General features: G+C 44.3%; 2 protein-coding genes and 1 long non-coding RNA gene across 4 annotated transcripts; 2 read left to right on the top strand and 1 right to left on the bottom strand.

Annotated features, from left to right (window-relative positions):
- The first annotated feature begins 43,517 nt into the window (after positions 1-43,517).
- Positions 43,518-77,977, top strand: COLEC10 (collectin subfamily member 10). The gene is made up of 6 exons (XM_025188511.3): positions 43,518-44,543; positions 61,724-61,795; positions 64,286-64,357; positions 70,651-70,704; positions 71,812-71,907; positions 74,240-77,977. The coding sequence occupies exons 1-6, from the start codon at positions 44,396-44,398 to the stop codon at positions 74,626-74,628; spliced, it is 831 nt and encodes a 276-aa protein (XP_025044296.1). The 5' UTR covers positions 43,518-44,395; the 3' UTR covers positions 74,629-77,977.
- LOC142826955 (uncharacterized) lies at positions 46,677-86,648 on the bottom strand. Of its 2 annotated transcripts, none has more exons than XR_012901246.2 (3): positions 85,917-86,648; positions 60,124-60,272; positions 46,677-46,815 (listed from the first exon to the last, which is right to left on the bottom strand). It is a non-coding gene; the product is annotated as an uncharacterized LOC142826955 (long non-coding RNA). The 2 variants fall into 2 exon arrangements; XR_012901247.2 differs by lacking the exon at positions 46,677-46,815 and adding an exon at positions 59,796-59,953.
- A 9,000-nt stretch (positions 86,649-95,648) lies between these two features.
- MAL2 (mal, T cell differentiation protein 2) lies at positions 95,649-117,657 on the top strand. The gene is made up of 4 exons (XM_075920187.2): positions 95,649-95,915; positions 99,196-99,366; positions 106,590-106,736; positions 111,775-117,657. Exons 1-4 carry the CDS (start codon positions 95,784-95,786, stop codon positions 111,844-111,846), a joined length of 522 nt encoding a protein of 173 aa, XP_075776302.2. The 5' UTR covers positions 95,649-95,783; the 3' UTR covers positions 111,847-117,657.
- The last annotated feature ends 26,522 nt before the right edge of the window (positions 117,658-144,179 follow it).

Raw genomic sequence — 144,179 nt, 5'->3', positions numbered from 1 at the left:
AGATAGTACTGCTTCAGCACAGGCTCAGTTCAGCTGACCAGAGCTCTACAGGAAGAGAAATGCAAGGATTTAAGCATTCATTAACCCTGCCTGTCTCCAATTCAATTTCCAAGTCACTTCCCTTCTCCGCAGCCAGCTTTTGTGGGATTTCCTTGTGCCAGACACCAGACATCCTCCCCTTGAGGTAGCCTAGGAGCTATCTCTTTGTGGCTTCTTTAAGCCATGGCTTCAGATACAATATGGTAAGAAAAATTCATGCTTTCTAATATTACTTCATAGGCAAAAAACACTTACTATGTAAAGATATGATTGTTTCTTGTTGAGGAATCCCATGGCTCAAACCTCTTTGGTGCCCTTCAGAGTGTACATCAAATATGAATCTGACAAAATCGCTAGTCAATTAAGACATAAATTCTAGTTCAGGGAAGAATCATCAAATCTACCACCATTTCAGTGGGAGGATCACTGAACACACTATTCAGGAGGGAACTTGTGCAGGAATGCTTATGCGGTGTATTTGGGATGTGTAAATGTTGAATATTCTGGTATGTATAGGTGAAAGTGTGTTTGCTTTGCTCACTGTTGGTTTAAAAAGGCTGGAACCTGACCTTGGAAGGTTTTGCGATTCTTTAATGCCTTTGGGTTAACCCAATGCCTCCAAAGTGTTTCCTTTGACTTCACTGGGAATCTTTCCATTGACTTCAGAGGGCATTCAGTGAAGCCCCTTGATGCAGTGAAGTTGACGCTATCTGGCACCACCATGAGACTCTGCCACCTAACTCAGCTATGATGATTTCAGCTGTGGTCCAGTGGCTGGGTAGTAGGGACCTTCTTCGTCACCCTTCTCAACACCTGTGTCCCAACCTAGTGACAGTTTTGCCCTCAGCTTTAGTTAGAGCCAGCTCAAGCCCCAACATGGTGAAATGCAGGAATTTTCATAAAGCGTTGATTGGCATCAATGGAAGTAGTTTGGTTTAATAAGCTAAGAAATACTTTTTATTTATTACAATGGTATCTTGTATTGATAAGTACAATAGGGCTTCATCCTTCCCCTTTTCCCCCCATCACTTGCAAGGCTAGCCATGGCACCCAGTTAGTCATGATGTGCACCTGGGGAGGTGGCTAGTTAATTGGTTCTTGGTCAAAGAGGTCAGAGCTAAGCCATAATAGGTAAGTGATGGGCTCTGTCACAGAGGTCCCCTAAGACTTTCACTTGAGGGACTGAAATTACACTGAGCCCATCTACTAGCTCTCTAGGTTGCCCCATGTTGCTGTCCTGCTGAGCTGGAAGCTCTAGTCTCCCCCAATAATGGCACAGAGTTGGGATGACAGCTTCCCACCATAGCAACACAGACACTGAATGCAGCTCAGCTTTGGGAAGGCTTACTCAAAGGAACATGACATAGCACCCTAATGCACAGTCTCAGTGGGATCAGATGAAGTTTATATAGAATGAGCTCATTAAGTTGTTTGCCCCCTTTTTCAATAAAAGAGAGAGATTCACACCTTTTGTCTTCCAACTGGTAACAATTATTTACACTGGGTTTAGCAATAAACAAAAGTGATTTTTATTAAGTATAAAAAGTAGGATGTAAGTAATTGCAAATATTAGCAGACAGATCAAAGTAAGTTACAAGAAAAATAAAACAAAACACAACAACTAAGCTTAATACTCTAAGTTCGAACTAGGGATGCAAATGTAGGCATTCGAAATAGTCAATAAAGTGGAGATGTAAATATCCCACACTTCATTAGTATAAGCAGAGTCAGGATACGCTCTACCCTGACATCTGGTGGTGAATTGTGGTGAGTTGTGCAAAAAGACTTCAGGGGCTGATCTTATTTTCATAGGCACACCCACCCCGCTTAGTATGAGCCCTCAGCAGCCCAAATGGTCACTTTGGCTGCTGTGGGATCCCCAGGTTCTCTGTTATTTAAGCAGGGAGAATAAAGTGTTGTTACCCTGATTATGTGAATCAAGGACAGTGGAACTGTTTTATGACAAAGGGATTCATCATCAACTAAGTAGCACTTGCTAGACAAGGGACATGGGTTCCAAACCCAGTGAAGTGGCAGAGGCTGGGGACAGGTATTTGTACCTGGTGGTGGGGCCCCTTTCTGAGGGCCTGAAACACCAACTACACCCTCTCCTCTCCACTGTGGAATATCAGAGCTAATTTTGACTCCATTAGGAGTCTAGTTACAGGTTGCTGAGCTGAATTCACTTTGGAGCAATGGTTCACCATCACTGAGGCTCCGCTACTACGAGCTGAAATCACTAAAGAGCTAAAATTTACTAAGAGCTGAACTCACTGAGTGCTGCGGGGGAGCCTGAAGCTATATTGCTGAGCTGCTGGCAGAGCAGTTTGGGGAATGACTGTCGGTTGGTCGGTAGGAGCAGTGGCAGACAGCCAGCGAAGTGGCTGGCGGGAACAACTGGTGGGCGGCTGGTAGGAGGGCAGCAGGTGGCCAGCAGAGAGGCTGGTGGGAACGACCGGTGGGCGGCTGGTAGGAGAGGCGGCAGGCAGCCAGCAGAGTGGCTGGCGGGAACAACCAGCGGGACAGCTGATGGAGTGTAGCGGAGTGAATCGCGTTAAAGGCTGCAGCAGAACCCTACAGAGAGGCTGGGTCATCGGCCTCGGACCACGTAAGATGCCCCTTATCAATCCCCCATCCCCTCCGTTCCACCCAGGTGACTTTTGGGTGTTGGACTCTCTACCAAGAGACTTTTGGGGTGTTGGACTTTTGAGGACTTTGGGTGGGTCTTTGCTCATGGTTTGGTCTATGAATCCTAGTTGTGGTGTTTTCCCAATTTAATGCTGATGTCAGTTACCTCATGTTATTAAAGATTTGCTGCTATACCAAGGCTCTGTGTTTGTGAGAAGGGAAGAATTGCCTCTTTGAGGCACTCAAAGGTGTTTGTAAGATTTCCCAGGTCACTGGATGGGGGCTTGAGCTGGTGTTGCATTACGTTGTTGGGAGGGGACCCCTAGGTACTGAACCTGGCCCTTGCTGCTATTAACTCAGCCTGGCAGAAGGGTTACATTACCATGATCTTGCTGGCGAATTACTCTGATCAACATCTCTTTTGAAAGTAGAAGTGTGCGCCAGAACGCGTTAGTTCAAACCAAACCCCTAGGTTTGAACTAACGTGTCCCGGTGTGCACTTTCACGTTCAAAACAGCTGTTGATAGGAGTAATGCGCCGGCAAGATCATGCTAATGAAGCGTGGGATATTTAAATCCCTGCTTCATTGACTATTTCAAATGCCTACATTTGCATGCCTAGTTTGAACTAGGGTGCAAGTGTAGACATTCCCTAAGAAACTTATTACTTGCAATTTCTTACGGCGCGCTAACAGTAGTTTCTAGTTGCCTTTTCTCATAAGGTAGGCAGCCTCCTAGTTTTGGTCCAATCCTTCTCCCTGTACAGTCGTAGATGTTTCCAGCAGTCATTTTAGGTGGTAACCAAGGGTCTCCTGGCATCTGGTAGCATCTACCCCTATTGTTTGTTTTCATGCCTTTATGTAGATTTTGCCCAAAGAAGGAAGCCTTTGTGTTCAGTTCAAACTTTTCTTACTTTGAATGGAAAAGTACAGCATCCAAAATGGTTTTCAGCATCAAGTGGCTTGGACACATGTCTTTGTAGGACCAACCATAGTACAAGATCACAGGGGAAGCAAGACTATGCACTGCTCATTGTCCCAAGTACCAGGCCATTAAGCTCCTTGAGTACCACTAATGGCTCTCACTTAGCCTGTCTAGATTAATAACCAGTTTTATACTTCATATTTCTATCTTCACATACATGAATTATACATGCACACAAATAGAATATACCCATTCAGGGGATTACAAGCTTTCCAATAATAGGTTACAATCAATATTTTGCATAAAGCATATTCCAGTTAGGCATATTCTCATTCATAAGCATATTTCTGTAAAGAATTTGGTGGTGCAACAAGGTAGATTGAAGGAGCTCAGTTAAGAGAGACAAAAGAGGTTTTTCTGGCTGAGAAGCGCCCAGGATTAGGTTATACCGAGACAATGGGGGCATTACACTATAGGGGCAATGTAGGCTTCTGCAAGGGAAGCCCTGAGATAGAGTTTATAAGTAGAGAAGAAAAGACTTCAGCACCCTAAGAGCATAGTAAAGCTATTCAGTTTCATTTAGGTCCATTAATTTTGGCTATTAGTCAGGATGGGTAGGAATGGTATCCCTAACCTCCGATTATCGAAATGGATGACAGGAGAGGGATCACTTGATGATTACCTGTTGTGTTCCTTCCCTCTTGGGCATTTGGTATTGGCCACTGCCAGCAGCCAGGATATTGGGCTAGTGGGACCTTTGGTCTGACCCAGTATGACCGTTCTTCTGTTCTTATAAGCTGCTGTTCTCTTTTGGGACCTGGAAGCAGAGAGAACAGTTACACTAAGAGAGGAAGTCATTTAGGTGACTTGGCCAGAGGACTGAGCCACAGAGGACATTGCACAAAGGCAGGTCTGGCAAGAGATGCTGGAGCTAAGAGTAGCAGCAACAGCCCTTATTGATGTCTGGGGGTGTTCTGGGGTGAATTAGCCTGGTCACAGCAAAGTCAATAAAACACTCCTGAAGAAATTCTAAAGATTTGAGGAGAAGATCCTTACCCGTCTCTGTTTTCTATGATCTAGATGGCTATATATTGGTGTAGTCAATGCTGTGATTCATGTTTTTATTACCAACAGGATGATTTTGTTAGTAGTATTCTCTATTTAGAAACTTCCAAAATGTTTTACTGAGCGAGGGATGCAGTGAAATGTGAACAGAATACATTTTTTCTTATTGCAGAGAAAATGCATATAAGCAACAATAACGGTTTAGTAATGTTTGTCAAAAATAACAAGTTGTTTTGACTCTTTCATTCTGCCAGTAAATGCTATTTCTTTCCCTCCATAGATAGTCTAAATAAGATTAAAGAACATACTGTACATGCTACATAAAATGCAGTGAAGTGGGTCTTTGCCCACAAAAGTTTATGCCCAAATAAATCTATTAGTCTTTAAGGTGCCACAGGACTCCTTGTTTTTGCAATTTAACAGATTGTTTAAAGTTCCTGCCTTTTCCAGTTTTCTCTTTAATATTTCCTCACTGGACAAGCTTCCTTGTTGCCTTGGATTCAGATTTATTTGTGCTTTTTCTTTTTCCTATGAACTAGAAGGGAAAAACAATTTTCAATGTCTTTTTAGCATTTATATTTCAAATGTTACGACTTCTGTGAGACCACTAAACATCCCCAGCTTTTTGTAATGAAGACAACATGTATTTTGCAGAATGCATCAGTTCCAAGCCCTGAAGGTTATAACAGCTCATGCTCTGGTTTGTATTTTACATCTGTTTTCTAAGAACTTTAGACATAGCAGGAAAAGGATGCACTAGGCAGTGTGATGCACTGACAATTTTTTGTAAATGACAGCAGAAGAGGGTTTCAGATGAGACTTGATAGGTGTGGGAATTAGTCTGAGTAGAATTTAGTATCTGCAAACAGTGACTGTATATTTTTTTATTAAATTTCCACTTCATTTTATTAAAAAGAAATGGCTGAAAAGGGAAATCAATGAGATGTATAAGCCATTAATTAATGTGGCTTAAGGTGCATATATAAACAAAGATGTTAGATATAAAACATGCGTAATTTAGCCAACATAATCAATAGAGCTCAGCACGTAAGTCACAGTTTATAATTTACTCAAAGTAATGTTATTTAAGGTGCTATAGAAGTGCAAAGCATTACATCGCATCCCATGTGAGACGCCTGCCTGTTCTGGAAAAAATGTGCAAACCAGAACATCTCCAGAGGCACTTTAGCTCAGCATAATTTAAGAGCTGATTAATGGGAATGGTATTTCTGTTTATCTACCATAGTCCAACTTCATGATATTACTTGTGTGCTGATTCTAATGATCACAACTGTCTCTCCCTTCTTAGTTATGATTAGAACTGAGTGAACTTCTCGCGATAAACAGTGTCTTCAAGAAATTAGGACCCTTTTTGTTTTCATAAATGATCTGCAAACTGACTTGGATTTTTATTAATTTGTTTTGATGAATGAGTTGAAAGAATATATCTCACCGCTCCTGTCAATTTGAGGGTTTACTATTCATGACTGCTAAACTCTTGGCCCTATTTAAGTCATTCAGGTAGGAATAAGAGATCCTCCGGAAAAGGGCTTTATTCCGGAGGATCGCGCCAGTCTAGACACTTTTTTCCGGCTTTTCCCCAAGCCGGAAAAAAAGCGGCGGACATGTTTATTTAAATCCCGCGGGGGATATTTAAATCCCCCGCGGATTTCCCTATTTTGACTTACCTGCTTTGCATGCCTCTTCCGGAATTAGGGGCCAGTCTAGATGTAGCCAGTGTGTGATATGTTAGACTATATTGTTTATGCTTCCTGACTGGATGATTCCAAAGCCCACATAGCTTACTATGAGAGCTATGTTAGCGCCTCTGGTATGAACAATTAAACCTCACTTGGGGCACATCTAGACTAAGTTTTATTTTCGAAAGAGGATATGAAAATTCCTGTGGATCTTCTTCCGATCGCTTTTTTGAAAGTGGGTCTTTCAAAAGTGAAAGTAGTCTGGACAAGGGTTTTTTTTTCCCGGAAAACTGTATAAACCTCCTTTTTTAAAGAAGAGCGGTTTTTTGAAAAAGGGTTTTTTTCCAAAAAAACCTGCGTCTAGACTACTTTCACTTTCAAAAGACCCGCTTTCGAAAAAGCGATCGTAAGAAGATATGCAAATTCCCGGGGAATTCCGATCGCTTTTTCCTGGGGAATTTGCATATCCTCTTTCAAAAATAAAGCGTAGTCTAGACATACCCATAGAGGTGCAATCATGATGAATTTGCAACAGTTCTCTTTTCCACTATTTGATACTAAACTTTTGCTTAGACAAATGGACAGCCAAATTGGCACTGGTGGCACTTCATTGTATACATAAATACATACACACACAAGTTTTGCGGACGTTGTTATTGTTACCAGTTTGTGGCATGGAGCAATCTAATGGCCAGTTAGATTGAGCCCGAGTGGGGGATCTGGGTTCTGCTGGTTGCAATTTTGATGTTTTGAGGCCGGTGCTTGGCAGGATGAACCCAGAGAACTGTTTCAAAGCTCTTCACTCTTACAGTCACCAGCTCCCATGCATGGGTTTGGCAGTATCATGTTGCAATTATTTATATTTACAGAAATGTTTATTTTTAAAGCATTTTTTTGAACATTTGTGCTTTTAGGGAATTGTCCCATGTGGATTTCAGCCTATTTGTTTGTTTCCAAAGGTTGGGGGCACTTATTTCACCTTTAAATCATCAATTTGCTTTTAATATGGCAGGGGTATTTATGTGACCTTCTAGTGCCTCTGGCTCCTCCCCACCATACAGCTACACCTAGAAATCACCTTTGGACTTATTTAATTAACACACATGTTCTTCACTTGTACCAAAACATTATTACTACAAAGTTCAAAACTCTTTGTAATTATAAATCACAAAATTCTATAACATCTATGACATTACAAACCCTCTACCATATGATGACCACAATCAGCCACTAGAACTGTTCTAATTTGTTCCTGCCCTAACATCAATAACAAACACAGCCAGCCTGTCTAATGCATTTTTTTATCAATGACATTAGGTCATTTCTTTCTGCTGGTCAGAAAGAGTGGCTAGCAAAGTACACTAAGACACATTACTAGGGACCTATCAAATTCACGGTCTATTATGGCCAATTTCACAGCCATAGGAGTTGACAATTGGTAAATTTCATGTTTTCAGCTGTTTAAATGTGACATTTCATGGTATTGTAATCATGGGATCCTGACCCAAAAAAAGATGTGGGGGGATCATAAACCTGTTCTAGGGAGATTATGGATTTGCCAACCTCACTTTTGTGCTGCCTTCACAGACCCTGAAGGCAGCAACCACAGAGTGTCCTGCAACTGCAGAAGGTTTCAAATGATAGAAGTGGGTCTGATCTTCCCTGTGTTGCTAGGAGCACCCAGGCTAGGTGCTCCTCGCTGCTAGACCTAGCCAGCTTGGGAGGGACAATACTTGCTCGTTCTCTCTGCACAGCTGCAGAAAGTGCTACACCCCTGATCCTGCACTCAGCTGCAGGAACCTTAGGCTGCTGCCCTGTCCCTGAGAGCATCCTGCAGCACAGGGAAGGGACCTGGAGGTGGATCTGTCTGGTGTCTTCTCACCCCCAAGAGCTATGCAGGAGATGGACAAGTCCTGTCCCTTCACTGCCCAATCAGAGCTAAGAAGCCCCCTTTGATGGGGCCCTCCCAGCAGCACAGGGAAGAAACAATCCAACTCCACAAGTTTCCTTCAGCTGCAGGAACCTCAGGCTGCTGCCCAATCGCAGAGAGCATCCTTGTGGTAGGAGAAGGTTTCTGTAAATGCATCTGGTCCCCCCTCCCACCGCCAGACTGGTTTGTAGGGGAGGGACAAGTCCTGTCCCTCCACTGCCCAGCCAGAGCTAGGAAGCCCCCTATGAGGGGGTGCTCTTAGAACAAGGAGACATCCAATTTCACAAAGAAGGGCTTATTTCACAGTTTGTGACACATTTTTCACATCAGTGAAAGTGGTAGGGCTCTATACATTGCATTGCATAAAATATTATTACAACCGCTCTCCAACTTACGAACTGGTTATGGACCAAGCAATTGGTCGTCACTCGGTTTGTTCGTAAGTCGGATCCCATTGAGTTACATGTGACCGCACTGTTCGTAAGCGTGGATCGCGTTCGTAACTTGGGATCTGCCATTTACAACAGTTTCAGTTGTAACTGCAAATGGTCGTAAGTCGACCGTTTGCAACTCGGGGACTAGCTGTATATCCATATACAAACACTAAAAACCTACATTTTATCTACATGGGTACATTAGGAGCAGCCCCCCCTTCCACTAAATCTCCAGCTGTGGGCTCCTCCGGCTATTGAAAAAGGTGCATTTTCTACCACTTCTTCCCCTTTGCTCACTAGCACTGAAGCGGTTATGGGCTTGGGTTAACCTTAGGAGATTTGTATTCTGCCGTCAGATTCCTGTGTAGCCTTGGGCAAGTCAAAAAGGTGTTAAATAAGCTATGGCCTTCCTCACCCTCAAACCAGCAACAAAGGAACTGAAAATGAAGCTAGGGTGATGGGTTCACCCATTTCCTCGCTAAAGGCCTGTCTTCCAATACAGTCTTTAGTGTCGACGGTGCTGTGCTGACAGGAGAACTTCTCCCACCAGTGTAGTTAATCCAGCTTCCCGAGAAACAGTAGCTATATCAGCGGGAGAAGCAAAATATAATTAGTGATAACTAGTTATATTAATATAGCTCTGTAGTCACCTGGCCCAGGACAGGAAACATCTTGGACGCAGGGTTAAGGTAGTTAAAAAAGGCTCTATTCTAAGAGTAAAATGTTAATATCTATACACAATGGATTACATAAAATCTTGAATGTTTATAAAATAAAGCTTCTCCAATCAAAGCAAAACTCTGTGTTTCCTGTTCAGTGACAGGATTTTTTTAGATCCAGCAAGGGGAAGAGCTTTTACTTTCTCCTCTCGATGACAGCAGCAGAGTACTGCACTGAGATGATGTTGTGGTGTCTCAGTTTTGTTTCAGACATTTTGGACAGACCAACATAGTACATAGCTGGGCCATTTATTTCTCCAATAATTTTGCTGACAGGCAGGGTGGTCTTTCTATTATGATCCTGTCTCACCATAGTCAGGGGGCAGAGTGATTAGGACAAGGGTGTCCCCATGCATACATGCAGAGGCTTGTTCTCTGCATAGTTATTTCTGGCCCATAAGCAAGTCATTCTTTAACCTTCTCTTCGTTAAGCCAAATAGATTGAATTCTTTGAGGATGCCACTGTAACGCAGGTTTTCTAATCTTTTAATCATTCTCTGAACTCTTTCCAATTTGTCAACATCCTTCTTGAGTTGTAGGCACTGGAACTGGACACAGCATTTCAGCAGCTGTCACACCTGTGCCAAATAACCTCTGTGCTCCTATTAAAGATTCCCATTTATGAATCCAAGGATCCTATTACCTTTTTTTGGCCACAGCATCAGCTGATTATCCACTACTATATGCCCACTAAGGCATCTTGAGTTCTCAACTTATTGCTCATTTGGGGAAAGAATGTAAAATGTACGCACAGCATAAACTTTAGGAGAGTGATTAATGTGCTTTGTTTTGCATTCAGATGATTACATTTTTGGAAGGTAGGTGGTGCAGTGAAGCTGCAGATAGCTTCCTTTCAGCTGCTAGGAAGAGAGAAAACATAAAAAGCAGTAAGTAGCATGCCAAGCACACTCTAAGGCTTTCAGTGCACTGTGGCTGCACTCACACAAGATGTTATTGCATGGCTTGCTGTAGAGTCACACCTAGCTTGCTTGCAGTTCAGTAACTTGCTGAGTAAATATGTCCTTGGCAGCAAAGTATCCATCACAACAGGACCTATGTAGAATAAACAAGGGATACTTTTTTTGGATTTCTGAGTATATACAGACCTAATAGCTCCCTAGATAGCTAACTCACAAAGGGAAAAATGTTCCCCCAAGCAGAGGCTCCCATGCACTACTTACATCCTCATAATAGATTTTAGGTGGAATTGAAGTGCTGCATATTAGTGCTGGGCTCCTAAGCAGGTGTGAGTACACTCAGACTGAGAAACACAGGCATTCCTTAGCTCCTGGCAGACATGGATTGGGTTGCTGACCACAGTACAACATATGGGAATTACAAACTACTGCAGTGCAACCAGCTTTCCTCTATCCCCTGCTTGGAGTCTGTATTCTCCTTCTGTACGCTGGCCATCATTCATCCTCTTAGCATCCCATTGTATGATTTTTGTGACAATAATACTGGCTCCATTACTGGCATCTAGTGACCAAGAGTATAAATTTAATCATCAGGAAGTTATTCCCTCTTTCCTTATGGGATTTTCCCAGTTTGTCTCAGCTATCTTTAGCTTTATATGCAATGAGTCACAGTCTCCACCTGTGGTGTCCATAAAAAACATTTGTAAATAACACTGACTGATGTGACTCAAGTATTTAGATTTTTTTTTTAAGTTTCTGTTTTCCAGTTTTAGCCTGAATTCAAACATTGTTGGCAGTTCCAAGAATCCCATGTTTCGGGCTCTGGGTATATGGGGGTGGAATACTGGAAGAGGCATGCTTTGTCCTGACTCTTGATTCTGGCTGTGCTGATGGGAGGGGAGCTGGCAAAAAAAGATGATTATTTCATAATGCAGCCAACCCCTTTCTCAAAGGACATTTGCTATCCATGGAATGTGTGACATGTGGATGCAGTCCTAGTGCACACACTGTTTTCATTCAATCTTAATGGAGATTATCTTAAAAAACTGGATTTTACTTCAGATAAGTGTACAAAAAGGTGATTTTAGAAGTGATTTTTGTCACGTAGAAGTCTACATCCCACTGACTTTCACTGATGCTTGGGCTCCTAATAACATATAGGTATGTCTTCACTGTAGCCCCTTAACTAAAGTTATGTACACTCAAGTTAGTCCTCTCAAGTCAGGGCAGTCACGTTGTGTAATAACACTTGAGTTGCTGTGTTCCCATGGGTGTTGCCATGATGTGTCTTCTGGAGACCGCTGTAAGATTAATTCTTTCCCAGGGAACTGGGGGAAAACATGTCTTTTCTTTATGGGGCATGAGGGGGAAGTTGTGGAAGGTGACAAACAGCAGTTGAGAGGAGCTAGACTGCTTTCAACAGGGCAGTCATGCTAGCAGCTGACAAGGTGTGGTGTGTCAGAGATATATTAAAAGTTTAGCCTATGCCCCTTGATGGGTCAACAATTCAGATTAAAAGCATGACCCCCTTCAGTTAAGGGTAAAAAGCCAGGTATAAATCAGGTTCATTTTGCATCGAAAAGAAGCTCCAAACCACTTCTGAAACTGGGATTTAGGTTCTGAAGTCACTTAGGGTACGTCTAGACTACAGGCTTTTGTTGACAGAAGTTTTGTCGACAGATACTGTCGACAAAACTTCTGTCAACAAAGAGCGTCTACACTACATTCAGTTCTGTTGACAAAGCAAGCTGCTTTGTCGACATGGTAGTGTAGACGCAAAGGACAGTTTACATGCAATAACACCTTCTGTCGACAGAAACTCTGTCGACAGAAGGCGTTATGCCTCGTAAAATGAGGTTTACCAGCGTCGACAAAACTGCTGAGTTCTGTCGATGTTATGTCAACAGAACTCAGCGGTAGTGTAGACGCAGGTATAGTTTTGTCGACAAAAGTCCACTTTTGTCGACAAAACCCTGTAGTCTAGACACACCCTTTGGCACTTTCAAATATTTTGCTCTTTGCCTTAAATTTTCATTCCACCTATCCTGTTCTGTAATCTCTGCAGAAAGTCAGCAAATAGGCAGCTGTCCCATATCTGCAAATGTTAACGAGCATTGAAAGTGTAACATTTATTTAGATACATGTGTTAGGAGGCTGCATGTAAGCATTTGGGTCCATGTGTTAGAAGGCTGTATTTACACTACCAAAAACCATTACACAAATAAGTTAGGGGGCATATTTGTTGAGAGCATAGAGCTTCTAGTGATAGTAATGGCAGTTCAAGCAAAAATTCAGGAAAGAATATGGCCCTTAATAAATAAAGCTATATGAAATTTTCATGATCATTCCAAAACTCACATGAAACATGCTGGGTTTTGTGGTTAGAACAAAATCAAAACTCAGATCATGTGATCAGAAGATCTGCTCAGGCTCACAAATATTTGAATCTGGTCCCAGTTTCAAACAAATATGACAAAGATGGGTGGAAGGAAGGGAAGAATTGTATCAAAATTCTGTGAAAGGTACCATCCTACATATTTCCATTGCAAAGTCATAGGAAACGTGATGCTCTTGAACGACATTTACATTAATATTTTGGATTCATTTGAGTCTGAAACCGAAAGCACAGACATCAGGAGGTGCAAAACCATATAGATCAAGACCAAAAATAAATGTGAAGTAGTTTGCATGAATCTCTGCAAGCCAGAACTGCAAGTTTCACATAGGCCAATTAGGGCTTGATTCTGCAAGGTGCTGAGTGCTCTCAGAAGTCAATGGAGCTAAGTCAGAAGACGCTTGACATTCCACCAAGATCAGATCCTAAATAAATATCAGTAGGAGGGTGTTTTCCATGAAACGCTTTGATAGGAATAGAAACTAAAATGCCTACTTCCAGATAGTGACCTTAAAAAAATCCCCAAAGAATTACTAATTTGTAACACCATAATGAATGTAATGCAGGCAGCTGAACTAGACAATAACATGAGGCATATTAATCTGGAATTATAGCAGCATCTGATAGCACAGCAATAGCTAAGGGTCCAACTTTTCCATTATAAACAAATCTGCTAAATACAAATCTGCAATACAAATCTGCTAAAGGGAAAGATTTGGTGTGTACTGTAGTTTCTCAGCCTCAGAATAGTTTTTAAAATTGCATTGAATTAATTTTGCATTTACAAAAAATCCTTGTGGTATTCAGGACAAAAATTAAATTCAAGTTTAGCAAAATGCATGTTGTATGTCATTTTTTAAAAAACAGTAAGTTTTGGTTTTTTTAATAATTAAGCTGCCATACTTATTATTCCATGATGGTAACCTAGAGTCATTGTATTTCAAAAATAACTTGCAGAGCATAGAATCATTGTTTGATCCTACTGAGAGTGCCTCTTCCAGACCTGTGTGGCTGATAATTTGCTGGCAAAGTTAAAATAATACTTTAAAATTAAAATGTAGTAATTGACCTAAGTTAAGACATGTACAGGTCTTGCTTGTTTCCTCTGCTGGATGAAAAATGAAAGTACAGGGGGCACTTTATTTGTAATCCTTACCAACTGTGTATATAACAAAGATTGTATCGATTGGCAGAGCAGAAACCTCAAATGCTTTATAGACTGTTACTATTTTGATAAGGCTCACAATGGGCTGGACTGTTTCCAAACACAGAAAGTGGGAAAGTCCTTATCTCAATGAACTTGAAAGCTAAGAGATACTACACATAGGAATCACTTTATCAGCCATTAAAATGCAACCAGGCATGTCTGGGACCAAGTGGAGCTAGTCACCTCTAGAAATACAGCCTCTATTGTAACAGTGCCAACCACACTATACAAATTGAGAGGAAGTAAAGAAGAAAGTGCCTTATCCAATTAAAGCAGAAAGCGGATGTAGGTAATTATCCAGATGTAATACAGTCAAGAACCCATGAGAGATACTGCTCTTCTTTGTGAAATGTGACAGCTGATCTCTTATGATTAGATGGTGGGTAAGCCTCAGAGCCTCAGTGTTAGGATTTACTTTGGAGGCGCACCCCTAGCAGTACAGCAGGATGTTATTTCACTACTGACTCAGTGAGCAAAAGTGGTCATCTTGTGAGTCACCAGTACCACTTCCTATAACACATAGATTTTCCTTCTAGGATTCCCTTGCATGTCTGATACTGCATAGAAATTCTAGGAAATTGAGATATATCTAACATCTTGGTCTGAATTCATCCCTGGAGTAACATATTTGACTACAGTAGACTTACAGCAGGGATGAACTTGGATAGTGTTGTTTACTCTGATCCAAACGGAGCACACAATTATATAGAGCTCATTTTAACATTAAAGTGATGCCTTGGCTGGTGGGGCCACAATCATTTAAGGGATGTCAGTGCATTACAGCCTTGTCTTTCAGAGGTTTATCGTTCTGCTGTGCTTAGCGTGCACTAAGATCGCAGCTCAAGAGAACCTTATTTTATTCCACTGGATCAAAACTGGATCCACACTGGCTGGAAGGGGGTTAATGCGAGGGTTGCCAGATGGTCTCCCCAAAAATACCGAACACATGGGCTACAAATTTGTGGGGAAAAACCCCCACCTACACCAAGCTCTGTATATAACTTGGCTTTTATCAGTGCTCCCTGCCCATAGATGGGAGCCTGGGTCACAAAGTGCCTGAGGGTACGTCTACACTACAACGTTAATTCGAACTAACTTAGTTCGAATTAGTTAATAAATCATTTCAACCTGTTCTTGGTTTGTGCCATGAATTTCAGAAATGCTAAGCACCCACATTTGTTGTTCCATCTCATTATAGGAGCAGCAGGTATGCTGAACCTCTGAAGTGAAACTGCTAAGAGCTGATACCAAATCTAGTTCTGATCTTGCAAGGAGATGGGGTTGATTATGTGATATGTCTTATAAATGTCTCTCTTTATATCTATTTTACCAAGCTTTTGTAGATATTATACTTGTTAGTATTGATATTTTAACAATTTGGACATATGGGTAAACTGAGGTAGAGGGAGGTGGAGAGACTTGGCCACATTCATACAGCAAGTCAATTGCCGTGCTCACACTAGGACTTTTATCTAACTGTCCAGAGCTCTAACCAATAGAAAACACTCCCTCGCTCTTTAACATGCTTAACTATAATAGTGCCTTGTTTTTGCAACAATATATTCCCACCCAAAGCCACAGAGTTGAATTACAAAGTATAATGATGCAGATAAGGGCAAAGATTTGAAATAAATCTTGAAATTATGGTCTGCTGTCACTTAGGACTAGTTACTAACATCATTTTTTCAGAGAGAACAATATATTGTGAACTGTGTTCTTTCTTGTCAACATTTTTTTAAATCATCTCAGCCATTTGTTTAAATATTGAGCTTTAGAGTAGATGTACAGTGTTACATCTTGTTTGCATCTCAAGTGATTGTAGAGATTTTGATACCTCTATGTATAACTCTTGGGGAGAGGAGACAATTTTATCGGAGACCTCAGGATGAAATTGTCTAAGGGAGGGAGGGGATAGCAAATATTTATTATTGCTGAAGTACAAAACACCTCCCCTTTAAAATTGTGTTACTAGTTTGTTATGTCTTAATTACAAAAGGAAAATTTGTGTGTGTGTGTGTGAGAGAGAGAGAGGGCATGAGAGAATGATGCAGGAAGGTAAGGAAAGATCTGTATGCATCTTGAATCTATTTGTCAGTGCTTAAGTCATCTAATTAGATTCTTGACTACAAATACTTAAAACCTACATGAAATATTCAAAGAAACTGCCTTACTTCAACAGATCAAGTAAGTTGTATGCCAATCGAAATCAAAGGGCAATATTTTTACATAAGCAAGTGTACCAACATTGTATCATTTCATCTCCTGCACTATATATACTGATAAACAATGGTGTCATATTTAAAAGAGATTTTATTTTGTAATGCTAGATTTTAGCATTTGTCTGTTCTCTGTGTGGTCCATTTTCCCATCGCAATATCCAGAGTAAAACCATCCAATGGCTATTAATCTCATAAATATTTTCAGCACACTATAAACTATCCTATTTAGATAGTTTTAATATTTAGTTCCTGAATGGAATGGAGAGAACTTGACATGAAAAAGTCTGATCATTCAAGCTTTTTCAGAAGGAAACAGCCACCATTTCTGTGCTCAGGAGTGCTGAAACAATGTACATAGTGAGGGTATTGACAGCCATTGATTTAAAATGTAAATCTTGTATATGAAGGAAAACACTTCAAGCCAGGGAGTACTGCAGCATGTCTAGTTCCAGTGCCCATGTCTGTGTTGTGTTTTGAACTCACTGCATGGATGATTTTTAACAGATCTTAGTTATTATGCAGAACTCTTATATAAATGTGGAATGTTGAAACCTGCTAAGAATAAAGAAAAAGTAGCAAGAGAAGAAAAAATAGCAAGAAGCACTAGTTCCTCTAATACTGGTACAAAAATTCTTATGAGGAATGTGAAAATACAAGTTCTCTCTAATAAAATCCCCCAAACGAATTGCTCAACCAACAATCATTTTCACTTTCAGCAGACTTTGAATCAAATCCATAGGTGATAAAATCGTTCCCTGAAACAGTATCTAGTGTTCTTATCCATGTTTGGCATGAGGAATTGGAAGTCTCACAGGAATTATTAACAGAAATTCTTGGCAGATAATTTGAACAAAAATACCCCTGATTTGTGAAAATCAATGTTTCTGGAAAATTTATGGACAGAAAAGGCCACAAATGTATTTAATACATTATTCGTTATTAGTAATTAAGTCTGCTGTCTTGGTGAGGCTTACAGGGGAGCACTACATAAAAAGAGACAGGGTTCCCTGCCTGCTGCAGCCCCAGATCACTTAATACTGCAGGCTGCTCCCTCCATGTGGCTCTCAGCTCCAGGAGGGGGCAGAGGTTGCTCTGCCCCCATCCCACAGGCCAGCCTCTCAGATCCTATTGGCTAGTTGTTTCCAGCCAATAGGAGCTTAGGATTAGGCTGGGAATGGGGAGATCACACAGAGAGTCACACAGACTGTGCTTTAAACTGCGGCAACTGTGTGCCTGAGGGTCCCGGCAGGGTGGTCTGCAGGCTGGATCCGGTGGCTTGATGGGCTGGATCTGGTCCCCGGGCCATATTTTGCCCAGCCCTGATCTAGAGTCTAGACCATCCCTGACAGGTATTTGTCTAAACTGTTCTTAAAAATCTACAATAATGGAGATTCCACAAACCCCCTATGCAATTTATTCCAGCACTTAACCACCCTGTGGAGGGGCGTGTCGCTGGGGCGGCCCCCCTTCGGGCCGCGCAGGGCCGCTACCCCTCCCCTCCGTCCTCCCTCACCCGAGGTCTCTGTCCTTAGTGCTCCCCTATCACCCTGTTGTCCTGCCCCGAGTCTGGCAGGGTCGATCCACAGCTAGGGTTGTCTTCTAGGCGTCCGCGCCGGCGGGGGAGGGTAGCGGGGCTCGGGCCCGCCCTCATTCCGAGCCCCAACCCAGGGCCCTAAGGTCTGGGAGGGATTCTGCCCCCAGCCCTGGTTGGTGGGGAAGAGAGTCCCCTAAACACACCAACCCCCCGGGTTCCAGCACCCTGCCCTGGGTCGCTTCCTACCTCCCTTGCCGCGTCGCCGTGACGGCTTGGTCTAGCACCGTGGTCACCAACCAGTAGATCGCGATCTACTGGTAGATCTTAGGGGCTCTAAGAGTAGCTCTTGAGCCCTCTCTCAACTGCGCATCTGCGCAGTACATTTACGTTAGATTTCCTCATGTAATGTAGGCGGGGCTTCAAGGAAGGGGCGGAGCAGTAGATCTTCTCCTGTTCTGAGACTTAAAAAGTGATCTTGGGTGTAAAAAGGTTGGAGACCACTGGTCTAGTGGGTCTCTGCAGCCGGGGCCTGAGGTGCCTCCGTCTGTCCGCCCTTCGTCCGGTGGCTCCTCTCCCTCTGCTCCGGCGGCGGCACTCCCTTTGAGCGTCCCGCCGCGATGACGTCTCCAGCGGCGGGGTGGTGCCGCCTCCTCGGCCAGGTCGTGCTGTCCCACCGGGCACCTGCGCTGTCCGGAGCTGCGGGGCCGAGTCGGAGCCCCGTCCTTCTTGTCCGGCTGGGGCTGCGGTGGCGCGGCGGTGCACCGCTCGTTTGGGCTCACACACGGCCCCACCCACGGCAGAACAAGCCGCACACGGCAGAAGTCGGCGCGGAGCTGCCGCTTCTCCCCAGCATGCTGGGGACGGCGCTTGGTCCATGCAGGGCTCGGGCGCTGCCCCATCACACACCCTAATAAGTAGGAAGTACTGCCCTTGTAGCAATGTAAGCCCATTGCTTCTTTTCCTAGCCTCAGAAGCTAAGGAGAGCAATTTTTCTCCTTCCTCCTTTTAACAATCTTTTGTGTACTTGAAACTGTTATTGTATTCCCCTCAGTTTTCTCTTTTTCTGGACTAAACAAACTCAGTGTTTTCAATCTTCCCTCATAATTTGTGTTTTCTAGACCTTTAATAACTTTTCTTGCTCTTCTCTGGACTTTCTCCAAACTGGCCATATCTTTCCTAAAATGTGGTGCCCAGAACTGGACACAGTACTCGTATTGAGGCCTAATTAGCATAGACTAGAGCAGAACAATTACTTCTTCTGTCTTCCTTACAACACTTCTGCTAATACAATCCAGAATTATGTTTGATTTTTTTTGCAACAGTGTTACACCATATAATATATATATATATATAGAAAGAGAGAGAGCGAGAGAGAGAGAGAGATTTGTGCATGTGACTGTCTGTCTACGAATCCATTTGTTCAAGAACTCCTCCTAAATGGTAAGATCTAGGACAACCAAACTTGGTATGCAGCTTCCTCTTCTCCTAACTTAATGCAGGATCAGGGTTGGGTTGTTGCAGGACAACTGGAAGCACTGGAAAAGGACTGTTTTCCATAACATGGAAAGGGGGGGCTGTTTGGAAGGGTGTGATACTGAGAGTGGTCACTGGGAGCAGAGAACCCACAGGGGAGAACTATCCTGCAGAGCAGGGATGAGGAACCTCAGGCCAAGAGGCCGGATGAGGCTCCCAGCTTGTCTGCATCTGTCCCTGGAGACTCATGGGTCCCCCCACCCCCAGCATTGGGGAGCCCGCGCTGGTGTTCCAACATTCCTGCTACCCCACTGCAGGACTGGAGCATCTTTCCCCTCAGTCAGGGGGCATGTCAGTGAGCGTGTGGCTTTTCTTCCTCTTCTCACTTGTATGTGGCCCCTAACTGATTTTTCTGTTGGTCAGTTGCCCCTGACCCAAAATAGGTTCCCCACCCTTGTGGCAGAGTGTCCACTGGGGCAACCATACTACCAAGGCAGTGGCCAACAGGACTTGCAGCAAGAAAATGCCCTTGGTGACTGGGGGAAGGCTCAGGGAGGGAAAAGGACCATGCCAGATGGGACCACTGACCTGAGCCCCTCCTCACCTCCTGACCCTCACTCTCACACCCCCTGATTCCAGTACTGTCACCCCACGTTCCCAAGGCCCTGCCCTGATTCCTGCATCCCCCACACCACCAGTTTCCTGCCCTGGGCAATGCCTGGTTAGTCTTCTAGTTGACTTATATTTAGCTTGTGATCCAGTATAACCCCAGATCTCTTTCTACAGTTTTCCTTCCAAGGTAGTCATTCCCCATTTCATATGTCTGCACCTGATTGTTCCTTCCTAAATGGTATACTTTGCATTTTTTCTTATAGCATTTCATTCTGGTTACGTCAGACTATTTCTATAGTTTGTCCAGATCATTTTGAATTATAATTCTATCCCACAAAGCTCTTGCAAAACCTCTCAGCATGGTATTGTCCACAAATTATAAATGTGCTATCTATGGCTTTATCTAAATTATTGATGAAGATATTGAAGAGAACCTGATCCAGAATTGATATCTGTGGGACCCTACTTTGTACGTCATTTTAGCTTGACTATGAAACACTGATAACTACTCTCTGGAAATAGTTTTCCAACCAGTCATGCAGCCATTTTATAGTAGTTCCTTCTAGGTCTTTCTCTAGTTTACTGATGAATATTTCAAAAGCCTTATTAAAATCAAAATATATCAAATTTACCATTTTTCCCCCTTGATAAGATTTGTTACCTTGACAAAGAAATCTGATAAGTTGGTATGACATGATTTGTTCTTGACAAATCGATGCTGTTACTTATTAGCTTATTATCTCTGGAATTTCATCCATCTTCCATTACTGTTTGAAAATAATCATTAATGGTTCAGATATCTCCTCAGTTAGCTGCTTGAATATTCTAGAATATATTTCTTCAGGCCCTGGTAACTTGAAAACCTCTAACTTGTTCTTTCCCTATTTTAGCCTCTAATCCTAACTTATTTTCATTAAGCTAATTGCTATTACAATTTTTTGATGAAAACTGAAACAAAAAGGTCATTTAATACATCTGCCATTTCCATAGTTTCTGTTATTGTCCTCCCCTCCCCTTGAGTAACAGACCTACCTTGTGTCCTTGGTCTTCCTCTTGCTCCTAATGAATTTGTAGAATGTTTTCTTGTTATCATTTATTTTTCTAGATAGTTTAATCTCATTGTGTGCCTTGGCCCTTTGAATTTTCCCCTAAATACTTGTATTGTTCCTTTATAGTCTTTTTTAAATTTCAGATCACTGTTAATCCTTTTGCAATACTTCCCGTGCAAACTATCCAGTGGCATAATTTGTTCTTTTGCCTTTAATAATGTCTCTATGAAAATCTTCCAACTCTCTCAAACTTATTTTTTCCCTTTGACTTATTTTCTAACAGATCTTATCTACCAACACTCAGAGTTTACTCACGACTGCCTTCCAGAAATCCATGTTCTTTATTATGCTGTTTTCCCTCTTTTCATTCCTTTAAATCATGAACTCTATCATTTCACGGTCACTTGCACTAAACCTGCCGCCCACTTTCAAATTCTCAACCAGTCCTCCCCTGTTTGTTAAAATTAAATATAGTGGTTTTCTGCAGCTTCTGAAATAAAAAATATTTCCAATACACTCCATGTACTGGGTCTAGGAAGGTGGTATAAAGATGCCTGACCTTTCCCAAACTCCTCCCCCAGTGCTGCTTCTCCAGCAGCTATCAGTCTGGTGCTTTGGAGGTAGCATGGGGGTAGCAACCATGGAACTTTTGTGTTCAGTTGCTAGTTTGGCAGGTTGCCAGCAGTTTCCTGAGCAGCACAAGTGGGATGGGACATTGTGATTTTCAGAGTTTGTATGTCAGCAAAACTCTCACCAAATTTCAAAGAACAAATAAAAGGCATTTCTCTAACTTATGGCCTACTGCAAACAATAGAGGTGTTAAATGTTATCAAAAAGGTCACATGATATTTTATAATGGAAGGCATCAGCCAGCCTAACCACACAGGCTAGCTACCTGCTTCCCTTATAATTAAATGAATGCAAATTTACAGCTAGAGCAGTGTCTTGGATTTGCATTTCCTTCTTTGTGGGGTCAATACGCATGCAGACAAGGTATATCCAGTGAATAAGTGTATTTATATTTTCAAAAGCCTTTGACAAGTTCCCTCACCAAAAACTCATAAGAAATGTGAGCTGTCATGGGTTAAGAGGGAAGATTGTCTCATGGATCAGTAACTGGTTAAAAGATAGGAAACTAAGAAGGAATAAAAGGACAGTTAACAAAATGGAGAGAGGTCACTCGTGGTGTCACTCAGGGCCCTATATAAGGCCATATCTGTTCAACTTATTTATAAGTGATCCGGAAAAAGTGGTAAAAAAAGAGGTGGCAAAATTTGGAGACAATACAAAACTACTCAAAACTGGGTGACTAGACAACAAAATGGCAGATGAAATTCAACGTTGATAAATGCAAACTATGCACATTGGCAAACATATTCCCAATTATACATATCAAATAATGGGAGTCTAAATTATTTCTTATCCATCAAGAAACAGATTGTGGAGTCATTGTGGATGGTTCTTTGAAAACATCCACTCAATGTGCAGCATAAGTCAAAAGCAAAGGTTGAGAATCATAAGGAAAGGTATAGATAATAAGACAGAAAATATAATGCCTCTATACATCCAACTTGATTACTGTGTGCAGATTTTGTTTCCTCATCTCAATAAAGATACATTAGGATTAGAAAAGGTACAGAAAAGAGCAACAAACATGATTAGGGACATGGAATAGCTTCCATATGAGGTGAGATGAATAAGACTGAGGGCACGTCTAGACTACATCCTTCTGTCAAAAGAGGGATGTAAATGAGCCCGATCAAAAGTGCAAATGAAGCACAGATTTAAATATCCCACAATTCATTTGCATATTTGCATCTGATCGCTGTTTCAAAAAAGGGTACAGGCGACCCACGACTTACAACCCCTCACATTTACAACCATTTTTTTCATGCAAAATAGCTCCTAAACCCCCTCAATTTACATCCGCAACTCGTATTTATGACGGCATACGACGCAGACTCCACAGGTCATCCCAAAACAGGAAACGCACCAGGTCAGTCAGACTCACCAGTCTGCAGCTGCTGCTTGGCCTGCGCGCATCTCCGCCACATCAGTCTTCACTTTTTAGTTATTTTTGTGGATTATTTGAACTATTTAGTTTAGTTTTTCTCCATTTCTGTAGTCAATTTTGGTATTTTTAGGGTATGAAATGGGTTTCCAGGAACGGAACTGCCATTTATAACATTGCGCCTATGGGAAATAAGGGTTTGACTTACGATGGCTCAACTTAACAATGGTTCTCCAGGAACCAATTAGTCATAAATGCGGGGGTTGACTATATGTCAAAAGTGAAATCACAGTCTAGAAGCAGTTCTTTCAGAAAAAAAAAAACAAACCTTTTTTGAAAGAACCTGTATGCCTGAAAAAATGAGTATGGGTTCTTTCGAAAAAGGGTTTTTTTAGAAAAAACTGCATCAAGACTGCAGTTTCACTTTCAAAATACCCTTTTTCGAAACAGCGATCAGATGTGAATATGCAAATGAAACTCGGGATATTTAAATCCACACTTCATTTGCACTTTCGATTGGGCTCATTTACATCCCTCTTTCGACAGAGGGATGTAGTCTAGACTTAGCCTGAGATTTTTCAGTTTAGAAAAGAGACAACTAAGGGAGAATATGATAGAGGTCTATAAAATCATGAGTGGTATGGAGAAAGTAAATAAGAAAGTGGTATTTCCTCCTTCTCTTAACACAAGAACTAGGGGTCACAAAATGAAATTAATAGACAGCAACTTTAAAACAAACAAAAGGAAGTAGTTGTTCACACAGTCAACCTGTGGAACTTTTTGCCAAAGGATGTTGTGAAGGCCAAGACTATAACAGGGTTCAAAAAAAGCGCTAGATAAGTTCACGGAGAATAGGTCCATCAATGGTTATTCACAAAGATGTGCACCGATGCAAGACCATGCGCTGAAGTTTCCCTAGCTTCTGCTTGCCAGAAGCAGTGAATGGTTTACAGCAGATGGATCTTTTGATGTTCACCTGTTCTGTTCATTCCCTCTGAAGTACCTGGCATTGGCCACAGTTAGGAAACTGGATACTGTGCTAGATGATATTTTGATCTGGCATAGTATGGCTGTTCATATATTCTTAATGTAAATGCTACCATAAAGGTAGAATGGGGAGGTCACTTCTGGTCCAGTTAAAATCAATAGGAGTTTTATTGCTGACTTCAGTGTGACAAAGGTCAAGAGGCCTGATCATCTTGGATATCTGGCCTCCATATATGAATCAGGATACTAGACAGATAATGGGAAAAGGTTGAATGTCTTCCATGAATATTCCCAGGAAAGAAAGCATCATCCTTACCAATTGCCACACCTCTCCCAATGAGCTCTGACATCTATGAGGAAATATCATTTTAAAATACATTCGTTTTCTTACTTGGTTCATCTTTGGGGGTTGCCAGATCTAGGCCTTTCTTGATTCAATGTCCACCATAAAGCTCAGAGAAGAGACCTTCCACATGACTTTTCTGGAAAAGATTTGGATTTTCCAAATGGCAGCTTTCAGTAGGGATGTAAGGGACTAGTCGACTAGATGACTACCCGATAAGCCTACACTTATTGGGTAGTTGAGTCACTACTTGACTAGTTGCTTGCCCCCTACCCCCTTGCTGCCTCTGTATCAGAGGCAGCAAGGGGGGGTGAGCAGAAGCTGGTGCTGGAAAGAGCCAGCTTAAAAGCTGGTTCCCCCCAGTACCATCTTGATGGGGGTGGAGCAGGGGAGGTAGAGGCGCAGTGGGGAACCCTGTGGCTCTTACTACATTTAAAAGGCAGAGGTGCAGCAGGGAAGCTGGGGCAAGTGGGGACTCAAGCACCCCTCTCCCCCCTCCCATTCAACTAATTAAGTAGTGGATTAATCAAAATTTAACATCCCTAGCTTACAGTTACATGTTTCTTCCTTTTCCAGTCAGTCAGTACTGCAAAAATAATGGCAGAGAAAACAAAAGAGATTATGTTAATAGTTCCCAAATGACTAAATCAGAACACATAGTGCTTGTTTCTGATGCAGATGATGACAGATTTTCATATGAAGCTAAGAAGAGGTACATTTTTAACTTAGGAGACAAACATTTGTAACATTTCTCTTTATAAAGATATATTGGAAAGTTTGTTTTCAAATTAATTCTCTTGAATTACTGGTAAGGTTCATTAAGTCATCCAGCCATAGAACATCTGATACGGGTTATAGGGAATTTGCCTTGTGGAATTGCCTCAGAAGTTTAAAATTCTATTAAGGAAACACATCTACATAACTATTTTTCTTCTAAAATTAAAAAAATAAACCAGACTGATGCTCTTCAACCATCCAGAAATATTCTGTATAGTCAGCACTGACATTTTCCTTTCTGTGACAGATTTATTATTATCCGTGCTTTTAGTGACCACTTTAAAGTATAACCAAACCCACAAAAGATCACTCTTGCTGTCTAATTTTTGCTGGTCTCTGAAAGATTTCACCACATAATTAAATGCACAGGGCTGTATTTTTGCTTAGACAATTAGTGAGACCAACTGTATCTGCTCCCTTATTTGGGATGTTGCTAACACATTGTGTGAGTTTTAATATTAAACACAACAAATCCTTGTGATTTCTCCATAAGAAACTGGATTCACTCTTACACTCAAGAGCTTCTGACCCTAACTTAACTCAAATTGATGCGCTACGTCAGAAGGAAAACATTGGAGGACACAAAATCCTGTTGCCTGGCAAAAAATGTAAAACAGTCTTCATCAGAAGCAATTCCATGTGATTCTCTGGATCTTTATTATATTATTTGCCATCTGTTTTCAGTTAATTTCCAAAAACTAAATGAAAAATCATATTTGGGGCTTAACATTCAAAAGCCTTGTATGGATATTAACTTAACTCGTATCGTAGGCATCCTTCGATCCCAAAGGATCACGGGTTTGCGCCCCTGTTGGACTGATTCGAGCAGCGTCTTCTGTGGCTGTGCAATCCAATCCGGGAATGACAGTCCTTTCCGCACTGTGAGAAGCAGTAGGCAGATGTCACTCTGGTATCACGGGCACGGATCTTCCTGAGGGCTCTCTTGTCTTCCGCTTCTTTCACCAAGGTAGTTTCATACACAGCAAGAGCTTCCTTCACTCCCTGTTTTCAGGCATACTTGTCTAAGGCAAGCGAGTGAAGCAGGGGTGCGTGCTGGCTCCAACACTGTTCGGCATCTTCTTTGCAGTTTTGCTCAAATATGCCTTTGGAACTGCTACAGAGGGTATCTTTCTCCGCACGAGAACGGACGGCAACCTCTTCAAACTGTCGAGGCTTAACTAAACTACCGGTAATGAAATCTTGGTGAACTTCATACATAATTATTATTTCTGTTAAACATGTGAGGGAAATTGACCCTTATTAAATTCTATAGGAATGTACCATTGATATTAAACCAACTGGGTTCTACAGAAATTGAAGTGAGTTCTATAGCTGTTAGTCTAATAACATAGGGTATGTCTACACAGCGGGGCTATTTCAGGATACCAGAAGTTTCCCAAAATAGCTACCCTGCATCTTTTGAACAAGCCTGCTATTTCAAGATAGTTCTTGACATAGTGGACACACTATTTGGGCATCCCTGTAACCCTTGTTCCATGAGGGTTAAATAATGTCTCAAAATAGTATGTTATTTTGAAATTTGACACCGTGTAGATGCACCAAATTTCAAAATATGCTATTTCGAAATTCAGTCTAAAGTCTTATTTCAAGTTTAGGGTTCTGTGTAGATGTACTCCTATAGAATTTAGCAGAGAATTACCATCTTTTAACAGTATTTCTGCACTATCCTATTGAAATCTGTAGCAGGGATATAATTTTCTGTTACGTTCTATGGGATTTCCCAAATCGTCCCTGGAAAAATTAACCTTTTCTATTAAACTCTATGCAAATTTTCCCTTAAGGGAAATTCACCCACTGATTTGCTCGAAGTCAAAAAGCAGTGTAAAGCAACAGGTAAGCTTGCTGTACAGGTTCTCACAACTCCCTCATTATTGTAATGTCTCAGGGAGTTGAGAACAAGCACCTGGACTTGATCTTTGGCATGAGACTTAAGGAGACTGGCTAAAGAGCCCCCAAGCATTTGCCTCCAAAACATACATATATTCTAAATGTGAAATAAATCACCTAAGTTTGGGATGTTGGCCATGCAATCATCTCACTAACCATCCCAAGATCCTTAGTTTGGCCCTGCATTTAGATGTGCAACAACGATGGGCAGGAATCAGTTGTATTTATAGATACGTCTACTCAAAAATATATAATCCAGGCAGAGCCAGCCTAACATTGGCTTTAGTTAGCTCTATATTCCAGTCTTATTTGAAGAGAATTACCCCTTTAATGGTATGACTGGATGTATGGGCTTTAGACCTGATTTTGATTTAATTGATAACAAGATATATCAGGCATAAATCAGGAAGAATTGTACTTGTTTCATGCTAGTGTAAGATCAATGTAAGGCCATCTATTTCCAATAGAATTGTCTAATTCAATAACCTTTATTGAAGAACCATCAAATGAGAACAGAGTGCAGCCAGCTCCCAGAATGCAACAACGTCTAGGGAAATGTTGTGCTCAAAATCTAGGTGTTTATATGGGATATTAACTAAGTTATTTCACTTTAAAGTTACAGAAGGATGATTGGAGTTTTGAATAGTTACATTTCAGACTTGTATCTTGTGCAGGCAAAGGAGCTTCTACTCTAATGACACTGCCTACTTTATACAAAAGGAAATGTAATGCTTTAATTACATGACAGTAATACAAAGTCTTCACTTCTACAGTTAAAACAAAATGGAGGATCCATGCTGTGGTCCAGCAAGAGGCAGAAGGAAGACCAGATAATCGATAAAAGGGTAAAAAAAATAGATGTGATAACATGGTAGAGGTCTACTTTAGATCACTGAATCAGGAAGAGGAGTTGGATGAGCTGTTTTAGAACGAACACCACAAATATATAAATCACAAGACTGTGTGGTGCTAGGGGGCTTTAATTACATAGATCTCAGTTGGAAAAGTAATCTGGCAAAACACTAAATTTCCAAAATTTGGAATCTATTGGGGGGTCAACTTTTTGGTTCAGAAAGTGGAGGAAGTAATCAAGGGATGGCCATTGTAGACTTGATACTGATGAAACAGAGAGGAATTGGTTGTGAATCTGAAGGTGGAACACAATTTGTCTGAAAGTGGGCATGAAATGATAGATTTTGTGATTCTAAGGAGCAGAAGGAATGAGAGTAGAAGGATAGCAATTATGGAATTTTTAAAAAGCGGACTGTAACAAATGCAGAAAAATGGTCGATGAGGTCCCATGGGAAGAAAATCTTAGAGGAAAAGGAATTCAAGCCAGCTGGCAATTTCTCAATGAAACAATATTGAAAGGCACGGTGGAAACTATTCCAATTTGAAGAACAGATAGGAAGAATGTTGGAAGCTCTTTAACATCCTGAAAAGCAAAAAGAAATTCAACAAAAAGCAGAAATATGGACAAAACTGCTATCCTTCTACTCTCATAGGGTGCGTCTATGAAGCAACCTTCACTCGAAATAAGATACGTAATTTGAGCTTTGCAAATTGCATATCTTATTTCAGTGCTATTTCACAATAGCTTATTTTGTCATGTGATGCTGTCTACCACGCCAAATTTCAAAATAAAGTGCTATTCCAAAATGTCCCTTACTCCTTGTAGAATGAGGTTTACAGGGACATCAGAATAGTGAGTCCAAAATAACAGCGTTGCTGTGAAGATGCGGAATAGCTATTTTCGGATACTCTGGTATCCCGAAATAGTGTTGCAGTGTAGATGTGTCCCATGGGAGGAGTACAAAACAATTCCACAAGCATGGCCTGTGTATATAATTGGTCAGGGAAGCTCTGCCTTCCCTGGCACTGCCCCAGCCACCGGATACCCAGTTGCAGGGTTTTTTGAGGCAGAGGGGAAAAACCTTTGTTTTATTATGTCCCATGCAGATTCTGGGGGATTCCAGGGAGACTACTGATGAACCAAGGAAGCTGAATAGCAAATACTTCTGCCTCAGCTGCCCCCGGCATCTGTATGGGGCAGAGCAAAAGCATCTTCAAAGAGACACTTTGACCCAAAACAGCTTTCAATTGATTCTGGGAAGGAGAGTGGAGGCATGACTGCAACTGGCCTCAGGCTACTCGGGCAGGTTGAAGGGGCGCAGGACTCTTCTGGGCATGTGGGGTGGCTTGGGTCTATGGACACCATGGATTCCTCAGACCAAGGGTGGAGGGCACTCAGGGATTCTCTGGGTGGGGAGCACTTTGGCTTTGGTCATGGGTGCAGGTGAATGGGTAAAGCTGGGGGGACTGCATCAGTAGGAGCATTGCCAGAAGATCTAGGGAAGTGATTAATTCCTATTTGTCACTGGTGAGGTCACATCTGGAGTACTGCATCCAGTTTGGGACTCCCCACTACAGAAAGACTATAGCTAAACTGGAGCATGACCAGTGGAGGGCACATGACTTATGAAAGCCTGAGAGAACTTGTTTAGTCTACAGATGAGACGAGAGGGAGGGATTTGATCGCAACCTTCCATTACCTGAAGGGGGATTCCAAAGACGATGGAACTAGGTTGTTCTCAGTGATGATAGATGACAGAAGAAAGAACAATGACCTCAAGCTGCAATGGGAGAAGTCCAGGTTGGATATTAGGAAAACCTGTTTAACTCGGAGGGTGGTGAAGCACTAGAATGGGTTACCTGTGGAGGTGGTGGAATCCATATCCTTGGAGGCTTTTAAGGTCCAGCTTTACAAAGCCCTGGCTGAGATGATTCAGTTGGGGTTGATCATGCTTTGAGCAGGCGGTTGGATTAGATTACTTCTTAAGGCCTCTTCCAGACCTAATCTTCTATGATTCTAAGACATTTCCTATCACAACTTATTTGATTTAGCAGTACAAAAAATATCCTTTCTTTGAGGAAATGTGATGGTGTAAGAATTGATTTTTTTCAGTTTAAAGGGAAAATATTTTATTCTTTTTAATGAGTAACCCTGTGCCATCTAGCAGAAGTACTCTATGGCTATGTCTACACTACTTTCTTTTTTGCAGAAGGGCAATGCAAATTAAGTGCTGATTAGCATTTTCTCATGCTTCATTTGCATAGTCTCGTCCAACCATTTTTGCAAAAGAGATTTTTGCGCAAAAACATTCAGTGTGGATGTTTCCATTTAGCACAAAAATCCCTTTTTGTGCAAGATCCTTATGCCTCATCCGGATCTTGTGCAAAAAGGGATTTTTGTGCTAAACGGAAACGTCCACACTGCATGTTTTTGCGCAAAAACCTCTTGCACAAAAACGGATTGGAAGAAACTATGCAAATGAAGTGTGAGAAAATGCTAATCAGCACTTCATTTGCATTGCCCTGCCACAAAAAAACCATAGTGTAGACATAGCCTATGAGTAAATTGCCCTCTTCCTCCTTCTTCTCCTCCTCTTACTTATTTCATTGGCTTATATAACACCAGCATATTCTAGCTGCTTTGCAAGCAAACATGAAGAGGATATGCTGGCCTTGGGAAGTTTACAATCTAAGTACAGTCTATATGATTGTGATCCTGCAAAATGAACCACACAGGTAGATTTCTGCATCTGGAAGAGTTTGGGATTATATCATCATCCTCTTTGCCTCCTATCCTAAATGGTTGTGGATTGTTGATATAAAATGGTAAACAATGTGCTTTCCATCCCAGAGGTGGTTGGTACTAGATGAGTAGTGCTTTGGGATCCTTGAGGATGAAAAGTGATGTATAATTGCAAGACATCATGTTGTAATTCAGGCATCATTCTCTATGGACTAAAGGCATTCTGTAATTGGCCCTAAAATTATTGATAAAAAGCAGATTATCACTAAGAATGTTGTTTATTCATTTATGTACTCACACACAGAGGTTTCAACAGCTGAGAACCAAAGCTAAATTCAAATTAGAAATAAGGCACACTTTATTTATTTATACATATAGTGAGGGTAAATAATCACTGGAACAATTTACTTAGGAATATGGCAGCTTCTCCAGCACCTGATGTCTTTAAATCAAGGTGGGATGTTAAAATATCTTACAGCTCAATTATAAGTTATGGGTTTGATGCAGGAATGAGTTGATGAAATCCTACGGTCTACATTACATAGCCGGTCAGTTAGATGATCATAATGTTTCCTCCACCCCCCCTCCACCCCCAAAATCTATGAGTATTTTCTGTAGCCCCAGTAATGAATCTAGACATCCCCTGGCATTTATTTATGTATGTATTTTACAAATACGTCTGTTTGGCTGTATGTGTCACTACAAAGTATTAAATGCAGACAATAATGATTTATTAAAAGCAGGGAATTACTATTTGGAAAAAAGTTTGTTTCTAAAAAGTGTGACATATAGGTCTATGTTCTTTGGAAACACAGAAGTTGTTCCCTATGACGCATACTATTTACTGAAATTTTCGGTAGACTGAGTCATGCAGGTTTATATTGTGCTCTGTTTAAATACTATCCATTGGTTAAGTGGTAGCCATTTCAGTGGATATGTTTTGGTTTGATGGTTTGTTTTTTTTACAGGGTAGAGAAAGTTTACCCAAATTACAAGCCACTGTCAGTATAGCCTGAAGGAAAATGTCATCTTGACATTGATTTCTTTAGGGAATGAATCATGCAGCCATGTAACTTAGCAGCACTGTCTGTCTAGATTTGTGATATTTTTTGTTTCTGTTAATACAAAGTTTGTCACTTGAAAAAATGTGTGATGTCTGGTCTTATGTGTATTTATAGTTTACCCCATGTTTACTAACAATTATGCTATTTTTTTTATTCATGTCTGGCAGATGCATCACTAGTAGTTCTATTTCAGTACAAAACCCTCTAATTTCATTTTATATTTTATCCATATGCTGATATGCATCATTTTTGTGACTGCACTTTGTCTATGATGAGATATTATAAGAATGCTTGCTTGATGACAGGAACCTTAATACGTACCATATATAGTACTCTATGGTTATATAACCTGGCCTTTGACACACATTTATGATTTAGGTCTTTAATGACTGTTTGCATCATCGATATGATCTATCGCATCACTTAACAAACAAACAATGATACACTCCTTTATAGATTCTCTTTTACGCAGCTAAATCAGAAAACCAAATCTTTAATCAGGAAAAATTCACATTTTAAATAATAAATAGGATTGAAAGGATTTCTTGGGGCCAGAATTTGCTATTTTAAATGATCACTTAGATGGCTATTCCAGAACTGTACAATCAGGTCAGCATAAAGTCAGCATAACATGTTTCTAGTACAGGCAGTCCCCGGGTTACGTACAAAATAGGGACTGTAGGTTTGTTCTTAAGTTGAATCTGTATGTAAGTCGGAACTGGCGTCAGCCGCTGCTGAAGCTGATCAGTTTCAACCGCGGCTGAATCTGGACACCAGTTCTGACTTACATACAGATTCAACTTAAGAAACCCAGGCGTCCCCAAGTCAGCTGCCACTGAAACTGATCAGCGGCTGATTCCAGGAAGCCTGGGGCAGAGCAACTCTGCCTCGGGCTTCCTGTAGTCAGCCGCTGGTCAGTTTCAGCAGCGGCTGACTTGGGGACGCCTGGAGCAGAGCAGCTGGGGTGCTGCTGGGTTGCTCCAGTAGCACAGCTCCTCGGCGCTACTGGAGTAACCCAGCAGCACCCCAGCTGCTCTGCTCCAGGCGTCCTGATTCAGCCGCTGCTGAAACTGACCAGCAGTGGCTGAATCAGGACGCCTTGGGCAGAGCAGCTGGGGTGCTGCCGGGTTGGTCCGGAGTGGCGCTGCGGGACCAACCCGGCAGCCCCCAGCTGCTCTACCCCAGGGGTAGGCAAGAAAAGCCTGGTCTGCTGGGGGGGGGCACTAGCTGCACCCCCCCCCCAGCAGACCAAAGAGACGGGGGTAGCGGGACGCCCAAGTCCTCCACAGCTTTGCTCTGTCTCCCTGGTCTGCTGACCTGGGAGACACGGAGCAAAGCCTCAGAGCACGCGGGCAGCGGGACAGTCCAGGCACGCCACGGCTGTCCCACTGCTGGCGTGCTCCGAGGCTTTGCTCCCCGTCTCCCTGGTCTGCAGGGAGATGGGGAGCAAAGCCGCGGAGCACGCCCGCAGCGGGACAGCCCAAGCACGCCTGGGCTGTCCCGCTGCATGTGTGCTCCAAGGCTTTGCTCCCCGTCTCCCTGCAGACCAGGGAGATGGGGAGCAAAGCCGCGGAGCATGCCCGCAGGGGGACAGCTCAAGCGCGCCCAGGCTGTCCCGCTGCGGCCGTGCTCCGTGGCTTTGCTCACCGTCTAACTGGTCTGCAGGGAGACGGGGAGCAAAGCCTTGGCGCACGCCCCAGGATGGGGGCAGCGGCCCGTGGCGCATCTGGGTGTCCCGCCGCTCCCGTCCTTCGGGGCGAGAAAAGCCCTGTTCGTAACTGCGGATCTGACATAAGTCGGATCCGCATAACTCAGGGACTGCCTGTATATGATTTAATCCTTTACAACTGATTAATAGGTGGATTGTGTCTTCTCATTTATCTTTTATTTCTTTTAGAAATAATCGCTGCAATCTCAGTTTTAATCTCTATTCAGCCAATCACATCTCTTGTCCATCACTGCCTAATGCTCAGGATTCCATGACTTTCTCTGGTACTGGGATGTTGTGGAATGTGAAGACACATCCTCCTCATGACTGTGTATGAAAGAGGTCCATGCTAATGAACTTAGAAGGAATCGGCCCATGGTGGTATTGAGGGCAAATAAACTGCCATATGCAGGGAAAGTTTCTCTGGGATAAATGACTCATTCCACTGTTGTGGATCCTCCTGAAAATGAAACACAGGCTTCCTGTGAGTCCCTTTTGGTTTCACTCATTCCATAGTTTAGAAATATAAACCAAGGAATATAAAGAAATTGTTGTTATGGAGAAGAGGCTAATTGCCCCAAAAGGAGCTGGCACTCGCAGCATTAAGTAGGATGTCAGTCTGAGTCCATCTTCAGTGTTCATCTGTTCCCTAGTGAAACTGGCTTACCAATTTTGCAAGCTGTTACTACGCCATCCTACCACACCAGGATTAGAGAGAGTAGCCAAGCGACCATGTGCATGCATTGATTGTGGGCAAGAAGGGCAGGACGCCAAGCCCAGGAATGTGGACACAGCTGCATGTCCTGCTCATGTGAATATATTCAGTTAATGAGCCATGTCAACACAGAAATGGATTCACTTGAGAGATCAGCCAAACTGCCTCCCCCACTGCGCGAAGTGAGTTTTTTTGCATCTCCAGGACCAGATTGTGTGTTGCACTAGGATTGGGAGGAGAGAGAGAATCACAATCAGAGATGTTGTGATATTGTTTCACTGGTGTCACTTTCAGCCCCTGTGAATACTCAGCATTCTTTGTGTGGCAAATAAGCATTGAAAAGGGAACAAACCCGGTACGGGATCATAGAATCATAGGACTGGAAGAGACCTCAGGAGGTCATCAAGCCTTTTAAACACTGTGGATAGGAACTGGTTAATATTGGAAATGGTCTATCAACAAGAACTCAAGCCCTTGGAAGAAGTCAGATCCTAATGTAGCTCTGAACTATGCAGCTCTTGCTAAATTCTAATTACTACCCAGGCCTACAGGTATCTCCACTGGAAATAAGTAATTAAAATATATCTAAATTAGGATAAAAACATGTTAGCTTGCAGTGAATATTGGTCAGTAGTGTACAATTCCACTGTAGAGCCCTAGGAGAGTACAATGTTCTAAACCTTGAAATGGAAAAGAGTGTGGTACATGTTAATAAAACATTGATCCAGCTGGAACTAGATAAGAAACATTTGGCAAAATTAAAATATTAGATAACATTTTACCTACACTCGCTGTCTCTGGAACTGATTTATTGTCATTTCTAAATACAAATTCCATTACCCATCAGGTTAGATCGCCAATCATTTAAACAGTGCCAAAGGACAAAATTTGGAGATGAAGAAATAACTTCCGTGACTTATAAACATTTCTTTTATACCCAGGATTAAATCTGTAAGTGCAGGCAGAGGATTAATTGTACAGCAAAGCACCTAAATGTATATAATTTGAAACATGAGGGGGAAATAACTTGCCATTTTGGTTATCCTATCCCAAGAACATATTCTGAAAACACTTTTTATGTGCTTCAGACTGGTACATTCCAATGGCAAAATTTCTACTCTCAAGTACTTTAATGAGCCCTGGAGATACAATTTATTTCTGTTGCAGATGGCTGGACAATGCCTAGAGAGGTGTGAATTTCTCCAAAGGTAGAGAAATCATGGTAGCAGCAACTGGTAGCCCTGGGCCCTTTTAAATTGCCCAGGCAGGCACATGTGGGATGGAACCGGCGGTGGTGAAGGCATTGGGGTGTGTATATGGATGCCCTGTCCATGCTGGAAGAGTGTGCCCAGCATAGCCAGCAGCTCGCTGGCACTAGCCAGCACAGGGCCACCACCACCCAAACGTCAGGCGGACGGCATGCACATGGGTAAACTTTTGCATGCCTATGGACCATTGATTGCTCTGCCTTAAGGTCTGGAATTGCTGTTGGCGGGGCTGCATAAAGCAATGAAAATCTAGCTTAGACTGACCTTGCCTGCCCAACAGGGAAATCTATCTCCATGATCAGGATTGATGAGCACAGCATTGTATTTTTAGCATGTGTATTTTGCTTGGTAATTGCTACTAGAGGATAAAATAGTTCTGTGTAAGGCTCTTTTACTGGTAACAGGTCCTGAAAAGAATATACCCTGAGCTCTTGGAATTGGCTCTGGGAGAAAACTTAACCAGATTATGCATGGAGTCCTGACAGTTAGTGGCCCTGAGCCCTGGGGATTGGGAATGGGTAGTGGTTCCTAAAGGAAGTGGATTTTACCTTGAGGGAATTGGGTGCCCAAGTGTGTGTGCAAGGGTATGTCTACACTACACAGGGTTTGTTTGTTTTTCAGAAAAACACCTGTTTTTCCAAAAAACTTCAATTATGTCCATACTGCAATTGCATTCTTCCAAAAGAAAAGTGAAAGAACAGAGGGTTTTTTCTGACACTGGCCATCCTTATTCTTCGAGGAAGAAGCCTTTTTCTGAAAAAGCTCTTTCAGAAAAGGGTCTGTGTGGATGGGAAAGACAGAGTTCTTTCAAAAGAAGAGGAAAGAGGAAAAAGCACAGCTACCCTGGTGGCCACTCCGTCCATAGTAATCACAGCTGAAATGTGAGATAGTGTCCACACAAAAGTTGTGCTTTTGCTGTGTGGACCTCTCTTTTGGAAGAAGGTTTTCCGGAAGATCTCTTCCGGAAAAGTTTCTTCCGAAAGAAGCCTGCAGTCTAGACATAGCTAAGAGAGTATTTGTGTGGGGAAAAGGTTTGAGTAACACCATACTCTAAATAAGCTGTCAATGTGCCACATTGGGCCCCACAAACATTTTGGACAGGCCTACACACACACACAAACATAAATTAGATAAAATCATAACTTTTGCTGGAAGTTTACAATTGCAACACCGCTTTATTTTTTAGAATTCAGAACAATCACTCACCCAAACCGCAACCAGAGGAGTAACAGTAGTTCGGAATAGGAAGCCTACTCCGAACTACCTAGTCCGTGCCGCGTGTAGCCGCGCGGCATGGAGTCCGCACTAGTGGATATTTAAAAATGGCGGCGCCCGGCGAGATGCAAATGAAGCCCGGGAAATTCAAATCCCGGGCTTCATTTGCAACTCCGGTTGCCTACATTACCATCCTAGTTCGAACTAGGGTGGTAGTGTAGACATACCCTCACTTCCTTACAAAGCCCTCTTGTCTGCAAGCAGGACCAGAAATAATCCAGAGCATTTAAAGGGACAGCTTACAATGTTAGCACCATTTATAATACATGGTATGTTTGCTGTGTGAGGGGGCATCACCGCCCCACACTCTGAACCCCCTGGCAGCTTCCCTTTTCGTGGCATGGGGGGCTACGTGCTGGCCTTGTGCCCGGTGCTCGAGTGCTGTGTGGGCACCCTCCCACCACGGGCACCATATCGTGCGCAAGCCACGGAGCGAACAAGGAGGGAGGAGAGGGGGCTGGAATGGCGAATACCCGCGCCATTTGATGCGCGGCGCAAGCGAGACGAGGCGCCCCGGAAGAAAGCGGGGTGAGGAAAATGGAGGGGGTGGTGAGAGGAGACGCCCGGTGTGACATGGCCTGCTTGGAGCTGACGTCAACGTGCGGTGGGATGTGGCCGGCCTGGAACTGACATCAGAGGGGAGACAGGAGCGGGGGATTCAAAAGGAGGCGAGGAGAAGTCAAAAGGGGGGCGGCTGAGAGGAACCAGGAGGGAGGTAAGAGCCAGAGGAGGAGGATGGGAAGGAGATGAACGGCATCGGCCCGTAAACCAAGGAGGGGCTTTAGTGGGGTCGAAGCTGTGCCACCGGTGTCTCAGTAGAGGACAGAGAGACACCAAGAGTCTGACAGAGTGGGGAGAGGAAGCAGCTCAGGGCAGGGCAACACATTAAAGCCCGTGGGCTGACGTGTTTCGGCAAGGAGCCCTATCAGCCGGACAGGACCGGAAGCAGCCCCTGTCCTTAAGGCCCTGGGCTGGGGTCCATGAGTGAGGGTGGGCCCGGGCCCCCCTCTCCGCATCGCCAACAGTTGCCAGGATTGGCAAGAGGGAATGCAGGAACCGGCACCCCCTGGGGGAGGGAGGGGCAAGTGACCTTGGCAGTGAACGCCGCGGCCAGGGGACTTCCGAGGGACCGTGTATAGGACCCAAGGATGAAAACTGACCAGGTAGTGGGGCTTGCACAGAGGCTTGGTCACAGCTTGCAACATTTAAAACAAAAAGGGAAAGGCAGGACACAGGAGCCAGAATGCTGGGAGCAGGAGGCCAGGATAGGCTTGGCCTGAGAATCTGATGGCTAATGGTGCTCACCTACTATCACTGCAGCTCTGGAAGTGGCACTTGGACGTTGGTTTTGCCATTACTGTTCCACATCAGGGAGGCCAACAGACTTTGCCAGGACCTGGGCAAGGTAGTTCAGGGCTGGCTCGGGGCCCCTGGAGGAGGCGGGGCTTTGGGCAGAAGGGGCCCAGCCCTTCAGCGCTGCTCAGAACATGCTGCCCTTGGCGCTGGCTGCTGTTGTTTTTGCGGTAGCAGTGGCTGGGAGCCACAGGCCCATTTAAATTTCAGGGCCTAAGGGCAGTTGTCCCCTTTGCACCCTCCCATCAGCAGTCTTGCTCCAAGTAAACAGCATTAAGGCTTTGGTGGTAGGATGAAATTCAGCCCTTAGCAGAAAACCAGCATAAGGTCTATGCCTTGTACTGGCTTTCTGTATAAAGCTGAATTTCACCTTCTGTCAATAATTTCTCACCCAGCAATGACCCAACCTTCTCCCAAGCCCCAAACACTGCCTGTCCCTCCGTGGAGGGAGTGGCAGCATGTGAGGGTGCTTGCCATGCTGACTTTTAGTATCCCTTCTTCTCCCACTAAGAACATTGGTCTTTCTCTGTTGTCGTGTTAGACTTAACTTTTGTGGAGAAAAGGAAATTGCTCACTCTCTCCGTGTGATTCTCACTTCCAGTCTTTTGTGCATGGTGTCATGCAGCTACAGAGAGGGACAAACATGTCTCTCTCTCTCCAAGACACCATTCTTCATTTTCTGTAAGTAGGGTAAAGTTTAGGTAGTTTTGTTAGGCTTTATTGTTTTAAGGGTTGAGTATGGGATCTGAGATCTGGCACTGTTTAAAAGATGTTTTGGCTTTTCTTTGTAACTAAGTTCTAGGCCAAGGGTGTCCAAACTTTTTTCAAAGAGGGCCAGATTTGATGAAGTGAACATGCGTGAGGGCCGACCATTTTGCCTGACATTCTTTGAACCATTAAAATTAAATGCAAATTAACTATTTTATGCAAAGTTTATTGCAAACGGCATACTTTTCATTTCGTCACATGGATGACAAATCTAAACAGGTGTTAAATCACTCTGCCTTTCATATCTGAAGGCCAGATGAAAAAAAAAATCCAGGAAGCTGAAATATATGTCAGGAACATTGTAAAATACATTACATATTATTGGTAATAAAGGTTGTCTGTCAACTTTTAAGTTCAAAAAATATGAACAGGAACATAACACCAAGTATACATGTTGTGTCCAAATATATTTATAACTGATTTAGACCAACTGACATTAACTGAGATTTTACAATGTATTCATCTCAATACATATGGATTCGTTGGGGGCCATAAAAGATAGATATTGCCAAATTACCTGTGGAGCCATATTAAACCGGAACACGGGCCGCAATTGGCCCACGGGCCGGACTTTGGACATGCCTGTTCTAGGCCCATGGAGTTTCTCCATGAGTATATTTTGTTACCTTCCCATCTAGTCATTATGCCTGCAACAGGAATATTGTTGTAATAATAAAAGTCTTTTCTTTTCTTTTTATTAACCTGGCATTGGTTACTTGTGTGTCCTGATTTTTATAATAGGGGTGAGATTTCCCAAATGATCTTTGTCCCAGTTTGAAAGTCCCACCTACATTCCTACTGGTCACTCCACCTGGCTAGGTGTAGTTAACCCTTAATCCCCAGGCTGCTGGCTAACCCTCATAATCATGACACATGGTTCCCTTCTTTTCCCTGCCCATTCAAGGCTGCTATCAAGCAGTGAGAGATAATACTTAAAGATCCAAGGATAGGTTAGAAGCAGTTAATTTCCTGTTATAAATGGAAGGCTGTTTCTAACTATAAAAAGTTGACAGTTCTACCCTGGAATTATTTTGTTCTGTGTAGACAGCATGTAGAGATGGGTCTGAAAAGCAACCCCCTGGATCTGAATTTGTGGGGAAACTCAGATTCAGGTCTGTTGACAATGTGAATCACTAGAACTCCAAACCACCTTTGCAATGTTCGAACCACAGATCTGGATCCTAATACTGTGACTCAAGCCTACCCATTATTAGATTTTTTGAAGGGAAAAAGAAATGACAGCTGAGATGGGACTCCTCTCTTAAATGTAAGCAGAGTTTAATGTGTGTCATAAAACACTGGGCTTAGTTTTCTAAAGAAGACACAGTTCCCAGAAGGAATTACATAAATATTTATGAAAATGAAGCAGGAAATATTTTCCCAGGGTAGGACACTTATTCAGTACCCCAGCAGGTCAGCAGGAGCTAGAGACTGCTGTAAGTCATTCACTGAACTGAATCACTGCTTCTTTCTTCTCTGGGTTTCATTTTGATGCAGAAACAGGCTGCGCTTTGACAAACACAAATTATGAAACAATTACAGATGTAACTTTTATACATATTCATTTCTAACATCATTCGGCATTCCATTTTTTTTTAAAACTCCCCCAGTGTTTGGCAGCATCTATTTGTGTTTCCATGGGAAGCCATAATGGTGACCTTAGTTAATATCAGGCTTTTCATGAAGTCTCATGAGAGCATTATTGTAGCCAAACAGCCATTTTCAGTAATGGAAAAAGCTTGATGTTCTTTGTGGCAAGTTGCTAGGTCGAGCAAAAGGGATGAAATTAACCTAGAAGTGTCCCTGTTAATATGGTGTGGTTCCTGAGAGATGGTTCAAGTGCTGCATATTTTATACACCCCATTGAAGTGGGCTTTAAGGGAGAACAGATCATATACTATCTTAAGGCCACATGTTTGAAGAGCTAATAAAAAGGTAAGCTTTGATTTTGCAAATCCTTGCACACTGCATCACTAGGAACACAAGGCTGTAAAATCCCAGTGCAAATGTGAACAGAGGCTATGCACAGTGTGTATATGCTCAAACAACAGAACATAAGTGAACCACCCTGCCCCACCCACATCCCCCAAACAACTTGTGAGGCCAAAATGGATGTCAGGCCACTAGGCCATTGTCATCAAAGCTACTGGGTCCTATGTAACCTACTGAATATCATGTTGAAAGTTATGTAAGACTATGATGTAAAAGCTCTATTTAATTGACTGCACAAGCAACAAGACTTTGGATAAATTCTTGTCCTTAGCTGTGAAGGGCACTGTTTGCCATCATTGATAAGGCTTTGGTCACAGCCTGAGTCTCCGACTGGAATAACTTAGCACAGAGCTGCTGTTTATGGACTAAAAACTAATTTTACAAAGTATGGCATAGTGTCAAAATATAAAGGGCCAGATTTTAAATGAAAAATCAATGAGAATTAGGCACCTAGCTCCCAATCAGGGTCCAAAAACTTTAAAATAACTTTCCCTGCCCCATCCCTAATGTGCCATATAAGACCATTCTGTTTCCCTCTATTCTTTCCTTTGCTAATCAGTTTCAAGCTTTGATGGTATTGGAATCAACTCAATACCATCAATGTATCTGGCATGGCAGTTGGACAGTCTTGACCTCAGATACCATGGTAGTAGAGGCCGGAGAAGTACCATTGGCAAACATTTTGTCTTTGCACCCCTATGGATCCCAGAAGTCGATCAGTAGAGGTATAGATATGAACGCTCGCTGAACTATTAGGGTGCATCAGCAGGGCTTAACTCGAAATAAGCTATGCAAATTGAGCTATGTCAGTTATGTAGCTTATTTCAAATTAACTTATTTAGAAATTGGGGGCATCTACACAGCACTTATTTTGAAATAGAGCACTCTTCCTCCGACTTCCCTTACTCCTTGTACAATGAGGATTACAGGAGTCAGAGTAAGAAGTCCTCCAGCTTGACAATATTTTGACATTATTTCAAAATAACTGCCTGCAGGGTAGACGTGAATTACGTTATTTCAAAATAATGTTGTTGTGTAGAAGTGTCCACTCAGAGTGGACTCTGGCACTCTGAGTTGCAGCTCACCTGTGGTATAGGTGGGATTTGTAAACAGTTTAAGCCAGTCACAGTATGCGGGACTGTGCTAATCAGTCAAGATGCTATTAACATGTGACCATCTCTTAGTACCTGAGCAGGTTGTGTGGTTGGTGCTGTATATAGCATATTGACTTTGATGGTTAACATTGGAGGGATATTAAGGTAAAAGTAATGCTCAGATCCTAAAGGATAGCGTTAGACTCTAAAAAGGCAACATGGGACATAATGATGATTTATGGTCAGCTGATGATAAATATTCAGAATACTCCATTATTTTCTTTTGACTATTATTGGGATAGGGGATGGTAAAATGTTCTTGCTGCAGGAAACACAAATACTGGTTTGTTAGCTCTTTTCTTGCCTATAGACATCTCTCTTCACCTGAGTCGATGAAAATTAAAATGCACAATGGCCAATGTACCTCAGTCACCTCTGAACTCTCTTAGCAAATGTTTGCCTTCATCACTTGTCCTATCACTGTTTACTGCTGAGGAATATCAAACAATTGCTGGAAGATTTCTCAGGACTGCTGAGCAGATTCTTCCATTTACATTTTTTGGGCAGTAATTGCCCATGTGCCTTATTAAACCCCTCCTCAGAACCAATTACATTAGCTTCTCATGCCTAAACCAGGGGTATTTTGTGCTTAAATGGACTTCATGCTCACAACATGGAAGTGAAAGTATTCTAAAAAAGCAAGAAGATAGATTACACAAATTTACAACTTCCAAAGCACTAGGCACAGTTCACAGTGCAAGTCACATACTTTATTCCTGGGGTGACGCCATCTACTCATTATGCCATTTCTTATTCTTATTCACCACCCTCCTTGGCTATTGTGTATTTATGGTCATGATCTCCGTCGTATTTAGATTACATGCTCTTTGAATTCATCTTCCTGTAAAAGCATAGAACATGGCACAATCATAAAGAGAGAGGGAGTGTTTTGAAAAGGCATGGCAATCCATGACAAGACTGGATATCTGAGGTGAAATCTTGACCTTGCTTAATCAGTGGGAATTTTACAATGTGGCCAAGATTCCTCCCCTTCTCCCAGCACATGCTTGAGATGAAAGGCCTCAAGCCATAAAAAGAGTAGATAACTTGTGTAACTGCATGCTTCTATATGGGTACATTTGCTACTATATTATCTGTCAAAAGTCTGTAGAGCTATACAATTAATTTATCTTTAAACAATGAGAAAAGCATCTGAAAAGCTATTTTCCCTCTTTAACATGTCTTTGCTTAGGGTGGGCACAAACAAACCCATATGTGTAACCAGCAATAAATTACTCAGCTCCAACAAATTAGACCTCCATCAAGAGCACTCCCCCTTTTCTCTCCCCCGCGCCACTTCTTGATCTAAATTAATCCAGGATGTAATGGGACAAAGTTAGTAGAGTCCCACCAGAGATTAAAACGCGTGTCCATCTGCCTTTGCCCTCTAGCTGTCATGATTCATTATAATTGGTTACTTTGTTTTTTATCTAATTATGAGCTAGAGCCTGCCTTTTTCAGGAAGAGTTACTCTGGGAAAAAGCACAGAGGGACCACACAGTAGACAGAGGCCCCAAGAAGAATTCTTCTGACTGCCAGATTTCCTCTGGGGGCTCATGCAAGAGTTTGGTATTCTACTAGTTCATTTACATAAGGGGGGTTTACATCCCTCTGTCTCTGTGTTTGAGCTTCAAACACACAAACTCAAAGCAAAACTCTGAGAACTATGTGACACTAATCAAAACCAGCACTAACTGAAAACCTTGTTAGTAGTGCAGCTGCAAAAAAAAAAAAAAAAAAAAAACTGGACTGCTGTAGAGGTCACCTCCCCTGGCTGGCAATGGGATGCATGGGCTAAAGGCAGGGTGGAAATATTTGCACTGCTATTGCTCTTCCGTGGCTTCAGTCCTTAGGATTGTCCTTCTGGATATTGTCCATCAGAACAGACAGAGGGACACAGAGCAACCACTACAATAACCTTTGGCCCCTAAGAGCACCCATGTCTTATGGATTCCGGTTGACAGATCAGCTTGTTTCACACACCTGCTGCTCACACCCATTTCTCACCCATTCCTCTCAGCCCTTCACTATTCTGCATGGAACAACCTATGCAGCATGACAGGCAGGAGGTGTGAAGTCTCATTCTGTGGCTCCTTGAAGCAGAATTACAATCATTCCATTGCTTTTGGGGCATTTACAACTTGTCAAAGGCAGGTTCTTGTTGGTATAGGACCCTTACCTGTTTCCTTATAGTTACTTAAGGTACAAACATCTTTTAATTACTTCATTTGGATAGAAAATCAAAATCTTTCTCTTCTGAATGAATAGAGTTTTGGGTTTCCCCCTTATAAGGAATAAGTATAAAAAAGCAAAAGCTAAGAAAAACAGAGATAGTTTCATCTATCCAAGACATTTACTCTGGCCCATGCAGATAAAATTTCACAACTAAGAGATAAATTGGAATAAACAACTGTCACTGTTAAATAAATATTCTGGACAATGTATCTTCTGTGCCAAATTTTAAAAAACCCTAACACATCGGTGACCTCTTTTTTCCCACTCTATTACATGTTTTTCCCTCAGATGTAAACTCCCAAGTCTTTGCTCTGCCTCATTTAGTGAATTTATTTTAGAATCAACTTGTATTTTTCAAGACTGGAACAACGAACGGCATTTCCTGAGGAACTGCAAGGATGAGCAGCGGGAAAGTCCAACAGTGGAGGAAATGTGGAACTTTAGTAGTGCTCTTTCTTTTCCAAGTTCAGATTTTTGGCTTCAATGTTGACAATCGACCTGCAACAGATGTCTGCTCGACACACACAATTTTACCTGGACCAAAAGGTAAGGAATACCAAACTGCCTGAGTTAATGCCAGAGCTGATCAGAGTTAAAATGCTGAGCCATGAAGAAACTTTTATTGTGGGTGGAATATGGATCACCACTGGGCTGGAGAGAAAGGATCTGAAGAATTGAGGGCCCAGCAAAACAATATTTGTTGGTGGGAAGGGGAGAAGGGCTGCAGTGAGGAGATGTGAGAATTATGGAAATTTAAAAAAAAGTTACTGGAACCAACTCTTTCATATAAAGTGTTTTTAAACTGGGGTATGTGAATGCATACCCCTACAGGTACACAAGTTCTTGTTGGGGGTACATTGGAAAAACTTTGTAATAGTGGACAATGTATTTTATTTAGTAAGACTTTTCAGTCTAATCAATGTTTAGTCTACTTTCAAATAAAATTGCAGCTACTGTTCAGCTGAGGATCAGAGGTATTTCAAACTGTGGGGCATGACCCATGAAGGGAAGCATGGAGGAATGCTTGTGTGGGGGGGCGGGAGGGGGGAATCTTGGGCGAGTCCTGCACAGTAGAGCTTCAGGATAGAGCACCATCTCCACCCTTTGACTTACCTCAGCAAGCCACATAGCGTGTCTGGGTTAGGGGAGGTGCAACCAAAATCTGCAACTCGCAGAGGGGGCTTAGCTCAAAATATTCAAATTTACGTCACCACTCACTACCTGATTGTTCCTCAATGTTCCCTAAGATGGTGCGCACCACAGTCTGAACATCTAGAAACTGTTGCTGAATGGAAGGAAGAAATCTGGAGGGAGGCACGTGACCCCATATGCCCACCTCACACAACACTTCTGCCTATCGTAGATGGGGGTACACTGTAAACTATATGACTTGAACACTAATATAAACTAATTATTTTGTCCACATTGATCCAGCTAAATTAGACCTTCTCCTGTTCAATGTATGTTCTCCCAGGCATTTGATATACAAAATAGTAACACTGTGACTTCCCTTAAAAGCATTAACCGAGAGACAGTTGGTAGTTGTTTCTGTACTTAGGGGGGAGAATACCATCATGTGGTCATTGTTTATAAATGCCTACTTATAGATGGTGATCACTGTAGCACATATCAGACTTGATCTAGGAGCTCTTGTTGAAGTCAATACAGGCTGCACCATTCACTCCTGTGGGATCTCGATCAGCTATTTAGCATATCATTCTTTCACCTTCAAGACACTTTACAAATATCTGAGGCCAAATTCCATGCATCAGCTTATGCAACTGAATGCCTGTAACCTAACTGAAGTCAATGGAAGTGCCAAGAAATATAAATCAGCAAGAACTTAGCCCATAACAAAGAGATATATCTTGCAGTGGCAGCTCTGAAACATTTATTCCAGGCAATGGCTACTGCAGCTCAGACTTCTGCTTCCTTATTAGTAATTCATTATATTTCTCCGTAGGCTACAGATGAGGGAAAAAATGCAAGTGATTTATAGTTTAAACAGAAAGGAGATTTTATCAGCACAAAAAGATTGCTGCAGACTAATTTGTTTTTATGATACATTATTCAAATGAATATTGCGTAAAGTACCATTTTTAATCATCACATTTAGTTTTTTTAGATTGAAATCCAAGGTTTAACCTTTGCTGAGGCTGTGTAAATTCAGGGAGACACAATGAAACCAGAAGAAATGATACAAGTTTGTTTAGATAGTGTCTGAATAATGGAAGCTTACACTCTTGGAAGAGAGAGTTTGGCTGACAATAAACTTCTGCAGTTAAAATATGCCTGAGTTGGCTATGTCTACATTAGAGACCTTACAGCAGCATGGCTGTACCAATGTATCTGTGCTCAGTAAGGCTACATCTAGACTACATTCTTCTTTCGACAGAGGAATGTAAATGAAGGATTTCGAAATTGCAAAGGAAGCGCTGATTTAAAAATTGTGTGCTTCATTTGCATAATATATTCCAATGGCTTTTTCGAAAAAGGATTTTGGGGGAAAAAATGCAGTCTAGACACGGTTCTTTCAAAAAAACCAATCATGTGACATAGCACTGTGCATCCTTCCACTTATGCCAGAAAAACTTATGGAACTCATGGGTGTGGTTTTTTTAAGTTTTGCCAACATAAGTGGTGGTGTAGACATGGCTTAGTGACACCACATCATGAATAGGGCTACAAAATAAATCCAGGTCTCAGACTTGTTCCTTTGGTCTCTCATCCAGCAGAAACTAGGAGCACTCGGCATAACACAAGTCTGGTAACGAGCAAATCCAGCAATAGTCACGTTCCGTCTCTGTTGCTTCTTGGCCTGAACAATGGGGAGGGAAAAAACCAAAGGACAACATTGAGAGGATGCTTCATGCTCCTCAGAATATTACTATTTCCACAGGACTGAACAGCTGAAGTTGGACATGGAGCTCATCACCTCTAGGTCACTGCTTCAAATCTCCAAACAAGTGACCAGTGACCATGCGACCACATTCTGCACTCTAGATGACAGGAATCTGTGACCTCACTCCCGTTCCCAGGGGATACGAGCCCTTGTCAGAAAAGTCACAACTGGCTTTTCCTAGCCTGACGGCTTTACCCAAGTGAGAATATAAGGACTGAATGAATGGCACAGTGTCTGACCATTACCTGTGGAGCACTCTTGCAAACTCAGCAATGAAACAGGTTGGCCAATGGGGGCATGAGAAAGTTTGCAGTACTGCTGCCCACATTATACCTGTCCTGTGGCTAGAGGACTCCAGACATCAGGCATTTTGGCTGTTAGCAGCACTAAACCCACCAATATAACTTCCCTACTGTAGTTCTAACTTTAGTATCTCAAAGGAAGGCTTCTATTGCTTTTATCACCACCATTATTTTTCTTTCAAAAGTTCTGTATTTATCCTGCCACCTTTTCAAGTTTGCAGAAAGTAAGCACCTCTCCAGCTTTTTAGTCAGTTTGCTCTTGTTTAACCCCTCTACCATCCCCTTTCCTCTGCCAGTGGCAGGCATCATAGTGTAATTTACTCCATTGAGAGACCACACGGTATGATGGGCAATCACTTCATAGCTGTGCCACTCACAAGCTTTGTGCCTCTCCTGTGACATCATCTACCTTCACCATAAGAGGACGGTGGGTACACTGAGTGCCTCAGACTCTACAGCTCCACATTAAATTGCAGGTGTTCTGTGCACTGGCATTACCTTAAAATACATGTTTAATATCAGCAAGAACCTACATTTTCCCGTGTGCACCATATAGAAACCATCTTTGTTCAAAAAGGGCCAGTTTTCACCCTAAAATTATTTCCTCGAAATGTTGGTAACTTTTTTGCCTTCCTTAATTTCTATGATAAAGCCCCAGAAATTAGTATCTATTGGAACTGTTTGGTATTAAAAGCTTCAGAGAGGTAGCCAAGTTAGTCTGTAACAGGAAAAACTTAAAAAAACAACAATAAACTAGTAGCATCTTAAAAACTAACAAAACATGTAGAAGGTATCATGACTTCTTCAGATGACAGGAGACTCCTGTCATCTGAGGAAGTGGGCTGTTCCCACGAAAGCTCATGATACCATCTACATGCTTTGTTAGTCTTTAAGATGCTACTTGTCTATTGTTGTTTTTAAATTTTTTCCTGTTTGGTTTAAGTAACTTAATAGATATTAAAGCCTGACCTCTAGTGGTCTTGAATGATATCTACAGTACACATTTTAATGACTTGACTAATTTTGTATTCCCATTTGTTCTCTCCACCTTTCTGTTCACAGCCCCTTTTTTCTATGCTGGTGCAGATAGATCTGTTATAATTTTTAAAAGCAGATGACTGACTTTTGCATGCTGTGATGCCACATCACACACATGCATGCATTGAAACAAAGAAAGAAGCAGGGAAACTTCAACTGGTTTCCAGTTCCTCTCTAACCTGAAACTCAGTTTTAATCCTTTTGATGAACTCATGCTCAATATTACTGCAGTCTGGTCCCACCTTTCTGAAAAGGTTTCATCCCAGATAAATTCTAATAGGGTTTTACAGAGTTTGTTTTGAATAAACCTATAGAATTTCATTTGTTGACTTCTCTATAGAATCTCCAAGCTCTTCTATAAAATATCACAGCAGATTATTACCTTGCTACAGAATTCTGTACATTGAGCCAAAATTTCTGTAAGTATTTGAACAAAGTGATTAGTGATTTTGATATTCTGTTTGGGAGCAAACACCCCCCCTGAAAATTAGATTGAGGTGCTGTAAACTGTACACCCTAAAATTCATGCATCCAACATTACTACCCCATTTTGAAAAAATAGGTTATTATTATTCAGCATTAAAAACTGTAAGACGAGGGCCAGTTCCTGGCTTTGACTGATCCCCAAAGGGGGAAGATTACCTCAACTACATACATAATAGGCAACAAAAGTTAGTCCTTTTGGAGGAAAAAGTGGGACCTTGCATCTGTCCCAGACAGAAGCAATGCAAATCCTACTGATTCTCATTTGGTTTCACGGAAGCCTTCAGCCCAAAGCAAATCCCAATGGGTACAACCCTATATGAAAAGAATCCAGGATAAAATTTGCACAAATCTCTGAATTAAACAATCCAAGTTTCATCTAGTTAGAGCAATTAGCCTCCAAACAGGACTTGTGCTCAATACTGTTATTAGTGGAATGTGGTTTCCAGATTGATGTGGTTGTTTATGCATCATCAGTAAAAGGTACACAGAAGAAAAAATGTTGTGAGAGTACAATATACAGAGAGGATCCTTAAAGCACATTTACAGCCAGTGTACACTAGGCTACTTTATTACTCTCCTGACATCCCTATCTGAGGAGACAAAGAAACTGACATTTGCCAGACAGTGTGCACGCGCGCGCACACACACACACCTCACCACCACCACCAACACTTTAAAGGGAACTTCAGCCTCTTTCAGTTTTCACAGTCTTGTATTCTCTTGGGTCCAAGGATTCTTTCAATATCCCCTCCCCTCTCCTATTCACCATGGAAGAGTCAGAAACTTCCATCCTTGGCCTCTTCCTCTTCTTCCTGAACTGAGGGTCCACAAATCTTGCTTCCCATTTCTGTGAGGTCTCATTCTCTCCAGTCTCAGTCTGGATGTCAAACGATCAACTTATACCTAACCTGGCCAAAACAGAACTGGTCTTTTTTTGTGACCCTCTTCATTCCCCTCACTTTCTGTCACTGGTAAATGCATCGTGGTTCCAGGGGTAATCTTGAACTCCTTCTTTTCCCATGCCACTTACATCCAAATCCTGTCACTTCTTCCTCAAAGACCTGACCTTTTCTTTGTGTCCAGACTGTTAGCACTCTCAGTCAGACCCTTATACTCTCCCCTCCTGACAGTTGTAAGCTTTTATCTTTATCTTGCCCTTCCCCCCTCCCCCGTGCCCTCTTCTAGTCCTTATAACATTAGGCCACTAAATTGTGCCAATCTGATTACATGAAATCCTATTTGAACCCCCTACTTACTCTCCTTTTCCAGTATATCGGGTGCAAGTTTCTTCTCCTTGCTTTCATGGCCCTATGTCTATGTTTCTTATCACCTCACTAGGGCTGTGTCTAGACTACAGGCTTTTGTCGACAGAGGCTTTGACAGATACTGTCGACAAAGAGCATCTAGACTACAGCCAGTTCTGTCGACAAAGCAAGCCGCTTTGCTGACATAAGAGTGTAGACGCAAAGGACAGTGTAGATGCAATAACGCCTTCTGTCGACAGTTATTCCTCGTAAAATGAGGTTTACCGCCGTTGACAAAACTGCAGAGTTCTGTCAACATTATGTTGACAGAACTGGGCGGTAGTGTAGACGCAGATATAGTTTTGTCAACAAAAGTCCACTTTTGTCGAAAAAACCCTGTAGTCTAGACACACCATAGGACAGCAGCAGGCCTCGTTTCTGACAGAGACTGAAACTTGCCAGAAACAGAATAGTGTAAGCAAAAGTTACTTAGGATGAGATGGGCAGCAGTACTAGAGACCACCAATAACAACACTGGTGACTGCTCTTACTGTACAGAAAAATATATTGATATAGACCTGTCTAGGTATTGTATTTCTAGAGCACCTTGTCACCTGGTATGTGGGGGAAAACTAACATGTTAATGTCAATATTTAATGTTTTCAGTAAGACTTTGCATTTCTGCAGAGCTTTTCACTAGAGGATCTCTAAACATTTTACAAACATAGAGATTATCAGTATTGTACATGCAGGATAACTGGAGCAAGAAGGGTCAAATTCAGCACTCCAGGACTACCCCAGTAAAAATGAGCTCAGGATCTGGCCAGGAGAGTTGACCCTAATCAAATAGTGATGCAGGGAAAATCAGAAATAGAACCTAGATCTTTTAACTTGAAGGTATGTCTACACAGCTGAGTCTCTGGGACCCAGACTTGTGCACTTAATGTTTCCAAGCTTATGCTTGAGTGTTCATCCTACACTGTAAACTTAGGTTTACAGTTGCTAGACTTGGGTAGCGCAGCTGTGCTAATGTATCTCTGCTGCAGTAAGCAGACCTTTGGACTTGGGCCTATGGCTTGCGCTGTGTCCACACTGCAAAATGACAGTGGGACCTGCACTCTGACGCAGGCCTCTAGTAGGGTCCAAGGAACCAGGTCCTGAGTGCTTGCCAACTCAGACGAAGGGTATGTCTACACTACCCCGCTAGTTCGAACTAGCGGGGTAATGTAGGCATATCGCACTTGCAAATGAAGCCTGGGATTTGAATTTCCCGGGCTTCATTTGCATAAGCCAGCTGGCGCCATTTTTAAATGCCGGCTTGTTCGAACCCCGTGCCGCGCGGCTACACGCGGCACGGGCTAGATAGTTCGAACTAGCAAGCCATTCCGAACTATCTATACACCTCGTTCCTAGCTTCACTATATAAGTACTGAGGACCTGATATTTCAAAAGAGCACTGTACCTACAGCTAGTTTTGACTTCTATTGGAGGCACTCAGTGTTTCTTTAGGTCTAGCCCTACATCATGTCAGCTTTCTAAATAGGTCTCAGTCCAAGTCCCATAAAGTGTATGGGAGATTTTCCAGGAAGTTCAAAGGGAGTTGGATTGGGCCCAGGATGAGAATCTGGACTGGCATGAAATCTGAAGAAGGACACAGGGAGTTTCCTTGTGGTAATGTTTGTTTTTTCTTTTTAAGGTTTTCCTTTAATTATTCTGACAAATGTTGCTTGTAAACTCTCTGACATGGGTCAGTGCTTCAAAGTAACATTTACTGTAGTTTGATACTGCTGTCCATCTCTCAGCCTTAATAAGTGAGCTCACACAAGTCTCTTTCTGGAAAATTTCAAACTCTGTTAGAAACCAGACCTGCCACTGTCCTCTTTTCCTGCTGAATATATAAACGAACTTACCGCATCCCATAGGCTGTCCTAACCCATAATAAGTGTTCCCTATCAGTGCCTCACATGTTTGAACTAAAAGACCTTTCATTTCAAAAGTTATTTTAATTCAATTTGGGATGTCTCTTTCTCTCTGCCGTACACCAGAGATAGTAAACATGCATTCTTTTTACAGAGTATCTACATGGATGAAGCGGTATCTATAAACTCAGAATATGAATGGCAGGATTCTCTTAACACTTATACTAGTTTTACATTTAATGTAACAACAAAAGTTTGGCTCCCCATGCAGACCAATGTAAATCACGAGTCCGTGGACCAACATCATAAGAATTAGGTACATGGATAAATGTTTTTTCTATTATTTATGAAAAAAATCCCACCTAGAGGCCCAGTTTCTCAGCATAGCGCTAATAAAGTCAATACTAGCCTTGGATCGGTCCTATGGATCCTCACGGAGATCAGGAGTGGCGCTGTTAGGAATTTCTCATTGGAACATACTGATTTGTTAAAATAGGTTTCTCCAGGTGGAACCAAAGAGATAGAGACTGTAGAATAGCCTAATTAGAGCCCTTACCTGGCATGTGGGAGACCTGCCGTGCTAGGGATTAAGCGACTAATCAAGTAGTCAAGTAACTACTCGACTAGTCCTCCCCCCACCCTCTGCTGCCTCTGTATCAGAGGCAGCAAAGTGGGGGGGGGGGGAGGAGCTGGTGCTGGGGAAAGCAGGCTTAAAAGCTGCGGCTCTGCACTTTAAGGGTGCGTCTAGACTTCATTCCTCTTTCGAAAGTGTAGTGCAAATGAGGGAAATCAAAAATGCAAATGTGCTGATTTACAAATCTCACACTTCATTTGTATAATCTCTTCTAATCACTTTTTCAGAAGAGATTTTTTCGAAAGAAAAAAAGCAGTCTAGATGGGTTTCTTTAAAAAAAAAGTTTTTTGAAAGAACCCTTATTCCTGAAAAAATTAGGTTTGCAGGGTTCTTTTGAAAAAAGGTTTTTTTTAAAGAACCCCATCTCACCTTCATTTTTTTTTAAAAAAAATCTCTTCTGAAAAAGCAATCAGAAGAGATTATACAAATGAAGCGCAAGATTTTTAAATCAGCACTTCATTTGCATTTCCGATTTCCCTCATTTGGATTCCTCTTTCGAAAGAGGATGCACCCTAAATGTAGTAAGAGCCCTTGTTGACTACTTGATTAGTGAGTTAAGTGATAGTTAACATCCCTATGCTGCACTGCCTGATTTGGGGTCAGATCTTCAGCCCGAATCTCCCACATTTCAGGCAAGTGCCTCATCCACAGGGCCATTGAGTCAATCTCTCCACTTGGAGCTTTTCCATTTGGTATAGATAATAAATATTCATAGGGTGGGGAGAGAGCTAGGGAGAGAAAAGACACCTCCATGCTATAGTCCAGTAACTACTGGAGCACCGGGAGAATGGGTGCTAGAAGCATCAATACTCCACCCCCAGAACTCCTACAGCAGGCATTCTGGGGGCAGAGTGAGGGTGAGGTTATGTCTGGCATTTTGGTAAGGCTCTGCCTTCCCCCACCTAGGCGACCATATGCCCAAGTTTCGCTCTCTTTTTTGTGTGTGTTTTTTGGTGGGTGGGGGGAGGGGAGAGATGGTTTTTTGGGGCAGGAAGAAGGTTTCTCTCCTCCTCAAACATATTTTCTAGTGTGTCATTTTTATCCTGATGTGCAACAAACAAACAAACCTTTCAGAAACTTTGAATTTTTTTTGCAAAATAGAATGATTGCTTTCCAGCCAGTCCTAGTCAGCAGTAACTGTACTGAAGTCAATGGATATTCACTAGGAGTTCTTTAAACTTTGAATAGATATAATTGGGCTTCTATCTACTAATTAGGAATGGGAAAAGAGAGAGAGGAGAACATGAAATAAAATGATTTTTTTCCTTTTTAAATATTATTTCTATATTGTCAATGTCCCTTTAAATTGCACAATGGCTCTATTGATTGGTAGTGCTTAAGCCATATTCTCAGGACTGTTAATTTTTTAACCTCATTCCTAGAGCCCTGAATGGATGTGTAGCCACATCCAATCCACGATCAACAAAAATTATCCACAGATTTGCAAGGCACTACACTGGGGGCCAGACCGAGGCTCCAAAGCAGCCCCCTCTCTGGACCCTGGTCAGGGAAATCCGGATGGGTGGCTGTGGGGAACCCAAGTGGAATTGTACACCCTCTATGTATTCTCCGCTGGGCAGGGACACAGCTAGTGGCTGCTCTCAGCCCTTCCCCTCCCATATCACAGGCAGAGAGATGGTCCATTGGGACTCCTCCCAGATCTCCTGCTGGGCTCCTCGGTGGCCTGCCTAGGATGTGTGTATGTGACTTGTGGAGCTTCCCAGGTGCTTCTTGGGCTCCTTGCCCAGGGCAGGAGGAGGGTCCATCACAGCTCCTCACAGCAACCTATCCTGCTCTTACCATAGTGAAGCTGCAGCTCCGAGCCACTCTCCTCTCCAGCTGGAGCCAAATCGGGGAGAACCATGCTGGCAGCTATGGGGAACACAGCAAACCCTACACTTGCCCTGGGTGGGGGCCCAAGCCTGTGTGCCTTCCCCCCATTCCTTTCAACCAGTGTCTGAGCCCCCTGCCCAGAACAGGTACCAACACTTAGGGGTCGAAGTAAATAACTTCTGGGCAACCATAGTATAAAGGAAACAGTCTGTTAATTGGGATAAAATTGCACCAACCACACAGCCACCTTTGCCTCCATCAATGAATACCAACAACAGCTAAGAATCTAGATCCTGGACTCCTAGCTCCTTGGGGCAAGGATTCAGTCTTATTTTTCTGTAAAGCAACATGTACACTCACGTTGCTGTACAAAGAAAAAGAGTAGGATGTTCTGCTCCCAATTCAGAGTTGTGATTTCAAGCCCCTCTCTGATGTGAACATAAAGCTGTAAGGGTATGTCTACACTACAGCACTAATTCGAACTAACTTAATTCAAATTAGTTAATTCGAACTAAGCTAATTCGAATTAGTGCATCTAGACCTAAAAATTAGTTTGAATTAGCATTTTGCTAATTCGAACTAGCATGTCCACATTGAGTGGACCCTGAACCGAGGTTAAGGCTGGCCGGAAGCAGTGCCGGCAGGGCATCAGGTTAGGACTTAGAGCGTGGAGCTGCTGCCTCAGGCTAGCCAAGGGCTGTGCTTAAAGGGTCCCGACCCCCACCCCGGACAGACAGTTCTCAGGGGTTCCCTGCTTGCAAAGCAGTCCTGGCTTGGAGTGCCCTGAGTGCCCACACTCGGCACATCATAGCACTCGGCCATCAGCCCAGCTGCACTTGCCGCAGGCTGCCATCCAGAGGGGGGGTCAATCAAGGGGCTTCAGGAGAGCTTCCACCCCGAGAAGCCCACAGAGCCACCCCAGTCCTCCCCATCGGGGGCTCGTACCCCATTCCTCCCTCACCTCCTTCCACTTACCCCTCTCTAGCCCCCCTTCCTGATGTACAAAATAAAGGACACGTGTGTTCAAAAATAGAAACTCTATTTATTGAACAAAACTCAGGGAAACTGGGAAAAGGAGGTGGGAGAGGGGAAGAGAGAGGGTGGGAGAGGGGAGGGCAACAAAAATGATCAGGGGCTTGGAACAGGTCCCATATGAAGAGAGGCTAAAGAGACTGGGACTTCTCAGCTTAGAAAAGAGGAGACTGAGGGGGGATATGATAGAGTTCTATAAAAGCATGAGTGGTGTGGAGAGGGTGCATAAAGAAAAGTTCTTCATTAGTTCCCATAATAGAAGGACTAGAGGACATCAAATGAAATTAATGGGTAGCAGGCTTCAAACAAATAACAGAAAGTTGTTCTTCACAAAGCAAATAGTCAACCTGTGGAACTCCTTGCTGCAGGAGGCTGTGAAGGCTACAACTAGAACAGAGTTTAAAGAGAAGTGAGATAAAGTCATGGAGGTTGTGTCCATGGAGTGGTATTAGCCAGGGGGTAGAAATGGTGTCCCTGGCCTCTGTTTGTGGAAGGCTGGAGATGGATGGCATGAGACAAATGGCTTGGTCATTGTCTTCGGTCCATCCCTTCCAGGGTCCTTAGTGTTGGCCACTGTTGGCAGACAGGCTACTGGGCTAGATGGACCTTTGGTCTGACCCAGTACGGACATTCTAAGCTCAGGGCTCAGGGTCGGGGGTCTCAGTGGACCACCTTGATTTTCATGCAAACCTGCTCCCGGGTGGCCAGGCTGGCAGCTATCCTGCCCTAAACGGCCACTTTCCTGTGCCTAGTGCGGAGGTCGTGGACGAGGTTCATGATGTCTGCACTAGACCAGGCGGGCGCCCGCCTCTTGCGGTCCCAGACAAGCTCCCGGGAGCAGCCAGCCTGGTCCCAGGAAGAGGCGGAGGGCTGGGTGGCAGCGGGTAGCTGGTTCGTGCTGTGCCATGTGCAGTGTCTGCTGGCTGGGTGCTGGCAGGCTTGCACCTGGCACGGGCACCGTAGCCAGCCCATGCCCCTTTAAGGGCTCCAGGGCCGGGAGGAGGGCAGACAAGTTTCCCTGGTGGTGCCCAGAGTGGCCACCAGGGAAAGCTGGGGAGGGCTAGCCTCCCACTAGTTCGAATTAAGTGGCTACACAGCCCTTAATTCGAACTACTTAATTCGAACTAGGCGTTAGTCCTCGTGGAATGAGGTTTACCTAGTTCGAATTAAGCGCTCCACTAGTTCGAATTAAGTTCGAACTAGCTGTTTGTATGTGTAGTGCCTATCAAAGTTAATTCGAACTAACGGCTGTTAGTTCGAATTAATTTTGTAGTGTAGACATACCCTAAGGTACTTGCTGAAATAAGGTATGTGGATAAAAATATGCAGGTGGCCTGGAATCACAAGAAATGATGAAGGACTTGCTCGTTTAAAGAAATGCATCTGTCCCAGTCCTTGCAATACAATAGGAAGCCACAAGAGAGCAGCATCCTTAAGACTTCACATGGGAACAGGAAGCCTGTGCAATACTTTCAAAAGCAAAGTGAGGGGAAGTGTGGAGGACTTAAATTCATAACTCTGAAGCAGAGTGAGGGGAAGTGGAGGACTTAAATTCATAACTCTGAAGCAGAGTGAGAAGAAGTGGAGGACTTAAATTCATAACTCTGCTAACTACTAATAATCATGGATTGAATAGGTACACCAGATTTATGGCTTAGTACAACCCACTAGCCCCCTTGTTTTGGCCTTTGACTGCAGAGGTGCTAATGGACAGCTCTACTTGAAAAAGTGTCTTACAATATGTACTACCAACTTAACATGCTGAATAATATGTTCCACCTCACATTTCGTCTGGATGCTGGGAGTTTCTTTCCCAGATCTGAAGAACAACTTTGTGACTCAAAAACTTCTCTCTCTCCAACAGAAGTTGGTCCAGTAAAATATATCACTTCACCCACCTTGTCTCTTTAATATCCTGGGACCAACCCAGCTACAGCTGCATGGCATTCACAGTATGTGGCAGCCCCACATACAATAGGCAAATGAGGAAACAATATATGAATCATAACGCAGCATTTATCTTACATTTTATGATGAATGGGTTTGAAGCAATATGTATTTCTAAAGAAATGATGAGTACAACTCATAAGCTGTTTGTCCTTACTTCCTCATTGAAGCCTTCATTGATTCACAATAGCTCATCTACGAATTAATTAGCAGGGAGAATGGCATGGAAAGTAATTAATATTAACATTCAGCTGTTATAATCTCAAAGCACTTTACAAATGAAGGCAAATATCATATTTCCCATTTTCTAGAGGAGGAAACTAAGGCACAGTTTATTGAACTTACTCACCTCAAGTCACATAATGAATTGCTGGCAACTCTTAGTCAAGTGCTCTCCCCTCCCCCCCTCCTATCATTGTTAAACCACTAACAGCTCAGAACTCTGAATACATGCTGCTCATTAGTTTTTCTGATACAGAACAAACCTTTGTGGCTTCTATCACACTTTGAGTGGACTGGGGAAAAGTACCAGCTAATGACAATGATGAGGATTCTATAGAGCACAGACCATCTTTTCTTATGCATGCACAGTGGGTAGTGCAGTGGGGCCATGATGCTTGATTGGTGGCCTCCAGACACTGCCACAATACAAATAATGCCAACATTCCCACTAGCTCCAGTATTGGACCCAAAGGCTGATCTGGATTTTGAAAGGGCCTACCTCACAGGTATGTATCTATGGGTATGTCTACACTACCACCCTAGTTCAAACTAGGATGGTAATGTAGGCAACCGGAGTTGCAAATGAAGCCTGGGATTTGAATTGCCCGGGCTTCATTTGCATAAAGCCGGGTGCCGCCATTTTTAAATGTCCGCTAGTGCAGACTCCATGCTGCGCGGCTACACGCGGCACGGACTAGGTAGTTCGGACTAGGCTTCCTAGTCCGAACTACCGTTACTCCTCGAGGAAGCCTAGTCCGAACTACCTAGTCCGTGCCGCGTGTAGCCGCGCGGGACGGAGTCCACACTAGCGGACATTTAAAAATGGCGGCGCCCGGCTTTATGCAAATGAAGCCCGGGAAATTCAAATCCCGGGCTTCATTTGCAACTCCAGTTGCCTACATTACCACCCTAGTTCGAACTAGGGTGGTAGTGTAGACATACCCTGTATTATTTTTATGAAGCACCTTCGGAGAATCTCTGCAAAGATCTTCAATATAAAAGTTGTTCAATGGTCCATTATTTGCTAATTGAACTCCATGGGGTTTCTGTATTCATTTGTTGCAACTGGTTTTAAAAATAAAAAAAATGTTTATGTAAATAAATATAATCCCTACCCAGGTCTCCACACAGCATTTGTATTACAGGCTCTTGTGCAAAATCATCCTTTAGGGGTGAAAACAACAAGGAGTCAAGTGGCACCTTGGAGACTAACAGATTAGTTAGTCTTCGAGCCCTGGTATACACGAGGGCTTATTTTGAAATAACAAGTGGAGTGTCCACACTACCAAGCTCATTATTTCAAAATAATGGACTGGTTATTTCAAAATAATAGCTCTTGCTTTCCACGAGGAAATATGCAAATGAGGGACTCATTTGCATGAGTCATGATCTCATTTGCATATTTTCTGCCAATCTGTTTTTGCACTGGGGTTTTTATGCACCTTTTTGCACAAAAAACCCTTTTCCCGCAAGATCGGATCTTGCAGAAAAACGGGGTTTTGCGCAAAAAAGAAACATCCACGCTGCCTGTTTTTGCACGAAAACCCCAGCGCAAAAATGGATCGGCAGAAAATATGCAAATGAGATTGTGACTCATGCAAATGAGCCTCTCATTTGCATATTTTGCCGAGAAAACTTGTAGTGTAGACGTAGCCTGAGACTTTTCACTTTAGGAGTGAGTTGGGGGGTTGCTTTTATTCTGCTATCTAAATAATTAATTAAATCAATGGGCATGACTGTACTTGCTTGCCACTCTTACTGATAGTTTAGCACATTCCTCAACCATATTTCCTCCCAGGCTGTTGATCCCCAGAAGTTCCTGTCCCTCCCTCCAGCAGATGTTCTCACTTTAATCTCAGTTTGACACTCAACCTTTTATTTTCCTCATTTTGAGCTAATGAGTCTGGCTGCCAGCATAAGTCACCAGAGTCCCAAAGCGTAACATCCATCCTGTCAAAGCTAGTCTCAACACTACTTTATTCACAGAACCAAGCCTGCCTCATATAGAGAAAATGCAAACTTCATTTTGATTTTGGCACCATCAGGTATTGTTCAGACACAGATAATGTGAGATCAGAGTAGGGCCCAACTTCCCAGCTTGATTCTCACATTTTCATTTGGCTCATTTGCTGTTTGCATTATTGACCTTCCTATCATTAACAAGACAGTCTATATTTTTTTCCATTTTTATGTGTAGCTATGCACATCAGAAGAGAAGTTTTTGGTTGCTGTTGTAGGATTGTTTTCTTTTCTTTTCTTTTCTTTTCTTTTCTTTTCTTTTCTTTTCTTTTCTTCCTGCTCAAGACTGGGCCTCTAGAGGTATGAGTTCAAAGCCTACTTCTGCCCCAGACTTTCTATGTGACTTTGAGCAACTCATCTGGTGCCTCAGGTTTCCATCTGTAAAATGAGATTTTTTTTTGCTACTATTTGTCTGCCTTGTCCAGTTAGAAAGGGTGGGGAAACTTTTTTGGGTCAGGGAACACTTACTCACAGAAAAATCAGTCAGGGACCACACACACTGGCCTGACTCCCAAGTGAGAAGCAGGAAAAAAGAACGAGACACTCACCTCACTCATGCAGCTTGAGATACTAGAATTCCCCTTGCACTCCAGACCCGGGGTGGTGGTGTGTGTGTTGAGAATCAGGTCTTCTCCCAGGTCTGAATTAACTCTTTTAGTGGCCCAGAGTTAATAGATTTTGTGGGGTCCCCTGGTCTCTGGGGTAGAAACAAAAATTTGGGTTTCAGTGAGTGGGAGGGGGTTACTGGGGAGTGGGGTGGTGTGTGGGTTCTGAGTAGAACATAGGTGCAGGAGCAGGCTGGAGGTCTGGCGTCTGTGTGGCAGGTAGAGTGCAGGAGGTTAGCAGGGGATTGGTGTGCTTACCTGGCACAGCTCCTGGGAAAGGACACAGGTGGCTTTGCACTATCCTGTGCTTGCAGGCACCACCTCCCACTGTTCCCACTGTCTGCACTTCCCAGCCAATGGGAGCAATGTGGGTGGAGCCAACAGGCAATCGCTTCTCTGCACTGCTGTTCTGCCTGCTGGAGGGGGGGGGGGAGGTGAACCTTGCAGGGGCTTTAGCACCAGCTCCCCACTGCTTCCCCCTGCAGCAGGGAGCTAGCGTTTGTGCTCCAGATCGCAATGGCCTCAAAGCTAGGAAACTCACCCTGGGTTTATAGCACCAGAGGTAGCTTGCTCCTCTGTGGCAGGGAGGAACCCTGAATCTTGCAGGCTGGATCCAACCTGGGGACTGTAGGTTCCCCATCTCTGCCTTACAGTGTAAACTCTTTCCTTGAAGGCTGTCTCTTACTAATGTATGTACAGCACCCTGTGTGCAATGGGGCCTTGGTCTCATTTGGGAAATCTGCATGCTATAGAAGTGAAGTCCAAGGAACTTGCTGCTGTTGACTTTCGCTGCAGGCAAATTTCAAAGTCATGTGTGGGAGTATTTGCAAAATACAAATGTTATATTCACACTCACATTCAGCACCCACCGAGGGTTGATGGGTTGACTTGGGAGATCTATGGTTTGCTTCATTCCAATTTCTGCAGTTATCCATTTACCTACTTAAAGTAGTTTTTATGTCCTCTTCTGTGAGAGGACACAGGTGGCTTTGCAGGCTTGCAAGCACCACCTCCTACTGCTCCCATTGTCCACAACTCCCAGCCAATGGGAGCAATGTGGGTGGAGCCTGCAGGCAAGTGCTTCTCTGCACTGCATTCCACCTGTTGGGGTGGGAGAGGATGAACCTTGCAGGGGCTTTAGCACTGATGTTCATAAATGCCTTCCACATAAAATCACTAGCTACAGTAAAGGTCCCAGTGCACTTTGTGGTATTTCTCCCTTTCCTCTCTGCTTGGGATAGACCTTTGTTGTATTTTGTTTTTGGGGGGTGGGAGGTCTAGAGGCAGAAGGGAGTGTCACTGTAATTATGATGGGAAGGCTTTTCAAAGCAAAATGTATTGCAGCATTTCCTGAAGCTGCTCAGATACCAGCTGAGCCTGATCTCTGAAGTTTGTCACATACATACCCCACTGTAACTTCAGAATGGAAACTAAAAAAGCCAGCAGTATCAGCCAATCCATTTTACTCTTGGAGAAACACATGATAGATAATGTTATTGCACTGTGTGAGCTGCAGCATGATGTTTTATTTAATGTTTTTAAGGGGATGAAGGTGAAAAAGGAGATCAAGGGGAGATTGGAAAACATGGAAAAGTAGGCCCCAAAGGACCAAAAGGTATGTGCAATAATTTTGATAGTACTGATATAGGCATATTAACACAAATAAAACAGAACAATATGCCAATTCCTAGTAATGATAATGCTTAATACTTTGGACTAATGCTGTACCAAGAGATCTCATAATATTTTCTAAACATGAATTGATTAAACCTAACAATATGCCAGAATTACTATTAATATAGGTACTGCTATTGCTGTTATATACCATAAGAAAGTCACAGCTCATGACTGACTGAAAGAAGTCATGTGACTAGCCAATCAGTTTCTACTGCTGACTTCATCATGACTGAGGTTTGGAAGATTGTAGATGATCAGATCACATATGCACATCTCAGTCTCAAGGCTAGTTGATCAAAAGTGACCTGGGCTTAATTTCATCTCCTCTTCAGAATGTGAATGAGAGGAAAAATTGAAACATGTCTGAAATGACATCGCCATAATGGAGGGATTCACATTTAGCTCTGATGAGGACTGTTCAAAGTTACATGTAACAATACATATCCTGAGTTCATATTCTGACTAACAACATGGTTTTATTGCCCCCTGAGTCAAATAACACCTTTGGGCAAGGCGAGTGAGGCGGTCTCCTTGGGCCCCAAGCATTCAGGGCCTCCTGCTACCCAGTTCCCAGCTCCACCCACCCAGTCAGGAGCCGCACAGCCATGTAGCTCAGCATTATTTTGGGCCCCACCCACTCTTTGGCCGGGCCTGATAATGCCTGAGGTGAAACCTAGGCTAAGAGGCTCTAAATCAATAAATCTTGACTTTTATCTCAACGGAAGCCAATGTCTATGGAATTTTCATGTTTACAGATGAGCAAACTGATAGAGAGGCCCAGATCCTCTACAATGGGGGATCAATCAATGGGAAGTAGGAACCTGAATATCTTCAGGGATCTGGACCAGAGAGACTAGGTGAATTACCTACGGTCAAAGTGCAAGTTGCTGTCTAAACTGGGACCAGAGCCAAAGACACTCAGTACTCTGCTCTATTAGACACACCCTTTCCTTGGATAATGAACAGTACAACAGTATTCTAAGGCAAAGGAAAGTGCTGCTAATTACAGAGTTTAGAATAAGGTTTTTTGGGAGCCCCATCTCATAGTTTAACCAGCTGTTTTTGCAATACTGATGCATTCACACATTCATTCCCCCATTTAGCAATGGGCTAAGTATTTCAGGATGCTATTCAGCAGCACTGTTTTATATCGAGAACATTTTAAAATTCTATTTACTAGCTATTATATTAATACAGCTTCTAATTCTTTATTTACATGTGCTGCACCGGCCCATATGTTACATTTCTTCAAATAATCAAATAGTGACTGGAGCAGATGAGAAGGAAAGGGATCAGTTAACACGTGTGCTTATTAAATGTTTCTGTGGCATTAAACTCAAACGCGCACATGGAGAGCCCACAGAATTAGGATCTTATAATTTAGCTAGACAATTTGCGAAATAAAGCAATTGTGAGAGTAAAGGTACATATATTATCATCAGCCTCTGTACACCATTAAAATCCTGCAGTGACATGCAGCAAAAATACTAGTCCACCTTTGGCAATCTTGGCTTTACCGCAACTCAGTATAAAGACGACTGACCCTGGTCAATGGCAAAAGGGATTGAACCTGTGACCTTTGAAGGTAAAACCATGTGCCTCTACTGCAACAGCTAAAACCCAGCTGGCTCTCAGATAATGCTGTAGAGCAGACTTCACTCTCCCTCATCAGTGGTCCATGTGCCTCTGTATTCTGTAAGGATTACAGAATTGGATCCAGTAAGAGAAATCAAAGAAATACTTGTCAAACTATCAGTTATCCTTGGCTATGGATTAACTGTGTAGTATAATTAATATATGAATCATTTAAAATGTTTTTAATCTGTATTTTCATTATAAAGGATGATGCCTCGGGGCATATCAATTGAGAGTTTTAAAAGGACAACAAGCTTTGAAATGTCATGCTGTTTATTCCATTGTACTAGAGGTGGGAACCATCTATTAGCAGTCATCCTACTATGTCCAGACACATAGGCCTTGCAATGCTGAACAGACTAATCCCTGAATACATTTAAAATTCTAGGCCAATGAGACTCAGCTAGAGTTGAAAAAATAGGAGATCCCCTGTAAAAAATCAAAGGGAATCTTGTTTAAATCTTTTCCCCCCCAGTATGAAAGTTACATTTCTGATGGCTGCTAATAACTTGTCAATTGCAGAGATTGGCAAGAAGGATATAGAGCCCAATATTTGCCCAACACATCAGGAATGTTCAGAACTAACAGCATGAGCTACTCCAGAGCTAAAGCTCTCTAGTGGGGATGTCACAAACTCATATCCCCTGTAGATTGGGACAGAACAGGACCCATAACACACACTGGCTGATTTCACTTGCACTCCTTAAAAAAGTAACCAATCATCCAAAGAATTAAACAGTGTCCTGTCAACAGGTAAAACCATTCACCTTCTTTGCATTGCTTTCCTTTTCAGGAAACAAAGGAACGGTGGGGGATAGTGGTGATCAGGGGATGATTGGGAAAATTGGTCCAATTGGTGGAAAAGGTAATTTATGTGTTTCATATGACTATTTTTTTTCAAGATACATATTCAACTATGATATGATTTATATATTTTTAAGAATTACAGCTCTAAGGTAGAAATAATTCAGATTCAAATAATGTTTGATTTATGTTCCTCAACTACATGTCCACAGCTAATTGGGGTTGTGATACAGTCTGGTGTGTGCATATTCTACCACTTACCGGCACGTTTCAGATTTGACTAGACTCATTACATAATAAAAAGCACAAGGGGTATGTCTACACGACAGCGCTATTTCGAATTAACTTCATTAATAGTTAATTCGAATTAAGCTAATTAAAAATAACGCATCTATACACAAAAACTATTTCGAAATAGCCTTTTGCTATTTCGAAATAGCTCATCCACACTGAGTGGACCCTGAGCCAAAGTTAAGACTGGCCGGAACCAGTGCTGGCAGGGCATCAGGTTAGGACTTAGTGTGTGGGGCTGCTGCCTGAGGCTAACTGAGCTCCATGCTTAAAGGGACCCTACCCCCACCCCGGACAGACAGTTCTCAGGGTTCCCCGCTTGCTTGTCTGCCTCGATGGGGGACAGCAAAGCAGTCCTGTCTTGGAGTGCCCTGAGTGCCCGAACTTGGGATACCACAGCACTCGGCCACATGAGCCAGAGCTGCCCCTGGGCACACCGGTGCGTCTCATGGGGTCGTTGCCATCAACCCGGCTGCACTTGCTGCAGGCTGCCATCTGGGAGGTCCATCGGGCGGCTGTCAGGATCCAGGAGGCCCTGAGGGAGAGGGCCCCACTGGTGGCTCGTGACCCATTCCTCCCTCACGTCCTTCCACTTACCCCTCCCTAGCCCCCCTTCCTGGTGTCAAATAAAAGACACGTATGTTCAAAAACAGAAACTGGGTTTATTGAACAAAACTGAGGGGAAGGGAATGAACCTCTGGGGAGACTGGGAAAAGGAGGTGGGAGAGGGTGGAAGAGGGGAGGGGGAAATCTGGGAGGAGGGAGCTGGAAGGAGGAAGCAAGAGGAAGAATGGGGAGGGGAAGCTCAGAGCTCAGGGTTGGGGGTCTCACCGGACCAACTTGATTTTCATGCAAACCTGCTCCTAGGTTCGCATGTGTTCTTTGGTGGCCAGGCTGGCAGCTATCCTGCCATAGACGGCCTCATTCCTCCATCTAGTGCAGAGATCATGGACGTTGGAGGCATCCCCCCCAAACCTGAATAAGGTCCATGATCTCCACCCAGAGCCAGGAAGGCACCCACCTTCTCCAGTCCCTGTCAGGCTCCTGGGAGCTGGCAGACTGCTCCTGGGGAGCGGTGGAGGGCTGGCTGCCAGTGGCTTGCTGGCTCATGTTTTGGGGCCACTGGGTCAGGGGCCCCGGTGGCCACTGCTGGCTCTGGGCTGGCAGGCTTGGAGCTGGCACAGGCACTGTGGCCAGGGTCTACCCCTTTAACAGCTCCGGGGCTGGGGGAGAGGAGAGTAAGTTTTCCTGGTTGTGCCTAGAGTGGCCACCAGAGCTCCCTAGGAAGGGCTGGAGGCCCCCTATTTCGAATTAAGTGTCTACACAGCACTTAATTCGAAATAGCCATTTCGAATTTGGCATTACTCCTCGTAGAATGAGGTTTACCAAATTCGAATTAAGGGCTCCACTATTTCGAATTAAATTCAAAATAGAGGTTTGCATGTATAGAGGCTATTAAAGTTAATTTGAAATAACGGCTGTTATTTCTAATTAACTTTGCAGTGCAGACATACCCAAGGTGAAATCCTGGCACCAGTATGAAAAAACACCCATCAGTTTCAAGGAGCCCAAGATTTTACCTGATTACTTTCAAAGCTGAGGCTTGTGAGACTTGACATAGATTTCCTCTCTGTCTGGCACATGCTCAACCCCCTCCCAACCCAGGTCTCATCCCCCTCCACTCCTTTCCCCAATCCCCTATTCCTGCTCCACCTCTTCTTGCTCCTGCTCTGTCCCCCTCACCTCTTCCCCACCCCTTTCTGCCCCTTCCTCTCAGCACACCCCATCCCCAGGCCTCATTCTTTCTCCCAGAATCTTCTGCATGCTGCAGAACAGCTGATCTTCAGTAAGTGGGAGGAGCTGGGAGGTAGGGGGAGCAGTTGATTAGTGGGATCACAGTGGTGGGAGGTGCTGGGGGAAGTGAGGGAAGCTTGGTTGCTGGTGGGTGCTAAGCACCTGCTAATTTTTTTCTGTGAATGGAACACCCAGGAGACAGTGCCTCTGATCAGGGACCGACAACATCACCGGATCCCTAAGCAAGGTGTGTGGGGGGGATGACAGCTCCATGCTCCTGAAAGGGGCAAGACCTCAGGCAGAAGGGGTGGGGCAAAGGGAAGTCAGCCTTCTGTTACCAGGCCCATGGTGTGCCCCACACCCAGCACTACCTGGTGCATGCCACACAGCACCCCTGCCTCCTCAGGCAACTCTAAGAACTGCCCAGATCATGCTGCATGCCGCTACAGCAGCTATTTAAAAGGATCAGTGGTCAGAGCCCTGGGCCCCTTTGAATCACCAGGCCCGGGTCAACTGCCTCTGTTGGCGGGCCTGCCTGTGCTCATGGGTCAATATTCTGCTGCCTCATGTCTGGACCTGGCTAACCACATTAATGTGCAATTCATGGATGAGCTCCTTGTAGGAGACCTAGATTTCACAGGATTTTAGGATGCAGATAGGTGCAGTTGCAATCTACCTTGATATACAAGGGACAGGCTCTCAGACTAAGTAATTTGGTTTTCGGGGAGGGAGCTCAGCCACTTGGGGGATGGAGAGATCACTGATCACTTTCATTACTGACCACTTGCTCATGCAAGTAGGAGCAGCCCTAGCCTTTATGCTGACCAGGACAATAAACATTCTGGTTCTCACCTCCCAACCCCCTCTCCTCTCCATCTACTCACCTGTCTGACTAACCCATGTAATGAATGGCCTAGGAGCTTGAGAAGAGGCCCTCAGTTTTCCTAGTTGCTTCAGGAGGCCTAGTTGAGGATGAATATTATTTCTGTCACACATGTCTATAAACGATGCACGTATAGTTATAGATTACTGTATAAATCCATCAAATAAACATACACGTGCCCTCCTTGTTCATATAGTTTAATTTAATTTCCACGCAGGCAGCAGGGAAAGGAACAACACTTTTATTTCCCTTGGTTGCAGCAGAAAGGACATTGGATTCAGCTACATGACTGTCTGGTGTGCTCTGAGGTTTAATATTTACTATGGTTTGTAACAATCAATCATAAAGTACAATACCTATGCACTTGGCTTTAATAGTGTGGATTCTGAGCACTAGCGTTGTTTGTGTTTAAGACAAAGGAGCACTGAAACATTGGTTTAAATAATCTGAAAGGTATATATGGACTTTGCAAGCAAAAGAAGAAAAAAAGCACATCTAATTTTGGCTTTGTATTACTAAACCTCAACCTACAGCCTTTTCTTACATCAATTCCTACTGGTTTCCATGGGAGACATGGCTGAATAAAGATAGCGTCACAAAGGGAATAGAAAGCTGCTTTAGATATCAGCTGGGGATTCCCCTGACACCGGGGGAATATCAATTGGAGTAAAGCTAGTGTGTGCTCCCAAGTGTAGGAGCAAGCTGGAGCTGGGTAGAGATTGGAGTGGTCCCTAGCTGACTGCTGTAGCCTATGTGAAGGCATATCTACACAGCAGCGTTATTTCAGAGTCACTGACGTTATTCCAAAATAACAAAGAATACACCTACACAGCAAGCCATTATTTGGAAATAATGGTGAGCTGGAGAACTTCTTACTTATTTCACAAGGAGGAAGGGAAGTCAAAGGCAGAGTGTTCTTCCTTCGACTTCCTGTTATGTAGACCGCATCAAAAGCTGAATTCAGCTATTTCGACTCAGCTCTATAATTGATGTAGCTGAAGTTGCATAGATTAATTTGACTTTTGCCCTGCTGTGTAGACATGCCCTAAGTGAGACCAGCCAGTCCTTCTGCTCCAAGACAAGATCAAGGGAGCAGAAAGGTATCTTAGATCTCTCCCCACCCCATTGACTTCAGTGGAATGACTCCAGATTCATACAGCATTTGAAGACTTTGACTTCAAAGGAGAGATTTTCAAAAATCTTTAGGCACCTAAAAATGCAGATTGACATCCCGTCAGATTTTTTAAAGAACCCAAATATGTAAGGTGCCTAACTCCCACTGATTTAAAAAGCTTACTAAGGTGCTTTTCAAAATCCTATTAGGTGCCTACTTGCATTCTTAAATCCCTTCATAATTTCAGAAATCTGACCCCAACTTTTTAACTCCACCCAGCTCTTTGCTTGAATTACACAATCTGTTTAGAAGGAAATGGGGAAATAACCCATAAGAATGTTTTTTTTATTTATTTCCAGAGGCAAAAGTCATTCAAGCTAGAAGGAAGAAAATGCTGCTGCTGCTATTATGGTTCCGTTTATTGCTTAAGGTGTCTCAAAATAGAGGCTAAGTCCAAACAAAAAAAAGAGTGTATTTTATCACACTACGTTACTTTATATCTATAATGAAGCTATAATGGGAAATAAATTAATTATAATGGGAATGGTGGACAACGGGAAGGAATTTTTGGCATCCCAGGTTAAAAATAGAAAAGGTCATTTTAAATTTGGGGAAACTGGTCTCTGATGCCAAAGTACCCTATTTTTTATTATCAAAATTTGCTGTGGGCAAATTCTTTACAAGTGATTATTTAATATGTCTCCTTACAAGCAACAGCCAAGATCTTCAAATTAGTGATCAGTGTTTTTCCATGCCTCAGTTTTTTAGTGACTAATCTAAGACACTTTAAAGGGGCCCGGTTACAACGAACATTCCCCCCTGAAAATTAAACCTCTATATCAAGTATCTCAGATAAGGCACCTGAGAGCTGTTGCACTCAAAATCACTTGTCACTTTTGAAATGGAGGCCAATGTCTACTATTGATTTTCATAAGATAAGACGTCAGTAGTGTTATTGTGGATTTATATTGGTGTAATTTGTGGCTTCCACGTGGCATTTTACTGTGAGAATGTACATACCAGCTTGCTGTACATCAACCTTGCTGTACATACCAGCTTCCTGTACATACACACCTTGTGTGTACATGTCTGCAGTGCAGTGAAAGTCCTGAGTATGACTTATTATTACTAGTTGAAATCATAGTACACTAAGCTGCACTCTGGGACTTCCAGCGTTGTGTAGTAATATTCCCATGGGGTGTCACTGCACAGCAAGCTAGTGCATTGCCAATTAACCCCTTAGTTTGCCATTAATAACCTACCTGAGCCCTAACTGCATTAATTTACCCTCAGAACATAGCTTTAACTAGATACATTAAAATATTCTTCAGTATCTGAGCAGGAGACTCCAAACATTCATGGTTTAGCACTATAGAGTATTAGGTGCTTTATGATATTTTCCAGAATTTCCATCTCTCTCTACAAAAGAGAGTCAGTTATCTTGAACTAAAATGCTCCTGATGTCTTTGAGAAAAATATAGCCGTATGAAAATAAAGAAATAATGTAAAAATATATGGTATGAAATTACAAAACACTTCAAACACAGCTCAATATTAATTCTCCAAACTAAAAGTGCTATTTAATTTACTGGAGAGAGAGTAAATGAATTTTAGATAAAGTCAGGCAGTTTTCTGATTCAGATCATTATTAGTGACTTTGAAATAAAGCTGTATACACATCTTTTTGTATTAGTACATACACTTACATATGGATCACTTGGTTGATTTTTCAAAATGTGAAAAAATAATCAAAATACAAAAGAAACAAATTTCTATGCATTTATTCTGAAGTAAAATAATGTCCCCTCCCCAACTTCAGCAAAAGAGCGGTTTGCTAACTGTGTGCATTGCTTACTGCAGCCATGCAAATTCACATGGTTTTGTCAAATCAGCCTTATCCGGTATTTTAATTTTACATGATGTAATCCTGCAAGGTGCTGAGTGAATTCCCACAGACTTACTGAGGGCTTTCAGCATCTCATGATACATCCATATGAAGGGCATTATACAGGCACCTGCCACCCAAAAGAAGCCCGAGCTATCACTGAGTCAGCTATTGAAGTTTTCTCTTTCTTTTCATTCACCAGAATTAATCGTGGATCATTTGATTTGGCACAACTGCTAGAATAGCATGTCAGTGTCCTTCTGTCAAATGCACACAACTAATACATTACTAAATAGATTTCAAATGTTTTTTTCCAAATATGCCTTTTTGAGATGTGTCTTCTCAAATCTTTTTTTATTTTTATTTTTTTATTTTTTGTTCATTCAGGTGACAAAGGAGTCAAAGGTTTATCTGGGGTGTCTGGAGGAAAGGGAAAAGCAGGTACAGTAAGTTAGTTACCACTATATTTCCTAAGCAGTGTCTTTCTCCTAAGGACAGTTAAACTTGGGGCATTGGGTTTCCTGACATTTTGTAAGTTTGGGGATTCACAGAAAAATTGAGATCCATGAAATGTTTATCAACCTTAATTTAAACCATATTATTGTCTTCAGATTTTTAAAAACAAACGATGGAGTTCTAACTAAATGGACAGCATAGACTGTGCAAACCATAAAGATTCTTGTGAGAAAGTAACTACATCCCTCTTCTTCTTGGAAGGAGTAGAAGAATGAAATAAAATATACAGCACCCCAGAGCTCATATGATCAGGTCCAAACACATTACAAACATCAGTGGTTTTGAGTTGTCATGGTTGTTTCTACTGCTCGTAAGCACGCAAGACAGATTATTGACATAGTTCCCCTCCAAAAAACAAAGTTTCCAGTTTAAGGGCTCCATGCTCTTTTCTGTGTCCCTGGTAGAGCAGAGTCTACCTGAAAAGGAACGTTCCATGTCTGTGGCATGTTCATCCTTTCCCCTAACCTAAGGGAAGTTCTCCATCCTAATTATCTGTAGCAAGAGTAGAGTGAGCTGGGAAGCCAGCTGATCGCCTCTGGATATCCCCAACACATAAGGGATGCCAATGGTGTTAACAGATCCCAGTGCTATGTTAACGTGCCCTGCTTTTACCTCTCTGCAAGAGGGAGATAAAGTTATAGGGACAGCTGTGATAGGTGAAGACCCAGCCCGTGGAACACAAAATAGATATTGGGGGCAAGAGCATACAGCAATTAAGAGGATAAAACCTCCTATCTCTGGGATCAATCTCCCTCACCCTAAGGAAGAACTGTTCTTTTTCAGGATCTGAGATCTCTAATTGGGTGAAAAAAGCTAAACCAAAACATTAATGGAAACTTATAGTCCCACATGAAGGAGGCACACTCCATAGCCCATTAAGTTCAATGAGAGTGTTCTCATCAGTGGGGGCAGCATCAGGGCTTACTGGTGACTAGTGAGCAGTAAGTCTTCCAGAAGGTCTGAGAGCAGATTGGCAGGTCAGTCAGTGCCTTTTCCCAATCGATGAATCAAGTGTTTTCTATTTTGAATCAGGCACAGTCTGTGACTGTGGGAGATACCGCAAAGTTGTTGGACAACTGGATATTAATGTTGCTCGACTCAAGACATCCATGAAATTTGTCAAAAATGGTAAGCTTCATCTTCATTTATTTTACAGATTTCATTTGGTTCCTACCTTTTTATTGTTGTTGTTGTTGTTGTGATATTAAGGTAGTGTTTGGAGGCCAGCATCCCCTTGTGCTAAGCATTATGGAAATGTATACAAAAAGACGATCCCTGCCTCAAACCTTACGATCTAAGGCTATGTCTACACTGCAGGCTTCTTGCGCAAGAACTTTTTGCGCAAGAGTTCTTGCGCAAAAAGTTCTTGCACAAGAGTGCATCCACAATGCCATGTGTTTTTGCGCAAGAGATGTGCTTTTGCACAAGAGCATCCATGGCAGTGTGGACACTCTCTTGCACAAGAAAGCTCGGATGGCCATTTTCGCCATAGGGGTTTGTTGTGCAAGAAAGCCCTGTTGCCCATTCACACATGCCTTTTGGCGCAAGAGATCTTGCACAAAAAGGCTTATTCCTTGCAGAAAGAGGAATAACTCTTGCACAAAAAGCCCTGTGTTCTTATGATTTCCTGTACTTTTTCTTGCACAAGAACACTCTTGTAGTGCGGACAGTCCACACGTTTTTGCACAAAACCAGCCATTTTTGCACAAAAACTCTGCAGTGTAGAGGTAGCCTAAGTGTAAGACTACAGACCCCTGGGGGATACAAACAAAGAGGTAAAGGGGGCACAAGGGACCAGGAGATGATAGATATTAGCATGAGTGGCTCTGGACACAGCCCATAACAGGTCATCCAGTGTTGAGTTTGTGGCAGGCCCTGCAGCAGAGAAGAGCAAAGGAAGGATTTGAAGGAGGACAATAAAGTGACTGTAGATTTTACTAGGAGCTTTGCCCAGGTTTGAAGGGTGGCAAGGGAAAAGAATGAAGTTGCTTGTTGGAAAATTGTAACAGTATAATTAAAGGTGTCAGCTCTGATTCTCCACTGACTGCCACCTGAGCTAATCACTTCCTCATGGGCAGCAATCAGAATGGAGTAGCACTTTATAGCTACTTGGATTACACTGGGTATACAAAGAACAAGTGTGGCCAGTGTGCTGCACTGTGTGCCCCAGCAAAAGAGGACACAAGATGCTTCCTGTCCCTTCCACTCCTACATAGCAGCTGAGTGTATTTGGAGTGCCAGTGTTCCCTTGAGAGTAAATATCATTTATCCCCAGTGGCCCTAGGGTCAGATACCCAAAAGGGAATAGGAATGGATAATGAAGAAACACAGTCAGAATTTCCCAGACATGTACCCACTGCAGAGATAGAACAGCAGGTACTCTGCCACAGCACACCTGGGAGCTGTGGGTAGGCTTCCACACCATGCTCGGTGCAGGCTAGGGCTTGTATGGCATGACTGAACCCTAAGAGGCCTGGTTATCAGAGATGCTGAGCACCCACAGCACCTTTTGTAGTCAACAGATATTGAGGAGACTCAGGGTATGTCTACACTGCAGAGTTTTTTCAGAAAAATGGCATTTTTTCCAAAAAATCTTCACTTACGTCCACACTGCAATTGCATTCTTTTGGGGGGGAAATGGAAAGAACAGCGGGGTTTTCCGACATTGGTAAAGAAGCCTTTTTCCAAAAGAGCTCTTTTGGAAAAAGGCGTGTATGGACAGGGAAGAAGGAGTTCTTTCGAAAGAAGAGGAAAGAGGAAAAAGCACAGGTGCCCTGGTGGCTACTCCATCCATAGTAATCACAGCTTAAATGTAAGACAGCACCCATTTAGTCTGGACGCTCTCTTTTGAAAAAGCAGATTGCTTTTTTGATGTGCTTTGGCAGTGTGGACGCTCTCTTTCAGAAGAAGTTTTTTCGGAAGATCTCTTCTGGAAAAGCTTCTTCCGAAAGAAGCCTGCAGTCTAGACAGCTTCAGCAGCTATAAAAATCAGGCCAAATTCAAAGGTCTAGCCTTAGCCACCCAAGAACATTGACCTCCCCTTACACTAAGAGGGCCCTATTGGTATTAGCGTTCTTACTTTTGCTTTCTGGAGCACTATATTAAATCATAAGTAAGGTGAATTTAGTGATCTCATCTAGTAGCAGAGGCTTGTTTGTCCAGCTGGCAGGTCATGATCTGAGAACCAATGCTTCAGAGAAGCCCAAAACTGAAATGGCAAGGGTGATGCCGGGCAGGCAAGACTGAGGAGCACTATACCATGTCCTCACTTGTATAAGAAGCATAACACCTGCTTTAGTATCATTCCCTGTCTGAGCCTTCATCATCATCTTCAGAAACTCTGTTGTGGGCAACCCATTTCCCAGCACTGTGGGCTATTTCTACTGGTTTTTCTCTTTATGGAGAGACTCTTACACATTTTGAGAGATCATTATTACGGTGTTTGTTTTTCTTTCTTAAGTCATCGCAGGAATCAGGGAAACGGATGAGAAATTCTATTACATTGTCCAAGAAGAAAAGAGCTACAAGGAGGCTGTGACCCACTGCAGGATCAGAGGGGGGATGCTGGCAATGCCAAAGGATGAGGCCGCCAACGCACTGATTGCTGACTACATCTCCAAGAGTGGCCTCTTCCGTGTTTTCATTGGGGTGAACGATCTGGAAAAGGAGGGGCAGTTCATGTATGCAGACAACACCCCCCTGCAGAATTACAGCAACTGGAAGGAAGGGGAGCCGAAGGATGGGTCTGTGCACGAGGACTGCGTGGAAATGCTCAGCACGGGAGAGTGGAACGATTCAGAGTGCCATCTGGCTATCTACTTTGTCTGTGAGTTCAAGAAGAGAAAATAAAATGCCAGACAGAGTGCTTGCCATGCAGCTTGTGACCTACAATAATTCCTTCTGATGTATCCATTCTTGGTGACACATTGGGCAGGGCAGAGGGACAGGGCCTGGTGCTGCACTCACATAAGCTCGTGCATTTTAGTCCATGGAGTTACATGGGTGTATGCTGAGTCAGAATCAGGCCTGCAGGATTCCTGGCTTCCCAACTAATGGGCAATCTCTCTGATTTTTATTAGAGGTTTAAAGTTCTTGGGCTAAATGTAGAATCAGTGTGAGTGAGTGTCACAGTATATGAATGACAGTGACTGACAGAGTGACAGTATATGAATGGGGAAAGCAATTGGTTGTGCAACATTTCAATAGGCTTCTCAAACTCAATGGAGGGAGAGAGTGAGTTTTCTTAGCTACACCAGCACTGCAACTGGGAGAGGCGGGGCACAACCACACAGCTCCCTGTGGTAGATGCCACAGGAAGGCACAGTATTTTTTGCAGCTCCCTGGTTGCCTTAGGGGGTGGAGAAGTACTGAGCAATGTCCCTTTAAGAGCTACTAAACAACTCCTCTACTGCCTGAGTGGCTGGACAGATATGCTCACCCTCACATCTCCCTGCCCAGTTTTTCTGGAATGAGGGAGACTGGCCCTGGAATTCCAAGGAGGTGCTGGACCACTGTCCTGTTCAGCCTTTTTCTTTCTCTTTTTTGGCTAGCTGTGGGTTCTTTTGTTTTTTTGGGGGGGGGAGGGAAGTGGGGAGGGAGGAAAGTGGGGGGGAGGGGGAGACTCAGCCACTTGGGGGACAGAAGGTGAGCACCAAAAATATTTTTTGCCCTAGTCAGTGTAAAGGCTAGGGCTGCTCCTGCTTGCATGAGCCAGTGGTCAGCTTTGCTATCAGATCCGGGCTATTTATTATTCTACTTCAGTACTTACCTAAGGGTATGTCTAGACTACATGCCTCTGGCGACAGAGGCATGTAGATTAGGCTACCTGGCATAGGCAAAGAAGCAGGGATTTAAATAATCCCCGCTTCTTTAAAATAAACATGGCCACCGCGCTGTGCCGACGATCAGCGCGGTAGTCTAGACGTGGATCAGACGGCTGGGGAAGCCTTTGCTGACCGATCCTGTAAGCCTCGTTTTCAGAAAGAGTGAAATTGCCATGTGCTTGCATTGGCTGGTTACATTGAAATCACAGTCAAATACACTTTTCTTGTTCCAAGGCAGTAATCTTTGTGTAATCTTTTCCTGTATAGAAAAATAGAATTAAAATGTCCAGTATTTTCTGATTTTTTTTCCCTGCTAGGAGGCAAAAATACCAGACACCTGGCAACCCCACAACACACTCAGCAACTGGGCCCAGCCCCCAAGCCCCCCCCCCCCAGGACCCCTGAGCTCTCCTTTCCCCCCTTCCCGCTTGCCCTTTCCCCCCACTGCCCCGCTTATGTTGTTCTGCAGGAAAGCTGACTTATGGCTCAATCAGGAAAACAAGATGGCTGCTGGCAAAAAGCTTCAAAGGCTTTTCTTAAAGGAGCCATGCTTAATAACTCTCTGGGTCCTTTTTTTTTTTTTTTTAACCCAATAACTTTGGTCTCCCCCTTTTTTTTTCTCAACAGAATTTTTTCCCCGGTGGTTTTTTTTGGGGGAGGAGGGTTGTTTGGTATTTTTAGTTAAACTGTCTGGCAACCCTACAGACAACATTAGTGTTACAGATCTGGTTACTAACTTTTTACTAAAGATAAATTAATTGTCCTATTAATTTTGGTTATTAATTAAATAAATTAGATTGAATAAATTAATGAAATACTGTAGATTTTTTCATGTTGTCTATAATGTACATATAGTAAAACTTATACCCATAATATTTTTATTAAAATCTTTTTAGCCACTTTGGCCCATCTTTCCTCAAACACTTCAGCCATTAATCTCATAAAGGCAGTAGAAGGTTGCATTTCTCTTAATTTTTTTTTATTCTATTCAACCAAATGTTGACAATTAGTATTTGATTTTGTTGCCATAGTGACGAAATACATTTATTACTTATAGTCCGAAAAATTCTACACAGGTATCTTTGTTTAATTTTAAATAAGATCTTAAAGGTGCATAAGTCAGAAAATATAGCCATTATAACAACCGCATGGCATGTACTGAGACAATTAACAATACTATGTTCAGAAATAAAAATAGCACCTATGCATTGTGGGAAGTCAAGTTACAATGACTTTGGGGGAAGGGATAGCTCAATGGTTTGAGCACTGGCTTGTTAAAGCCAGGGTTATGAGCTCAGCCCTTGAGAGGACCATTTAGGGATCTGGGGCAAATCTGTCAGGGATGGTACTGCTGTGAGGGCAGGAGACCAGACTCAATGACCTCTCAAGGTCCCTTCCAGCTCTATCAGATAGGAAAGCATTGGTCTATCATTCCTGCTTTTATGTGCTTAATTTAATTCATACTATAGTGTCATCAAGAATGTTGTAAAAGAAGGAATGACCAGGATCAGATGAAAGGCAAAAAGCTTGTTGCTTTTCTGTTTGTATTGGGAAATGAGAACAACATCTCGTAAAGGTATTTTTGAACTCTTCCTGTTTAATTACTACTTACTGTGTGCCTAACTCTGCAGTCATCCAACCCCACCCTCTTCAGACCTAGAAAACTTTCTCCATGCTATTTCAACATACTGAGGCAATATTTCATTCTAATTTTTATTAGAAGGGTAGGGCTCATAACTTGTGTGGTCCTGTTCTATAGACAACAGTGGCAACCCCAGGAAAGAATAATAAAGCTGATTAAAGAGAAACCAGAAGGAGGATTTTGTTGGGGTGAGTGGATTGTGCATATTCTTAGGCTAGGATTCAGCCGAGCCCTTATACAGTGCCCAACTGTAAGTGTGTGTTAAAGTCCCATTGAAGTCGTGTGTGTGACTTTTTTGCTGAAAAAGCTGGATTTAAGCATGTGCTGAAAGCAGTCTAGCGCTATTTATTCCTTTGGTCTTATTTTCTCTATTGTAAAATGATCAAATACTATTTAAAGTAGACAAAAATTAAATAAATGTATCTTTTAGAAAGAGGTTTCCGAAGTCATGAATCCTGTTGCAGCTATTTCCTTTCTCCATACACGTGATACCTATTTACCTTATCGACAATCCACCAGTCTTCCCTTTATTGCCTTTCCTATTTCCCAACTTCATAAAAGCTTTACAACTGTGTTATTAATTTGACTTATGTAACACCAGAGGACTACACACTAGAGCTTTACAACACACACAAGTAGTATAGGGGCGCTGCACTTCACCAAGCTGTTTATCACCCATCTCAGATTAAATATAAAACAAATAGCTAAGGGCATGTCTTCACTACAGCACTAATTCGAATTAACTTGGTTCGAATTAGTTAACTCGAACTAAGCTAATTCGAATTAGCACATCTAGACTTAAAAACTAGTTCGAATTAGCGTTTTGCTACTTCGAACTAGCATGTCCACACTGAGTGGACCCTGAACCGAGATTAAGGATGGCCGGAAGCAGTGCCAGCAGGGCATCAGGTTAGGACTTAGAGCGTGGAGCTGCTGTCTCAGGCTAGCTGAGGGCTGTGCTTAAAGGGACCCAACCCCCACCCCGGACAGACAGTTCTCAGGAGTTCCCTGCTTGCAAAGCAGTCCTGGCTTGGAGTGCCCTGAGTGCCCACACTCGGCACATCACAGCACTCGGCCATCAGCCCGGTGTGGCCACCAGGGAAAGCTGGGGAGGGCTAGCCTCCCACTAGTTCGAATTAAGTGGCTACACAGCCCTTAATTCGAACTAGTTAATTCGAACTAGGCTTTAGTCTTCGTGGAATGAGGTTTACCTAGTTCGAATTAAGCGCTCCGCTAGTTCGAATTAAGTTCGAACTAGCGGTTCGCGTGTGTAGCGCCTATCAAAGTTAATTCAAACTAACGTCTGTTAGTTTGAATTAACTTTGTAGTGTAGACATACCCTAAGAGGATAAAGTGTGAGACTGAGAGCTAAGTCATGGTTGATCAACAATGGAATTGAGCAAAAACCTATGAGTCTGAAAGGGTAATGTGAATGTGGACTTAGAGGAAGTTCAGCACATAGTTATATGTCAAACACCTTCCATTTTCTGTTGAGTCATCTTCAAGATCTCTCTTCTTATCCTGAAGTTACTCAGGGTACGTGTACACTAGCCCTCTAGTTCGAACAAGGGAGGCTAATGAGGGCGATCGAAATTGCAAATGAAGCAAGGGATTTAAATAGCCCGCGCTTCATTAGCATGTTCCTGGGTGGTCGTCATTTTGGAAACTGACTAGCCCGGAGTAGCTGCCTGTGTCTACATGCGGCAGTGAAACGGGAGTTCGAAGTAAACCCCTTAACTCGAATTAGCTGTTAAACCTCATTTCATGAGGCATAATGGAGCGGTCGACAAAGGCTTTCCTTGTCGACCGATCCGCGTCTAGACTGCCGCGCTGTGCCGGATCAGCCGATTGTTGGCACAACGCGGCGGCCATTTTTATTTTAATGAAGCAGGGATTATTTAAATCCCCACTTCATTGACTATGTCGGGTAAACTAGTTAACATGGCTCCGTCGACGGAGCTATGTAGTCTAGACATACACTGAGGTGCTACAGGACCATTGCTAGTTTTTTAAGTTTTTTAGGAGAGGTTTTTTTTTAGTTACAGACCAAAACAGCTACCCTTCTGAAGCACTGAACTACTGTTAGTTATATCACTTAATGCATCACTCAACAGCACTCAAATATTAGGCACTGAGTGTGGTATAAGAATAGAATAGAATAGAATAGAATAGAATAGAATAGAATAGAATAGGGAAATGTGAAAAGTGGGGAGGGCTGAGCAGAGATCAATAATTTGTTTGATTTATACATAATTTGTGTTTGGCTAAAGCATATTTTCCAGAAAAGCATTCCATTTTGATCCCTTCCCTCCCCCCCCCATTTCCTTTTCTGTTCTACTCTGGTCTACACTTTGAGACAAAATTTCAGAGTGGTCCCTCCGAGGTTTTTGCGCCACTGAGGGTATGTAAGGAACTGCAGAACATGATGCAGCTGCTGTCCGTCATCGAGTTCAGTTTCTCTGTGTGGGCATTGGAGTGGGACTTGATGTTATCTCTTCAACTTCACCATCTGTCAAGTCTCTAGAAACTTTTTGGCCATCTGATAAGCTTTTCTTATAGAACTCTCAATTTCCATTCACATTTTTCTGTCTAAATGTGTTCTCCCAATCAATTACAGTTATGATTTTCCTCAGCTTTGAGAAGTTAATCCTTGTGAGTAAGGTGACCATCCGTCCCGTTTTTACCAAGACTGCCCCGTACTTAAGCTGTCTTCCAGGCATCCCGACTTTTTCTTTGTAAGGGGGCAAAATGTCCCATATTTGCATGCACCCTGCTGGTCCTTGAGTTCCCCAATCAGCGCAGCCACAGCAGCCTCCTATTTGTGGCTAACGGTAAAGCAGGCACCAGCATGTGGTGTCTGGAGTCAGGCAGGGTGCTAAGGGAGAAACATAGAAAGAAACCATGTAGAAGTGTCTTCCCTCCCTATTCATCCTAAAGAAGGGGAGAAGTCTACAAGCCTTTCCAGAACATAGGGCTGAAGCCCCGACTGCTGGCGCCCTCCCTCCCAGGGCTGAAACCCCTTTCTCTGGGATTCCTACGGCTGGCTGCAGCACTGTTCCCACATGACCCTCCCCACCAGGCTGAAGCCCTTCTGCCTCTGTGGGCCTCAGCCCTGTTCCCAGGCAGCACTTGCTATGGGGCTGAGCCCCATTCCTAGGAGGACCCCATTGTGGGGCTGAACCTCAATCCAGGACTCAACCCTGGCCATGGAGCTCAGCCCCGTTCCCAGGTAATTCCACAGTGGGGCTGACGCCCCATTCTCAGGTAGCCACTGCCACAGGGCTAAAGTTCCTGGATGGCTCCCGACACTTCACATTTCCTCCTCTCCTCCACTGTGGGTGAAACTGAAGCCATCTAAATGTCTTAATAGGTAAGCCCAGGATTTATTAGACATCTAAATGACACCCAAAAGTATTTGTGGGAGCACAATGGAGGTCAATATGTAAAAATATTGTCTTATATATTTACATATACATTCAGGCTACCTTGTTCTTCAATATTTATTTATAGTCCAGTCCTGAGCCCCTTCCTCAAGAAGGACTCCGGTGAAGTATGGAATTTTAGTCTGGATCACACGTGTAAGGGGGGGAGTAAGGAGCTGGTAAAAATTTCTTATTAGCCTATGAAAAGAGATGGATTTTTTCCCTCTCTTCAGAGCCCCTTACAAAGAAATCTAAGGCCAGCCACTCGTCACCCTATTGCTAAGGCTAGTAAATTCATGCACAAAAGCCTCTTTACTGCACCTGGTATGGAATCATATGCAGTGGGAAGAAAGAGAGGAACAGAAGAGATGAAAATACTAAAGGAATGGCTGTCCAAAAGGAACTTTACATTTATTGCATTTAAGACACTTAAAATTCATGAAATATTGTCCTAATTTTTCCATGTAAGCAAATGATGTGATTCCTGTTAATTCATTATGGATTGTAGCTAAAAGATGAAATGGTCGATGAAATTCTGAATGCATGGGGCTAAGTGTTGTTAAGATAATCTCTCTAATAAGATCAAATACATTATAAAAAGAAGTTAGAGAAACCATAGACTCTTCCTCTCCAGAAATTCCACACATTCTGCATGTGGTTTTTACTTCCCTGTATAAGGAGACCATCTAACAAGAATGCAGACTAACTGGTTTAGGTTTTGTGAAAGGAACAACAACAAAAAAACCCTGTTTGCATTCTTTTGAATAAAAGTGTACTACCTGGTTAAATGCCTCCACTTCCCAACTTCTCAATGACTGAGGAAACCAGCAGAGAGAGAGGAAGACATTGTGTGAGGAGCTGGGATTGGGTATGAGTATTATAATATTATCATAAAAGTGATGCTTCAGGCTTGAGGACATATTTTCGTAGCAAATCCCCATTTTCAGATGATTATGCATATTTCAGTAAACTGAAGCTGAAGCTTCTCAGGCATTTTTTCCAAAGTTAAATTCTTTATACAAGGTGGAATAATTGCTGGTTTGCCATAACTTTTGGTTATTTTGCCATTTTTTAAAATTATCTAATAGAGGGAGAAAGGTGTTTTTCACACTTCACATAATTTTCAGAAATTGTTTCTGCATTTGGAAAAGTCAAAAATGGAAGCTTTTTATGTACTTTAAATCTGGTTTTTGGAGCCTCTACACACCTGGCACCTCCATTTGTGCATTCTCAGCAGCTCAGAAAATCAGGCTGTAATCACAGAAATGTAAGACTGGAAGAGACCTCCAGCAGTCATTGAGGCTAGGACTAGACTGCAGGTTTCTTGTGCAAGAAGTTTTTTGCGGAAAAGATCTTCTGCAAAAACTTCTTGCGCAAGAGCGCATCCTCACTGCAAAAGCGCAATGGAAAAGTGATGTACTTTTGCACAAGCAAGCGTCAAGACTGAATGGACACTCTCACACAAGCTCTGATTGTCATTAACAGAATGGCCACCAGGTCACCTGTGCTTCTTTGAATCGGCTGTTTTTGCACAAAAACCCCGTTTCCTGTCCACACACAGAGCTCTTGTGCAAAAAGGAGTTATTCCTCGTAGAAAGAGGAATACTGGCTATACGGCAAAAACCCCTCTATTCTGTCAATTCACTGTAAATTTACCTATGCAAAAACACGCCTGAGGTGTGGATGCTCCGTGGGTTTTTGTGAAAAACCAGCCATTTTTGCACAAAAATCCCGTAGTATAGACATAGTCTGAGAGAGCCCCTACTCCAGGCAGGACTATGTAATAACTAGACCATTCCTGACAGCTGTTTGTCAAACCTGTTTTTAAAAACCTACAGTGACAGATTCCACTACTTTCCTAGAGAATTTTTTCCAATGTTCAACCTAAACTTTCCTTGCAGCCATTTAAGATCATTGCTTCTTGTCCTCTCCTCAGAGGTTAATACAAACAAATTTTCACCACCTTCCTTGTAACCTTTTACGTACTTGAAAACTGTTATGTCCCCTTTCAAAATTCTCTTCTCCAGACTAAACAAATGCAGTAAATTGAAGTAATTAAGACTAGAGGAAGCCAGAGCACCCAGTTCAAGGAAACTGGAATGAATAAAAGCCCAGGAAATGGTTTCCTAGCAAAAGAGAGGAAGAAGCACTTTGTGGGTACGGCTACACAGCAGAGCTAAAGTCAAATTAAGCTACACAATTTCAGCTACCTCAATTGAAGTTGAAAGATCTTAACTCTGCTTTAAGCACTGTCTTCCTAGCAGGAAGTCAAAGGAAGAACACTGTTCCTTCGACTTCCCTTATTCCTCATAAAATGGGGGTTACAGGAGACAAAGTAAGAAGTTCTCCAGCTCAACATTATTTCGAAATAAAGGCCTGTAGTGTAGACACGCTCTTTATTATTTCAGAATGACGACAATTATTCCGAAATAACGTTGCTGTGTCGACATACCCCTGAGGAATATGTAGTTGGCTGGGGAGGAAAACCTAGCACGTTACCCCTTTAAGGGCCTGGGACCAGGAGTCCTAGGTTCAGAGGGGACAAAGCTACTTTCTCTACCAGCCAATCAGGAAGAGCTCTTGGGAGTTAGGTTGGCTTTTGACAGACTTTTCTTCAAAAGAACAGGGGATATGCTGATAGGAGAAGGAAAGTAAAGCCAGAAGACTGAGTACCAGACAGAAATAGCTACGGGTATGTCTACACTACCTCCTAGTTCGAACTAGGAGGGTAATGTAGGCATACCGCACTTGCAAATGAAGCCCGGGATTTGAATTTCCCGGGCTTCATTTGCATAAGCGGGGAGCCGCCATTTTTAAAACCCCGCTGGTTCGAACCCTGTGCATCACGGCTACACGGGGCACGAACTAGGTAGTTCGAACTAGGCTTCCTAGTTCGAACTACCGTTACTCCTCCTCTGGGGCAGAGCAGCTGGGGTGCTGCCGGGTTGGTCCAGTAGCGCCAAGGAGCGGTGCTGCGGGACCAACCGGCAGCGCCCCACCTGCTCTACCACAGGCCCGGGGCTTTGCTCCACGTCTCCCTAGTCTGCTGGGGGGGGCACTAGCTGCGTCCCCCCCCCCCCCCCAGACCAGGGAGACACTGAGCAAAGCCGCGGAGGACCCGGGCGGGATCACAGCGCTGATCTGGAAGCGCCACGATCCCGCCCGGGTCCTCCACGGCTTTGCTCAGCGTCTCCCTGGTCTGCAGACCAGGGAGACGCTGAGCAAAGCGAGGAGGACTCGGGCGGGACCGCGGCGCTGATCTGGCTCCTCTCCTCCCCTCCCCCAGTAGACCAGGGAGAGGCAAAGCAGCTTTTCTCGCCCCGGAGGACGGGGGCGGCGGGACCGGATGTCCGCCGCTCCCGTCGTCCAGGGTGAGAAAATCCCCGTTCGTATCTGCGGATCCGACATAAGTCGGATCCGCGTAACTCAGGGACTGCCTGTACTCAGAAGGGGCCCTGAAGATGAGGAACAGATGGAAGGTGCTACAGGGGGACTTGAGCACTTCTAACTCATGGCCAGAGGTAAGTGGCAACCCTGTTAAAGCACACCACTAGTCTTTGATCAGATATTTGAGAAGATTTTTCATTAGAAATAAAAATCCATGTGCTGTATGTGATTTTCCACTCCTGGCTGCTTCCACTGTGCTATGTACAGGACCTTTGGGGCCCAGGGGATTACCTGCGGGGAGGGGCGGGGAGAGACTGGCAGCAAGGGTCAGGCTCCCACACCCACCATGATGGCCTGCTCTGCTCCGCTCTGCCCCGCACCTAAACTCCTAACCCACTGCACTCAGCTTCAAAAACCCAAAGAATCCATTAGGCTAGATATATTAGTAAACTACAGCTGTTTTGTGATACAAGGTATCTATAATCAGTACAGTTAAACTTGATATATGACTGCTTTGTGGCACCAGAGCTGCAACAAAACAGCTGGAATGTACGACAAGGGGAATCAGAGCACGCTGTCCCCATCCCCTGGCTACTCCACTTCCCGCCGCCATGGTGAAGTGGAATATAGAAGGCTGGGAGAAGACAGTGGGGTGGAGTGAGTTGCTGGGTTGCTCCAGCTCACTGTCATGGTGTTGAGTACGGGAAGGAGGACCGACTCCTGCTGCCGCCCCATGCCAAGCCCCCCAATAATCCCTCACTGGTGTCGCTCACAGGAGGGGACTTTGGGCAAGCGGACAAAGCAGTGATGCTAAGTGGCAGGGTTTGAGAAAGGGGTATAACGGGACAAGGGCAGGGTAGGTCAGAGGTGGGGCAGGTAAGTTGCCCCAAGACTCATGTCTGGGGCATTGGTGGAGCAGTTGCTCCAGGACCTGTGCCTCCCTAGGGATTGCACTTCTTGATACAGCAACCTAGTTGAGGCCTTATCAGTGTGGAGTGGAGTGGAAGAATTACCTCTCCTATCTGTTTTACAACACTCTTGCTAATAAAGGCAAACATTCTGGGATTTATTTGCAACTGTATTAAATTATTGACTCACATTTCATTTGTGATCAACTATATCCTCCAGATACTTTTCTAGGCTTGCCAGAAAAGCTGAATGTTCCTTCCTAAATGTAATATTTTGCATTTGCCCCTATTGAATTTCATTCTATGGAAAGATGAAAGTATGCTGGTGTAAGCGGGGGAATGATCCCGCTATTGTGGGGAACTTTCCTGGCTTCTATACACCCCGGTGAAATGAACCAGCGAAAGGATCTGAGTCCCCGCTCCCACTTCCTTTACCCCATGGCTCCCTGATCCTGAGGGCTCCCCCTCCACTCTCCTGAGTAGCAGAGCCCTTGAAACCCCAACAAGGCTGGGCCCAGGTTCCCTGGGGCTTAATCCCTGACCTTGTAGTCACTAGGGGCAGGAGTTAGGGTGTCCCCACTCCGAGGTGCTCTCTTTACACTGCAGGTCTTCTTGGCCCAGTGATCACTTCATAAGGTTCAAAGCAAATACAATTTATTAAACAACAACTGATTAAAGAGAAAAGAAAAAGAAAAAAAATGAGAATGGTTAAATGAGAACACACAGCCCTGCTCTGTAGCACAGGGACATCAAAACAGCAGCCTGCAGAGTGTAAGGACAGTCCACAGTCTCTTCCTTAGAGGCCCCTTAGAGGCCTTGGATGTGCTGCAGGGGGGCGGCTGCAGGCTGGACACACTTGCTCTGGCAGTGCCCACACAGCCTCAAGCTCTAAGTGGCCAGACCCCTTTCCCAGTCCAGAGCCTCTCCCCACACTTTGCAGTTCCCAGCTCCTCACCACATCCAGCTGCAGGCTGTGCTGTGTAGCCAGTCTCTAGCTTCTTGTGTTGCTTCTCCGTTCCTTTTGGCTCTCTGAGCACTGCCAGTCTGCTGCTCAACACAGGGTCTGCGCTCTTTGAGCTGTGTGTGTCTGGCTCAGCTACTGCAAAAACTACCCCTCCGCATACAGCTTGCTTTGCTTGGGCTGTCTCTCAGCTCCCTGTTTTTGCAGGACTTCTTCACACAGCTTGTACTCCTATTTCAGCTCTCTGTCTTTGCAGGACCTCTTCTGCACACAGCTTGTTTGTTCAGAGAGAGAGCCAGAACAATCCCAGCTCACAGGGAGGATGGGGCCTGGCCTCTCTCCTTCCTCACTGGCCTGTCCAACCTGTCAATCAGGCTGAACTGGAGTGTTGGCTGCTTTCCATTGTCTCTGGGATCAGTCAGTCTCATGAACTCTTCCCCTTCAGATACTGCAAGCTGGCAAACAAAAAACTCCCACAGAGTTTTAGTAAGGGGTAACAGTCCCCTTACACTGGCATGCCCTGGTGGGCGCACTGGTAAGAGAGTGCCTAGCTGGGGACAGGGCTCTGGATACTGGCAGCCACCATACACGACTGGACCTGCACCCACAGCACCAGGTGATGCAGCCACAGCGCATCCAACATTCAGCCCCGAGGGATCAGGTGACCAGGCAGCATGGTTCTTACCATCCTGAGTTCCCCCCACACTCTTCCGCATACCTCCCCCATTTTCCCCCGCTGCCTGAGTGCCCTCCCACTCCATTCTACCCTTGAATTTCTTACAGGTACTGTGGTATTGCAACCCCTCTTCCAAATCTCTGTCCTGAGGCCCTCCCCTCCCCTGGAAGGCAAGAGGTTTGCAATATCAGAGTAACTGTAAGAAATGTGTTTACTTTCAGCCCTGTATGTATTTCAGACTATTTCTTCAGTTCTAATCCTGTCCTCCAGAAAACTACCTTAAAAAGCCATCTGATGATCACTTCCTGGATAGTGTAGCAGTAGTACAACCAATTGGAGTCTTGTAGCTCCTGGTGCCATAGGAAGATTGTCAGATAGAAGGAGGAGATTGTCAGACCAGAATGTAGCTGCTCTCCAGTGATCCCTATCTGTCTTACAGAAGCTCAGTGGCTGCTTTAAGTTGCTCTTGGAACTGAAGTGGCCCCCCCAGCCAATCCCAGAACCAGTGAAACACAAAGGGTTGTATGGCGACTTTTACTCCACCCCTCTTTAAAGGTTCTGTGCCAAGCACAATCCAGCTGTATCAATACGGGCAAATTCAAGTACTCTGTTTTATGCAGACAGTTCAAGGAAGTTAGAAAGAAACCAAGTGCATGGCAATGTGTGTATTAAAATAAAGCTAGCATCATTGCCCCTTAGAAAAAAAATCTCAATGATCTGGTATGTGCACAATAATCCGCCTACTAATCTAAATATGATGTTGGTGTCATGATTGGATTGGCATTTAAATTAGTTCAGAAACAGGATCTTTTATATCATGTATTCCTTTTAGATCGTTCACATGCATGCATGTTTCAGGCCAGATTTCAGTTTGTGCTAACTGGCATTGTTCCATTGTAGTCAACAAAGCTGTGCCAACTTACACCAGCGGGGGAACTGGATCTTCATGTTCAGATGAGTGACAATGATGGCCGTTGAGAGAAATACTTAAAAAATCTGAAACAGGATTTGTTGTGTTTACATGGTACATGGGCTCTTTCTACCTATGTCTCTTTTCCTCTAGGAAACAATTCAATTTTACAAGTTTATACAGAGAAGATAATATGGTCCATATACGTACCTATGCCAAGGGTTATCTTAAATATCTAATGGAATAGAAAATAAAGATGAGTGCTAATCAGGATAAGGCTATGAAAAAGACACAGAGCTTGCTTCTGATTTATACCGGTTCACGTTGATTTCACTTCACTGACTTCAGTGGAGCTATTCCCCTTTTATACTGGTGTGACATCACGATCATGCCCACATGATAAATAAATTGAGGTTTAAAAAAAACAGTTTGAATTTGCTGTGATCTTGTATTTTTATGATGACAAAAATACTAATTGGATTAAGACAGACAATGAAAAATTCTGGAAAGCTAAAAATGTGAAGGGCTTTTTATTACCTTTCTGCAGAAAATGAAAGTAACCAGAAAAGTGATTAGGATCCTAGAGTGAAAGAAGACTCACTGAACTCTGATCTGTTTGTTTTAATCAAGCTGTGTGTGTATTGGTCTAACTGTGGGCAAATATGGCCAGTGTCCGACCCATAGCTGTGGCCACGTGGATGCCTACTTCTGCCTTTGTACATATTTTTTCATTATTTACCTGCCCAATTCACAATGACCTTACTTTCTAGACATTAAAACGTGATGCTCTAGAGATTAGGATAGCTACACCTACATATTGGGGGTGCTGGGAGGTTTCAATAACATGTGTAAAGTGTTTGGAGCAAGAAGTGTGATATATAAATGTTGCTATTGTTACTGCCTGTGATTAGTGTGGATTTTTTTAAAACTTGAGATATAATTCAAATATTCTTATAGTATATCCAAATATTGGGAAATACGGTACAGATTAATGGAACTTGTAGTAAGTGCTATATTCCCTCATGAAGTCACATTCTCCAATGAGATAACACTGCACTACTTTTGACCCAATCAATAACTACTCCTATAGTTTGCAGTTAGGACTGCAATATTTTGTGAGAAGCACCTAACTGGAGTAGGAGATTTAGGACTTTTAGGTTAGGACATGCCTTAGCTTAGATGTTTTGGCCAGCCACTGAAATTCCTAAACAGTTGTCTGTGAAGGCTCCATGACTGGGACACAAAACAGAGCTGGATAAAGAACAAACCACTTGCAATATTAAAATTAGGGACAGTGGGGGGGTGGAGGGAGGCGGGACAGAATTGGCAGCAGACACACAAGATCTTTTTTTTTTTTTTTTGAGGCGTTGGTTAGGATTTTACATACATTTCATGACTGCCCACACCTGGCAAGTCGTGGATCATGACCTTTGGACTGACCCAGTATGAACATAAGAACATAGGAATGGCCATACTGAGTCAGACCAAAGGTCCTTCTAGCCCAGTATCCTGTCTGCCGACAGTGGCCAGTGCCAGGTGCCCCAGAGAGGGTGGACTGAAGACAATGACCAATCAGTTTGTCTCCTGCCATTCTTCTCCAGCCTTTGACAAATAGAGGCCAGGGCCACCATTCCTTACCCCCTGGCTAATAGGCTTTTATGGATCTAACCTCCATGAATTTATCTAGCTTTTTTTTAAACTCTGTTATAGTCCTAGCCTTCACAGCCTCCTCTGGCAAAGAGTTCCATAGATTGGTTGTGTGCTGTGTGAAGAAGAACTTTCTTGTATTCGTTTTAAACCTGCTACCCATTAATTTTGTTTGGTGTCCTCTAGTTCTTATATTACGGGAACAAGTAAATAACTTACCTTTATTCACCCTCTCCACACCACTCATGATTTTATATACTGTACCTGCTATTCTTATGTTCTTAAACACCGGTGAATGACAAAAGTTTTGTCCATTAAGTGCAAGTGTAGACATACCCTTACTGTTTGCAAGCCCATGCCATGAAAAGTACACACCTATGCACTTTTTTTTTTTTTACTTTTCCCTTCTTTCAGCTGTCCTGCTTAGTGAATGCTGGCCTCCCACCACAAAAAAAAGCATTTGCCACCTCCAAAAAAGGGGCTGCCAGTATGGGTAGCCGCATCCTCTGCCTTAGCCCCTCCCATGGCAGATTCAAATAATAAAATCAGTCTTTTGCATGAAATGCAAAAGTGAATTGACACAAAGAAGAGTTTTGTGCATGCTCAAAAGCTTGCCTCCCTCACCAGCAGAAGCTGGTCCAGTAAGAGTTATTTCCTCTCCCACGTTGTCTCTCTGATATCCCGGGACCAACAGAGCTACAACACTGCATGCACAAGGTTTTGAGACTGCCAGTGCACTCCACCCCCACTCAGGAGTGGCCCTAGACGAGCCAATTTAAAAACCAGCTCCCTTCGCGGATCAGCTGCCTATCGGCACTAACCCCTGTCCAAGGCGGGTCTGAGCTCCTGGACCCAGCATGGGCCAGAAATGAGCTGGGCTGCTTGCCCATCCGGCTCCTAATACATTTTAAATGCAGAGCCACAGCAGAGGTAGGTCCAGGACCTGGCGCAAGCTAGAACTGAATTGTGCTGCTGGCCAGCCTGCTAAAAAATTTACTGGGGGATGGGGGAGTATGTGTAGTCTATTGCCTTAACCAATAAGCTTTTGCTTATTGATTAATCGACTATACTATTACTTCCCTAGTTTGGAGGTAGGAGAGGAACAGTGCAGCATGAGGACCCTCTACTCATTTCCCACTCCTAAAACAATGGAGGACTTTGAACTACAAGGGGAGTTTGTATATGATCAGGGCATGTCAGCCCTATGGAGATCAGCAATCAGGTAAACACAGACCAGCCCAGTGCCTGCCAGCTACCTACAGCAAGCTCAGACATCCACTGGACTCCTGATCTGCAGTAGACCCTGTCCCACTCAGGGGCTAAGACACTATTAAGAAGCCCCTTTCATTTTGTTTAAAATGGTCAAAATTCACAGCCCTACAGCACTCACCACAGGACTTATCCCTGGCATCTCACCTGCGAGGGGTCCCTGAACAGCGGTTAATGCATGGAGATGGGCAATGTGTTATACTGTTGATATTTTAGTATTTTCATTAATCTTAACCTTTTCCTTCCCTAAAACTTTGGTCTCCTGTCCCCAGTAAAGGCCTCTGTGCTGTATTTTTCTTTTTGAATTCAGTATTTTTATTGATTGGGGCTTGTAATAATGTATTTTGTTGTTAGCATCCTAGGTTTTATTCCTTATGAATATAGTAGTCATGGTACGTCTACAAAGTAACATTATTTCAAAATAACTTGTGTTATTTCTAAATAACTTAGTCTGCATCTACACAGCAGGCAGTTATTTTGAAATAATGTCAAAATACTGTCAAACTGGAGGACTTCTTACTTCAACTCCTATTCCCCTCATTGTATGAGGAGTAATGGAAGTTGGAGGCAGAGTGCTCTATTTCGAAATAAGGGCTGTGCAGATGCACCCAATTTCGAAATAAGCTATTTCAAAATAGCTACGCAATTGACACCAATTTACATAGCTTATTTCTAGTTAAGCCCTGCTATGTAGATGCACCCTTTAGAGACAGCACCCCTTGTGTGCCAACCACAGAGGAGTCACCTGGGGTAGAGGCACCAAATGCCAAAATAAAGATCCCAGAACTGACCCATCTGAGAAGAGGGCAGAAGCTACACTGATTAGCAAGCATCAGGGAGGCAGGCTTTGCTATGCCTCTGGGTTCATTGCTGGTCAAAAGAAAGCATTCTTTTAGAATTAGAGATAATTGATTTTTAATTATTGTTTCATGCTTAAAAACTGTTTTCACTTTTGTTTCAGTTGATGGTTCATTTCTGTTTCTTACATAATTGTTTATAATAAAACCCTTTAAAATTTAATTAATAAGGAGTTGATACCAGTTCTTTAGCAACGGTCATACTAGTAATTTTCATAGGGTATGTCTACACTGCAATGCTATTTTGGGATTCCGGAGTATCCTGAAATAGCTATCCTGCATCTTCACAGCAAGCCGTTATTTCGGGCTCACTATTCCGACATCCCTGTAAACCTCAAGTTAGTGATGTTTCGGAATAGTGTTTTATTTTGAAATTTGGCTCTGTGTAGCTGATACCAAATGACAAAATAAGCTATTCCAAAATAGCATCGAAATATCTTATTTCGAGTTACGGTGCTGTGTAGACACACCCTATATAGTGTTCCTGGGGCAAACTGTCCAGTAACTTAAACAGAGCTTAGTTCCAAAATATGCTAGACTCCTAGATCCTTCCAGACCACACAACTTTTATATCCATAAACCTGCCGTGATGGCAGAGGTGAAAGTAAGCCAGTGCAGCACACCAGTAAGAGACTGGTGGCCACAGCACACACAGGCACGAGCTCCAGGGCTTGGGCTGCATGGTCTCCAGCTAGCCACAGTGCTCGGGCAACAGGGCCCCCAGTGCCCCAGGGATCCAGCAGTCACTCAATACAGTGGCTGCACTCCCAGCCCTGAACTCCCAAACACATCCCCAACCTCATCCTGAGGCTCTCAGACACACACACCATCCCCTACCCTGACTCCTGCACACCTACACCTGCCATAAGCCCCTTATCCCTACCTTGATTCCTGCACTCACCAGCCCTTGTCCTTGCCCTCATTGTTGGCTGCAGCTACAGCACAGCCAATGCTAGCTGTGTATGGACTGGTACTGGCAGCCACTTCTCGCTGGTATGCTGTATTATCTGTCACCTCTGCCCAAATTCAATGGGATTTCTGAGTTGCATTATGACAGAGTGGGATATTTGGTATCAGAGTGTAGACTCCATTTTGTGTTGCTTAATGAACACATCTAAACTGGCCCATGGCATCTTCTCATATTGCACTTTAGACAGTGCCTGTTTAGGAAGGATGCTTGACGCCTCATTGAAAGATGATCCTCATGCTTGGTCTACACTACACAGTCTGGTCCATGTGGAAATGTCATCACTTAAATTTGCCTCTTGTCAACATAAGTGACTCTCTATGCCAGTTTAGTAACACCATCTTCCCAAGCAACATACATAAAGTGATGGTTGATGTAATTAGGTCAACACAGTGTCATTGGAGACATTGTATTGCTTACATTGATTGTTACTGGCTTTCAGGAGCTATCCCATAATGCCTCACACTGACACTACAATTGATACTGGCTTTCAGGAGCGATCCCATAATGCCTCACACTGACACTAGAATTGATACAAGTCCTTCTAGTGAGGACATGCACAACCAACACAATGGACCAGATGGGCACACACAAATGCAATTTCATATCTGTGGTGGCAATATATCAACAAAATTTTGTAGTGTGGAGATATGGCCTGAGAAAGCATCAAGAGAGCAATTGATGAGCACTGGCTCTATTCTCTCTCCATTCCCTGTCCTATGGAACAATGAACTTCCCACAATGGAATGCACAGGCAGGCCTTCTGACAGCAATTCCAGGCCCCAGGGCAGAACAGTCAATGGGCCCCACACTTACACAAACTATGCCTGCACAAACATGGACTACCTGACACCTGGGCACTGCTGTGCCTGCACAAGCTGGTGCCGCACCTGCATTGACTGGTGACCAATGAGCTGCTAGCTACACTGCTGGGTGCACTCTTTCAGCATGATCAGCTCTTCCATCTGCCCACATGGTAGGGTTGCACACTGTGCAATTGTGCAACTTCAAAGACCCTTGCCCCACCCTTGCCCTTCTCCTGATGCCACATTCCTGTCTTACTCATTGTCTGAATCCCTTCCCCCGGCTCACTCTATCCCCCCTTCCCTCCATCACTTTCTTTTCCCCACCCTCATTCACTTTCATCAGGCTGGGGCAGAGGGAGGGAGTATGGGCTCTGGGAGGGAGTTTGAGTGCAGAGTATAGTCTGTAGGCTGGGACATGGGGTTGGGTGCAGCTCCTATTGACCAAGCTGTCCAGCCAATAGGAGCTGCAGAGATGGGGTGGAAGCAACACATAGCAACTCCATCCCCAGGGGCCATGGGAATGTGCCAGCTGCTTCTGGAGTGGCATTGAGTGAGGGTAGGAAGGAAATCTGCCTGAATGTGGACAACAAGAAAAAAAATTGTTTATATGTGAAAAGTGAAATTGTTTCAATAAAATGAAATGGGAAAATAAAGTTTATTATAAATGGTGTGATAACTGCAGATGTTTCCAGATGTATTTCAGGCTACAAGTCTGATCTCTCATTAGCAACATTTTCATCTATTGGAACTCAAGTGACATTTTTTTGTCCTGCTATACTTTTCTAAACTTGGATGTTACTAAAGTATGTATACAATTTTATTGTACTTTGTATGGGAAACACACTGCATGTTATAAAGTAAGGAAATCTAAAGAAAGTCTCTGCCTTTAATGTTGACACCTCATTGTTTCTTCATAAATCTTGTGATACTTGATGTTTTTCTTAAAAACTTCAACTCGAAGAGTCATGGGATTGCACTACAGTCTCAGTTTTGGTTTGATGACTTTTTAAAAAGTAGACTTCTAAGCATTTGCAGTTGCAGAGATAAGGCTTGAATCCCTGAATCCTAAAGTCTCTGTAACTAGAAGGTAAATAAAAAGAATCCCAAATTATTTTTAAATCTCATGATTTTGGCAGCCTGACCCATGAGCTTTGAATGCTGGGATTTGGCAATACCATTAGTCATTCAAAGCATTTTGACATTTATTAAAGAAAGAACATCCTTCAAACTGGAAGCTAGAGTCGCTATTTTTTGACACCACCATAAGCCATAGGTTTATAAAACTAGGTTTTTATTTCAACCCTAAAATATTCATTACAACATTAACACTATTAACACCTCCATGGGAATATAATCATGCATCTGAGCTGGAATGTATTGAGTGCTAGTTTATCATTAACTAGCAGCAGGTTAAAAAAGAAAAATAAGAACAATTAGGTTTATGAATCCTGATGTCAGTCTTGCTGCACATATTAAAGCCACACCCCCTGTACTAAATAGCCTTGCCAAGAGAAAAAAAAACTACCAGAGCATGAAAAGCTAGAAAGAAGCTATAAAGCAGATGAAAGCCAGCATCTGGATCTGAAGAATCAAGGTCTTGCTTTTTAAAAATCTGACATTTGTGAGGCATCACATTTTGGTTGAACAACCATATCCACACCAGGAACAAAACTATTTGGTTCCTTTGAAAATGAGGGATCAAAAGCCCACAGGGAGAAAGGAGTAGTCAGGATCCTACACAGATATACAGTATAAACTGGGAGAAGTGCAAATCAGAGAGGCCTAATCAGCCTCCTTATCTGCTTCTTCTGCAGAAAGATAACAAACCTGCATCATACCAATGGGACACACATTCTCTGTATGTGCTCTGTATCTGAACACCCACTGAGAGATTGAAAAGTAAAGGTGGATTTGGAGTGCTCCAGAGGTGGGAAGTGGGTAGGAGTATGGTTTGCAGATAGGGTCTAGGTGCAGACTAGTGTTCCCTGTAAGCTGTGCACCTGCACAAATGCTCAGGGGAGATTCCAATGCTGCTCAGCTGACTTTACAGCTAGGTTTGTGTTTCTCCTGGTGGCACACAACAAACATTTATTCCACACACGGAAGGAAACGATTAGAGGAAACCCTCTGGCATGATTCCCTACACAGACTGTCTCCTTCAATTCCCCAATCCAGGGTGTTCCCAAATCCCAACCCCGGGCGAGTTCCCCACAGTACCACAGCCCCAAGAGACTCCCAATTCAGGGCCAGTCTCACGAATACCAGGGACTGTGGGGGACTAGCCCTGGGCTGGGATTCGGGAACACGCCAAGGGGGTGGTGGGCAAATGTTTGGCTCTGAGCTAGAACCAAAGCTGGGACTACAGCTGGAGCCAAAAGCCAGGCGGCTCTCAGCGAAGGCAACAGGAAACTCATCCTCTCCCTCTAGCGCTAAGTGGCCTAAGGGTCGCTACATGGGGCAGTGACCCGAACTCAGCAGGTGTGTGGGTCACACTGGGTCCACCCAGTGGCCACGAGAAGGGGGTTTGCTCGGCTGCAGCCCACGGAACCGGGGCCGTCGCCGCCCGGCGCTTGCTGGGCGGGGCGGGGCGGCGCAGGGGCCGGGCCGGCGGCTGGGTGTTGCCCACACGCTTCCTGCACCTGCTCTGGGCGCCGCTGAGCCGCCCCTTCCCCCGCCCTCAACCTGCGGCCACGTCAGGGCCAGCCGGGCTCGGCTCACTCCGCGCCAGCATGTCGGCCAGGGGGGGCTCCATGCCGCCGCCCCCCAACCCCACCGCCTACTTCCCCGCGCCCCGGGTCACGCTGCCCGCGGGCTTGGACATCCTGCGCACCTACTCGGGCGCCTTCATCTGCCTGGAGATCGTGAGTGGCAGGGCTGGGGGCTGCTCGGGGTGGGCTGGCTGGGATCCCCCGCTCGCTCCCCTTCCTTCTCCCGCCTTGCGTCCCCGCGCCCAGCACTTGTTGCGCCGAGCCCAGGGCGCCGCGCCGGGCTAGGAGCGTGCAGTGCCCCGCGCCGCACGGCCGGTGTGGTGCATGCAGACCCGGGGCTGCAGGCTGAGGTGCGGGGCGTGCCGGAGCAGGCGGCACCGCAGCCCTGCCACCGTCCCCGCTGCTAACCTGCCATTTTGTAGGTGGGAGAGGTGCAGCAGCCGCCCCTGGAGCGGGTTGTGGCGGCGGCATCAGGAGGTTCTGCTCCGGGAGCCCGGAGAGCCAGAGCGGGCCTCTGTTCCCCAAAAGAGGACCCGGCCCGGAGACCTGGAGCATTGAACTTTATGCGCCGGGGATACGGGTATAGCAACAGGCTGGGGGGGATGTAGGTGGGGATGGGGGGAGGAGGCTCAGTGGGAGCCCTTCCCCATGCCTCCATCTTGCCTAATCCTTGTTTTCCTGCCTCAAAGCTTCCCCAGAAGGGGGATCATGACCAACATACAACTGTGCTGAAATAACACTGTTCTGATTGCCACTCAGTGGTTGTCATAGCTGCCTCTTGGCAGCCGTTTTATTTTCGGAGGGGTGGGGGAAAGAACACTTGGCCTGTATTATGGAGTGAGTTTGTTTTATATCGAGAAGATCTTGATCCTCACAAATTTAGATCAGATTCAGAAGTCCGAGGTAGTAAAACTGTCCAGTGTGTGTGTGTGGTTTTTTGTCTTGAGGGCCCCTCAAACTCTAGCATGGATATTTAACCTCGCTGGCATTGAAAGAGTTTGCAGAATCACTATCGTGATTAGAGATTACAGGTCAGAGGTGATGAAATGCTGGCCCCATTGAAGTGAATAGCAAAATTCCCATTGATTTCAATCTGTCCGGGATTTCACCCACAATGCATTTTTTCTTAGTCACAGATTTGAATACTGTCTTAGACTCCAATCTTCAAATGGATCCCTATAGGTGTGCCTGCCCCTCCCCATGGGGCCTTGATTTTTGTTCAATATGGCCTTCACCCTGGTCCAAGAATCTGCTGGGGTGGATCCAGTTGCAGGACTGGAATCCACATCAATAGTCACCAAAAAGTTAACTTATTGATGGATTTGCCAGCCTGTGTAACCTGGGCTGACTTTCCTAGTCTAGTCCAGGCTTTCTCTGATATGGTGCCTGAGTACAATCATAGTTACTGATTACTTCAGTTAGTAATCTTGCTACCAGTCTCAGAAGTGGGATGTTGGAAAAAAAAGTTGTGCTGTTACAATCCATTAAATGTCTTTTCTCTGGATATTTTGAGCCTAAATATGGAGAGAACCTGTTTCCTCACAACAAATACAACCTGAAGAGAAGCCCTTGAAATTAATTTGAAGACTGATAATACTAATCCACATGGGAATACTGAGTGCAGGGAGACGACAGTGCACTTTTACATAATCAGCTTCATTTTATCCACACATTGCTATACTGTATACCAAAGAAGACCTACATACTCTTAACTGCAGGCAACATCTCCTGAAAATAGAGTCTGAGGTTCTAGATTTAGAAGAAACTGGGCAAGCATTATTTTGAAGTTGTAGTTCTCGCAGTCTGAAATGTTTTTCTTCTACTTCATACCTTGAGAGCTGGAAGGAGGAACTGGAAATGGCAATTCAATATAAATGTGAACACTGCTCAGTTCTATTTCAATCAAGTTAAGGCTTTCTTTATTAAAGGAACAAGCTTCAAGAAAGCAAGCATCACTTTTATAGAGATCTGTGTTTGTGATTGAAATAATTGAGAAGATCGGTGTGCTGCAACTTAAATTTTTAGGACTAAATTCTGCTCCTAATTACATAGATCTTAATATGAAACTAATTTGGCTTATATACTTCATTATCTGATGTTCATGACTCAATAGCTTACCATAGCTTTGCTGGTCTTCTATATTTTACTTTTGTTTGTTGCCTTTTACTCTTTTGGCCATAAACATTAAATTCTGTTTATACATTTACAATTATTTTATATCTGTGTCTGCTGGAAGATTACAAAGCTATATATGAGTACAAGATTTAGATTTCAATCTCATTTACATCTTTGACATACCAGTTGCAACAGATACATATGTATTTATATTTTAGGATAAATGATTTTTTATAATCTTTTCATTAATCATAGAATCATAGAATCATAGGACTGGAAGGGACCTCAAGAGGTCATCGAGTCCAGCCCCCCGCCCTCAAGGCAGGACCAAGCTCCGTCTACACCATCCCTGACAGATGTCTATCTAACCTGTTCTTAAATATCTCCAGAGAGGGAGATTCCACCACCTCCCTTGGCAATTTATTCCAATATTTGACCACCCTGACAGTTAGGAATTTTTTCCTAATGTCCAATCTAAACCTCCCCTGCTGCACTTTAAGCCCATTACTCCTTGTCCTGTCCTCAGAAACCAAGAGGAACAAATTTTCTCCTTCCTCCTTGTGACACCCTTTTAGATATTTGAAAACCGCTATCATGTCCCCCCTTAATCTTCTTTTTTCCAAACTAAACAAGCCCAGTTCATGAAGCCTGGCTTCATAGGTCATGTTCTCTAAACCTTTAATCATTCTTGTCGCTCTTCTCTGTACCCTTTCCAATTTCTCCACATCTTTCTTGAAATGTGGCGCCCAGAACTGAACACAGTACTCCAGCTGAGGCCTAACTAGTGCAGAGTAGAGCGGCAGAATGACTTCATGAGTTTTGCTTACAACACACCTGTTGATACAACCTAGAATAATATTTGCTTTTTTTGCTACAGCATCACACTGTTGACACATATTCAACTTGTGGTCCACTATAACCCCTAGATCCCTTTCCGCCATGCTTCTTCCTAGACAGTCGCTTCCCATCTTGTATGTATGGAACTGATTGTTCCTTCCTAAGTGGAGCACTTTGCATTGTCCTGTATTTCCTTCAAAATCAGATTTCAGGTAAAACTTCAGAAGCACTTAAGTGATTTAGAAGCCTAAATCCCATTTTAAAAAATGACTAGTTTATGTCCCATTGACTTTCAATTACTTAGCCTCTTGAGTAGCTAAATCAGTTTTCAAAGGAGGTTTTTTTTTTCAATATATTCCCCCAGTGCCAAAAATCACACCTGAAGTTTTAAAAAATTATCTGATAGTTCTTAGTCTGGAGGGGTTGGACTAGATTCATCTTTAAGCCTTTATTCTCATTGTGAGTTTTGTTTTTTCTGCAGCTGTTTGGAGCACTTGTCTGGATTTTGGTAGCTGCCTCTCAAGTTCCACTGCCTGTGCTGCAGGGATGGGTGATGTTTGTGTCAGTGACTGCTTGTCTTTTGTCCATTCTCTTCCTGAGTGTATTCCTTTTTAGTTTTACACAAAGAATTGCTGTGGACTGGAACCAGATGGTAAGCTTTACTTCTGGGGGCATAATTTTATGAGAAAAAATGAATTGATCTTACTCTTCATAAGATTTGTAAGGTCTGATCCAAAGCCCAGTGAAATCAATGAAGAGACTCTTACTAATTTTGCTGGGCTTTGGATCAGAACCTAAAATATTTTGCCAGAGTTGATGTTTGGCTTTCACATCATGAATGGCCAAAGCATGGTCTGCAGCACAAATATAACTCGAAGTTCAGTGACACGTCTGCCCCTTTCTTTTAATTTGATAGTGCAGTTTATGGAAACTACAGGCCCTAGCATGCGGAGTTCGGTGTTTATTCAATCAGGTGGCAAGATTCTGCTCAGGTTATATTGAATGTTTACCTGCTGGAACCAGTAGTTCTCACAAACTGTACCTCCATATTTAAAAAAACAAAAAAACCAGCTGTAGTCTGCTCCATTTTAGGTTATCTTAAACTACTGGCAAGTTACTAAGAGCATCCCTCAATGACTTATAGTTTGGATAATTTTCTGAAAACGTCCATGCAGTGTGCAGCAGCAGTCCAAAAAAAAAAAAAGCAAATAGGATGCTAGGAATTATTAAAAAAGGGATAGAAAATAAGACGAAGAATATCTTACTGCCCCGTATAAAACTATAGTACACCCACATCTTGAATACTGCATACAGTTGTGGTCTCCTCACCTCAAAAAAAGATATTTTGGCATTAGAAACGGTTCAGAAAAGGGCAACTAAAATGATTAGGAGTTTGGAACGGGTCCCATATGAGAAGAGGCTAAAGAGACTGGGATTTTTCAGTTTAGAAAAGAGGAGACTGAGGGGGGATATGATAGAGGTATATAAAATCATGAATGGTGTGGAGAGGGTGAATAAATAAAAGTTATTTACTTGTTCCTGTAATATAAAAACTAGAAGACACCAAATGAAATTACCGGTAATGGGGAGCAGGTTTAAAATGAATAAAAGAATGTGCGCTGTGTGAAGGAAAACTATCAACCTGTGGAACTCCTTGCAAGAGGAGGCAGTGAAGGCTAGGACTATAATAGAGTTTAAAAAAGAGCTAGATAAATTCATGGAGGTTAGGTCCATAAAAGGCTAATAGCCATGGGGTAAGGAATGGTGCCTCTGACCTCTGTTTGTCAAAGGCTGGAGATGGATGGCAGGAGACAAATTGCTTGATCATTGTCTTCAGTCCATACCCTCAGGGACACCTGGCACTGGCCACTGTCAGCAGACAGGATACTGGGCTAGATGGACCTTTGGTCTGACCTAGTATTGCCATTCTTATGTTCTTATGTACTCTCCTGTGTTACTACCTAAAAATGTGTTCTTGTGAAGTGTGTGCTCAGAATGGGATGCCTGCAGACAGGGACTGCTTCACACCAGCCTCCCCTATTCCCCCTGCTGCCTCTGATAGGTCCCAGTGTGACGTACCTGGGTGCAGGACTAGGTGACAGTCCCTTCATTTGTGTGCTTTTTGAATCAAAGGTCATAGAACTTCATAACTTCGGAGGTTGAAAGATTAAACATGTGTAATGAGTCCATTAGCAGTGATACTCTGGATTCTAGCCAAACAGACTTCAGCACCACAGCTGTAGTGTTTCACTGTACATAAACACAATGTATAACTTCAGCTCTTCAATGGAATTAAACCACAAATCAGGTTAAGCTTGTTAATTACTCTTGTAATGAGTTTGAAAGTCACTATCCCAAGATTTTGAGTGGGATGTTGAGGAAACTACAGGGAATTTCACAGCATGTTGTTAATGTTGTTCGGGGGCGGTCACATCAGTTGTGCAGAAAAACATATAAAGCATGAGTATTACTTTTAAACAAGTGAATAGTGTCATTGCTTTCAGTGGAATTAGTCACAGACATAAAAGTTCTGCACATAATCAAGTGCTGTGCTGGATTGGAGCCATAGTGCCTTTTTGCGGGTTCAAAATACTACACAAACATTCATCCTATAATTCTCCTTGTAGATATTCATTATACATTAAGCATTTGATAAGACAATATCAATGTTGTTGACTATTCTTATACCTGACTGGATAGGGGTTTTTAAAATAAAAAGAACAAACAGCAGCATAGTAGACTAACACTTAACTTGGAAGCTGTTTTAAAGAAAAGATTTTTGTATTACAGGCAGTCTCCGGGTTACGTACAAGATAGGGACTGTAGGTTTGTTCTTAAGTTGAATCTGTATGTAAGTCGGAACTGACGTCCAGATTCAGCCACTGCTGAAACTGACCGCCAGTTCTGACTTACATACAGAATCAACTTAAGAACCCCAAGCGTCCCCAAGTCAGCTGCTGCTGAAACTGATCAGCAGCTGATTCCAGGAAGCCTGGGGCAGAGCAACTCTGCCTCAGGCTTCCTGTAGTCAGCGCTGGTCAGTTTCAGCAGAAGCTGACTTGGGGACGCCTGGGGCAGAGCAGCTGGGGTGCTGCTGGGTTGCTTCAGTAGCGCCGCTCCTTGGCACTACTGGACCAACCCAGCAGCACCCCATCTGCTCTGCCCCAGGTGTCCTGATTCAGCCGCTGCTGAAACTGACCAGCAGCGGCTGAATCAGGACCAGAGCAGCTGGGGTGCTGCTGGGTTGCACCAGTAGCGCCCAGAGCGGCGCTGCGGGACCAACCGGCAGCACCCCAGCTGCTCTGCCACAGGCGTCCGGAGAAAAGCCTAGTCTGCTGGGGGGCGGGGGGGAGGCGTACTAGCTGCGCCCTCCCCCACCCCAGCAGACCAGGAAGACTCAGGCGGCGGACCGAGATGCACCGCGGTCCCGCCGCCTGGGTCCTCCGCGGCTTTGCTCCCCGTCTCCCTGGTCTGCTGGAGACCAGCAGACCAGGGAGACGGGGAGCGCCTCTGAGGACGCCGGCAGCGGAGCAGCCCAGGCGCGCCTGGGGTGCCCCGCGGCCCGAGCCCCCCCCCTCGGCTTTGCAAAGCCTCGGGGAAGCGGGCAGCGGAGCAGTCCAGGCGCGCCTGGGGTGCCTCACTGCCCGAGCCCCCCGCACCCCCCCGCGGCTTTGCAAAGCGCGGGGAAGCCGGCGGTGGGGCAGTCCAGGCGCGCCTGGGGTGCCTCGCTGCCCGAGCCCCCCCGCCGCGGCTTTGCAAAGCCGCGGGGAAGCCGGCGGCGGAGCAGTCCAGGCGCACCTGGGGTGCCTCGCTGCCCGAGCCCCCCCGCGCTTTGCAAAGCCGCGGGGGGGGGGGGCTCGGGCAGCGAGGCACCCCAGGCGCGCCTGGACTGCCCCGCCGCCGGCTTCCCCGCGCTTTGCAAAGCCGCGGCGGGGGGGCTCGGGCAGCGAGGCACCCCAGGCGCGCCTGGACTGCCCCGCCGCCGGCTTCCCCACGCTTTGCAAAGCCGCGTGGGTGGGGGGGAGGGGCTCGGGCAGCGGGGCTGCCCCGCTGCCCGAGCCCCTCCGCGGCTTTGCTCTGCGTCTTCCTGGTCTGTAGACCAGGGAGACGCAGAGCAAAGCCCCAGAGTACACGGGCGGCAGGACCGCGAGGTCCCGCAGTCTGTGTACTCTGGGGCAGCCCCGTTCGTAACTGCGGATCCGACATAAGTCGGATCCGCGTAAGTCGGGGACTGCCTGTATTTCTTATGCTTTAGAAACTACAATTTGGCATGGAATTCAGAATGGCTAAGTAAGGCTAGTGGTTTGACAAGGCCAAAAATGGGAAAACTACATTTATTACCTTAAAAAACATTTGAACCCTCCACTCCCAAACTCCACTATCCCAGATGCGTATTTGTAGCATTTTTAGGGTAAGATTCTTCCAGTTTTATGCTGAGCAGTACCTTATTTCCTGCTTAGCCTGATTCAAACTAATGGCACTAGTCATGGGACTAAGATCTTACTCAAAAGGAGTAAGGGAGTTGTGCTGCTCCATTCTGAACCAGATGATATTACAAAAACCATAGACTTTATTTTCTATATAATCCAGAGGCACTGAGACTACTGTGGAGGAGAAGGAAGTGTCTTCTGTAGCCTTATCTGACAGCTAGTTGGCTTTTAGTTCATGCAGTAGAAGCTCATGGCTTTAGTCGCAAAGTTTTCAAGTCCAGTCCCTCCAGCCAACGAGGGTTCCATGGGTGTTACATCTACTCATTGTGTAGTTGTGTACATCTGCACAAACTAGGTATAAACTACCATTCTGTTCTGATTTGATAATATTTTACACACTCTGCACTTAAAACTTTTAAGTGTAGACAAAGCCTCAATCTAGGTAGGACTAAGCTATTTGGTGCAGTATATTCCCTTTCATGTCATGTTTCAGAAGAGTAGCCAAAAAGGTTGAGCAATGGAGTTGTATGCTAGGTATTTGACAGAGGAGAATAAGGAGTGGATCTCATCAGTCATTTACTACAGAATACTTATCTAGTTCTGCAGTTTTACAGAGCAGCTTGCAAGGGCCTTGTCTTACAATCAGATCCATGATAGTGCAGCCTGGTGCCCACCTAGAGTCCTATTGAACCCTATGAACTCCAATGATGATACTTCAGGCAACAGTAGAAAAGAACTAGGACACAGGCAAAGGGCCAGGAATCGGGAATTACCGCAGTCATCCTTGCCAAAACAAGGAGTCGGTGACTTGAAACTGAGGCTACAGCTAGTAGATGGAAAGGCAATTAGCAATAAAACCAGCACTGTCCATGACCTGATCTCAAACTATCATTGATAGAAAGCTATTTCTTCGGAGCAGAGGAGGAAACTCTGGTAGTGACTCAGGTAGTAACTTTTCGGAACTGAACACTGCATGGATGTATTGAGTCAAATCTGGACTTGCTGATGCTAGAATTACATTCTTTTACAAAGTGGACTCATTTGACTTAAAACCAAAGTGCACATACCAAACCCTGAAAAATCTATGAAGAAAATATTTTCCTAACTAGGGAAATGAAGGATTTTAAGCAGACTGCATGGGAGCACTGGCTTATGGAGAGCCACCTGTCTTCCTTCCACCCCTGCTGATAGCTCTGATACAGCTTCAGAGGCAGCAGCATGGGGTAGGGGGGCAGGCGGGAGCCGGTATGCATGGGGGGCTGGCTTAAAAGCTGACTCCTTGCAAGCACTGGCTCCCACCTGCTCCACCCAAGCTGCTGCCTCTATGCTGCTGCCCCCCATGCTGCTACCTCCACCAGAGCTGCCTTCCCCACCCTGCATGTGTAAACGTGTAACCGCTGAAAATATTAGTGGTTACATGTTTACCACCACCCCCCAAAACTAAATTTAATATCCCTAATTGGCAGTGTATAAATGTTTTATTGGCAAGAGAATGGGATTGCTACATTCCTAGTACCAAAGGCACAAGTTACTTATGTAAGTTGCCTGAAATAAGTGATACCTTGTTTCAGTTCTATATGTTTTATATAGTAGGAATATAAATATTTTAAGGATGTTTTAAAACAGGCCTGGGCAAAATGTGGGCTGCATTGTGGCCATGGAGGCAGCAGGGAGCCCAATTTGCAGTGCAGAAACACAGCTGCCAGGCTTCCCCCCTCCCCTCCAGTTTTGAAAGAGAAAGGAAGTTTTAGGAGCCACCTACCTCCAACACTATCCCATCACTGGTTTCTGCCCAGAAACAAGCCAATGGGAGCTGCTTGTTTGAATAATAGGCAGCCAAGAAGAACCACACCCCTTCTCCTCTGCTCAGTTATTCTCTGAAGCACATGGCCAAGCAAGCTGGCAGGCTAGCTGGGAAATGTTTTAAGCCCTGCAAGCCTTATTTAGCTCTTTAGGCAGGCAGGCTGGTTTGGCTGCTGGCTGGTAAGTCTCTTGGCCACAGCCTACCTCTGGCACCCCAGCCCCTCCCTGCCCCAACTCTCTGTCCCCCTCCTTCACCCATACCCCCTCCCAGATCTGGCATCCTAATCTCCTGCCCCGGATCACAGTCCCCTTCTATCTTAGGTAACATCCCAAACCCCTGCACTCCAGTGTCCTGCCCTAGGTCACAACTGCCTCCTTCACCCAAACTCTAGTCTCCCTCCTGCACCCCAATCCCTTACCCCATGCTCCCCTCTGCACCCAACTTCCATCCCAGACCTGCATCTCTTCCATTAATATCATGGAAGAGTGCAGCCTTCGACCACTTTCTAAAATCTTGGAGTGGTCCCCCACAAAAAATGATTGCCCACCCCTGTTTTAAAAGCTTTATTGGATTGGAACTGTTTTTGTATCCTTCAACCTGGAAAGTCAGGCTCGTAGTGCCTAGAGCCAAAATGTACAGGACTTGAGAGAGAAATTAAAACTAACACACAAAACACCTCTCTGAGTGAACGTAAATAGCAAATATTTGTATGCACAAATGTGCACAATATAATGGGTGTGAGAAGAGTAACAGGATGGGCTTTGGACTTTATGTTTTACTGTAAGTATGGTATACACCATACTATTTTAAAATAGTGGTTTTTGGTTTTTAAGGAACAAAATTGACATTTCAAATTTTGCTTTTAAAACATGACAATATAATTGCTGATCTAGATCACTTAAAAGAGGTCAAGTTATATTTTGCAGCTGTGGGTTTTACTGCTGTTTTGCTTTTGCACTGTTACACAGTAATATAACTGAGTTTTTTATCACCTTGTATACTCTTTCTAAGATATAAAGATTACAGTAAAACTCCAATAGTCCGGCATCCAATAGTCCGGCACTCCTGATAGTCCGGCATCAAAATGGCAAGAGCCTAGTGAGTGAGCTTCGGCAAAAAATGAGTCACAAGGTAACAGCGGCAGCAGCTGAACTGAGCAAAAAGGGTAGAAAAGGCTTAAAAAAACTAAAACGTTACAGTATACTGTATACAGTATGTACAATAAAAAGGGTTAAGAACACTTTAAATACAGTATATAATGTATATAGTGTGTGTGTGTGTGTGTGTGTGTGTGTGTGTGTGTGTGTGTATCTATATCTATATCTATATATATATACCATCTTATAGTACCTCCTGATAGTCCGGCATATCTGATAATCCGGCACCACATAGGTCCCATAGGTTCCGGATTATCGGAAGTCTGCTGTATGAAGTTTCTTACTTTGTTGTGTTTCATTGCAGTGTGACGACCACTCCTAGTTGTCATTTAGGCCATCAGTTGATCAGAAAGCCGTTAGTATGATACACCTAAGCTTGCCTTTTGTTTGTATTTTGTTTGCACAGAAAGCTAGGGATTGGTTAGCAAGAATGCACATATTCAATCAGTTACAACATTGACTAATTCTCTCACTTTCTTTTCAGGATTTTCTTTTCCATGCAGTTATTTTTGTCTTTTATTTTGGAGCCTTTTTGCTGCAAGCAGCAACAACATCTCTGCATAATATATTTAAACAAAATTTCACTACGTTTCTAAGTGATCAAGAATATAACATAAGCATAGCAGCATCAGTAAGTATGTCATTGATACACATCAAGAGATAGAAGTCTGCTTAAACCATTTTAGCAACCCAATCCATCTCTGACTCTAATAGCTAACTAGAATGTAAACTTTTTGGGGAAGAGAGTGTTTGCCTTTGTGTGTTACACAGCATTGAGTTTGGAAAATGGTTGATTTTTTTTTTTTTATTTCTCCCTTTGTCCCAATAAGTTGTTACTGTATGGTAGGTATTTCCTGCACTACACTATAATGTTCTTTATATTTGATCATAAGGGATCGCATAAGCCATATTAGTCGTTGGAAGAGAAGGCTCAATTATGTTTTCTTTTGCGTCAGAGCGATGCTACCACTTCCCCATTAGGAATTTGAAAGTGTTACCATGTACAAGGTGAACAGATGAGCCTTGGTTCATCGGTTAACGTTTATGGTTAAACGTAGGCTTCCAGTATGCATGGGAAGCCAGCTTAAAAGCCTATTCCCTGTGCACTCCTGTGGAGTCGCCTGCCACCCTGCGCTGTTGCCTCTGATATAGAGGCAGCAGCACAAGGGGGCAGATGGCAGCCAGTATGTGTGGGGAGCTGGCTTAAAGCTAGCTCCCTGTGTGCACCAGCTCTGGGGAGCCACCTTCCCCCTGCATGTAACCTCTGAAATTTTCAGCAGTTACACGATTACATAATTAAATGCATTTTAACAACCCTGTTTCCCATATATGTGTGCCAACGGTTTAATTCAAGGGATTAGAAGTACTGTTCTTAATTTTCTACCTTCTAACAATGTCTTGTTTAGATCACAGGATGATATACATTTATTTAAAATTTCTGGAGATTCCAATCACAAAAAAATAAAATACACAATCACAAAAAGGACTGCTCAACTCATCTAGATATAAATGTCTATCTGCTGATATGAAGATAATAAAATATATAAAGGCTATGTCTACACTTGCTGCTTCTTGTGCCAGAAATATGCAAATAAGGCGAAGCATGGAATATTGCCGAGCATCATTTGCATACCTAATGAGCTGTCATTTTTTGCGGAAGAGGCTCTTGCCCCTTCTTGTGCAACAAAAACCTTCTTGTGCAATGCTGTTCTTCCTGAAAAGTAATCAGCGTAACGGCATTGCGCAAGAGGGTTTTTGTTGCGCAAGGGACAGTGTAGACAGCTCCTTCTGGCGCAAGAGCCTCTATGAAAATAATCATCATCCTGTCACCCATTCATGTTTTCTGCCATTTACCAAGAAAATGTTAAATAAAGACTGCATAAAGAAAACAGAAAAAGCTAAAACCTGGCTGTCAAGAAAATAGTATTTCAGGTGTTTTTATTCTAGATGAAAGCATGCATATAGGTTCTTTCTTAAAAGGTAGTAGTCCCAGCAATTATTAATATCTGTTTTCTAAACATTCACTATCTCATTCAAAGCATGAGTAGTATGAATAGTAGAAATGTTAAAATGCAAGCAATTAAATAACCATGTAACTACTGAAAATTTCAGCAGTTACACGCAGGGCAGCATGTGGTGTGCAGGGAGATGGCTTTTAAGCCGGCTCCCTGCACGTACTGGCGCCTGCCTGCCTCCATGCTGCTGCCTCTGGGCAAATAACTCTCTGGGAGCCAATGTGCTCTGGGAGACCACTTTTAAGTCTGTTCTCTGCCCAGGCTCGTCAGTTAACCAGGTACACAGTTACACTTTCACGTCCCTAATGGGTATGGTGTAATACTCGTAAGTGACTCCTAAGTAGAGAGAAGAAAAGGCAGGTCTCCATCATTATGACCTGGAACCAGGTTGGGCCTACCAGTGCTGGTGCCCAACACAGCACAGCACCAGTCCCCAGAGCTGTGGAGAAAAAGGAGTTGCCAACTCTCCGGATGTGTCTACACAGCAAAGTTATTTTGGAATAACCGCGAGCGTTTAAACAGCAATTCCATTATTTCAGAATAACTTTGAAATAATGGACGGCTTATTCTGACGTCTATAAACCTCATTCCACAAAGAATAATACCTATTCCAAAATAGTTATTTCTGAATAGGGGCTTTGTAGATGCTCTGTTTCTGCTATTTCGAAATAGCCCCTCACCAGGGCTATTCCTCCTGGGGCTCTAAATTGAGATAACACGCCTACATTAGGGAAGTCTGCCTCTGATTAATTTTGAGGCTTCTCTGCAGTGTAGATGTGCTATCGAAATAAGCTATTTCGGAATAACTATTCCAGAAAAGTTTATTCCAAAATAGGTGTGCAGTGGAGACGAAGCCTCCCAGACTAGGTGCTATTTACTGTAGTGACATCTGGTCCAGAAGAGTTGGCAACCTGGAGCAGGACTGAGAGAGGTGTGGGCCAGAGGAGCAGCAGATGGCCAGGCAGCTGGATGGAGAGAAGCAGCACTTTTAAGGGGAAAGTGCCACTTCTCTCCAGCCGCCCATTGCGAGGCTGTCCCCTGTTCAGTTCTCCAGCCAGAGAGGAACACACATCTCTGCCTGGTGAACAGGGGGCTGGGTTCTGCGCTGTGGGGCAGGAGACAGGGAATAGAGCAAGAAGTGGCCAGGACAGTGGAGGGTGGGGGGATGGCAGCCAGACACTGCTCCCCCCCCCCCCCCGCTCCTTCCCAGTTGCTCCAATTGGCCTCGATTCTGTCCAATGGGAGCAGTGGGGAAAGCAGCCAGGCAAGCAGTTTCCTGCACTGCCAACCCCGCACACGCCGCAGCGAGAAGCAGGTCCTGGCACTCCAAACACTTGGGCTGTGTCTAGACTGGCAAGTTTTTCTGTAAAAGCAGCTGCTTTTGTGGAAAAACTTCCCAGCTGTCTTCACTGGCCGCTTGAATTTCCACAAGAACACTGACTTCCTACTGTCTGAAATCAGTGCTTCTTGCAGAAATACTATCTGCTCCCGTTTGGGCAAAAGTCCAGTGTAGACAGCTCTGATTTGTTTTGCGCAAAAAAGCCCCGATCGTGAAAATGGCGATCGGGGCTTTTTTGCAGAAAAGCGCATCTAGAGTGGCACGGACGCTTTTCCACAAAAAGTGCTTTTGCAGAAAAGCATCCGTGCCAATCTAGATGCTCTTTTCCGCAAATGCTTTTAATGGAAAACTTTTCCGTTAAAAGCATTTACGGAAAATCATGCCAGTCTAGACGTAGCCTTGGAGGCAGGGCTCAGGGCTGGAGCTCCAATGCGTGCTCTCTGCTCCGGGGGGGTTGGCTTGAGCCCGCAGCTTGCTTGCAAGGTGGTCATGGACTACTAATGGTTCATGGACTACATTTTGAGAGCCACTGATCTAGTATAACTTTTAGGATGAACACACGCTTAGATTTCACCTTATAGTTCCTGTAGCAAAACAGGATTGTGATTAAGCTAGAGCAGGTATTTTAGGAAGAGTCCATATTTAAAAACAGGAAGTGCTAGTACCTTGTAGCATCTCTTGGTAGTCTGTTCCAATGGCTAATTATCTTCACTGATCCATAAAAAAGTGCTGCTTTTTATTTCTACCGGTAGATAATAAATGATGATAGATAGCTTTATCCTTAGTTTATGTTTGCTGGAGGCAAATGCATTAATTTAGAGGTGTAAGAAATTAAATACTAATACAAACAAAAGCCAATTGTCTGCTAGAGATGTCAATGTATAGATGACTACACGATTAACCAATAAGTCTGGGCTTATCAGTTAATCCTGTGCACTACACACGTTCCCCACCCCTCCCCTTGCTGCCTCTTTACCAGAGGCAGGGAGGCAGGAGCCAGTGCCTTCCTCACCCCGCACTGCTGCCTCTGATAGGCAGCAGTGCAGAGGGTGAGGGGGGCAGGCAGGTGCCAATATGAGCAGGGAGCCTGCTGGCTCTGCAGACCCGCCTGCCCCCCCCTGCCCCTTGCTGCCGCTACAGAGGCAGTGGGGAAGCAAGAATTGGTGCTGAGGGGCGCTGGTTTAAAAGCCAGTTCCCCCTATCACTAGCTCCATGGTGCTGCCTCCTCCCCCGCACTGCTTCCTCTATCCAAGGCAGCGGGGTAGGGGCAAGGGAGGCTGCCGCAGCCTGGGCTCACTACAGACACAGGCAGCAGAGTGGGAGAGTGGGGGCAGGTAGCACCATGGAGCTAGTGCTGGGGGGAGCCAGCTTTTAAGCCAGTTCCCCCTCAGCACCGCCTCCTGCTCACCCTCCACCCCTGCTGCCTCTGTCCTTGGGGAGCTTGGACTGCCCGCGGACAGGAACTGCTGCCACCCCACACTGTTGCCTCTCGATCAGAGGCAGTCGCATGGGGCAGCAGGTGGAAGCCGGGCTGAATGGGAAGCTGGTTTTTAAACTGGCTCCCTTCCTGGACCAGCTCCTGTCTGCCAGCCCGTATTGCTGCCTCTGCCAGTCCTGCGTCTGGGGACTATAGAATAGCTGTGTGGCCACTAAAATGTCATGCGGTTACATGCTATCTAACATGCCTAGGGCCTATCTAGACTATGTGGAACAGTTGAGGATATGCAAATTCTGCGGGAATTTTGTATATCTTTTTCCGATCGCGCTTTTGAAAGTGAAAAGTTTAGACGCCTTTTTCGGCGAAACTTCCGCCCCCGTCAAAAAGCCACTGTTCCTCAAGAAATGAGATTTACTTTTTGACAAAGGGGGGAGAGGTTGCCGAAAAAGCCATGTCTAAGCTACTTTCACTTTTGAAAGCAGATATGCATACCCTCTTTCAACTGTTCCGCGTAGTCTAGATGAGCCCCTAGTGTCTTCATTCATCTCTGATAATGAGAAGACACTTGATTACAAGGTATACAGATTAGTATTTTAGAGAGCTGCACCAAAACCTAGCAAAAGATCTACTTCAGTTACATCGAAGCAAAGTGATTTCAGCATTTGATGCTTTTGAAAAAAAAATTAAAAGCAGTATCACATAGGTTCTCCTCTTGAGGTTCATGATGGGGCGTCAGGGGGTCACAACCAATCTTCATTCCTTTATGGCTAGCTGGGGGAAAATTCTGATTATTTTTTCTAAAATGTGGTTCTGGGAAAAGTTGAGCAACACTGCAGTGATAGCAATTTGATGTGATTTATCTCATTTTCTTCTGCAGATTTTTGCCTTTGCAACAACTATTTGTTATGGCTGTAGCACAGCCCTTGCTTTAAGAAGATGGAAACTATAGCACTTTGAAGAGATTAATGGTTCAGCATTCTAGTTTAATTTGTGTAATTGTGCATAAGATCAAATTAAATGCCACTCGTCTTTCAAACTGTAATGGAATTCCAAAAGGCTTTTATGTATAAACTCTATTTTAAAAATGTTAATAATTCAGATAAGCTTATATCGGAATTATTTTATTTGACATAATCTGTGATTGTTTTTATATGTTAATTAGAAGCATGATCCTACTATCTATATAGTATTATGATTTTGTGAGAAATAGATGAATCATTAGCAGACAACTGAATTTGGGTGCTAAACAATTAGGAGGCTGGAAGGGGAAGCTAAAGAAATGTGTTATATGTACAGGCAGCTAAAAGCTACAAGTTGCATTGCTTATGGTTGATTATTAAAAGCCCCACTCCTGCAGTAAGTTCCAAGCACCAGTATCCTTGGGTTTCTGCCCAGATTCAAGTATCTGTGACACTGTGCTCCTTGCGGGGTGAGGACCTTGCTTGATTGCTGTGAGATTGCCTTAATATTTTTAAAAGCAGAACTTACAGAAAAAACTATTTGTTTCTATCTAGTACAATCTTGTGAAATACTTTACAACCATTTCTGGCGAGGATGTTCTGATCTTTTCTACAATTTTATTGCATTCCTTAGTAAATACTAATTGTTTAGTGCTATTAGTCTGTAGTTTTCTTTTATTCAAGTCTATTTATACTGCAAAATGTAAACAGTGCATTTGTGTTGTATCTATGGTATGTTTCGGTTAAAAACAAAGTATTTGCATTGGTTCATCTTGTTGTGAATCAGTTTTTACTTCATGTGCTGCATTTATATTGTTTACTATATGTGTCAATATTGTTTGAATAGAGTATTACAGAATGTTGAATTTTCTTATATCTAAATTTTTTCAGTGATTTATTTGTTGCATCTTAAAGCCCCAGTCTTGCAAAAGATACTTGGGCAGATCCTTATGTCTTTGCAGAATCATTCTGAAGACAGAGAGACACCATTTAAGCATAAGGATCTATCCACAGAGATGCTTTTGCAAGAATGTTGTAGTCTGATCAAGTTTGCTTTGACTGTCCCAGTTATATAATGAATTAAATGAGGTATAAATGCACCAAACTCAACTTAGCAAACATTTGCAATAGTGTATCACTTCCCTCCCCCATTATCAGTCTTTAGCAGTAGTGCTTGCAAAAGTGCCAAATTGTTAACCGCAGAGACTGAAGACTACTTGTCATCCATAGAAAAGCAACAGTGCTTCTTCTGTAGAGACCACTTGCATGTAGACAGGTTAGAATGCTTTCTTACCTACTCAGGCCTGGCCTATTCCTAGAACTTAGGTTCATCTAAGTCAGGGGTAGCCAACAATTTTTATGGGGGGGGGCACTCCAAGAATTTGATAAGTGGTCAAGAGCCGTGCTCTTCTATGATATTAATGGAGAGGGCACAGAATCTGGGACAGAAGTTGGGTACAGGAAGGAGCTCTGGGTAGGGAATTGGGGTGAAGGTGGGATCTGGGAGGGGGTTTGGTTGCAGGAGAGAATTCTGACCTGGGCGAGGGCTGTAGAAAGAGGTGCAGGTTCTGGGAGTGGGTTGTAACCAGGGGCAAGGGTGCGGCAGGGGGCTGCAGAAGGTTTGGATTATGACCAGTGGCAGGAGAGTATTGTGACATGGAAAGAGGTACAGAGGGTTTGGGTTGTCACCAGTGTTCTCTCTAAACTGTGCTGCAGCACAGCTTCACAGTTGATGAATCAGCTCTGCTCAGTCAGTTAGCTCCATGCCCTGAGCCTCTGTCTGGGCGAGGCTGACTCATCACCTGTGAAGCTGTGCTGCCCTGCAGCTTACAGGGAATACTGGTTGTGACCTGGAGCAAGTGGTTGGGATGCAGGAGGAGGTGGGATGCCAGGTGCAAGCTTTGATCAGAAGGCGCTTACCATAAGCAGCTGCTGGCCAAGAGCCCAGCGGGACCTTTGGGCAAGCCCCTTGCCTGTCACACCCCCACACACCACTCAAAGCAGCTGGCTGCTGGGGCCAGCATGTGTGTTTCTCCACAGTATGTCCCTTGGAGGGTTTCTATGTGCTGCATCTGCCTGCAATCACAGCCCAGGCAGCTCCAGTTGGCCAGAAACCAGCCAATGGGAGCTGTGAGGAATGTGCTCATAGAGGGAACAAGGCATGGAGAACCCCCTCACTCCCAAAGGGGCTCTCTGCACATAGAATCATAGAATATGAGGACTGGAAGGGACCTCAAGAGGTCATCGAGTCCAGTCTCCTGCCCTCATGGCAGGACCAAATACTGTCTAGACCATCCCTGATAGACATTTATCTAACCTGCTCTTAAATATCTCCAGAGAGGGGGATTCCACAACGTCCCTGGGCAATTTACTCCAGTGTTTGACTACCCTGACAGTTAGGAACTTTTTCCTAATGTCCAACCTAAACCTCCCTTGCTGCAGTTTGAGCCCATTGCTTCTTGTTCTATCCTCAGAGGCCAAGATGAACAAGTTTTCTCCCTCCTCCTTCTGACACCCTTTTAGATATCTGAAAACTGCTATCATGTCACCCCTCAATCTTCTCTCTTCTAAACTAAACAAACCCAATTCCCTCAGTCTTCCCTCATAGGTCATGTTCTCCAGACCTTTAATCATTCTCGTTGCTCTTCTCTGGACCCTCTCCAATTTTTCCACATCTTTCTTGAAATGCGGTGCCCAGAACTGGACACAATACTCCTAACCAGTGCAGAGTAGAGTGGAAGAATGACTTCTCATGTCTTGCTCACAACACACCTGTTAATACATCCCAGAATCATGTTTGCTTTCTTTGCCACAGCATCACACTGCTGACTCATATTTAACTTGTGGTCCACTATAACCCCTAGATACCTTTCTGCCATACTCCTTCCCAGACCGTCGCTTCCCATTCTGTATGTGTTAAACTGATTGTTCCTTCCTGAGTGGAGCACTTTGCATTTGTCTTTATTAAACTTCATCCTATTTATCTCAGAACCACATGATGGCCTTAGCAGCAAGCCACTTTCAGAGGCCTGTGACTGCAGCAGGCAGGGATCCTACCTGAGAGTCTCACTGGGCAATAGGACATTGGCAGCCCAGAATATTGTGGCGGGCCAGATCTGAATGTTTCGCAGGCTGGATTCAGCTGTATTTTGCCTGCCTCTGATCTAGAGTACAGGTGCATCACTGAGAGCTGTAAAAATATTCACTCCCTGTGCAATATAGTTAGATCCCCTAACTCCCACTGTAGATGCAACTAGATCAAAAGAAGAATTCTTCTGTCAAACTAGCTGCTTACTCTTGGAGAGGTGGTTTACCTACGTTGATGGAAAACCCTCTTCAGTTGATGTAGGAAGTGCTTATCTCATAGGCAGACCATGGGCCAAACTGGGACTGCCAGACGCTTTTGAACAGGTCTCAAAATATTTTATTTACTTATTATTATTTTCTTTGGAAGCCTGGATCTTGACTATGCCTTGACCAAGAAATTTGGACCTGGACAAAAAACAGACTACCTCTGGTATACACTATGGCTTCAACACTGTAGGGCTACATCTACACTGCAGGCTTCTTGTGCAAGAACTTTTTGCGGAAGAGTTCTTCTGCAAAAAGTTCCTGCGCGAGAGCACGTCCACACTGCCATGTGCATTTGCACAAGAGATGTGCTTTTGCTCAAGAGAGCATCCACACTGCCATGGATGCTCTTGCACAAGAAAACTCTGATGGCTATTCACAGAACGGCCATCAGAGCACCTGTGCTTTTTCCTGTTGTCCGTCCACACACGCCTTTTTGCGCAAGAGCTCTTACGCAAAAAGGCTTATGCCTTTTAGAAAGAGGAATACCTATACCGCAAAAACCCCTGTCTTCTGATAATCTGCTGTACTTTTTCTTGTGCAAAAATAGTGTGAACACTCCGAGTTTTTGCACAAAAACTGCAGTGTAGACGTAGCCTAGCAGTTCCACTATCATGTAGACACGGCCTCAGTCTCAGCTTGCCAACAGCAGTGCCAGTTGCAGTGAAGGTAGTTTTTGTTAGATTGCCATATGTGAGGCTTTCTGGTGGAAGCTAATTCATTTGACATGTGCAACTGAGTCATTGGCAAGGGTTAAAGCTTTCAGTCAATACTAGGGATGTAACTGCTTAACCAATAAACCTCACTCTGAACGGGTGAAGCTTACCAGTTCCAGTTACATGCTGGCTCCCCAGAAGTAGGGCCAGCATTCCTTGCCAGCCCTGCTCCTGGTGAGGCTTTGCTGAGGGCTCTACAGTATAAAGCTTATATATAAGCTGCAGCATGTGTAACTGCTAGGATTTTTAGCAGTTACATGGTTACATTTTAAATGACCTTTTACATTCCTAGTCAGTACTAGCCTGAGCTAACTTCATACCAGAAACTTGGAAATGAATGGCACCTTTTCAGTAAATGGATTTGGTACATTTTATTTTCTGAAAATCTTTCTCCCTTTTTTCACTGACCGAATCTTCAACTGTTTACTCTTGTCTAAACTTGTAATTTTATATTTTTTCTCATGCAACATAGCACAAAACTAACGACTGGATTTCATAGTGTATAAAATATTTTTAAACTAGAGTGTACAGATGAAGGGGAATTTCTCCCCAAAAATATAACAGAGACTTACACTCTGCTGCATTAAATGTTTTAATTCTGTGTATTTGGTAGTGTGGTTATTGATGGATTTTCATCAGTTGGAAAGTCAGATATCAGTACAAAGAATAGTAATCTCAGATATATGATTAAATTAATGCTAGATTTATTAAAAAGAGTAAGAAGTCTTGGGAGGATACTTGCACAGCCTTCACAACACTTGTAACCATGTCACGTGGAATAGAGGCTCAAATGATGAAACAGTAAGACTTGGACCATATGAAAGATGAGTCTGAGCCAGAGAGGGGAGGTGGAGGAAGGCTAGTGCAGATATGCAGGGTGATGGTGTGGGGAAAAAACATACTTAATAGGTGCTGGTCAGGTCCCTTAATGCACCAGTGGAAAGCTCTCGTATTTCAGCAGTGTGAGGGGTATTAGAACCTGATTAGTGTAATGTGGTCAGTTTTAGAGTTTAAATTGAAGTGAGATATCCAGGAACATATATCAGACACATTGCTATTAAAAAGCGAAGTCACAATTCCATAACTTTTTTCTATGCCCAGAATGCTGGTTGTAGGTTATCTTGGATACCATTGCTTTAGTAAATATTTACTTTGTGAGGGAGACCTTTCTCAGAAGAGTATAGTAAGAAGCAATACTTTACACATTATTGCTAAAAGAAGAAAAAGAAACTATAGTCTAAAAAGTAAAGACTTTGTTAAAGCCGGTCCATCAGATAAAGCAGCCAAAATAATTTTTTCATCAACCTATTTTGTTTAAAATATGCAAATAAGTGTACAACTATCAATGTAAAGACATGACTTTTCTTACATTGCTTTTATAATGTCCACACGTGCTAGGTCCTTCACAGAAAACTCTTACCATGAGTTCTTGCTTCAGAGCCTGTAGCACAAATGATAGACATGCTAGACAAGTGAAAATGTGCAATAATATATACCTGAAAAAGAAGGGGTGAAGGACATGTCAGATTTCTTATTAAATAGTTATTCAGTTTAGACTTCTCTATTTAGCCTTTGATTCCAGCTGGACTTCTTTATTATTAAAACATTCATTTGTAAGTAATGCTGCAAAAGGGTTTTTGTTTTTTATCTAGAACCTGAAAATCTCTTAGTTGTGTACTAAGAAAATGAATGTATTGCTGTTCAAAGTTTATAAATAAAAATATTGCAATGTTACCTCTCAACCTTACAAATACAGATTTTAACAAATGAGATACCACTCCTAACATATTTGATACAACAGGAAACAAAATTACACCTCTAAGAAGATGGCTATTTTCTGGTTCTTGCATCTGATGACATGCCCAAACCTCCACGAGCATTAAAGAAAGAATCTCCAAATGTTGAAGAAATTTTTATTAATATTTTATATAGAACCATACATGTGCATTGGTGTTTTACACAGGAGCACTTGCTATCCTGAAAGATACCTCAAATGACATGTCCAATAATCCTGGGATTTTGTTTTAAAGCATCTGAACTCTTCCAAACTTGCCTGGAGATTTGGGAAAAACAAATTCCTTGCATTTGGGAGATCTCAGGGCCATGATCTGGATACATGTTCTTAATTAGCTTATATAAAGGTAAAGACATTTGAGGGATAGACCCTTTTGCAAAGCTTGAGGGTCAGAGTAGTAGTGAACTGTAGTGTGTGCACTGACACTCTGGGTTCTTCCACATCAACTGTGCTGTAGAGTTCTGATGTTCAGAAATGGTCAAAGGGCATGGTGATGTGACTTCTCTCGTTTTCTCCTCTTTGGTGCTATCGCCAATCCTCGCAGGTTCAGTTCACTAATAAAGTCAATTCCAATCCCTCTGCTGTCTCTCACAATTTGATAAACCAGGTATAGCTCCACTGGAGAAAGTTAAAGTTAAAGGTAAAATTACTAACTGGCAAGAGATTCGGAGTCAGTCCCTCTAAAAAGCAATGTCCTTCACAATTATGGCACTGCAACGTTTAAAGGAAAGTTGATATAAAGTCAATGCTAGAGAATCTCACTGTCAACATCTACCTTTTTGTTGTATCATGCAAGCAAGGTAATAACAAACTTCAACAGGCCTTTATTTACCAAAGGTGAAACCTCTTTACAAAGCTGCTGCTGCTCCCCTCTAGCTCTCTCTCAGGCCTGGCCCATCTCCTCCCCCCTCCTTCCTGTTTCCTGTGCTTCCAGCTTCCCAACAGCCAGTGCTCCCAGTTCTAATAATTACAAGCAGCATCTAAAACACCACACTTTTGCTTCAGAAAACACATGGGAACTTGCATACATTCCACTTCCTCTAATTATGACATTTACATTACCATGCCTGTCAAGTGCTTAAGTCTGAGCCTAAATAACAGTAATGTGTTCCTGAACTTGGTCTCATCTCTACTGGCTTTTACAGCTGGATTAAAAAAAATGGCCTAAATAAGTTTCAAATTCACTTTTAACCCCATTTGTTTCCATGGTTGATCTATACACAGTATGCTTGGGTTTTGAATATCAGCCTAATGCTATTCATTCCCTTTAATAATGACTGGTCAAAGTGTGCAAAATCCCCATTTGCCTCTTGTGTGATTTGAGAATTGCTTGTGATGAGCCCTCTGGATTATGTTTAATTAGTGATCAACCAAGAATGCAAAATAGCTTGAGAGAAAAGCTGTGAGAAATAATATCTTTTATTAGATCAATGTCTGTTAGGGTATGTCTACACTACAATGTTATTTCAAAATATCTTATTTCGAAATAGTTAATTGGAAATAGCTAATTTTGAAATAACGTGTCTATACACAAAATGCATTTCGAAATAGCGTTTTGCCATTTTGAAATAGCGCGTCCACAGTGAGTGGACTGTGAATCATATTTAAGGCTGGCTGGAACCAGTTCCGGCAGGGCACCAGGTCAGGACTTACCTTGTGTGGCTGCTGCCTGAGGCTAACTGGTCCCCCACCCCCGGAGAGCTGGTTCTCAGCTTTCCCTGCTTGCTTGTCTTATCTCGCTGATGTCAAATAAAATGCACGTTTTTTTCACAAACACAAACTGTCTTTATTTAACAAAACGGAGGGGATGAAACTCTGAGGAGACTGGGGAAAAGAGGTGAGAGAGGGGAGGGGGAAACCTGGGAGGAGGGAGCTGGAAGGGGAAGAAGGGGGAGGGGAAGCTCAGTGGTGGGGTTCTCACCTGGCCAACAGTCTCCCAGCACAGCGAGGTGAGGATGACCATGCCCTGCACCATCAGAGCTGATGTGCTTGCACAGAGGCCATGGTCGGAATGTCTAGCTATCCCCGGCAATGGTAGCTGCCCTGAGACCGCACCCATGCCCCTGTGCTGTGTATAGTGCAGCTGAAGTGGGGGGGAGATGTTCCCTGCCTCTGTGTAGAGGGAGCTTGTGAAGGGAGGGTGTCCTGCTGTGTCCTGCCCCGGGGTCAGGAGCATGTCATGTCTCTTCACACGTGTGTGTGGCTATCAAGCTAAGGCCCCTGTGTGGCAGGCAGCTGGAGCCACCTGCCCTGGGGTGGCACGGCATGTAAACAAGGCCCATGTGCACGGTCCCTGGTCTCCCTCCCTGCCCCCCCCCCAGGAAGGGGACAGTGATGGTACTCACATGTTGTGGCCTCCCCGGACGACTCTGGTGACTCAGCTGCTGGAACAGTTCGGGGGTCCTGGCTGCGTGGCACCCCCAGTGGCGGCTCCTGCAGCTCCCCCTCCACACCCTGATCAGGGCTCTCCACACTCTGCTCCTGGATCGTTGCCTCCCGGGGTTGCACAAACCATCCTGCCCCCCATTATGCAGTCCAGTGCATCAAAATGGGTACAGATGTCGGCCCCTGTAGGGGAGCTGCCCCGTGTGGCCCTTGCATACGCCTGCTGGAGCTCTTTAATTTTTATGTGCACCTGCTCCTGTGTGAGCATGTGGCCTTTGGTGGCCATGGTGGCAGCTATGCAGCCATGCAGCTATGCAGCTGTGTTCCTCCATCTAGTGCGGAGATCATGGACAGTGGAGGCCTCCCCCCAAACCTCTATGAGGTCCATGATCTCCGCACTAGTCCAGGAGGGCGCCCGCCGTCTCCGGACCCTGGCTCCTGGGAGCTGGAGGACTGGGTGGTAGACAGCTGGCTGGCACTGGCTGCCTGGCTCATTCTGCGAGCACGGGGTCAGGGGCAGTGACTGCTGGCAGGCCTGGATCTGGCACATGCAGTGTGGCCAGAGTCTACCCTTTAAGAGCTCCAGGGCTGGGGCAGAGGAGAGGAGTTTTCCTGGTTTGGCCCAGAGTGGCTACCAGGGAAAACTGGGAAGGGCTGGAGGCCCCCTATTTTGAAATAAGCGTCTATACAGCACTTATTTGGAATTAGCTATTTTGAATGTGGCGTTATTCCTTGTGGAATGAGGTTTACGAATTCGAAATAAGCGCTCCGCTATTTCAAATTTATTTGCCTGTGTAGACACTATTAAAGTTAATTCGAAATAACATCTGTTATTTTGAATTAACTTTGATGTGTAGACATACCCTTAGAGAGGCCAGTTCTATGTAAGCTCAAAAGCTTGTGTCTCTCACCAACAGAAGTTGGACAAATAATAGCTATTACTTCACCCACCTTGTGTCTCTAATTGCTTGGGACCAGCATTGCCACAGCTACACTACATACGGGGTGCATCTAGACTGGCTGCGAGAATTTGCGGAAGAATACTGACGATCTAATGTAAGATTGTCAGTGTTCTTGCGCAAGAACTCTGACGCTCCCGCTCAGGAAAAAACCCTCTTGCACAAGTGTTCTTGCGCAAGAGGGCCAATGTAGACAGGGACAGGAATTTTTTGCGTAAGAAAGCCTCGATGGTGAAAATGGCCGCCGGAGCTTTCTTTCGCAAAACCGCATCTATACTGGGCACAGATGCTTTTGCGCAAAAGCAAATCTTTTGCGCAAAGGCACTTGCCAATCTAGACGCTCTTTTGCAGAAATACTTTTAATGGAAAAACTTTTCCATTAAAAGTATTTCCGCAAAATCATGCCAGTCTAGACGCAGCCATGTAGTATAGCTTGAGGGACAAGCTGGGGAATGTGAGAGCTGTTGACAGGTTGTTTTTTTCAACCGTACTAAGAGACACCAGAATTTCAAAGTGACTAGATAAATACTGTTTAAAAGCTCAGGTGTTTTTACAGTGTCTTTTGTATGGCTGGTCTTGATGTCACATATCCTACCTAGTAAAATCGAGACTAAAGATTGCGATAACAAAAACGCAGCAACACGGTTGCTATGTTCCAGAACAGTTTTCTTTTCTGCTAACAGTGGTCCAGGCAGTAATTATGACCACAGTTTGTTCACAGCAATTCTAATATCCACCTAGCTAGGTCAACAGATATTGTACCAAACTGTTTTCACTTTGAAGTACTGTTCTATCCTCCTGCTACTCTTCCTGTATATTTAAATATGTCATCATAATCCTATAATGACAGACTTCATTGCTGTCCCTTTATAGCCTTTTACTACATAAGGGAATTAACACCATTCCTCTAAAAAGTATTTTCAAATTGTAACACACTGCTTTCTAACCTGAGCAAGTCAGAAAAGGGAAAAGTCTTAAGGGGAGAAATGATGAATTTGGGTCAATAAACACCAATGGAAAATATTTTTTTTTAATGTTGAGGAATCTACATAATTGTTTTCTCCAATGGGCTAAGTTTCTCTCTGGTACTTTTGACCCTCTTGTGAATCTAATCCAAGATGCATTCCAGTAATATTATGATATAATTATGGTGTTGTACCTCTATGACACCCACTAAGTAAAATAGAATCATAGAGCTGGAAGAGACCTCAGAAGGCCATCAAGTCCAGCCCCCTGCCCTAGGCAGGACCAATCCCAACTAAATCAACCCAAATCCAGGGCTTTGTCAAGTCAAGACGTAAATATCTCTAGAGATGGAGACTCCACTACTTCCCTAGGTAACCCATTCCAGTGCTTCACTACCCTCCTAGGCTACGTCTAGACTGGCCCCTATTATGAAATAGCCATGCTAATTTCCAACTTTGGAATAGGGAAATCCGCAGGGGATTTAAATATCCCCCGTGGGATTTAAATAAACATGTCCGCCACTTTTTTTCCGGCTTGGGGAAAAGCTGGAAAAAGCGTCTAGACTGGCGCGATCCTCTGGAATAAAGCCCTTTTCCGGAGGATCTCTTATTCCTACTTTCAAGGGCTTTATTCCGGAGGATCGCGCCAGTTTAGACGCTTTTTTCCGGCTTTTCCCCAAGCCGGAAAAAAAGCGGCGGACATGTTTATTTAAATCCCGCGGGGGATATTTAAATCCCCTGCGGATTTCCCTATTCCAAAGTTGGAAATTAGCATGGCTATTTCGTAATAGGGGCCAGTCTAGACGTAGCCCTGGTGAAATAGTTTTTCTTAATATCCAACCTGGACCTCTCCCACCGCAACTTGAGACCATTGCTCCTTGTTCTGCCATCCGTCACTACTGAGAACAGCCTTTCTCCATCCTCTTTGGAACCTCCCTTCAGGAAGTTGAAGGCTGCTATCAAATCCCCCCTCACTCTTCGCTTCTGCAGACTAAACAGACCCAACTCCCTCAGCCTCTCCTCGTAGGTCATATGCTACAGCCCCTGATTATTTTGGTTGCCCTCCGCTGGACCCTCTCCAGTGCGTCCACATCCTTTTTGTAGTGGGGGGCCCAGAACTGGACACAATACTTCAGATGTGGCCTCACAAGAGCCGAATAAAGGGGAATAATCACATCTCTGGATCTGCTGGCAATGCTCCTCCTAATGCAACCTAATATGCCATTAGCCCTCTTGGCGACAAGGGCACACTGTTGACTCATATCCAGCTTCTCATCCACTGTAATCCCCCGGTCCTTTTCTGCAGAACTACTACTTAGCTGATTGGTCCCCAGCCTGTAACAATGCTTGGGATTCTTCCATCCCAAGTGCAGGACTCTGCACTTGTCCTTGTTGAACCTCATCAGATTTCTTGTGGCCCAATCCTCCAATTTGTCTAAGTCACTCTGGACCTTATCTCTGCCCTCGAGTGTATCTACCTCTCCTAGTTTAGTGTCATCTGCAAACTTGCTGAGGGTGCAATCCATCCCCTCATCCAGGTCATTAATAAAGATACTGAACAAAACCAGTCCTAGAACCGAACCTTGGGGACACTCCGCTAGAAACCGACTGCAATCCTGACATCAAGCTGTTGATCACTACCCACTGGTCCTGACCTTCTAGCCAGATTTCTGTCCATCTTACTATACATTTATCCAATCCACATTCCCTTAACTTGCTGGCAAAAATATTGTGGGAGACCGTATCAAAAGCCTTGCTAAAGTCAAGGTATATCACATCCACTGACTTTCCCATGTCTACAGAGCCAGTTACCTCATCATAGAAGCTAATCAGATTGGTCAGGCACGACTTGCCCTTTGTGAATCCATGCTGCCTATTCTTGATCCCTTTCCGCTCTTCCAAGTGCTTCAAAATGGATTCCTTAAGGATCCTTTCCATGATTTTTCCAGGAACCGAGGTAAGACTGATCGGTCTATAGTTCCCTGGATTGTCCTTCTTCCCATTTTTGAAGATGAGCACTACATTTGCCTTTTTCCAATCATCCAGGATCTCTCCCAATCTCCACGACTTTTCAAAGATAATGGCCAAAGGCTCCTCAATGACATTTGCCAATTCCCTCAGTACCCTCGGATGCATTATGTCCGGACCCAGGGATTTATGTATGTTTACCTTCTCTGAATAGTTCCTAACCTATTCTTTACCGACCAAGGGCTGTCAATCTTCATCCCATCTTGCATCACTTAGCGCATTAGTCTGGGAGCTGACCTTGTCCGTGAAGACAGAGGCAAAGAAAGCATTGAGTACTTCAGCTTTCCCTACATCATCTCTCACTAGGTTACCTCCTTCATCCAGTAGGGTTCATCACACCCTCTCTGATCACCTTCTTGCTAACATGCCTGTAGAAACCTTTCTTGTTATCCTTCACATCCTTTGCCAGTCGCAATTCCAATTGCGCTTTCGCCTTCCTGATAACCCCCCGGCATTCTTGAGCTATACATTTAAACCCTTCCCTGGTCATTTGTCCAAGTTTCCACTTTTTGTAAGCCCTCTTTTTGTGCTTAAGTTCACCAAGGATTTCCCCTGTAAGCCAATCCGGTCTCCTGCCATGTTTGCTTCTCTTGTTACATATCGGGATGGTTTCTTTCTATGCCTTCAATAAAGCTTCTTTAAAATACTGCCAGCTCTCCTGGACTCCTTTCCCCTTCATGTTAGCGTCCCAGGGAATTCTGCCCATCAGGTCTCTGAGAGAGTCAAAATCTGCTTTTCTGAAGTCCAAGGTGTGTATTTTACTACTCTCTTTTCTTCCTTTGGTCAGGATCCTAAAATCTACCATCTCATGATCACTGCTTCCGAGGTTATCACCCACCTCTACTTCCCCTATTAGTTCCTCCCTGTTTGTGAGCAGAAGGTCAAGCTGTGCACAGCCCCTGGTCGGATCCTTCAGCACTTGTACCAAGAAGTTATCCCCAACATTCTCCAAAAACTTCCTGGATTGCCTGTTGTGACGTAGTGTTGGTACCTTGCTGGTTGCTAGGCTGGGGCTGTGGGTGACCTCCGCTGGCTGCTGTCTGTACCACGGCCCAGCAGAGTAGCTGATTTGACTGGTTACCTCCCAGGGAGAGAAACAAAGGAAGGAGGGGAGGCCAGCCTCTGGCTGGGGAGCAGGGCTGGAAGGGACATTTTTAGTTTCTGTCTGGTATCATGGAGGAAGCAGCCTAGGAAAGAGTCTGGGATGTAGGGGCCCAGTCTCCCCCATCTCAAGGGGGGCTGAGGCATCCTAGGCCTGCCCTGTAACCAGATTACATCTATGCTGTGCTGTGTAGACGTAGCCTAAAAGTTTACACTGAACAGTCCCCTGTGCAGCACAAGTCAGTATAATTTTGGGTTTATACTCCAGATGGGCTGTGCCTGGGGAGCTCAGTGTTATCTTGGCTGTAACCTCTCTGTTGTTGGTATACGCAGTAGCTGGTCAGAGAGCCTTCATGTATCTCCAGCTGGGCTTGCTAGTGGCTGTGCGGGGGCTGGTGAAAGTGTAGGACTGCAAGCTGATCACAGCAGCACAGTGTGAGAGAGAGCTCAGGCTGGTGAGTCAGAGGGCTTAATGTTCTCCCAGTTCCAGGTGGCACCCTTGAAAGGTGGGGGGGGGGTCTTGTCACACCTCCCACTGCCATAATACCAAGCACCTCACAGTTTTCACAACATCTAGACTCACAAAACCCCTGTGCTAGTATTTCTTTTCTGTGGGAGAGTCATTGAGGCGTAGAAAAACAGCAGCTCTCACAGAGTCACACAGGAAGTCTGTGGTGGAGCAAGAAATTGAACTGAGGTGTTCTGTGGCCCACGTTAGTGTGACCTAATAAGTTAGTGTGACCAAATCACTGCACTATCCTTCCACTTAGTGTGTTTCACCTTTCCCTCTCAGTCTTTAGCAGTACAGGCTGTCCCCGGGTTACGTACAAGATAGGGACTGTAGGTTTGTTCTTAAGTTGAATTTGTATGTAAGTCAAAACTGGGACATATTGTAGGGGAAACTCTAGCCAAACATTTCTCCAGAGCTCAGTTTTATTCTCCCACACCTCACTTCCCTCAGTCCTTTATTCTCAAGCTGAGGTGTCTGCTGAGAAAAGCCGCTCTGCATCTCCTTGGTCTGCTGGAGGGGGGGGCACTAGCTTCTGCGTCTCCCTGGTCTGCTGGGGGGAAGCAGCTAGTGCGGGGTTGCCTCACCCCGTTTGTAAGTAGGGATCCAATGTAAGTCGGATCCATGTAACCCGGGGACTGCCTGTACTGCTTTTTCCATATCCAGGGCAGGATTGCTGCTGACAATCTATCCAGGCTCTGAGGTGGAGAAACACTATGAATAAAAGGGAGGTTGAAGTTGGAAAATTGAGATCCACGCATCAGGTGATCCAGTTTAGGGATGTTCATATTCAGGGACTGACTCTGTCCATTATAAACATAAGGGCCAGCTCCAAATTTGGGTCCAGAAACCAAAGTTCAAAAGAGTCATTGAATCTGGCCATCCCACCATTGATTCTGACCCCTTTCACACAGGTTTGATGAACTGTAAGCAACCTGTGGAGTCTCTGTGTCTGCACTGGTTCTTTGTGACTCATTCTCTGTGCAGAGAGTGCCTGCCTGGGCACAGCCTCTTTCAGCCTCAGACAAGAAACTCGTCAAACTCCCCTTTCAAGGAACTAGTCCTGGGTTTTGTTTAGCAGCAGGCACACTTTCACTGCTTCCTTGCAGCAAAGTAATTGCAACTGCTGACCTTGAAGTGACTATGTGTGTGTTTTTCTGATCCAATCACAATTCATTAATCTTCTCTGCAAACTATGGTCCCAAGCCTGTAGTGGAAGGCACTTGGGCCAATCCATGTCAATGGCTCTCTTTTGAGACACAGGAGTCCTTCTGCCTTGCAGGATCAGGATCTACATGTTGTGCTTTTTCTGTTGCCCATTTGTTTTTTAATGGAGCGGACATTTTGCAGATATGTGATAACATGATGAGAAAAGTCTATCTGTCCTGCATTCACATGATTGGATTGTACATTACTTTGCTGGGGATACTGTAGGTCAGTGATACTCAGAGCTCAGTGGTACAGAAACCAAATTAGAGATCACCATTACCCAAAAGAGCCACAGTGTAGCAAAATACTGACCAAATAACCCACAACTGGTTAATAACATAGTAAAAGCATCCTCGATGGTTAATAATTAAATCACACTGTTTTAATATCACGTGATGCAAAGAGCCACAAGAGATACATTAAAGGGCCACTTGGGAGCCTAAGAGTATGACTGTTTTAGGTTCAATAAGCTTTATGAGCAAAGTTAATGAGGTGAGATGCTTTTATAAATCCTTTGCTATGGTTTTGCCAGTGTGAGGGTAACACACCCATTGTTCTCTCTCTCACTGGAATTACTTTATGAAGTGGAAAAGGCAGCTGAGTCTTACTGGCATTTTGGGTCTTACAGGAACCAATACTTTCCCTGAGGAAGTACAGTGTGGTACCATGGGAGTATCACACCTTTTGGGAAACACAGAAGTACATACATTGGTTCCATCAAAGTAACATTTTCTGGGAAACAATCCAAATGGGAGACCTACAGATTTGGAAACCAGGATCAGGGCCTTTATACTTGGTCCAAATGAAAACCAGAAGCCTCTGACTAAGGGCCAAATTCTCAGGAGGAGTAAGTTTTACAGGAGCTGAAAATGTGCTTGTAGGATTTATTTGGTTTTGTTTCATTTTTAAGGCAGAGGTCTGACTATGAGCAAGCAGCTAGATTTCACTCATGTACTTCTTGGGGCTGAATTTTGCTCTTAGTTGCAGCTTCAACTGACTTCCATCTACCTTCAATTGGAATTTTGCTAAAGCAAGTGAGGGTAGAATTTGCCTCAACATTTCCACTAAATAAAGCAGCCTTTGGAAGCAAGCAGCCACAATTTTATCGTGATTTTGATTATATCTGGTTTCTTTCTTAAATCCCCTGGTTCTGAAGTCAGGTCATTACATCATTAAACCCCCACGGATTTAAATAAACATGTCCGCCGCTTTTTTTCCGACTTGGGGAAAAGCCGGAAAAAAAGCGTCTAGACTGGCGCGATCCTCCGGAATAAAGCCCTAGTAAGAATAAGAGATCCTCCGGGAACGGGCTTTATTCTGGAGGATCGCGCCAGTCTAGACGCTTTTTTTCCGGCTTTTCCCCAAGCCGGAAAAAAAGCGGCGGACATGTTTATTTAAATCCGTGGGGGATATTTAAATCCCCCGCGGATTTCCCTATGCTGACTTACCTGCTTTGCATCCCTTTTCCGGAATTTGGGGCCAGTCTAGACGTAGCCCTGGGGTTTGTGTTTCCGTGGATGGTGCATGTTCACACATGCCTTGGGGCACATAAAAAATGTATTTCACATACAGATGGAAAAAATCCGCACATGGATGTAAAAGATTAGAGGGAACATTGCTCATGAGCACTGAATGATTGGAGCTGGTAATACTGAGCAAAGTGCCACCGGACAAAGAGTCATTGCAAGCTGCTGAACTTAAATTTAACTGAGCTATAAAAAATAACTTCCTCTAGGATTCTTATATGGAAGTAGGTTCTTCTAATGACAGTGATGCAAATGGTGCAGTCCCAACAGGGCCCACAAAATTAAAGGGGCCCAACTCCCTGGGACAAGGGCATGGCCAGCATGGGGGAAGTGTCCCTCTGGAAAGGGTGACCCCAGTTCCCAGACTTGGGATGTAAAAATCTCATTTAATTGGTTAACCGGTTAAATGTGATGTTTAACTGGCAAACCTATTAAAGGATTGCAGGGGGGGAGGCTGCTCCAGCCTAATTTCTCCAACACTTGCCAGAGCAGCCCCTGCTTGCAACATACCCGGGCTCGCCACGGCCAGGACTGCTCTGTCCTCCTGGAGCAGTCCCTATCCGTGGAGAGCCTGGTGTGGTTGGAGCAGCCCCTGCCCTACCCCCAGCTTGAAGGAGGTGTTGAGTAAGTTTGCATCACTGGAGGCTGTGAAGGAATGGAGGCGAGGGGAGGCGAGGGGAGGCAGGAGAAGAGACACACACTTTCCTACTGAAAAAAACAACAAATGGTCTGGTAGCATTTTATAGACTAACAAAACATGTAGATCCTTGTTTCTTAAACTGTGTTCTGCGGAACGCTGGTGTTCCGCGGAGAACTCACCGGTGTGTCGCAGCCGTTTGAAGAAAAAAAATGGCCGCCCGAGCTTCTGAGACACAGCGGGTGGTGCAAAGAGATGAGCGAGTGGTGATGCGGCCAGAAATGAGGCAGGGCTACTTGCGTTCCTCCTCCTGTGCTTCCACGCGAAGGGCGGAAGAGGTGAGCAAGTGATGGCATGGCACAAATGAGGCAGGGCTACCTGCGTTCCTCACGTGTTTCTGTGCCCGGCTTGCAACCGCCTGGGAAAGCTCCATGCCTCGGTTGCGCCCCTTGCCAGAGGGGAGGAGCGTTGCAGGGCCAGTTCTGATTGGCTGTCTCTGCTGCTGCTCTGAGGATCCTGCCTGCCAGGGGAGAGAACTGTCCTAAAGCTGCCACTCCGACCGGGTCTTTGCACCACTGTCTTTAGCCCTCGCTTGTTACCCAGGACAGCTGAGGGGACACAGCACTTTCCACCCTATTGCACAGACAAAGCCTTTCCCTTCAGTATTCTGTGTCAAAAATAACAGAGCCAGGGGCTAGAACTATTGAAGGACAAAACATTAAGCAGTAAGGGACTCACTGTGAATCGGGTGGCAGAGTAAGGTCCTCAGTGCCCCTAATGCTGGCGTGGCTGCTATGGCCGCTGTCAGTCAGCTGCTCGACATTAACCAGTGCTTGATAAGGTATTGAATTTATAATTTCCACCAGTATGAGTAAACAGAGCAAATTACATTTCCCTATCAAAAAGACAGAAGTCTAGAAGGTTTCATAGGGCAGTGAGCGAATATTGTTGTTGTCAGTAAAAGTGTCATCCGTTGTTCAAGGGGCAAGTTTTTTTTTTTTTTTGCTCAACAAAAAATCCTTGGTGTTCTTCATAAAAAAAATTATTGTTTGGTGTTCCTCGGACTTAAAAAGTTTAAGAAACACTGATGGAGATGGTAACATGAGTTTTTGTGGGCACAGCCCACTTCTTCAGATGACCTGAGTTACCATTTTTTATGTCTGATTTGTGTCTGTTTATTCTTTTGCTCCAGCCCCCAAAAGCTTATGCCCCAATAAATAGGTTAGTCTTTACGGTGCCAAAACACTGCTTGTTTTTGCTGAAACAAACTAACACTGTTACCCCTCTGAAGCATTTTGGTCTATGACAACTATATAGACTCCAGTGATGTAGTTAAATGGGCGTAAAAGGATTTCTCATTAACAGGCTAGTACTATCACTTGAAAAAAAAGTGTATTTTGATTTGTACTATAACTGCATCCGTAATTTACCAAATTCCTTCCCACTCCTTAATTTTTTAGTTCTAAAAAGCAGTTTATATAATTAAACATTGGTCTAATAATAAAAGATACTACCTCACCCATCTTGTCTCTCCAATAATCTAGGACCAAGATGATTATAACACAGCAAAGTTTATAGAATTGAAAAAGTGCAGAGCAGATCAGTTAAAATCAGTAGGTGGTGCTCTAGCCATACATAACATGTCACTGCCTGCAATTATGTAGATTTATGGAATTTTCTTTTATAATGTCATACTTCTTGAATTGCTTGTTGTAATTTCTAACTAACCAAAGCTTTCAGGCGATCACAATACTTGTTTTAACAAATAATCTATTACAGGTTTTTTGTTAAGTTAGTGTGGTTCTCTTTTCAGACTTCTCTCCAAGACCAGTAAAACATCAGTATAATACTTGTAATACCTGATATTGTTTCCTATTTGCATTATAGTATTATCAGGACCCCATTGTATACATATATAAGAAGATTCAGTTTTTGGATCAAGAACTTACAACCTATTGGAAGTACATATCCTTCTCTCATGTATGGAAATACTCAGTGGACTTGATTCTCTTCTCATACTGTGCAAGTCACTGGCTAACACCTTGAAGTTATGGGGTTGAACCAATTTAAATTCAGAATGAGTAAGTGGAAAATCAGGTCTTCCCTGTTTGGGGTGGGAAGGAAACGTCCTATGGTTATGAATTAAGACTTTGCAAGTGGACTGAAGGTTTCAGCTAAATAAGTTTAATCACAAACAAATCTGTGACTTTTTCTAAACAATGAAGTTCCTAAAGTTGATTATTGTTTGCTATAGACAGACCTATACACTTAGTTGTTATATCACCAGGGTGAAGAGTAAATTCCTCAAATTTGTCTCCCCTTCCATAGATTTTTTTAAAAATTAATTTAGCCAAATTCAGTATTTTCAGGTTGTCCACATCTTGTATTGCCCATCTGGACAGCTGTGTTGGCCTATTGGCCGTCCACCAGCACGAGTTCTCAACGGCCTCCACCACTAATCTGGCAACCCTATTCCATTGCCACAATGCACCGTTTATGAGGCCCACCCTCACTCGGGGCTGTCCACAAAATAAACAGTGGGGAGGTAGCAGGGCCCAGACCCGCCCTCTCTCATGGGCCCCAGCCCAGGGCCCTAAGGACAGGTTTCGCTATGGTCCTGTCTGACTGGTGGGGCTTCCGGCCATAACTCACCAGCCCGCGGGCCACCTTCAGGGATGCCCTGCCCTGGGCTACTTCCTACCCCCCTGCCTTTAGTTTGGGGCAGGAGCATCCTTCTCTACCCTCTGTGTCCCCTTTAAGTATGGCGCCTGCCCACGGCGATGCCCCCTGCCCAACGTCCGTGACGCATACTCCCTGGGACTTCACTCCCCCCATGTGTCATGCCCCTGACGTCTCCCCAGCTGTGGTACTTGTTGCCGGTTGGTGTCTGCGCTGCTCAGCTGAGCCACAGCCCGGGAGCAGGCGGTGCAAATGGCCGTTTCACTTCCGCGCTCCCCATGCAGCACAGGGACTGGCGCGGTTCTAGTGTGGGGCAGGTTGGCGCCGCCACCAATGTGACTCCACCCCGTCACCACCCACCCCTTTTAAGTCCATTCCCACCCTTGTCCCTTTGTCTTCTCCCTCAGCTGGTATTCTTGAAAAAAAATATGCGTTTCCATGCGTACTCCCGGGGCGGTGTGCAGCCTCAAAACAGTACTGCCATAGGGACAAGCACCACCTCATGATTCGTGCATTTGTCTCTTTCATCTTTTGCAACCACCAGAGGGGTGTGTGGTTTGTCACAACTCAGTACCTATTCCCTAAAAGATAATAATGTAACATATCAATCGTCCATTTTACAACCAGGGCTTCTTTTTCAATAGTGGAATATTTAAGTTCTCCGGGGAGTAGTTTGCGACTGATATAGAGAATGGGGCGTTCATCCCTTTCTTCCCCCAGGATAACATGGCCCCCAGTCCCACGTCTGAGACGTCCGTATAGAGGACGAAGGGTTTTGTAAAGTCTGGCTGCGCTAACACCAGGGCGTGCGTTAGCTGGTATTTCAAGATCTGAAATGCTCACTTGCACCCTACATCCTACCGTACCTTCTTGGGGCAGCTAGCGTTGCAAAGTTGGGGACAAAGCGTCTGAGGTAGCTGGCTAGCCCTAAAAATTGGTGTACTTGCCTCTTGGTTGTTGGTGTAGGGTATTCTGCAAGGACTCCAATTTTGTTCACCAGGGGCTTCAGTCTCCCCTTGCCCACAGTGTACCCTAAGTATGACACCTTCCTCTCTTCGAAGTGACATTGCTAGGATTCACCTTGAGCTCGGCCTCCTTCAGAGTCATCAGGATGGCTTCCAAATGCTGCAAATGTTCAGTCCAGGATGTACTATATTCCACGATGTCATCTATGTATGCAGCCGCATACTGTTGATGTTCCCATAATAGCTTATCCATTCACCTCTGGAAGGTGGCCACTGCCCTGTGTAGGCCGAATGGCATTTGTACCAACTGGAACAGCCCCATATGTGTCAAGAAGGTGATTTTCTTCTGGGAGGCGGGGGGTCAATGGAATTTGCCAATATCTCCTGGTTAGATCTAGGGTCGACATGTATTACGCTGCCCCCAGCTGGTCAAACAACTCGTCGACTCGAGGCATCGGGTAAACGCCAAATTGTGAGACTGCATTGACTCTTTGAAAGTCAATACAAAACCTGATAGACCCGTCGGGCTTCGGAATGAGTAATATGGGGCTCCTCCATTCACTGCGCAATTCCTCTATCACCCCCCACTTCAGCATTCATTGAACCTCCTCCCTCACCATGCCCCACATCTTCCAGGGAAGGGGTCGCACAGGGTAACGGATCTTCTTACCAGGCTCTGTGGCAGTACATTAAGGTCATCTGTCCCGGCTGGTCAGTCAGGACTTGCGAAAAGCACTTCGGTCTGCTGCGTCGCCGTGAGATCTTTGCCTACCTGTTGGGGTAATGGGTTATCGCCTCCCTCACCAGCCCAGGGGCCCAACTCAGCCTCCGGGCTCACCGGGTTGACCATTAAGCTGTCCCTTGCCCTCTAAGCCTTCAAGAGGTTGATATGATAAACCTTGGACTCTTGCCTTCTCCCTGGCATCCTTATCTCTTAATCCAGCTCCCCTACCTTACGGATCATCTTGAAGGGCCCCTGCCACTTAGCGAGTAATTTGGAATCTTGCACGGGGAGTAGAAGTAGGACCCTATCTCCTGGTTCAAATGTCCTTAAACGGGCCCCTTTGTTATAGTAGTTAACCTGCCTCCCTTGGGCCATCAATAAGTTTTCCCTTGCAAACCCTCCCAGGCTATGTAACTTTTCCCGCAACTTAAGTATATACTGTACTGACTCTTGTATCCTGGTCGTTTTCTCCTCCCAGGCTTCCTTTACAATATTGAGGATACCCTGGGGCCGCACCCCATACATGAGTTCAAATGGTGAGAACCCCATAGACAATTGGGGTAACTCGCGGATTGAAAAGAGCAGGGCAGGTAGCATTCTAACCCACTCTCTGGGGTCCTCTTCCATGAATTTCCTTATCATACTTTTCGGCATCCTATTAAATCGCTCTACCAACCCGTCCGTCTGTGAGTGGTAGACAGACGTCCTTAAAGGTCTTATCTGTAAAAGGTGTCAGAGTTACTCCATTAATCTCGAGGTCACATTAGTGCCCTAACCCATTAGGATCTCCCGAGGAAGCCCCGCCCTGGAAAAAATCTTCACTAACTCAGCAGCAATAACAGGGACGGTTGTGTTCCATAAGGGTATGGCCTCGAGATACTGCATCGCATAGTCTATCAGGACCATTTATATATTGGTATCCCATCCTGGTCTTCTCGAAGGGGCCTACCAGGTCTAAGGCAACCCTCTCGAATGGCTCCTCAAGTACAGGTAACGGGACCAGGGGGGGCCTTAGGCACACCCCAGGGTCTAGCCTTCTGGCACTCGGGACAGGAGTTACAGAAGACTTTTATGGCTTTGTACACCCCTGGCCAATAAAATCTTTGTAACAACCTCTGAGTCATTTTTTCGTACCCCAAGTGTCCAGCCTAGGGGTTGGCATGAGCTAATTCTAGGAGTTGCTGGTGATACTGCCTGGGGACCAATAATTGGTAAGCTGTTCCGCCATCTTTTACCCCTTCCGTGACCCTATACAAACAGTCCCGCTGTACCTCAAAATGGGGGCTTATCCTTGTTCAGTCAGCTGAATTCCTGCATTCGCTTCCTGCCTCGGCGCTCTCCCAAGAGTGTTATAGTAACAGGTCCTCTTATTGCTCCCGTATAAAATCTCCACTCCATAGTTCGGGTTGGACCAACAGACCTTGGTCGTGTCGCTGGCCGGAATTCGACATGCCCTGCTCCTTTTCAACTACCAGGACTTCTCTTGCCCCCCGCTTCCCTAACCACCCTGTCGGGTACGGCTTGATATCACCATGCACACACTGTACAAAAACTGGCTGCCCTCTGGGTCTGCCTTCCTTCACCATATCTGCCCGCACTATGGTCTGTCCACAGCTGGAGTCCACTAGTGTGGTAATTGGCCCTTCCTCCAACTCAATATTTCTCAAGATTTTCCACTTCCCTTGCTGGGTGGAATACTTCTTCCCTGCCAAGACCTGCCTGTAGGTACAAACCCTGTTTGGGCAGCTCCTCTTAAAGTGGGTCTCCTGCCCACAATGGAAACATATGCCCCCGGCCGACGTCGTTTCCCCATGATGTTGCACCCACTGTTCATGTTGGGCTTGGTACAGTTCTCCAAGCTCTCGTATGAGCTGTCTTTGCTGCTCTTGAAGTTGGAATGCCAGGTGCTGTATCAGCAAAGTCTGCTGTAGCTGTTGCTGCCTCTGATTTTCGGCTATACACTCAAATATCTTGGCAAACACCATCCTTTACTTTCTGGAGGAGGGTGCTTGCTCGAGTGGTGGGGAGGTAACGAAAAGAAAACAAAATTCCATAAGAGAAGAGAAGGAGAAAAAAAAAAGGACAACCGAAATCCCTCAACCTCTGGTCTATCCTAGAGCTCCCTTCTGTCTCAGGGCTCTGGGTATCACAATACCCACATTCTCCACCAGTTGTGAAGGAGGGGGGCTATCCCTCCTCCTTCCCTCCATCTGGGCGGCTGTGTTGGCCTATTCACCATCTGCCAGTATGAGTTCTCAATGGCCTCCACCACTAATCTGGTGACCCTATTCCATCACCTCAACGCACAATTTACATGGCCCGCCCTCGCTCGGGGCTGTCCACAAAATGATAATGTCCATAAATGGTGGGGAGGTAGGGGGGGCCCGGACCCGCCCTCTCTCATGGGCCCCAGCCCAGGGCTGTAAGGACAGGTTCCGCTACGGTCCTGTCCGACTGGTGGGGCTTCCGGCCATAACTCACCAGCCCAAGGGCCACCTTCAGGGAAGCCCCACCCTGGGCTACTTCCTACCCAACCTGCCTTTAGTTCGGGGCAGGAGTGTCCTCCTCTACCCTCCGTGGCCTCTTTGAATATAGCGCCCGCTCACACCAATGCCCCACTGCCCAACGTCCATGACGCACGCTCCCTGGGGCTCTACCCCCACCCTCCGTGTTTCATGCCCCAGACGTCTCCCCATCTGTGGTGCTCATTGCCGGTCGGCATCTGCGCTGCTCAGCTGAGCTGCGGCCCGGGAGCAGGTGGCGCAAATAGCCGTTTTCCTTCCGTGCTCCCCGTGCAGCACGGGGACTGGCGTGGTACTAGCGTGGGGCAGGTTGGCGCCACCACCAAGGTGCGACTCTGCCCCATCACACCCAGTCTGTACACAGCATATAACTTCTTAATTAGATCAGTCTAAATAATAGCTCTGGCTATTGGTTCTGCAAACAGCTGTCGGGAAAAAAGGTGAAATCAGGTCATATTTCTATGTGCAATTTTGGGGACAGTAAATGGCTACAATACAAGTTGTCTATGTCAGTTGATAAAAATGCAGTCATATCCACTATCTCCTTCAATGATTTTCTTTGCCTTAACTTATGTCCTTTTCCCCAAACAATTTTATCTGTGGTGACAAAGGCTAAAATGAATGAATTATAAGACTACTGAATACGAGTCTGAACTGTAAAGTTCACAGATGGAGAGCTGAGCTTTATGTGAATTAATCTTAATTGTCAACTAACTGAAACCAAAGAAATGCATAATCTACATCAGGGCTACTCAACACGCGGTCTGTAGGCTGCATGCAGCCCGTGACCTGTTTGTTTGTGGCCCTAGGTACAGTTTGGGTTTACGTGGGGCTCAACACGTGGCCTGCAGATGGGACCCTTTGAGCATGGCCTCCACTGGGAACATGCTCCACAAAGGTGAGTCAATATAATGGTTTTCTGTTGGTATGTGTTTTAGTAGTCAAATTCCTGGAATGTCATTGCTCGTTAAAAGTGCTGTCATATGAGTGGAAATCGGGTAAATATTGCAGTTTATTAATATCAGCAGAGCTGACTTAAATGGAGCCTCCGTGTTGTGTAGTCTTGCCTTCATCTTTATATTCATGCTCATCAGTGTGAAATAAGTTAGTTGCATATATTGTTGCATGTAAATGCAACCATATTTAAGTTGTGGCCCTCTGCACGTGCTGTGAGTATCACTCTGGCCCCCGGGGCTTCCAAAGTTGAGTAGCCCTGATCTACAGAGATATCTTCTGGCACTATCTCTGTCTTTTCAGACAAGGTTCAGGTATTGCACCCTAGTGAAGTGATCTGTCAAACTGCAAGCAAAATGATCCAGAATAATCATAATACAGGCAGTCCCCGACTTACGTGGATCTGACTTACGTCGGATCCCTAGATACGAACGGGGTGAGGCAACTCCCGCACATGCGCAGCAGCATTCCCGGGGCTCGCTCACCTGGGTCCTAGGATCCTCCTCGGGCCGGCTCCGACTGGGGTCCCGCAGAGCTGCCGGGCAGAGGAAAAGTGCCTCCCCACGCCCGCTGTCCCCCCCCCACCCCCCTGCCAGCAACAGGCTGCCCCCTCCCCTGAGCAACAGGCTGCCGAACAGCAGACAAAAGCAGCCTCTCTGCCCCTCCTCCCCTCTATACATGCCCGGCTCCCGGAGCGCAGCAGCGTCCCCGGGGCTCGCTCACCTGGGTCCTAGAATCCACCTTCTCCTCCTCTTCGGCCGGCTCCAACTGGCCTCTGCCTGCAGCAGCTGGCCACAGGGACAGGGATCCCGCAGAGCTGCAGGGCAGAGGAGAAGTGCCTCCCCACGCCCACTGCCCCCCCCCCCGCGGCCTCGCATCCTGCACGCCTCCCCCCTCCCCCCCCCTGCCAGCAACAGGCTGCCCCCTCCCCTGAGCAACAGGCTGCTGAACAGCAGACAAAAGCAGCCTCTCCGCCCCTCCTCCCCCTATACATGCTGGGCTCCCTGGGCAAACAAAGACTCCACCAAAACAAACAAAGTGCTGGCCTCATTGTGTTAGCAAAAAAAGGACCCTCCTCCTAGAACCCTGGGTGGTGTGTGGAAATAAAGCTATTAGCTCAAAGCATGGTGCAGAGCTGTTTGGTATTTGATGAGTTACTCCTTTAGTCCTGAGTTTGTCACAGGGACAGAAGTAGATGTGAAATCTTCTGAACAGGGGAACAGACAGCAAAACAAACATTAGAGGGGAGTTAACCTTTCCCTATGCTATCCAAAACTAAAAAAAATGTTTGGCTAGAGTTTCCCCTACAATATGTACCAGTTCCGACTTACATACAAATTCAACTTAAGAACAAACCTACAGTCCCTATCTTGTACGTAACCCGGGGACTGCCTGTACACAGTCATCTGTACCAAAGAGCAATGTGTGAAAAAATAACTGCCTGGTATGTGGGAAACAGATTAAATTCCCCCACAGCAACAGGCAGAGGGGAAGAAAGAATTATGAACAAGGGTCTCCTCCCTCTCAGGAGGGTGCTCAAACCACTGAACTATGGCATATTCCAGTGGGGAGAGGTTTCTACAGTTTCTCCTAATGAAGCTGTTCCATTTTGGGCAGCTATTAAGCTTAGGGTTACACTACAGATCCACTTTGGAATAATTATGTCACTAAGAGGTGTGAAAAATCCACATCAATGAGCAATATAGTTCTATTGACCTAACTCCCATTTCCTCATCCTAGTCTCTCCGGGTATGTCTACACTACAAAGTTAGTTCGAACTAACGGACATTAGTTCGAACTAACTTTCATAGGCGCTACACTAGCGCTCCGTTAGTTCGAATTTAATTCGAACTAACGGAGCGCTTAGTTCGAACTAGGTAAACCTCATTCCACGGGGAGTAAGCCTAGTTCAAACTAGCTAGTTCGAATTAAGGGGTGTGTAGCCCCTTAATTCGAACTAGTGGGAGGCTAGCCCTCCCCAGCTTTCCCTGGTGGCCACTCTGGCCAACACCAGGGAAACTCTACTGCCCCCCTCCTGGCCCCGGACCCCTTAAAGGAGCACAGGCTGGCTACGGTGCCCGTGCCAGGTGCAAGCCTGCCAGCACCCAGCCAGCAGACCCTGCACCTGGCACGGATCGAGCCACCCACCCGATGCCCCCCACCCCTCCGCCTCTTCCCGGGACCAGGCTGGCGGCTCCCGGGAGCTTGCCCGGGACCGCAAGAGGCGGGCACCCACCTGGGCTAGTGCGGACATTGTGGACCTCGTCCACGATCTCGGCACTAGGCACAGGAAAGTGGCCGGCTTGGGCAGGATAGCTGCCAGCCTGGCCACCCAGGAGCAGGTGTGCAAGAGAATCAAGGGGGTCCACTGAGACCCCCGACCCTGAGCCCTGAGCTTACAATGGCCGTCCTGGGTCAGACCAAAGGTCCATCTAGCCCAGTAGCCTGTCTGCCGACAGCGGCCAACCCTAGGGACCCTGGAGGGGATGGACCGAAGACAGTGACCAAGCCATTTGTCTCGTGCCATCCCTCTCCAGCCTTCCACAAACCTTGGGCAGTGACACCACTCCTATCCCCTGGCTAATAGCACTCCATGGACCCAACCTTCATGACTTGATCTCACTTCCCTTTAAACTCTGTTCCAGTTCTAGCCTTCACAGCCTCCTGCAGCAAGGAGTTCCACAGGTTGACTCTTTGCTTTGTGAAGAACAACTTTCTGTTACTAGTTTGAAGCCTGCTACCCATTCCTTTCCTTTGGTGTCCTCTAGTCCTTCTTTATGGGAACTAATGAAGAACTTTTCTGTATGCACCCTCTCCACCCAACTCCTGCTTTTAGAGACCTCTATCCTGTCCCCCCTCCGTCTCCTCTTTTCTAAGCTGAAAAGTCCCAGTCTCTTTAGCCTCTCTTCATATGGGACCTGTTCCCAACCTCTGATCATTTTAGTTGCCCTCCCCTCTCCCAGCCTCTTTCTTCCCCTCTCCCACCTCCTTTTCCCAGTCTCCCCCAGTTTTGTTCAATAAAGACAGATTCCATTTTGGAAGACACGTTATCTTTATTTTGTACATCAAGAATCGGGGCTAGGGAAGGGTAAGTGGAAGGAGGTGAGGGAGGAATGGGGCACGAGCCCCCAATGGGGAGGACTGGGCTGGCTCTGCGGGCTTCTGGGGGTGGAAGCTCTCCTGCAGCCCCCCAATTGTCCCCTCTCCCCAGATGGCAGCTTGCGGCAAGTGCAGCCGGGCTGATGGCCGAGTGCTGTGATGTGCCCAGTGTGGGTACTCCGGGCAATCCAAGCCAGGACTGAGAACTGTCTGTCCGGGGTGGGGGTCGGGACCCTTTAAGCACAGCCCTCGGCTAGCCTGAGACAGCATCTCCACGCTCTAAGTCCTCCTCTGATGCCCTGCCGGCACTGCTTCCAGCCATCCTTAACCCCGCTTCAGGGTCCACTTAATGTGGACGCGCTAGTTCGAATTAGCAAAACGCTAATTCGAACCAGTTTTTTAGTCTGGATCCGTTAGTTCGAATTAGCTTAGTTCGAATTAACTAATTCGAACTAAGTTAGTTCGAATTAACTAATTCGAACTAAGTTAGTTCGAATTAGCGCTGTAGTGTAGACATACCCTCCTAGAGCTATTAATCTTAGTCTGTCTTTTCACTAAGTCCGTGCCAGTCATCCCAGTTCAAATCTCCTTGCCCCATCCATCTCAGTCTCCTCAGACTCTGCATCCTAGCCCTACTCTTCTCTTAACCTCTGCTCCCAGACTCAGTCTCTCAATGGCCTTCTTGTTTTGATTTGCTTGTCCAGTCAGTCCCCACCCCTGTGCCTATGCCCCATATCTAGTCTGAGCCTTCTCCCTGCCCTGCTCTCTATCTCATTCACCCCATTGGCTCCTTGTCCTGTTCTTTGCCCTAACCCCTCAGGTGATCTCAGTTTTTATTCCCTCCCTGTCTCACTGGCTCCCAGCTTCAGGCAACATTAGGTGGGCCCCATATATTAGCCTGTAGGAAGCAACACCACTGAAAATCATGCTTTTTATAGTAATGTAAGACCAAATGCTGTCCTCGGCTCTAGGGTTAATGGTATTGTGATGGTTTGCAACTTCTGGGATGCCACCTGAGATGCTGAAGATACCACTGAGTCCTCCTTTTTCTGCCAGCTTAGGCCCCCTTTACTTGGTCTTGCTGAGCCAGGCACTAAAGCTTTCTCCAACAGAGCACACGGGTAGGGCCAATCACATCTGTAGAACAGGCCCTGAAAGTACGGTCAAGTTCAGACAAGTGACTGATAATGGCATCCTTACTGCCATGTCTACTGTCTCTCAGTGACTTCCCAAACAAGTGTGCTCAATTTAAAAATAAGATGGTGCCTGATTCTCTATGGCTTTGCTTTTTGTGTACTTATTTGCACCTCTGTAAAGTTACCACATTATAATGGTGCCATTTTACATCCCCTTTGTACAAGTATAAAGGGGTACACGAAGTGTAAGATCATGAAGAATCATGCCCATGGTTCTCCTATTTGCTTGCAAGCTCAAAAAACTCAGCCTGGCATCTGAAAGTCAAGCTAAGGGATTTTTCTTTTTTCCTTTTTCCACATCAAGACCAGGTTCTGTCGGCCAAAATCTGTTCTCAGAAATACTTGGGCACATCATTGATTTCAATAGGGTGTAACGGATGAATTGATTGGCTTATAACAGGAACATAGGTTATGGTTTTCAGTATTAACTCTTGATTTTGGATGCATCACTTGAAGCATCCAAATGAAACATTATAAAGAGGTCCTCAATTTCAGTAAATGCTAAGCACCCTGTTCCCTTCTTCCACCAAGGAAGCGAGGATTCTTTTGAGTATCTCAAGTTGACTACTGATTATGCACAGGACAGGGGTGCTGAAATGATTTGTATAGTGGGGGAGCTTAGAACCACTGGACAAAACTGTAAATCCTCTGTATAATGAAAACCACTTCAAGTTGGGGGAGAAAGCAGAACCCCCAACACTCATAGGGTGCATATACTATACTGCATTGTTATTTCGAGATAACTAGTGTTATTTTGAAATAACATTGTGAGCATCTACACAGCCATTCCGTTATTTCGAAATTATTTCAAAATAACGGATGGCTTATTCCGAAATCTGCAAACCTCATTCTACGAGGAATAACGCCTGTTCTGATATAGCTATTTTGAAATAAGATGTGTGTAGATGCTGCACTGCTGCTATTTCGAAATAGCCCCTCACCAGGGCCATTCTAAGTTATTCCTCTCCAGTACCTCCTGGGCGCTAAATCAAGATAGCGCATCCACATTAGCGAAGCCTGCCTTGGATTAATTTTGAAGCATCCTGTAGTGTTGACGTGCTATTTCGAAATAAGCTATTTTGGAATAACTATTCCAGAATAGCTTATTTCTAAATAGCCATGCAGTGTAGGCGTACCCATAGTTCCTGCATGTACGGCACAGAAAGAATAGATTCTGGTCTGTTCTCTCTTTAACTCTGTAGGCTGTACAAAGCTAACAGGAAAAGCAGGAAAAACTTATTTTGTCACTGTCAGCCCATACAATTCTGAATATCCACAGGGAAGAGATCTGAGGAAGTGGGTCTGGCCCACGAAAGCTCATCATCTAATAAACCATCTTGTTAGTCTTTCAAGTGCTACATAGTCCTGTATTTTGTTTCAGCTACACCAGACTAACACGGCTACATCTCTATCACTATTTTACCTTTTTATGTGTTTGTATCTGCACTCATTGACTAGGAACAATGCTTACCTATTTCACTGTGGATTTTCAAATTAAATATTTTAATAGGTATCAAATGCTGTCAGATTCTTGAATTGGAATAGAAATACAAAACAGTATTATTGTGAACGAAAAGCACACATGCTATACACAAAATAAAGACAGATTTCATGCCCACTGTTTCTGTTGTGCAGCATGGACCAAGATCAGTCCTGATGATGTGGTCTCAGGTGCATCCAGTTTGGATGGCTATTTAGAAGGTCCCCACCCTACTGACTCCTCCCATGGCCAGAATGCTAATGCACATCCTGTTCTGGACTGTTGGGCCCGCATGACATACACTTCCTGGAGTGAGTTGGCAATTGTCAGAAGGCAGAGTGTTCTGAAGCAACACACCCAGTGAAGTAAAAAAAAATGAAATTAAAATATTTCCTATCTTTAGAATTTGAAAAATATTGACTGTTCCAAAGGATAGAACATTATAGTGTGCTCTCTGGGGCTTGCTCCACAGCACTGTCCAAGTTTTCCCTTTGATGTTTTGCCCATATTATAAACTTCACCAAAGAAAAGAAAAACAGCTCTTTTCCTTGAGAGCAAAGAATAAAGTGACTGGAAACATGAATTGAAACTTTAGTCTGGTTTTTGCAGCAGCAGAGTTTCTCACATCAAATATCATAAAGGGAGACCACAAACAAAAAACAAAACAAGAGAAAGCTGCATCAGACTGATGGCTTCGTCTGTTTCGTACTTGGATTTCTCAGACGTGGTGGGAAATGACATGTGTGACCTGCTCTTCTGATTTGCTAGTAGCCCCAAAATAGGATAGAAGATTGTTTCTTCATGGCTGCTTATCTTTGGTGTATTTTTTAATGTAGGCTTCAGCTCCCACAAGTATAAGCTTAAAAGTTCCAGCCACTTCACCTAAACAAACCAAAAGTACGATTTCAAAGAAGCAAACAGCTATGTCAATGGTAGAAAACTCTGGTCAGAGGACTCTTCTTAAAAAAATGTCTGTGTAGGAGCCCATTGACACGAATGCTCAAAACTCCGGTCATCTGAAGAAGTGGGCTGTGCCCACGAAAGCTCATGATACCATTTACATGTTTTGTTAGTCTTAAAAGTGCTACCAGACCATTTGTTGCTTTTTAAGTTTATCATTTCCAATGGCACTTAAAGAAGAGCAGAGCAGCAGATTTCTGTCTACCCAACCTGATCATTCTCTACATCAGTTTCTGTTTGTGGATTTCTGGTCATTTCGATCTGAGTTATTTCATAAAGGGGCATCTTTGCGATAGGTCTTCTAATATTGTTGTGGGATCATGGATTTAAGCTCAGAGCCAACTGCTTGAAGAAGTTCCACCCTGATCATTTCCAACAGGAAAAGAAAAGAAGTTGAATGGGAACTCTCACTTCTTACATCACTCTGCCGAGTTGTTATTGCCCAGCTCTCATGGGAGGGCTCACGAGAAAGCTGTACTTGTAAAAATCCAAGAGGCTGCACAAGATCCTCTCAGTTTTGCACTTCTGCAAATCCTTTCTACTGATGAACAGGAAGCATTAAAG

The sequence above is a fragment of the Pelodiscus sinensis genome, chromosome 2 (assembly GCF_052426305.1).
Source record: "Pelodiscus sinensis isolate ZL-2025 chromosome 2, ASM5242630v1, whole genome shotgun sequence".
NCBI classification, from domain to species: Eukaryota; Metazoa; Chordata; order Testudines; family Trionychidae; genus Pelodiscus; species Pelodiscus sinensis.
This window is presented reverse-complemented; position numbering and strand designations above follow the sequence as displayed.

Coding starts and splice junctions, on each gene's coding strand:
- COLEC10 (XM_025188511.3), top strand. CDS start 44,396: ATGAGCAGCGGGAAAGTCCAACAGTGGAGGAAATGTGGAACTTTAGTA. Junction 44,544..61,723: donor AATTTTACCTGGACCAAAAG/GTAAGGAATACC, acceptor AATGTTTTTAAG/GGGATGAAGGTGAAAAAGGA. Junction 71,908..74,239: donor CATGAAATTTGTCAAAAATG/GTAAGCTTCATC, acceptor TTCTTTCTTAAG/TCATCGCAGGAATCAGGGAA.
- MAL2 (XM_075920187.2), top strand. CDS start 95,784: ATGTCGGCCAGGGGGGGCTCCATGCCGCCGCCCCCCAACCCCACCGCC. Junction 95,916..99,195: donor CCTTCATCTGCCTGGAGATC/GTGAGTGGCAGG, acceptor TTTTTTCTGCAG/CTGTTTGGAGCACTTGTCTG. Junction 99,367..106,589: donor CTGTGGACTGGAACCAGATG/GTAAGCTTTACT, acceptor CTTTCTTTTCAG/GATTTTCTTTTCCATGCAGT.